We start from the raw sequence: 121,896 nt of genomic DNA on the forward strand, positions 1-121,896 counted from the left end.
TGGAATTGCCCCAACCCATTTGCAGGACCTTGCAGCTGGCATTCTTAAACTTCATGAGGTTTGCCTGGGCCCACCTCTCAAGCCTGTCAAGGTCCCTGTGGATGACATCCCTTCCCTCTGGCATGTTGACCGCACCACACAGCCTGGTGTCATCAGCAAACTTGCTGAGTTATTGACCGCAACTCCTTCAGTGCAACCATTCAGCCGATTCCTTATCCACTGAGCAGTCCATCCATCAGATCCATGTCTCTCCAACTTACAGACACAGATGTCGTGCGGAACAGTGTCAAATGCTTTGCACAAGTCCAGGTATATCCTTTCCTGGGATATTTACTTACAACTATCTCCTTCTGCTTGCAAATTTGAAGACACAATAGAGAAAAAGTAAACTGACTGTTTACAGGGCAGAGATGCTAAAACACATTCCTTTAAAATAGTTAATTGGTGCTTACAGTGTCCCATTTAATTGAAAGTTTTGTGAAATGAAACAAAAGAAAGCTTAGGCCTAAACATGTTTATTTGGTTAGAATCTAAAGAGACTCATTTTTCATCTATTCTGCTAATTTGTATAGAATTTATTTCACTCCTCAAACATGCAAACAATTCATTATTTGGGAAAAAAAAAAAAAAGAAAAAGAAAATGTATCAACCCTTCCAAGTCGCTATTTGTCTCCACAGAGTTTCCTAAACTCTAAATCCAAGGTATTTTCCATTGAGCACAATACTCTCAGAAAGCAAAAAGAAACACAGATGTCAAAACAAATCCAGCAGAGTGGTTCACAATGTAATCCAAGTGCCTAACTGGGGCAAACATCAATGCTATGTAAAAGATGTTCATTAGGATCTTGCTGTTCTCTGTATTGCAACAAACTGTTCTATTAATGCTGTTCATTCTGTAATCCACTCCTCCAAGATTTCTGAGAGGCTTTCCTGAGTTGTCAACTCATGTCCTTGGGATAGTCCCTCACGCAGCAGTTTTGCAATAGTTTAGTCCCTCCTCACCTAGTTTTACATAACCCTGTCCATAGCACCGATACGAAAAATTTAAAATTGTAATACATAACAAATGATCACACCCCTCCTATCATCACACAGTCCTGACTTGTCTTACCTCAGCACTGTCTGATACAATGCTAACACCCAATCTCCTCAGTTTGAAAACTAACTTCAGCAGCATGAGCAAACTGAGATCCACCAGCCAGTCACTACACTGTTCCTGCAGCTAAAGAAATTTATAATCCCTGCTTGCCTGACCACAGCACTACTACCTGTAGCAAACAGGTAAGAAAAAAGAAGAAGAAGGAGAAGGAGGGAGGAAGAAAGAGAGGACGGAGAGGAAAACATAGAAGAAACCAAAAGAGAATACCAGAGGCTTGGCAATAGGTATCTGATGATAAACAGTTGCTCTGTTAATTCAGTAGAAGTCAACCCACAACTCCTGCTAAGTTTTAGGATCAGCTGGGGACAAGTTCTTCCCAGCTCCAATAATTAGCACAGCATAGACAGTTCATCCAAAGGAACAACTAATTCTCCCCATAGGCAGGGAGTCTTGATCTGAAGAGCTCCCATTAAACTCCAGGTGCAGTGTAAACAGCTCTCCTAAATTATAAAACATGTGAAAGGATTGCAGTAGATTCTTGACCTTTTGTCCTCCCCTGGGGTGGACTCGCAGTAGAGTAGCTGTCCATGTACCCAGTTAACAGCCTCTATGTTTCAACAGCATACAATATTAAAGCTATTCAGTATCAGCCCGTGTAAAGCTCACCTAATTTAACACCCGGTACAAGGTGCACCAAACTATTACGACAAATGGCAAATACACTAGAATGCATTTCAAGGAAAACACAATACAGACCCATGATTAATAGACTAGCCATGCCACAACTAGACAGACAATTACTAGTATCTTTCTATTGCATTTGAGTTTTAAACACAAAACAGTTGACACTAGTAACCTCCATTCAGACTGACTAGAGTAACCTCTACTCAGTGCTAATCATTTGAAATGGACTCCCACTGACTTGTAAAAAAAATGTCATTTCTGTAATTTCTCATTTAAGTTTGACAAAAATGAAATTGAACATTCTGTGAACACTCCTTTGCGAGCAGGCATATTCTCAGCTGTATAGAAAAAATTCTGGAAAAGAATACAAGGAGTAAGAAGCAATCACGGACTAACCGTGAATCTAAGACCAAAAGAAAATTGAGTAATGGAAGCAACAGAATACATATATACGGAGTGTATTACTGCGGCAAAGAGAAGGGCAGCCAAAATGCAGAATGAATTAGTGTACAGTCAAATCAGTTAAGAGAAAATTGGATGGGTTATAACAAATCATGAAAGAATAAAACTGGACACAATGAAGGACTTTTAATAAAATGAGGAGGCTGCTGAAATTAATGAAGCATATCAAATGGTTGAGGTATTGCACTGCTTTATAAAAACGTGTCTTCTGTGAGGCAAGGTGAGAACAGAACTGACAAGTCATCAAGTGGTAGAGATATATAATGCACTGTACTGATTGTAGGTAAGAGAGAACTTTTAAACATGACCATATGTACCTAAGGACTTCTGGACTCAGGTGAGAGGTATTTCTTTTTCAAGACATCCATGCCTTGAGAGATACTAAGCTATAGGAGAAAAGAAAGGCAAATATGGTACCATTTTAATAAATACAAAAAATTATTATTGTCAGTAAATTCACCTCCAGTTTATCCGCCAGATAATGGAACTAAACCATTTGCTGTGCAGGAGGTAAATAAGCTGTGATCTAGAAACACCATAGGTTATAAATTGTACCCATTCATAATTTTAAATGTATCTTAAAAAAAAATATGGGGCAAGAGGAAGTGGAATTTTTGAAAATTATTTAACGGAATTTTTTGGGTTTCAATTTACATGTGCATGACAGTATTGTGTTAAGTCACCAGAAAACAAAATTCCAGATGAGGGGAAGAAAAGGGCTAATCGGCACATTCATTAAGGATTTGCCTAAACTGTTTCACGTTTTGAAAGTCAATCGATGGAAAGCAAATAAAGAATATTGATAAAACTTCTGTTTATTAAGCTGAGGAGGTGTATTGGGAAACACAAGCATATCTACGCTTAAATATATGCCTAATTATAGGAAGCATAAACCTGACTTATTCCTGACAAACATGACATATTCTACTTGTCTTGTCATTAATGTGTTGCCAGGGAAGTAAAGCAGCATAACAATTAAAATTACCAGAAGAAAATAAATCAGGACATATTGCAAACACCAGAAAGAACAAAATAGCAAGGCAGAAGACAAATAGCTCAGGGGCAGGAGGAAAAAACCTGAAAAATCATGAAAGGAAATTTAAAGTATTTTTCAGAACTCTGATTTGTCATGGCCAAATCATGGCAAAATTGTTGCTGAGAAAACCAAAAAGGTGAGTAGCAGATATTAAAGGTGTTCCCTCAGCAATCCTTCTGGCATCCTTTGCCCTGACTCTGCTATTGGAAATCCCTCACATCTGCCACAATCCCTATATTTCATACCTAGTCCCCATATTCTGTGCCAGTTGATATGCCTGCCCTGGCCTTGCTCTGCCCATCTACTCTAGCAGGGTGAAATGCGAATCAGAACAAGGCAAAAGGTATAACAATATTTCTCTATTTTTGTCACTGACTGACATTATGATCTTAGTCAAATTACATTCTGCGGATTTCCTCACCTTTGCAACAGGGTTGAGGACTAGTAAAACAAGAAGGGCTTTCAGACAGTGTTTTTAGAATTAACAGCTACATGTAGAAGACTTAAACCTTGTGTTAGCGGTACTATGGAAACTCAGAGAACTGTAACCTTTTGCCCAGTCAGTACATGCAACTCTACTTTCAGCATGGAGATTCTTGTTCGAATTTAGTTGCCTGTTCAACCATCGTCACTAATATGCACTATTCAAGTCTCCTTATTTATTCATCAGTGTTCAGGGAGAAGACTAAAATCAGCACAGTTAGAATATGACCTTTTTGTTTAAGTTCATATAAATAATGTAATGAGATTGTATTTCTGCTCTCCCTGAAGTGAATAGTTTCATGAACTCAACAGAAATAGAAACTTTCAGAACTTTTGCAGTCACAAACACAGCATCTCCCCTAAATGGCTAAATACGAAAAAGGGCAATGCAGCCTCTGAATAGCAAGAATGCCAGAAAAGGCGAATCTGACGTATTTACTCAATGAATATTAGCAGTACTTGTAATCCTCATTGATACTGACAGGAAATGTAACATTACGTTTTTACTTCCTCCACATCTTCAAGAACAGGAGAAAAAAAAATCATTTTACTCTAGTACTGAAGTGAACCACTCCTGTCTAGAGCTTTTATTTTACCCAGAGGGATCAAAATACTTTGCAGGTATTTATGCAAGAATTACCTCTGCTTCACAGATGGAGTATGTGAACAGATTCTGGTGGCTCATTCAGTGGCTTTATATCAAAAGAATGTCAGAACTCCAATCCTGGCTGTGGAATTTTCTGCCACATGATCTTGACAAAGTTGGATCTAACTTTGAAGCTGGTCCTGCTTTGATTGGGAGGTTGGACAAAATGACCTCCAGACATCTCTTCCAATCTAGTAGTATTCCATGATTCTAATTTGCTTTGTATCTTTCAGCTTTCCACCCTGAACATACAAGTCACTATGCAGACTTCAAACGCCAGGTACAACGTATTGCTAGGTTCTGCACAAAGTCAGTGCTTCATCAGGAACCTAGCAGGAGATAGAATTTTAAATAGCAAAATCTGGTCCTGAGCATTTGACCATCATAGTATCTATGGAATGACAATTTAATATAGTTACAAGTTTTAAAATAAGTGCTAGCACATAGCACATCATTGTCCTCCACAGCACAGAACACCCAGCTGTTCTCAATTAGAAGAAAGCATCCCTTGACTTCATCAGTGTAAATAAGGGTATCTTACTTGTAAAGAACACGATATGTTCAGCAATGAAGATCACAAATCTAGTTTAAAAATACCCATTTCATAATAGAATTCTAAATTTCTCCACTAGGACTGAAAGGGGAAGATCTCTCCCACGCTGCAGTTTTCTTTGGATGTCTATCAGCATTGTCATAAAGTGGTTTGTTTTCTCTCCTCTAGTAAAACAACTTGATAGCATAGAAAATATTAGTTGAGAAGCAGGATAGAATGGATATATTTTAAAGCTGAGGCAGATGACCTTGTAGTAGGTAGCTTGGCTGAAAGAGCTGAAAAAAAAGAGCTGAATACCTTGTTAGGCCACCAGTAGCATTATAAAAATTCAAAAATAAAATTACTTTTAATTCAACTAAAACTTTGCAAATCAGTATACAGAGTGGCTAATACCAGTGTCTTTTTATATCACACTGATCTGAGTGAGTTTTACTCCAGCTCTGTAAAATTATGACTTTAAAAAAAAAACAAAAACAAACCAACTCTTACCAATTACCTTGCAAGTCATCTGATTTTTGTTGATGCAGCTGTGTTTTCATAATTATCTCATTTGCCTTTTAGCAAGGACAACACATCTTCTGATATGTCTGATGCCAGGGGTTTTGCTGACCATGCTCTAGCACCAACATTCTTGTTTTGTTGCTGCTTTCTCTGCAACGTTTGCAAGAGATTCTTAAATCCTTGCAACTACAACATTTTTAGTTATTTAAATTTTAACCTTCTTCCAAATGCATTTTTAGAAAAGTTAATGTAAATTGTTATTTTTGTATGCTAATTACAGTACCATTACCTGAGAACCAGATAGTAATTTCTTTAATTCTTTTGGTTCTTTGCTTTTTTTAATCTTCTATTTCAGTACTGTTTATTTCTTCCAGATTTATTTTATCTTAAAGGTTCAACAAACTATTTAACCACAAACTAAACTACAAAAACCACTTGTGATGAGATGAAAAAGAAGTTTGGGATCTGTAGAGTACTTTCTCATTTACAGCTAAAAATCAATTACAGGTCATCATGTCTTTAATTTATGATATTTTGAACTTGGATGCACTTGATTACAGTTACCATCACCTACAGTCTTCCCTTCTATGAAAAGCTATTCCCCCGTAACAATCAAGACAAGCAAATCTGTAAAACTACTCAAACGTCATAGTTCAGGGTCTGCTGTAGTTGATTAATTCACCAGCAAACACAATAGCACAGCTGGTGCCTTTGGTAGGTGTACTGCGTTTGCATGGCAAGGCTTTGGCGGGGGGGGGTCACAGGGGTGGCTTCTGTGAGAAAGATGCTGGAAGCTTCCGCTGTGTCCAATAGAGCCAGTGCCAGCCGGCCCCAAGACAGACCCACTGCTGGCCAAGGCCAAGCCAAGCAGCGACAGTGGTAGTGCCTCTGTGACAACACATTAAAGAAGGAAAAAAAAAAACCCTACGTAAGGATCTTTTGCAGCCAGAGAGAGGAGTGAGAACTCTGCAGACACCAAGGTCAGTGAGGAAGGAGAGGGAGAAGGTGTTACAGACGCCAGAGCAGAGATTCCCCTGCAGCTTGTGGAGAAGACCATGGTGAGGAAGGCTGTCCCCCTGCAGCCCACAGAGGTCCACAGTGGAGCAGATACCCACCTGCAGCCCACGAAAGGGACCCCACACTGGAGCAGGTGGATGCCTGAAGGAGGCTGTGACACCGTGGTGAGCTTGCCATGGAGAGCAGGCTCCTGGCAGGACCTGTGGACACGTGGAGAGAGAAGCCCATGCTGGAGAAGGTTTGCTGGCAGGACTTGTGACCCCATGGGGGATCCATACTGGAGCAGTCTGTTCCTGAAGGACTGCACCCCGTGGGAAGGACTCACTTTGGAGAAGTTTGTGGAGAACTGCCTCCTGTGGGAGGGACCCCATGCTGGGGCAGGGGAAGAGTGTGAGAAGGAAGGAGCAGCAGACACAACGTATGATGAACTGACCAGTTGAGGAAGGGGAGTGATAGAGCGGCTTTTGTGGCCACCTGGCATTCAGCCAGGCCAAACCATGACAGTAGGAAACACAGGGAGCTGCAAAGCCGACAGGAAAAGTAACCTTCTTCAGAGACTAAGACAGATGGGGAAGTAGCAGCTTAAAGGGGATTATTTAGAAGATGGGATTGGGGGGGGGGGTGGGGTGGGTGGGTGTGTTGTCCTGTTGTTCCCCATCCCCTCCCCGCCAAAAAAAAAGTCACATTTAATTAGAAACAGCAGGAGCAAATCATAATAAAGCAAAACTGTTTTCAATTGAATGAGAGATTTATACTCATATTTTTAATTTACAGCCTTATTTCATTCCAGGTATTTCAAATTCTGGGGGCTAGGATGTACTCTGCCCCCATTTCTACCTTATTCTTTTCTGCTTTTCAGGACTGTCCTTTAGTGTGCCCCAAGCATTTTGTTCTGTTTTCCTGTCTGGGTTCCAACTAAGCATTCTGATATGATGTCTACGTTCCAAAATAGCCTTTCCCCATAGCTGGGTGGTTTTTTTTTTGACTATCAGAGACGTACAGAACACAAAACACCTATTTATTTTCAGTACATAACAGCACACACCCTGAGATAGAGCTAGTTAGATCAAATGTGTGAGCTACAGACTTCTACAGTTATGCATAATCTCTTCTCACAGCTTTTCCTAGATCTCAGTTAAGACATGTCCAATAATTTTTTGTGATGCAGCCTAATCCACAACAGAACCTAAGACAAACATGATAGCAACAGATCACACAGCACTCGTCAGTGAAAGAGATACAAAGATACAACAGTCAAGCAGTCTAGAAGGAATCTTTAAGACAATAGGGGTCTTTTATTTGTTTGTTCTGTTTTTCTGGGGGGAGTGTTTGGGGGGTTTTTTCCTAATAGACAAAGAATTGTACTCCAGAAAATGAGGTTTAATCTACCCTTTTTGTTACTATTAAATGCCATAGGTAGCAAATACATTCCTTAACTTAAAAAAAGCAACAAACACGAAAGAAACAACTACGTAATAGGATACAAACACATGATTAGCTAAAGAACCAACATGCATTTGGAAATTATGCTCTTTTCACATTTTTTCCTTGCTTTTTACAGCAAAATTTTCTTCCTGCAAATATTAACTTACACCAAAAATTCTCTACATTCTCGAATTATCCACAAGATGGCAGTGCTTCCATCATACAGAGTAATCTGACCAAACCTATTATCCCTACAACCTGTCTGTCCCTGAGTCACATACAGCTGTTAGGGGATGGTATTTTACTCATATCCACACAAAACCCTCACCCTTCAGCAACTGGCTGAGCAGTGTTTGACATTGTACAGGCTAACAACTGAGAGCCAGACTGGAAAAGGTTGTCTGGGGTTGACTCTTCTGTGAATGTACTGGCCTCCAAATATTCTGAAAAAATAACAACACTTGTAGGCTTCATCTCAGGTGCACAGAATAATGTGAGGGCTGCTGAATTGGTCAGTTTTTTCCCTCCAGCCAGCTGGCTACCCATCCAAAAGCCATTCAACAGCTTAGTTCAGACTGGTGAGGAATCGTAAGAATCAAATACCATCCCGTGTATTCCTATACAGCAAAATAAAGGCATGATTCTGCATGTGTTACAGTGTGTGTACTGGTTTGATACACCCACTGCAGTGAACACAAAACAGCATATGCTGTCAACTGTAGTATAAACTCCTCACACTCCCTTAGTTTTCATTCACCTGACCGTTGTTGCTCATGCCAACAATACTAAACTTGTACAGAACACCCACGTGGCCTACAGTCATATTTTCATTTAGCTGCATAGCTTTTCACTGTCCAGATTAAACCATGTTTTATCTGAAATGCAGAACTATCATTGTTTTAGACAAAGGAACAAAACATGGAGAATATTTCTGCTATTGTGAAACTATCACCACTCAGCTTCTCTTTCCTTGCCTGTCTACATATCTTCAATCTAAGGCAAAGTTGGGGTCACCACCTTTTCCCCAATTTAAAAATCTTCCCGGGGCCAGGGGCAATAAAAAATATCAAGTATCAATCAAGTAAGAACAGTATTATGACCTTTTATCTGCAAAATTTCTCACTTAAATACTTTACAAACTATGTATTAATCCCCTTGTTTAATCCACAGCATATTCTTGCAATAGATGTTCCAAGGCCAAACAATACTGACCAACAATTTTAGAGGTTACTAAGTATCTGACAATTTCCTGCTCTGCAGTAAATGAACAGCAGAGTAGCAAAAGTTCCAGTGTGTCCACAGGACATTTGTTTTCCTGCTATTCAAAACAAAATAAAAATGTTAGTGAGCAACACAAGTGTCCAATTTAAAAAAAAAAATTAAAAATTCAAAATAAAAGTGTTCTAATCATAGGACAACAGCAGACTTTCATGACTAATTCGCCAGTAATAGATCAGACAACAGAAAACCAGATGGAGTATCTGTGGAAATATCTAGGTTTCCACACCAATCAAGTATATATACATCCCAGCTGGTGTAAACCCAGCGCACATTGGACCATAAGCCTGTATATTAATGGCTGAAACACTGAAATAGGACAGTTACTGCACTTGGACTTTGAACGAACTAGTATGCTTATAGTCTTTTTTACCTCAGCATGTGTCGCTAAATTTGAATTCCTCTTATGTAAGAATAGAATTACAAACTAGCATAATTTAAGCTACTTTGGCAGATGTCCTTGTTAAACAGATTAATAGCCTAATTCCTTGTTATCTGCTCTGACTAACTACTAGTTTCCAGGTGCTACAGTTTTCTGTTCTATAAAGTACATGCTGAAACTAATTATACATATATAAAAAAACCCTTTGGTTCATAAGAGCTATCTTATCTCCTATGAGTTCTCTACTGGAAGAGAGTAGAAGTTCCTAGAAAGGTTTATTTCCATAGATTTTGTTCACCTTTAAAATTCACTACTAACTTGTACAAAACAGCCTAGGCATGACTTTTAGACCACTGAGGGAAACAAGAAACATAGAACAACCGCTTGTATGTAACAGAAAAAACTGAACAGCAATGAATGTTTTTTATTTTCCTTATGTTTTTTGTTTTCCCTATACTCCAATCATTTTCTGTGTATGGCAGGAGCAGAACATGGGAGTCACTAAAGGACTTTCTATTTTTGGAAAAAAGAAGAAAAAAAAAAAAAAAAAAAAAGAAATCAAACATCTAATGGTAAGGAGAAAACCCTCTCCAGGACACTTTATTGCAACTCTTCTGTTTGTCAGTTGTATTTTGGTTCCTGTTCTGCAAACACATGGGACAGTTTTTTGAAGTCAATAAATTACCATTTGCATGCACACCCTTTCAAGATAAGAACTTTGGACTGTTGCCTCTATGAGTTTAGGACTAAGTCCTTTCAATGTACACGGGGCACTTAGCCCATTGTCATTATGGAAAGAACAAATAAAGAAGGGATAAAACTGGGTACTTCAGGCACAGTTTCCTCCTCCTTACTTCTACAGAACCAAAATGTTTTAGTGCATTTAAAATCTCCCATCTCTAAAATTTGAGGCAGTTCATTATGAAAATAGGATTCAGACTCCTTGAGTTCTCCGAGAAGTCTTGATTTAGATTTATCCCCTAGCATTTAACTTTTCTACAAGAAAAAATGAACCAGAACTATTGCTTCCATTCCAAGCTCAGGCCTCAGCAAATACATTGAAAACTCTGGAACAGCCCAAGGTTACTTTGTGCCTATAGCCATACCTGTTCTTTTGTCAGCAGCCAGCTTCTCATGATCTCCTGCGCCCTTCAGCTGGAAGTATGACTGAGAGTTATTCCTAACTGATTCACAACTGACCTTGAAATTATTTAGCTTAAGGTTTTGCCTTCTCAAAAACAACAGCTGGCTGCACTTCATGATCTCTGTGCAAATACTTTAATTCTGTACTATTTCCAGCTCTTTGCAAAGCAGCACAGACCACTACCCCTTCTGGAACAAACATGACTGATTTTGCAGCAAATTCTTCACTTTCTAGCCCATCAACACTACCAGGATCTGAGAAACTCACCAGATTTCCTCCACTTACCTCTCACAATTTCTTTATTTACTGATAAATCAGACTCTTTTTTTCCTTCCAGACCTGTCAGCATGAGAGATCCTAAAAGAAACAGTGAAATAAGAAGTCATGAGGAAGAAAAGTCTCTTCTGCAGAGAAGAACTGTGATATTCTTGTTACTGCCAATACTTACGCCCCAAAGCAGAACTTTATTGTTTTATTAAGGCCAAAAGTTCAATTTGACTAAGTTCCAGCACAAGCTTCAACCATGCTGGCTGTACTAGTTGAGAGACATGATTCTGCTGCTAATGCAAATGGTTTTGCTGGCAGCAAGCAGTCAAGCATACAGATTTCTTGTCAAAGACACAAAGAGTACCGAAACATGCAAGCTAAAGTATCACTGATACAGAAAAAGCATGTGAAGATTAAAGGAAAATTTCACCAAACTGTATCTGATTTCCTTTTAAAAATTAAAGCTAGATTCTTATCAAAGCCAAATGACTGCTTTCTCTTCTCTGTACAGAAGCTGACCTCATTGACTGAACTTCATTTTGTATTGTGCCTATGAACAGACAAAATAATTTTGCTGAAGTTAACTAAAACCATTACTAGTAGTTATCTCCAGTAAATTTGACAACACACACAAAAATATTCACACCATAATTACTAGAGTGGTCACACAAACCAAGAAGGCCAGGATTGGGTTTGGCCCCTCAGGTCCAAAACAATCATTCTCTTTAGATGCAAGAATTCTCCAACAAAAGTTACTAGAGCGCCAACCTGAAACCAGTTGCCGGTGATGTGTACAGAGTATATATTAGCACAAAAAGGGTGAAATCAAACTAAGGGACTACGATTCGGTCTCCCTCAGTAGCTGGCTAGGTGACAGATCTTTAAACAATGCTATAAAATTATCATCAGCAATTTCTGCAACCCCTCTTGATCGTGTCCATCACTGTACTGGTACAGTATAAAACAAGAGAAGGCTCTGACACATTATAAAGTCTCTTACTGGGAATAGCACCATGACCCAGGACTTCCACAACCAAGTAGCAACAAGGCTAAGGCCCATACACAGGCTTCCAAAGCAAGATATGCACCCCCAAACATTACCATGCTCACCCTAGACATAGCAACGCACACCAGCAGTAACAGCTTGCTTCCTCTCCGCAAAGAATTAAAATTTAATTCTTCTTCATCAGGATGTAGCCTACATTCAGCCTTTACTCATACAGAGAAGGGCTCCCTGCACCATCTTTTCATTAAGTACTGCACCTGATACTCTTCAGGCGAAAGGCTATATTTGCCTTTCTTGCAGCTTACAAAAACTTCTGATCAACAGTTCATTCCCCTCTTTCCTTCCTTCTGTTGTTTCCAAGTGGTGAGTCTCCAGCTTGGACTAGAAATTAATCCCTAAATACATGACTTCACACTTCTGCATTTCATCCCGCTTCTCCAGTCTTCAAGGTATTTCTGTAAAGCATCATCATTCTCTGTTGCATTACTTATGCTTTTCAAAATCCTCAAGAGAGTTACAAGATTCCTCCAGAAAGTAAACCTAAGAAGTAAAATTCCTATTTCTACTAGGTACTAAAATTCATGGATTCAGTAGAGGTTGAGAGGGTCTATTACACATAATGTTTTCCTTATAGGCAGTTCCTTGTTATGCCTCTATCTCCCACAGGCAATAATCACCTACTTTACTCTGTATCACAAGGCTAGTAAACTTGCTACCTTGGCTAATATGCCACTCTGAGCTCAAATTTTATTAACATAATTAATTAATTAATTAATTTTGCTTAGAGAAAAATTGTTTGCAAATAGTACTAAATATATTGGTTCTTTTTTGGATGTGAAAGAGGTTTGTATGCTTAAAAGCTTGTCCTTTTTCTACCAATTTTATTAACCACTCAGGCACAATGTGTTACCTCACCTTTTATTGCAGCTTGGTGATATTACCAAAGGATGTCACTTGTACACTCTCCCTTTTTTTTTACAAAAAATCATTCCCTGGATGAAAATGCTCCTGAAGCCAGTGATGTCAATTGCGACACTGGAAGAAAGCAACTGGGAAAATTATTGCTTGCTTCGTTATCTGCAGTTGTTCTATCGCCTGTTTCTTCAGAGGCCTAAGAAGTTGATGCTCTTGGAGTATAGCTACAATGTACAATGGCTTTGTTCTCAAAGCTAGCCACACTTGCTGTCCTACCTTCCTGCCCTATCTATTTTTGGAGGTGAGGGTTAATATTCAAGTAAGATCATTGCCCAGATCAAATTTGCACAGACATTTGTACCAGCACGAACAAGGGCAGCAGCCCCAGCTGGGTGGGAAAAAACATCTAGGAACAAGAGTGTAGATGAGAGAATTCTGTGTAGTTGGGTTGTTTCATTAAACACAGTATTATAAAATTATATTTTTTTAAAATCCTTTGAGCAGTTCATTTGTTTCAAAATACATATTGCTTCATTGTTGTTTTCATCTCTGCTTTCCATATTTCACCAGGAATGGGTCATTTGTAAACTGTAGACCTCTGCTGAAGCAGCTGTCTCAGAAAGCACAATTAATTTTTCATTTCTAAGAATATTGGTAATTCACTATAACAAATAACTGTTGGCAGTGATCTTTGAAAGATTTATTTGAATGTTATTAACTATTTAACCTCTGAAATCACATAATTTTTCAGGGTTTTTTAAAAAATTCAATATTTTTCTTATTTTTAAGACAATGTGACTACTCGTATTTTTAAGTAAGACAACAGATTAAATTATCCATTTAATCGTGGATCATGGATTGCTCAACCAGGCTTATAACAACTATCCAGACTGCCATTTCTACTGAAAATACAGAACTTTGATGTCTTGTATTGAAACAGCAATAGATGGAATTAAAATTATTAATGATTATATAAAAATGCTGATAGGGCTAACAGCAAAAAGGTAATAGATATGTTTTTAAAAAAAATTACTTATTTCTAAAAGGGCTAGAAAAAAAAAAGATTAATAGAAGAGGCTTTTCTTTGTCTGTACATCATGCCTTTTCCTCTTCAAGTTATCCTTTTTTTTTTTACAGATAAAATTATGCTGAGGTCCTAATCTTAGAATATATAAAGTGTGAATTCATATTAAACATATCAAGCAGTCTTGTTGGCTCCAATATGCAAAATGTCTTTAAATTTTTTTTAATTACAGAAGCTGAATTGTTAGATTGGTAAGTGCAATGCAATAATTTACCAGTAGAAATCAAACTTCTCAGGTGTTCCAGAATATATAGTCTGATAACAGACAAATGCTGTACTTTTCTATGAGAATGGCAATTTATTTCTATTTTTATCCAGTTACAGTAGTATTAGATAGTCAGAAATCTTCTGTTATACCTTCTTGGTTTTCCATAGGCAAAACCTAAATGAGTCATTCAAATTAACTAATCATCTTAAACAGCTGGCAAAAACAAAATCCACAAACATCTTGCAATGTAGATTCATTAAAGAAGAAGTACAATTTATAGGTCTTCTAATGCCTTCTCATTTTTAGGCACTCAGCTGTCTATCCTTTAAGCTTTGATTTGGAAACTTCCTTTTTCAAAGCAATGCTGAATGACACATGGAGAATTTGATGAGAAAGGGAACCTGAAGACCTTTACACAATCCACTAGTAAAGGCACTGGGAGTTAGACATTTATTTATATCACAGACACATATATTCTATTTATTTAATGTGTCAATCTCTGTTCAGATTTCAATGGGTGAGGATCATGACCTCATGTCATTGAGCTACCAATGATAATTAGAACTGATCTTTACTGGACTGTAGAAAGACTGAGATCCCAGTCGGCTTCAGTAGGACCCTATCGGGAGGGGATCCTAGCTCTTCTGATATGTTCACTATATCACAAAAACTAGGTTTATGTGAAGTATTTACTTCTTTTGACAATATTTTACAACTTCATTCATGCTGCTCTGAATGGAGGTAGCATCTCACTCCAGCAAAATGGGACAATCACAGAATCACAGAATAATAGGGGTTGGAAGGGACCTCTGTGGGTCATCTAGTCCAACCTCCCTGCTGAAGCAGGGTCACCTACAGTAGGCTGCACAGGATCTTGTCCAGGCGGGTCTTGAATATCTCCAGAGAAGGAGACTCCACAACCTCCCTGGGCAGCCTGTTCCAGTGCTCCGTCACCCTCAGAGGGAAGAAGTTCTTCTTCATGTTCAGACAGAACTTCCTGTGCCTCAGTTTGTGCCCATTACCCCTTGTCCTGTCACTGGGCACCACTGAAAAGAGCTTGGCCCCATCCTCCTGACACCCACCCTTCAGATATTTGTAGGCATTTATAAGGTCCCCTCGCAGCCTTCTCTTCTTCAGGCTGAACAAGCCCAGTTCCCTCAACCTCTCCTCGTAGGGGAGATGCTCCAGTCCCCTCACCATCCTTGTAGCCCTCCGCTGGACTCTCTCCAGTAGCTCTTCATCTTTCTTGAACTGCGGAGCCCAGAACTGGACACAGTACTCCAGATGAGGCCTCACCAGGGCAGTGTAGAGGGGAAGGAGAACCTCCCTCGTCCTGCTGGCCACACTCTTCTTGATGCACCCCAGGATCCCATTGGCTTTCTTGGCAGCCAGGGCACACTGCTGGCTCATGGTTAACCTGTCGTCCACCAGGACACCCAGGTCCCTCTCCGCAGAGCTGCTCTCCAGCAGGTCCACCCCAAGCCTGTACTGGTGCATGAGGTTGTTCCTCCCCAGGTGCAGGACCCTGCATTTGCCCTTGTTGAACCTCATCAGGTTCCTCTCTGCCCAGCTTTCCAGCCTATCCAGGTCATGCTGAATGGCAGCACAGCCTTCTGGTGTATCTACCACACCTCCCAGTTTGGTGTCATCAGCAAACTTGCTGAGGGTACATTCTAACTCTTTATCCAAGTCATTGATGAATAAGCTGAATAAGACTGGGCCCAGTACTGACCCCTGGGGGACACCACTTGTTACCAGCCTCCAACTAGACTCAGCGCCGCTGATGACAACCCTCTGAGTTCTGCCATTCACCCAGTTCTCTATCCACTTCACCGACCACTCATCCAGCCCACACTTCCTCAGCTTCCCTAGGAGGACATCATGGGAGACTGTGTCAAAAGCCTTGCTGAAGTCTAGGTAGACAACATCCACGGCTCTCCCTTCATCTACCCAGCCAGTCATGTCATCGTAGAAAGCTATCAGATTGGTCAGGCATGATTTCCCCTTGGTGAATCCATGCTGACTACTCCTGATAACCTTCTTTTCTTCCACTTGCTTCATGATGGCCTCCAGGATACACTGCTCCATCACCTTACCCGGGATGGAGGTGAGGCTGACCGGCCTGTAGTTTCCTGGGTCCTCCTTCTTGCCCTTTTTGAAGATTGGAGTGACACTGGCCTTTCTCCAGTCCTCGGGCACCTCTCCTGTCCTCCAGGACCTCTCAAAGATGATGGAGAGTGGCTCAGCAATGACATCCGCCAGCTCCCTCAGCACTCGTGGGTGCATTCCATCGGGGCCCATGGATTTGTGGACATCCAGATCACTTAAGCGATCCCTCACACAGTCCTCCTCGACCAAGGGAAAGTCGTTCTCTTTGTAGGCTTCTTCTCTTACCTCCGGGGCCTGGGATTCCTGAGGGCCAGTCTTAGCACTGAAGACTGAAGCAAAGAAGGCATTCATTAGCTCTGCCTTCTCCGCATCCTCCGTCACCAGGACACCCGTCTCATTCAGCAGCGGCCCCACATTGTCCCTAGTCTTCCTTTTGCTGCTGATGTAGTTGAAGAAGCCCTTCTTGTTGTTTTTGACATCCCTTGCCAGCTTCAATTCCAGGTGAGCCTTGGCCTTCCTCGTCGCATCCCTGCATGCTCTCACCACGTTTCTGTACTCTTCCCAAGTGGCCTGTCCCTCTTTCCACATTCCATGGACCTTTCTCTTCTGCCTGATCTCCGCTAGAAGCTCCTTGTTTAACCATGCAGGTCTCCTGCCTCCTTTGCTAAATTTCTTTCTCAAGGGGATGCATTGCTCTTGTGCATGGAAGAAGTGTTGTTTAAAGAGCGACCAGCACTCATGGACCCCCCTGCCTTCGAGAGCCCTGGCCCACGGGATTCCTCCCAGTAGCTCCTTGAAGAGGGCAAAGTCAGCCCTCCTGAGGTCCAGGGTTTTGATCCTGCTTATCGCCCTGCTTCCTCCACGCAGGATCCTGAACTCGACCATTTCATGGTCACTGCAGCCGAGTCTACCTCCAACCTTCACATCCTCCACCAGTCCCTCCTTGTTTGTTAACACGAGGTCCAGCAGCACGCCTTTCCTTGTTGGTTCCTCCACCACTTGCATCAGAAAGTTATCATCGATGCTCTGTAGGAACCTCCTGGATTGCACCTGCCTAGCTGTATGGTCTTCCCAGCTGATGTCAGGGTGGTTGAAGTCCCCCATGAGAACCAGGGCCTGTGACTGTGAGGCTGCTTGCAGCTGCCTGTAGAAGGCCTTATCAACCTCCTCCTCCTGGTCAGGTGGCCTGTAGTATACACCCACCATAATGTCACCCGTGTGAGCCTGTCCCTTAATTCTAACCCACAAGCTCTCAAATCGTTCCTCATTTGCCCCCAGGCCAAGCTCAATGCATTCCAGTTGCACCTTCACATACAGAGCAACTCCCCCACCTCTCCTTGTTGGCCTGTCTTTCCTAAAGAGTCTGTAGCCATCTATGACAGTATGCCAGTCATGCGAGTTGTCCCACCACATTTCTGTGATGGCGACCAAGTCGTAGCCATCCTGCTGTATAATGGCTTCCAGCTCCTCCTGTTTATTGCCCATGCTACGTGCATTGGTGTAAACACACTTGAGCTGGGCTGTCAATCTCACCCCTGGCCTTGGCACTCCAAGCCTAGGCTCATCCCTAGTGAGCTGGGCAATATCCCCTTCCCCCTTCGAACCTAGTTTAAAGCCCTCTCAATGAGCCCCGCCAGCTCGTGGCCAAGAATTCTTTTTCCCATTTGTGATAGCTGAGTTCCACTTGTTGCCAGCAGGCCCGGTGCTGTGTACACCTCCCCATGATCAAAGAAGCCAAAATTTGACTGATGGCACCAGTCCCTGAGCCACCTGTTAACCAGGTGAGTTTTCCTGCCCCTTTCAGTGCTGTCCCCTGCCACTGATGGGATGGAGGAAAACACCACCTGCGCCCCTGATCCCTCAACCAGTCGCCCCAGTGCCCTGAAGTCCCTTTTGATGGCCTTGGGACTTCTTTCTGCTACCTCGTCCCCACCAACCTGCATTACCAAGAGGGGGTAGTAATCATCAATCACAAAATCAGTCACAATCACAAAAGTGATTCTGTTGAATAACAGCAAAGTGCTAGAGAAGTTCTGCACGAAGATGCTAATCTGGAAGAAAAAAATAACCAGATATCGAGAAAAACATTCCTTTGAGCAAACTACTGGCTGATATGAAATCTCACCCATGAAGAGGCTTTAAAACCAGGACCTTGCTGGGAATAGTTTTGGTATATTTGAGTTTTCCTTGGTACAGCACATTGAAATGGAACATACTGTGAGGATCTTTCCATTTCTACATTTTTGCGTTTCAGGTTCAGCGTTGGTTTTATAAAGGCTTTTATTCATACGTTTTTTACTACTTTCAGAACTCTTAAATGGATACTCTTACAGATAAATTTAAGGACAGCGGAATCCTTTGGGAAGTGTACAAAGTCATTTAACAAGTAACTGAGCCGCTGTATGCCATTTTCATGTAGTCTATTGAAATAGGTGAATAATTCTGAGGTCTTTGAAACATACATTTACAATGGCTTATCGCAGATATTGGATTCAGACATTTCTCTAACTACGATAAATTAAGATGTACTAAGATAAATCAATATTCAGTGAGCCTCAAACATTCTCACAAATCGACAAGTGTTAATGTGACAGGAACATGCAGCATAAGGAGACTGTGCATGACTGAGGGTTAATGTACCTTTCTTATGCCACCTATGCCAATGTATTTCTTTCTATGTTTTGTTTCTCTATAGTTGTCTATATTCACATCTGCCCTTTTAAAAGTAATACTGTATTCTATATCGGATTCATGGAGAAACTGCTAAGTGAATGAAAAGAATACGGTTGAAGATAAGGCTATTGGTTCCAGTCTGAGTTCTCTGCTACTTGGGCAAGCTGCTTAAACTTTTGGTTTCCTGTTTTATGTACCTATGAAGTAGGGCACAGCATCTCAGAGGGATGCCAAGAGGTTTTATTGTATGAATATTTTTAAAGTATTTTAACATTCTTAGTTGAAAACAAATCACTACAAATAACCATTTCATTGTTTAAATACTCAAAATTTTATATCTTTGGTGCTACAAGTAAACATTTTATTACTGAATTATTCAAAGAATGTTTTTCACATAAAAAATCTTGAGCTAATAGATCCCAAGTTTATGGTGGTTTTTTCTTCTTCTTTAGCAACATTAAATATTATCATTTTCGAGGTGAAATCAATGAACTAAATGCAAAGGTCAGATACATAAATGTTCTTCTAAAACTATCCACTGTAAACTCTGATCCTGAACTGAATTTTGCCTGTTAACCCATTATATGTACTAAATAACTTGAATTCCACTGATTCCAGTTCAGGAAGGTAAAGAGTTCAGGTAACAGAAGAAGAGATGTAAGTTTTCACAGTTTCCTTTTGGAATTTTCTTAGAGGGGTTGCTTGTTGGAAAAAAAAAAAAAAAAAAAAGGCACAATGGACCAAAACAAAACAAATCACATAGTAGGTCTTCTAGATGCAGGAAGAGATTTAAACCAAGAATTCATTATGCCTACCACAAGAAAACGGAAGAAAAAAAATTGAAGACAGGAGGTAGAACTGTTTAATTGGACATGAAAACTGGAAGCTCTTTTCTTTTCAAATAGGAAATGTATATAGAATAAGAATATCCCAAGAATGAATGATAATCACATTTTTATGGTGTTAGAAGATTTAGGTTAATAAGCAAAGTATCATTTACACATGTAACATCACCTGCTGTTAAGTGAACTGCTAATTTATCAACCGTGTTTGTAAAGATAAAGTGGGAAGAAGATAATGGGACTGCATAGGTCATTTACACACAGAACTGCATAATAAGCACACCAATTTTCTCATATGTAACAGCAAATGTAGTTCAGCTGCATATGGGTTTATTTTGGGGTTCTTTTTCTCATCTTTTAAAGTCTTTTAAAACATCTCTGTTTGACTACAGATAACTAGTCGAAACTAGGTGGGAAGGAAAAGGCAAGCATATATACACATAGAAGTACTGTAAACCATTCCCAGTGGGGGCTTACAGAGCTTATTATAAAACACAAATAACACCTGAAGAGAACCAAAAAGGAAGAGCACAAGTTGTAGGAACATGTTTGAGGTGTCACCAGGAAATTCCTTGGCAGTGACTGTTATGAGTTTGCGTGGCAAGCTGCAGCCCATGGGAAGGACTCACATTGGAGAAGTTTGTGCAGAACTGTCTCCCGTGAGAGGGACCTCACGCTGGAGCAGGGGAAGAGTGTGAGAAGTCTTCCCCCTGAGGAGGAAGGAGCAGGAGAGACAATGTGTGATGAACTGACCACAACCCCCATTCCCCGTCCTCCTGTGCTGCTCAGGGAGGGGGGGAGGAGATAGAGAAATGGGACTGAAGTAGAGCCCGGGAAGAAGGGAGGCGTGGGGGGAAGGTGTTTTTAGATCTGGATTTATTTCTCACTATCCTACTCTGATTTGATTGGTGATGAACTAAACCCCCTTTTCTCCCCAAGTTCAGTCTGCTTTGTCCATGACAGTAACTGGTGAGTGATCTCTCCCTGTCCTTGTCTCGACCCTCGAGCCTTTCATCATATCTCCTCTCCCCACCCAGCTGAGGAGCGGGAGTGATAGAGTGGTTTTGGTGGGCACCTGGCATTTATCCAGGCCAAACCAAAACAGTGACACACATGGGTTTAAGTGCAATCTCTCTATAAATAGCCTGCTAATATAGAAGTAGTTTAGTTTTACAGGCCAGAAGTCAATTTCATGTCTGCATGCTCTATAAAACACTGTGGTCATACAGACTTCAGAAACCCTCTGTAGTGGGGATTCCCTTTGAGGAGAAGAGAGAATTTTCCTGGTCAAAGGTGTGGTAATTCCCTTCTAGTTTTACTTTACTGTAGGGGTTGTATAAAATTCCTTTTCCCTCATCCCATCTCTAGCTAGAGAGTTCAGAAGTGAGAGCAAGTTCTGCACATCACATATCCTACTGAAGGAAGAGGTTAAAAGGAATTTTGGTGGACCGTTGAGCGCTATCAGTCTAGCTCTTTGACATGCACAGAGGGGCTGGGCTGACTGGCGCTTAATGTTTTGCTGTCTGTTGTGTAGATTAACCGAAAGTACAGAGCTTTGCATTGCAAGGGATGGTTACTGATGGGGGTTAGGAGGCGCCTTAAAGAACCGGTTAAGGCCGACCCCATAGTTTGGATGGAAGCCAGGAAACACCTGAGTCAGCGCAAGAACAAAAGGTCAACTAGAGGTGACCAAGAGGAGTCACCTATCTTCATCCCCACGACCACCACCAGGAGGCACTGCGCAAGCGCAGTCGGGAGGAGTCTATGGAAATAACCCCTTGGAACTAATTTTAATACGAAGTGGGGATAGGTTATGCATATATATAGGCATATTGGGAAATCTAATGCATATGTAATACTTGGTTGTATAAGTTGAAGAGACGAGTTGTTGCTCTGCACGCAGGACTTTGGTGGGGCTGCCCCCCCCCCCCCCCCGTGCCGCCCAGCGCCAAATAAACATCCCTGCTGTACAGTCTGACAGATTTCCGCACGTCACTGCCACCCAGCAAAACAACTTGAAACCAATAAAATGTCTACTCTGACACCACATTCTCCAACCTAAATTCAGTCATAGACACAATAAAATTTATATATATGTATTTTTACATGCTAGTCTGGTTAAGCCCTCTACACATAGCTGAGCACTGTACTGTGGATAGTAGGCAATAGTTAACAGCTGGCAGGAGGCGCGCACAAGGGAGACCTCAAACTTCCCTGAGCTTTTGTGGTCTGCTTCTGAGCAGAGTGAAAAAGGTTAAGTCCAAATAACCTTCAGCTGAGGTTTAAACTAAGTAATTTGACTTGTTCTGTAAAGACTAGACATGCCTATGCAATGTGGTAACATTTGGAAAAAATACAGGCTGACACCAATCTGCTTTGGAGCAAAGTTACACAGGTGAGTTTAAACTTCACCTGTGTAACTTTGCCTGTAAATAGGAGCAGAAACTACACATCAAAACCAGTCTAGAAAGTTGTTCCCTACTGTGTTGTGGTTTCTAGGTCCTGGTTCCTAGGCAAGACCTGCATGTCTAATCTTAGCGGGTGTATTCATGCCCCAACTTTAACAACACTTCTTCCTCGTTCATCTCTTTCTGTTGATTTTACCACCAGACAATATAATCCAGCTCCACTGTTCATCACTTCTTTTCGCTTGTGGAGGGTTCCAGGCATCATGAAGTTTGAGCTTCAACAAAGTGAAATTCACTGACATTTTCCATGTATTGTCTTTAGGAATATTGTAGCTAGATTTTAATCTACTTTGTAATACACCCATCAATAACGTGACATAGTGCTTGACTTTACTGGTATTTCAAATTACAAAAATTAAAGAATAATAAATCCATAGAAAGTGTGGTGATGCCGTGAAAAGCCGGAGTTGAAGACTCAATAGTCGGCAGACTATTAAGCAGGTATTCTTTATCGCGGCGCCGGGCACACGGGGGATCTCTCCTCCAAACGTGTGCACCGAAGAGACACAGTTACTAGGTATTTATGCTATGTTAACATACATATTCATTACATTTGCAAGAAATGCTTATCATAGCAATGGTTTTTCCGAGAACTCATTAATATATTGTAATGTCCGTCACACATGTTTGTTTGGCGTCTCTCGGCAGGGGTCTTCAGATTATCTTGCAGCCTCCTTACCTCTGTAGCTTGCATACCTGTTCTCCCAAGGCCCAGGCGCCTAAAGGGATTATTCAGGAGTCCCTTGTCTTGCAACCATCCCAATTATTCACAAAGAACCAAGACTTGTTTCTGACCACCTGAAGTGATAACATCCCCTACATGTTACATTTGTTACATTTACAGTTATCAGTGGCAAACAGTATTTTCAAAAACTGCTGAAACACAAAACCAAACATAAACAAATCTTCTTAGCCAAATCTGTTCTCTTTCCCAATATGTACAAATAGATAGAAATCATATCTCCTAAGCTTTGTAAAATGTCTTTACTGAACAGAGTTCTGACCTAAGTGTGAAAAGAACTTTTCATAAACCTACATATATGTCTCTCAGTTACTAATTTAATTTAAAAAAACCTCCACCTGCAGCAGTTACACTTGCAATGAAGCGGATCAAGGTGAGAGCCGCCTTACCCATTCAGTAAGCAGTGTGGAGAAGGACGGGCGAAGGTTCTTATCAGCTGTCCCGGTTCAGCCTGGCTGAATGCCAGATGCCCACAAAAGTCACTCTATCACTCCCCCTCCTCAGCTAGACAAGTGAGCAAAAATATGACGAAAGTCTTGTGGGTCGAGATAAGGAGAGAGATCACTCACTAATTACCGTCAACAGGCAAAACAAACTCCATTTGGGGAAATCAATTTACCATCAACCAAATCAGAGCAAGATAATGAGAAATAAAACCAAATCTTCAAACACCTTCCCCCCACCCCTCCCTTCTTCCCAGAATTAACCTTACTCCCTTATTCTCTACCTCCTCACCCTGAGCAGCAGAGGAGGAGGGGGAACGGTGGTCATGGTCAGTTCGTTAAACGTTGTCCCTGCCACTCCTTCCTCCTCCGGGGGAGGACTCCTCACGACCCGCTACCGCTATCCCCGCAAGAGGGACAGAGCTGCCCCTGCGAGAAAGCCGTTTCCCCAAAATCGTTCCCCTCTGCTAGAAGAGCCCCTTCCCCTCCTCGCTTTATCACCTGAGCCCACCGAGGAGCCACCCGTACCACCGACGCAGCTGCCGTCCCGCTCAGCGCCTGTCCCCGCCGCCGCGGGGTGGGGTCCTGAGGCGCCGCCGCACCCGCCTCGAGCCCAGATGGCACCGCCCACGCGCCTCCTCGTGCCCGCCCCCACAGAGGCCGCGCCGCCCGCCGGACTCTAGGGCCCAGCAGCCCCGCCCGCCTCCCGTTTCGGCGCCGGCACCGCGGGTGGCCGGGCCGCAGCCTGCTCCTCCCGCCGGATCCGCTGCCGTTGTTTTCTTTCTGAGGGGGGCGCGCTAACAGCGCCCTTGCCCGCCGAGGACCCGGGAAGCCGCGCCGCTCCCTGCGCTGGTGCCCCCGCGCCGGGACCGGAGCCGGAGGCGGCTGGGAGCTGGCGGAATAGGCGCTCCGTCCCCGCCCCCTCTCTCCGACGCAGTCAGCAGAGAAGAGGCTGAGGAGGGGACCTGCGCGCACGGCGTCCTCCGCATTGTGCGAGCTTGCATGGGCACGGCGCGGGGCGTCCCCGAGCTTCCTGCGCGCTCGCTCCCTCCCCGGCATTGCCTGCAGCCGCCGAGATAAGGCATGAAGGATGCTTTTGTGCGCGACTGCGGGCGGAGCAGCGGGTAACCGCGGAGCTAGCGGCAGCTGGGGTTGCGATTGCGGGGCGGGTCGAGCGCTGCGGTCACCCGCGGCTCTCGTGGCGAGGGAGGCCGGGCGCGATGCTGAATTAGGCGACCGGAGCCTTTGCAAGCGCGGGGGCGGGCTTAGCAGTGCGTAGCCGACCTGGGTCCCAGCGGAGCTGGGAGGGCGGGCGAGCAGCTCCCCATGGCGAGCAACCGGAGCATCGAGCTGGAGCACTTCGAGGAGCGGGACAAGAGGCAACAGCGTGCCGGGCCGCGCCGCGGCGGCACCGGCGGCGGCGCGGGGCCGCGGGGCAACGGGCTGGTCCCCAGCCCGGCGCACAGCGCCCACTGCAGCCTCTACCGGACGCGGACCCTGCAGGCGCTCAGCTCGGAGAAGAAAGCCCGGAAAGCCCGCTTCTACCGCAACGGGGACAGGTACTTCAAGGGCTTGGTGTACGCCATCTCCACCGACCGCTTCCGCTCCTTCGACGCTCTCCTCGTCGAGCTCACCCGGTCCCTGTCGGACAACGTGAACCTGCCCCAGGGTGTCCGCACCATCTACACCATCGATGGCAGCAAGAAGCTCACCAGCCTGGATGAGCTGGTGGAAGGTGAGGGGGCCAGGGGCAAGCAGGGCACAAGCCCCTGGCGTTTCTGCCCAGGCACGTTCGGGGCTAGTAAGAGGTGACGTGGGGTCTGGTGGTGGGCTGCAGGCTCTCCCCGAGGTGAGCTTTGGTCTCGCTACCCTGAGCAAAGCTGAGAGAACTCGCCTTGCTGGAGATTGGCACCCACGGAGCCCCGGAGGGCAAGTGGGCTGGGGTCGCCTGCCGCTGTGAGGTGAGGTAGGCCTCATTTTCCGGGTGTGGACCACCCACTTCTCCCATCACCCAGAGGAGTGCTGTCTGCGTGCGTCAGGGTTGACTCTAATGGTAATTAAGCAGCAACTCCTCTTTTCATCTACAAGAACTTTACTGAAGTTCTTGGCTGCCTTTCAGTCATCACCATTTGTAAGAGAGGGAAATGCTGTAATTTAGTTCGTTAACAGTTATAATGCTGTCATTGATGCCTCACAGTGGCTTAAACTTTCCGTGAGAAAGCCTCTGCCCTGTGAAAAGGGGTGTTTATACCCTACGACTTATTAAAACAAGCTGGTGTGAAGTTCCATTTTCACATGTGATCAGAGTTCATATACGTAGAGGAATTACCTACCTTGTCTGACTTACAAAGCATTTTATAGAATCAAATGCTTTTCAAAATTGTCCCTAAGTAGCTTTTGCTAATGGGACTTAGCTACTACAGTTATGTAGACCTTGCAAATCTGAGCAGAGCAGCACTTGACTACTTCTCAAAGTGGGGCCTGAAATACTTTTTCTGAATTAAATATTTGCCTCTTGTTTGTAGGGAATGATAGTTACCAGAACAAAGAGCAGACTTCCCCCATGTTCTCTCATGATCTCTTAAAATAGAATTTAAACTCAGCATTACAGGAATCTGCCTTTCAAATGTATTCATTATGTTGGGCACACTGTGAGGTTTGTAATCAATTTGAACTTGATGCTTCTCAGGTATCTAATCAACCACTGTGGTCTTCCACCCAGTGTCTTGGTATGCCAGGTGTAGCTGATTTGCATTAATGAAGAAGTACTGTTTGTAGGTCTTCTAATGCCTCCTCCTTTTTAGGCATTCAGCTGGGTATCCTTTAAGCTTTGATCTGGAAACTTCTCTTTTCAAAGCAATGCTGAATGACACCTGAAGAATTTGAGGAGAAAGGAAACCTGAAGACCTTTATGTAATCCACCAGTAAAAGCACTGGGAGTTAGGGACCAGCCACTCAAGAAAGTAGAAGAGGAAGGGAGAGGCTACAGCATTTGCTGCATCAAAGGGGGTCTCACTGAAAAAAGACACTCATGAAAATTCACTTTATAATAGTAACTTAGGGCCTGAGGACTTTCCCTATCATGTGATCTACCATAAGGCTGTTCCACAGTCAAAACAGAGGAAATGTGAAATGATTGCAGAGTCAAATGCTGACTATGTGGTAATAAAATAAATGTGAAATCAACCAAAAACTTTTCCATGACTCGGTGATTAATTTAGAGATAGCTAAAAAAAAAAAAAAGAGATGCCGGAGTGGGGATGGTAGGGAAAGAAGATGAAGCAAAAATCGGATAAACTAATGGTAACTTGGGGTGGCTTTTGAAATGTTGCAGAGAGAATGATCTTAAGCTTTTGTGGCTTGCTGGACAGCAGTATAAATGCAGTGTATGCTCTTACAACTCTTAAGTTAATAACGGAAAGCAAAAACTTACTTCCTGCCTGTTCAAATATTCATTGAAAGAGCAACTTTTGTCATTGTTCTTCACTGGAAGAATAAAGCAAAACAAATGTCACGATTGAAATGCCATTTCCATGTGTTCTCAGTAAAATGAAAGGGGGGATAAAAGAATTCAAATTACTTAGTCATCTATCCATGACCAGTACAACTCTGAGGAATCTTAAGAAAATCCTGTAGCATCATAATTGGATTAGTATGTTCTCCAACTAGCATGTCGAAGACTTTAGCAGTGCAAGTCTAATCATCATACAGAGAAAGGAAAGCATATACAGGGTCAGGAAGAAAGCAAACAAGTAGTGAATCTATCATTCCTTCAAATTATCTGAGCTCTTTGCAGCTGTTTTGTTCTTGAGATGCTGGAGGAGGGTCTGGTTTTATTTATTTGTTTATTTATTGTAATTCCAGCACAGCAAGCTTGAATTTCTGCTCTAGAATAAATACTTGAACATTGGTAATACCCTAAAGCTTGTACTGCAGTAGCACCAGAAGTAGTTTTGAATGGTGTTTTGTTTTATTGCTTTTTAATTTTCAGAAAGGAAAATAAAATTAAAGTGCTGTTGTGCATACCACCTACAGGCTGAACATCAGACTGAACATGGCTACTTGATGCAATACCTAATTGACTAGTCCGATTGTGTATCGTCAGTGGTGTTGAACTGGTGCGTGGAATCGCAGCAGTTCAGGTTCAGTAGTGGCAGCCCTATGAAGTGAGCAGAAGGTGAGTGCCACCCTTGCCAAGCCACCAAGACCTCCATTAAATCTCCCTCAACTTGAACCTGTATGTGTAGCCCTTGGGCATTGACATACCCCAGTGCAGGCAAGTTCTTGAAGGCCTATTTGCCATTTATCAGGTTAGTGTCTGTCTGGGATATAAAAGCTGGCAGTATCAAATTCTGTATCATAATAGTCCAAACTAGATGCACTGATTAATGCTTTTTGGGTTTCGGCTGTATTTGGCAATCTGTTTTACCGTTTGTCACTTGAAGAGGAAAATAGCTAATGCATAGACATATTGTAGATTTCAAATATTACTCTTACAGGTTGAGCGAGTTAAAATATTGACCAGATCATGTTTATTAGTGAAAAATTGGCAAGCTCCATTTTAAGCATATTACTTTTCTTAACTGGATATGACAGTTAAAAAAGCATGGTCTGCTGGACCAGCCTTAGGCAAATACCATTTGTATTCTCAGCCACTGTAGATTACGGAACATTATGGCTCATGAGTTTGACAGTTTTCGTTGCTTTCTTAGAATGGGAGGAGTGAAGAATTTCATTGTCTGCTCCTGATCTTGTTTGAGCAGGAAGATGCAGAGAGGGGATGGGGGTTGGGAATATTATGACTTTCTTACATGTTTCTTTCTTTCAAATTTACTATCAGATATTACACTACTTTTTACATTTGAATAGGAGATTCCATGTGTAATTTTTTATTTTCCCTTCAATAGTAATAGTAGTTTCATTTTTATTCCCTACCAAAGTTAACTAATTGTTTGTCTAAGTCTTTCAGTCTTCTTTAAAAATGTAAGCTTCCTAGGGCATGACACAATGATAATAGTAAGAACTGTGCAATTCTTTAGTACTGAGGTTTGTGTTTTACACTGATATCAGTCATGCTGTCTCTCTATCTTGTGCTGTCATTCTCTTCGTAGTGAAAGACATAAAGAATCACAGTTGTTAAGGTCTGATGAAAAGTTGGGAGACATTGTTGGATTTGGGGAGAGGAACTCTCTCAAAAGTGCGGACTCTATTCCTGGCAAGAAAAGTTACGTTGATTTGGCATGCGATGGGGAATTTTGCTAGTTCCCCTACAGTGCTTAATTAACACAGTCCTTTAGAAAATGTCAGTAGTTTTGTCTGTACTGTTGTGCAGACAATGAACAGGCACCTGTAGGGAAGTCTTTGGGTAGGAGGTGGGAAGGTTCTGAGCAGGGTAGTCCTTATGCACAGCTAGGACATGTAGCGCAGGACAATATCTTACTTTAAAGAAATGGGCTCTGTCACACTAGTACAGAGTAAAAGAATGGTTTTGAAATGAGGAATTGAACAATCAAAATATTTTCTGTCTTAGATCATTGTTATCGTTACTATGTATTACATTTAAATCCTGCTTAAGTACCTATGATTCTAGTTGGTGTACATGGTTATATTAGGTCAAGAATATATTTTCTCTTGTCAGGGCAAGCAGATGGTTACAGCAAGTTGGCAGTTTGTATTTTTGCTTATTCCAAAATCTGTAGTGCTTTAAAAAGAGGCGAATGTAGCAGGTTTAACAAAGAAGAGTAAAAAAAGGATTAAAAAACATAAAAGCATATGCTTCCAAATATACAGTCAAATCACTGTACTTACGCAGTCCTGGAGCAATGGGGTATGGATGTGAAATACAAATGTAATTGTTAGTGAACTTCCCATCCAAGCAAAAGAAAGTATTTCCACCACTGTGCATCTCCTAGTTTTAGGGATGGGAGAAGTGTCACTTACCTGAAAAAGAGTGAGTTACTGTGGAGGTGGCATATGATATTAGGTGGGTTTGATACCGTGTGGCCTTAGCTGTCTTCTGAAAGCTTTTACCCTGCCTGAGCAGGGGGTTGGACCAGATGAGCTCCAGAGGTCTTTTCCAACCTCAGCTGTTCCGTGATTCTCTGAAAGCTTGTAAGAAGCTGTCATCTGAACCTTCCGACTAAATAAAGTCAAAAGAGAACTAGGAGCAATTAGTCATCTGCTAAAATCCTGGTTGTCATCCCAGGTTTTAAAAAGTGTATGGGGAACTTAAATACTGTAGATAAGGAAACATCGTTACTTAGGGTTCTTAGAGGTGACATGAAAGTGAAGGAATCATAAGAAACCGATGAGGAAGGAAGTTCTGTGAAAGAAAGGAAGGAAAGATCTAAATAACCTAATCTTTCGTAAAAGGGATTGTTTTATTTTTAGATCAGTCCTTTAATACATGCTGTAAATACACTGTTCTGGAAATCTGGTCGGCTTTGTGTTACAGAACAGAAAAAGGGTACTCTCCTATGATTCCTACACTTGGAAGGTTATTAGCCCTAATAACTACTGTGCTATAGTGAATAAGCAGCTTTTGGCACCCTTGAAGTTAATGAGTTCCACCAAAAGAAGCTGAGGAATGCGAGATGGGTAGATGAAATATACCTAGAAACCTGCCCTGTCCTATGTGCTGCACAGGGAAACACACATTTAAAAAATACAGAGACTACCAGTTTTCTTTCTGTAGGGATGTTTTTACTTGTGTCAGCTATATCATTCTCTTGTTATGCAGTATGTCATTTAAAAACATGACACTTTATGTGACTCTCAGGAAACTACAGTAGTTAGTGCTTGTTAACACCTTGCAAAAAGTAAGCCATAAAATTTTGTTCAGAGACTTTTGTTTCAGATATCCTGACTTAGGACTTTTGAGTGTTGTACACTTAATTTCTTCCAGAAAATCAGAAGTAAACTTACTCCATTGGTTGATTGTATTGTGACCCAAAATATCAGCAGATGTTACTCCTTTTAAGTGAACATATGTCCCATTTGAGGAATTTCTGGTGGTAGCAGGATTTCTTTGTGGAAGTATTAACACTTAGATTGCTCTGGGTACTGTTGTGAAGCGTTGAATGGATGGCACATATGCTGTGTTGAAATTATAATGCCAGCTTATGAGGAGGTTTCATACTTCTGCCAAAACTGCTCTACAGCCCAGTTAAGCTTTCTGCTGTAGAATAGTTTGGCTGGGTTGAGAGTCCCAGCTGTAACCTATGTCTGTAATTCCATCATCTTTTTTCTGCATTAAAAAAAAAGAAAAAGTGATCTTTCTACTTCATTAGTCTGTAGTTCTTTACCTGCAAATCTTAATGTACTGTTAATGGCTAACTTCACGATCTGGTCTAAAAAATAGGGAGGTGGTTCATATTAACACTAATGTTGTAAGCTAAAGACATGGTATTTACTTCCAGTAATGTAACTGCTGTGACTGTGTGCCAGCTAAGGCTAGTATGCATTAGCTTTAAAATCTTTCAAGACTATAAATGGAAAGTGGGCCTTCAAAACATGAAATGGACCATATCGAAGTCAGCAATGTAAATATTTGAAGTATTGTTTATGCCTGTTTGTGGAGTTGTGTCAATTCTCTGGGGCTGGTAGATGTACAAATGACCAAAAAAAGCTACAGCCTGGTCAAAATGCCACTGAAGTCTCAGAAAATATTTTCTTAGTAATTAAGATGATATGTATTTAGGTTAGACACATGAAAAATCTCGTTCAAGGCAGTTAGTTAAACAGCAAAACTTACTTATGTATTTGATTTTAACTGTAAAGCTATCTGTTACTTTGTTAACAGTGTTTGAAATCATTTTGACTGGTTGAAACCCCCAAAAATGAAGTGCTGTATGTTACATTTTACAAATATTGGTTTTCTGGGAAAGTGTGGAGATTCAGTAGTGTGTATTTATACATAAATTAATCCTAAGCAGATTTAAAATCAGGTCATACATTAAAGCTGTGAGCAAGTATTATATATAATATAACACTTTCAAGGTTTTACCTATAAAATATAACGTAAATGAGAGAATACTCTTACAAATTACTTGATGTTTCTTCCAAACAGACATATATAAATGCATTTTCTACCTTGTAGGATGGCTAAAACAACAATTTAAACAGTAGCACAGTGTTCAGAAATTAATGCCTGCTCATCAAGGAGTGGTGTTTGCTTAGGCATGCTTTTTGAATACACCGTTTTGTAGGAAAGTTTCCTGTAGTGAACTTTATAGATGTGATTTAACTTATCCGTGCCATTTTTTTTCTCCTTTAAGTATTTTCTTCAATGTTTAACTCATTCCTAGAAAATCATTCTTTATGCAGAAAGGAGCAATTTGTTTCCTAATTATATTCTGTTTCTAGCGGGTTTTGCTATTTTGCAAGGTTCTCAACAGATCTTATAGACTGTGGGTGAAGTCCTGGCTGTGGTGAAATTACTGGGAGTTTAAGTAGTAATTTCAATAGAGTAAAAACTTCATCCTTTATCTTTTAAGTCATGAAACAAGCGAGTCACTCAGTACATGTGTTTTCTTACCTACAGGCCTTGCTCTGATCCTGCCATATGTGCCTGTCTTGCAGGTGTACTAGTAAAATCTGTTTTCCATGTAAAGTCTGTGTTACTAAGTTTAGTTTATGTGACCGGTATAAGAAACCAGGCATGGAATTTAAAACACTTACTAAATGATCTTTAATATACTACAGTTCTCAAGTAATTAGCCATTACTGTATCTGCCAAGAATAGGAAATTTTGCAATCACTTTTGCTAGATACTTTTCTTTTTTTTTGAAAGAGTAAAATAGTTTTCGCTTGAACTTAAGGCTTGTCTAAATGCAGTTGAAACAAGTTGTTTGAAATCTGTTCTTTTAAGGTATTGTGTTGTTTTAAGTTGAAAACGCTTCCTATTTTTTCTATAAGAAAAACTAAGGCCTCTGCTTAAAGGAAAAGAGGTAAAAAAAATCTGTAGTAAATGGCTATTGCAACCTATTCAGATAATTAAGAAATTATTTTATTCATGCATCAAGCAAGGGAACTAATAGAAGGCAATGAGTTTTACACTGCCATTTTGAAGAAATAAAGATCCTTTGGGATTAATACCGACTGAAAATTTTGTAACAGGACAATTTCTGCTGTTCTAAAGGGTGTTGTAGTACAGCTCTGACAGTAGATCACATTCCATGGTAGTATAAAGAAGATATTTGTTATGATACATATCCATAAAAGACAAAGCTGGCATACGATATTGAGACTCTTGGTAAATCCTCTAGCAAAGGGATGTTTTGTTCTCTACCTGTACTTCTTCAGATAAAGCAATTAATATATTTCAAGTTGGAGAGCCTATTTCTGAATAGCCTTAATTTTGAGGCAGTTTTGTGGTTGGTGGTTTTGTTGTTGTTTGGGGTTTTTTTTTTTAACTTTGTTAATTTAAGCTTTAGCCCTGAGGTTTAACCTTGAATTGTCTTGTGTGCATTTGTTGGGTTTTTTTAATGGTCTAGGAAGTGCATTCTTTTGGAGTTTGAAAGGATAATTCCAAACATGTTCAAAGATGGTGAGTTTTGAAGTACCTTGTAGTGCTGATTGCCAGAATTTACTTAACTCTTTTGCACACAGCTGGATGAGCTGTATTGAAGAGGTTACTCTGAAGTGATAGGTGACTTCATGTACTGAAGCTTATGTAAAATCTTTGAGATGCTAGGGGCACTCTATGTTTACACAGGTATTCTCATGTATAGGATGCTGTCAGATTTATTTATATCTAAACGTTTGTCAGAGGATGATTAAATATTACCAAAGTCTTATGCAGATCAATAAACTTCAAAGCAAGTGGTCAGGGACTTTCCAAATTTTCAATGCCTAATATTATGCACCCAGAAGAATCACAAAATTACCTTCTGTTCATTTTTTGTATGAGGAAATAATAATTAGCATTCTTAACCAACATGCACACACAAAAAACAAAGTCACTTGCTAGGAGTATCCGTAAAAAGTTTAGCATGTAATCATGGAAAAAAATGTCCTAAGGATTTGTGCTGGTTTTGGCTGGGATAGAGTTAATTTTCTTCACAGTAACTAGTATGGGGCTGTGTTTTGGATTTGTGCTGAAACAGTGTTGATGATACAGGGATGTTTTAGTTACTGCTAAGCAGTGCTTATACAGAGTCAAGGCCTTTTCTGCTCCTCACACCACCCCACCAGCGAGTAGGCTGGAGGTGCGCAATACGTTGGGAGGAGACACAGCTGGGGCAGCTGACTTCAGCTGACCAAAGGGATGTTCCATACCATATGACATGCTCAGTATATACAGCTGGGAGAAGAAGAAGGAAAGGGATGGCTTTTGGAGTGATGGCATTTGTCTTCCCCAGTAACTGTTAACGTGTGGTGGAGCCCTGCTTTCCCAGAGGCGGGCTGAACACTTGCCTGCCGATGGGTAGTAGTGCATTAATTTCTTATTTTGCTTTCTTTGTGTGCACAGCTTTTGCTTTACCTATTAAAATGTTTCTGTCTCAATCCATGAGTTTTCTCACTTCTACCTTTCTGATTTTCTTTCCCCCATCCCACCGGCGGCGGGTGAGTGAGCAAGTGGCTGCGTGGTGCTTTGTTGCTCTCTAGGGTTAAACCACACCAGGGTTCTATGTCACACAATAAACTAGTTGTAGAGGAGAGAATAACAAAATGATCAGCAGTTACAATGTTAGTAAGTCTATTGGTATGCATTAGAACTACCAGCTTCTTTGAGATGCTTCCTATTTGGCAGCACTGTGTTTACAGATAGCTTCATGGCTTCTTAGAAATTGTTCAGAAAATAGATATAGTCCTTTTATTATTAGAGGATGTAGAGGGGGAAGCCTTTGCTTTCTGTTGCAGCTAAGCTGCTGTAACAAAACTTGACTACCTCATACTATTTCACAATAACAGGATAGGTGAGTGAAAGGTCTTTGAAAACAGCTGTTAATAGAGAACTGCCCACCTATTTAAAATCATAGGATAATTTAGTTTGGAAGGGACCTTCTGAGGTCATCTCATCCAATGTCTGGCTCAAAGCAGATCTGATTAAATACGGTTGCTCGAAACTTGTTGCAACTTAGCATGTAGTTCTGGGGCAGTGTAAGCTTCTAGAGCAGCACAGTCCTTCCTAAGCTGTGTGGTTTGCTTTTTTTCCCCCCCTACCTGTAGATTAATGTGCATGCAGCTGTATGAAAATCCTCTAGCAAGGAATTTATGGGCTGAAAACAGCTCATTTTTCTTTGCTCATTTTTTGGGGAAAGAGGCATCTTTTTTTTGTCTGTGTTGGTTTCTGTTTTGTGCACCACTTGGTCTGTGAGTATGAGGAGGAATGATGGGCATAAGTGAAGAAGAAGAATGCAGGTAAGGCAGTGGCATCCATAAAACCTCACACCAAATTTTTTCTTTGTATCTCAGTGGAGTACAGTCCCAGTGATGTTTGCAGGGGCAGAACTGGTTGCTAAACTTTCCCAAACAAAATCATTGTTACCTTGACTTAATTATAATCTGTTTTCTTTGAAATACAGCAAGTAAACTTTCAAGAAGGTCTAAATACAAGATAAATTAGAAAGCAATGTAATTGATCTGAAAAAACTTTTTTGTGTTTCTTTTCCCCATATCACAGGAATTCTTCAGGGGTTTGAAAGTAGGTGACGATCTGGCTTTTAGAATAAGCTGTACAACTTCTAAGCTAAAACTTCTAGCTCTCCAAACCAGAGTTCAGAAAGTAAAAGTATTGCTTAAAAGTTTTCTGGTGTGTATGTAAACATAGGTATACATTTTGTAACTTTTGCACTACTATCCAATAGATGTATGTGTACTCTGTATTCCTTTTGCTGTGTATATAGGAGATGCATTTGGTTTGTTCCACCAGCGACCTTGAACATGTAGCTGTAACCTTGGAACAGGCTAAGCTTTTTAAAATACAGGTGGCTCTTCTCCCTGGAGGAGTGATGTGTTCCGTCAGTTTGGATTGGTTCTGCTTCATCTTTCTGGCAATACTCTGCCTCTTCAACAAAATCTTTGGCTGTCATTTTGTGAGACCCCAAGGACGGGGGTTACAGAAATAACCCAGAGATAAAGATGTACTTTGTCATGATCTGCATGTTGAATATTGCCGTCAGACGTTAAAAGAGTTGTAGTAAACAACAAAGAGCAGTTTGAAGAGAAAACTGTCCTCTTCTGGGGAAAAAAAAAAAAAAAAAAAAAAAAAGCCAGTTAGTGTCCAGCCTTGCATTATGTCAAGGAATAGCGAAAAGTAACAGATTCCTTAGATCTGCATCATGGCTGGTACCACTTTAAATAATTTGTTGTAAAGGTGTATATTACTAGCTTGTGATAACTTTTTTTTTTTTTTTTTGTCCTCTGAGCTCCCTTTTGACTTTACGAGATATCAGCAGTTCAGGCTTTGAATTAGGAAAGAAATTAAAATGGGGAAGTGTAGATGTTCTTTCATATTCCTGTAGTCTCAAAGTCTAATTTGTGGCCTCAGCAGGTCTTTGTTGGTCTAAAAAATGTTGAACTGAATACATTTCAACAGTGTATTCTTGTTAGAAAGGCAGTAACTCCTGGTAAATTAATGTGTCCTTCCAGGCAAGGATCTTGAGATGCTTGAATTTAGTTCTGTTGAAACTTACTCCTTTTAAAATAATTCATTATTAAACATAGGTATGTGTGTACACATCTTGAAGTATATACTTGAGGAATATATAGGGAAGGACCTGGATATTTGCTATAGGAGAATGCTCTTAATGTCAGGTATTGTGAGCTCAAGTAATTTAAGCCCTTGCAGAATGATTTTGCAGTCAGAACTTACGATCCAAAAGAAATGGGAAATACCTTCAAACCCCTCATTACCCTTTACTGTTTTTTTAATTATTATTTGTTTCTTAACCAGAGGTCTTTTGAAACCTGTTGAAACCAGTCTATGAGAGTATTGTTTGGGTGGAAAGCTCTGATAATTTACAGTCCTCCATTTAAAATGCGCTGAGGTTGAAATACAGGAAAATCACTCCTTCTGAAAAATTTTTCCTTTTTTTTTTTTTCTAAATTGTCAAAAAATAGCTTCAAAATTCCTTACATTATGAAAATGTCATCTTCTTTTCAGGTGAAAGTTATGTGTGTGCATCCAATGAACCGTATCGCAAAGTTGATTACACCAAGAATGTCAATCCAAACTGGTGTGTGAACATGAGGACTGGGTCCACTCGATCCTTGACATCTTTGACATCCACAAAGAGTGAAGTGAAAGAGAGTAAAGATTTCATTAAACCCAAATTAGTGACTGTTATTAGAAGTGGAGTAAAACCACGGAAAGCTGTGAGAATTCTGCTGAATAAGAAGACTGCTCATTCCTTCGAACAGGTCTTGACTGACATCACAGAAGCCATTAAGTTAGATTCAGGTGTAGTGAAGAGACTTTGTACATTGGATGGAAAGCAGGTAGGAGAATAAATTGCTGTGACCATCTAATAATTATAAGTTAATCTAAGCTTCATTGTTTTCATAACTTGAATTCTTGTTACAATATATGATTTAACCTGCTTCTGAATAAGGACAGTTTAATAAATGGAAACTTTTAAAATTTGTACAAAAATATTAATATCTACAAAAAATTATAATTGTATATAAGCAAAAGAGGTTGACCACTACATTCTAAGCAAAAAAAAAAAAGAAGCTTTTTCATATACTAGCTCTGTTGTATTTCTAAGAAAAGTGCCTGTTGATTAAGTAATACCGTTTATTTGAAACATTTGAAATCAAACTTATTAAAATACATATGTATTTTCAGAAGCAGAGTCATGTTTTCAGACTACATATTGCTGAGTGGTATAAGAAAAATATTACCACCTCCTTCCATTTTCACTTCCACAGATTGCTATTTAAGCAGCAGGAGGACTGAAATGTCTTTCTGGAGGTAGTAAGTGACACGATCTAAGGTCAAGAATTTTACCTGAAATGAATTATTTGGGGGTGGGGGGTGGTTATATCTTTGCAACATGCTTTTTGCTTTTAGGTTTACCACTGCAAAAACATGCTGCCAGGATTAATGATGCACTAGGTCTTTTATTCTCACTCAGAAATGCAAAGGAGTGGCCTACAGAATGTTCTGCTGCACCAGGTAGAAGTGTCAGGAATACATTTGCTGTTGATCAGTCAGATTAATGGTTCAGCCCTTCATGGAACTTACTTGATGCTTGACACTTTTATTTGACACCAATGTGGGACTTTGACAGGATTGTGACTTCAGTAATACAGAGCAACACAAGCTGCAAAGTAGATCACATTCGGTATCAGGAACCTGGACTATTGTATTGTTGACTAAATGTTATTATCCTTGCTTATTCAACAGGCATTTTTGCACACCTGCATACCTATATATTTGCATGAACTACTTGTAAAAGTTTCAGTTGTGTTGAAACAGGTGTGGGAATCTTTATTGTCAAGCTTTTTATAATGGTTGTAAAGTAGTCCTATAGCCTACTTGAAGCGCATCTTGTTGTGTTCAAAGTTGCTAGCAAATGTATTGCAGAACAAGTGCACTTACTCAGACTGAGTCGATATCAGGTCTGTCTCTGGTTATGTTCTGTGTGCTGTGGATACACTTTTTATAAGTACTTGAAAACAACTTCTGTTCTTTGGTATTAGATATAGCAAGGCAAATGCATCACCGAGACGCTTGATTTTCAGTATTTGGTGGCACTATAATGTGCTCTTTAGTTCTTCTAATAGGTTTGATATTTAATGAGATTTGTTAACAAGATTACTTAAGAGAGAATCCCTTCTAGAAACATCCAAAATGTGATTTAGTCATGTTTCATTTAATTCATAATAAAATAGCTTTGAGGATATTTATTATGCAGTAGTTAGACTCTTCTGCCCATGAAGTCTTCTGTTACTGTCTCAGATAAGATGATTTTAATCTTCTCAAGCAAGTAGATAGAAAGAGTCAGGAAAGGAAACTGCAAAAACTAGGATTCTCAGTTCAGACACAGGTCTTCTGTTGGATTGTTGATGCAGTAGAAACTCACTGGTCTGCATTGATGTGGAAGATGCAGTAGTGCATCAGGGATCAATAAAATTAATTAACATTTAATCTCACGTATGTTACTTGAACATTACTGTCACCCCATGGTGAATGATGGCTGTCTTCAGCCCATAGTGAGGATGATCGATCAGTGGTAACACTCCAGTATAAGATTTCTAATTGCTGCAGTACTTCCTCCTGCCCTTCTGTGGTAAAGGCAATGAACTTGGACTGCAGATGTGGGTGTGAATGTTCTCAAGCGGGGCTGGGAAATCCCTAGTTCTCACTGCTAACGGCCTGCGAATAGCTGTTCTTACAACAGCCTCTCTGTAAACTGCTTCTGCAGTAGTAGTGCATAAATTCCATTTGGCAGAACTGCCTTTCGCTTTTCCACAGAGTTTGGGAAGGAGCCCTTACTTGCACAACCGTGGGGTATTCGTAGTTTAAATGGTGATGGGATATAGTGCCCCAAATAGAAGACCTATGGCTTTAAACACCCTGATAATAAACGCCACCTTCTGCTTATCTAGGAGGATACAGACTTCTGGGGTTTTTTTTTGTTTTTTTTTCTTTTCTCCAAAGTGAAGGGCTCACTCCAGTTTTAGGCAATGGGGATTTTTTTTTTCTTTGTCCATTGCTGGTATATGTAGAGATTGGTGCCTAAGGGCTTTGTGGGGTTTGGCAAATGAAGAGTTGATTTGCTGCCAATTACCAATTGGTGGAAATTTCCAAGCCTGTTTTCTCTAACGTGGTAATTGCTTATTCTTCTAAATCTGCTAGGGAGGCAGATCTTTTATGTTGGTTGTAGTGTTGGCACAGCTTGAAAGGCAACCATTAAAAAAAGAGGCATTTTGTAAATGGCTATGTTCCTATAAATGTAGCTCTTCTGTTTCTCAAGGTCGGATTTTTTTTTGTCTTTTCCCTGCTCCTTCATAGCCTTATCTCTGAGGAAATACATATTTTTTGTGGGTTTTTTTGTGAGTGAATAGGTTTGGGTTGTATTTTCTGTTTAATACAGAATTGATGCTGAAATTCAGGTGTTTTAAACACACATATATAAAATTTGTATCCTTTTATTAGGGAATGTGTTGTTCTGTTAACTTAAGGGCTGATTTTGTTTTCCACCAGAATTATTTAACATATGTAGTGAGGAATTATTATGAAACCAGTGATCCATAAAGAAATCTTTTTAATTTTGAGCAGTACTACAGAAAGGATGTCCTCAAAATAGCTTTTATTTTCTCTTGTGACTTCATTAATCTTGACTGTAGCAACATCTTGATGATAATAGTAACACAGAGAACAACATCCATGTTGGATATTTTCCTTGATTATTGTGTGTGAAGACAATTACCTAGCTTTTAATTGTAAGATTTTATAACACTTAAAGTTTCCTTTTATATTCAGTTTAAGTATAGATGCTGTAACTTAGGATATTAGTGCTTTGTAGCCTCAAGTATAGAGGTGGTTTTTTTTATTGTATTGATGCAAGAGCAACCAACGGTTTTTACCTCCAAGACTTCTGTGATGGTTTCTATGTGAGGAAAAAATATTCCCGTAAAAGTAACTAGGCTTTAACTCTGTTGTGCACGCTTCTGCTCTTCCAGTCTTTGTGCTTCTGACACTGAGGTTTGCCCAATATATTTGCTTGACCAAAGTGTTTTCCTTACTTGGCTGCATTTTTCCTTTCTTTTCTTTGCTGGAATCTGTCACTATCCTACTGTGAAGCAAGGACAGTCAGACCGAAATGGGAAGTTAACCCTTTATTATCTTGGAAGAGAATGTAGGGTTCTGTCTTGTTAAACAAGCTTCAGTCATTGTGAAGTGTAGGGTAGCAACTTAATAGTAAATTACCTGCACTAATTGTTTAAAGGAATATAATGTATGGGTCAGGGGTAGGGTGGGGAATTTCTGAGAGAAACTCAGAAAATGCCATGTAGAACTCTGAAGCATGTATTATTTGACACACAAAAGAAAACTAAATATTCATTCCAGGAAGATAATACCTTTTTCAGCTTGCTATTAGTAGTGAGACAAGTTTTGAAATATATTAATTTTATTTTTCTCAGTTTTCCAGTTTTGTATTCAAAGTCATACTTGGATGAGAGGTTTTTTAAAAATAATTTGATTGCAGATAACTGAGTAGCTTCAGCAAATATTTACCTATAGTTCAGTTCTCTCATAGCTAATGACAGTGGAAAGGCTACTCGGTTTTCAGCTGTATCTTATTCATCAGAGGTACACTTTTTTTAAGGAACCAGGCACTAGGAGTTAGGTGTGCTCATTTTTTTTAAATAAGTGTTATTTAATTGTATTGTTACATCACTGTCTGATATCTTATTGCAGGCTGAGAAACAACTGTAATAGAAACTTGCTTCCATATTAGCAGGCATTATATATAGTTAAAAGCTACTGAAACCAAAAGAAGTCTTTATCTTAGGTCTCAGGCTCTAACCTAGTATAGGCACTTTCACAAATGTATTGGAAATAGCACAGATTTTAATTTCTGCTGCAGGCAATTTTTCAAGAATGTAGAAAGCTCCAACTTTTCGAGCAGTTCTAGCTCTGCTGAAATTTAAAAAAGCACTGTAAGCTGAAATATTGCATTAACCTGCAAGTATGAGCAGGGAAAAAACCTTAAGCCCTTGCAATCCTCACAACACTTAAAAAAGGCTTATATATTGTTATGGAGGAATGTCAGTGGTAGCTGCAGAGGGAGTGATTCTCTGCATTGCAGATCCCACAGAAGTTTAGCATTTGCTGGTAAGGAGTCCTTCCTTGCCTAGCTTCAAGACTTTGAAGGGTAATGGTAGACCCTGCATACAGCTTAAAGGCTGAGGGTTAGAAGAGGTAGAGTCAACTTTTAGAAAGCAATTTAAAATTTGCCAAACAAACTTCAGCAGACTACTTGGTGATTTGACACTATGGATATGATTGACAATATAACTACTAAAAGAGTAGGTAAGTTGGATAGAAAGGTATTTCAGAATTCGTGGTTGATATCCACAAGAAAAGGCACATTATTCTGCTTATTATCTGGCAAATTACACAAATGAGAGTTATGTCTGCTCTATGTGTGGGGGGGTGGGGGAATTCACTGCAATCTTTATATTGGTGTGTAAGTCTTGAATATCAGCAGAACGTGTGCAATATCTTACGAGAGAATGGGAACAGGGCTATTACCTCTGAGACCTCTTAATGCAGCAGCGGATAGCACTTAACGTAAGAGTGGAATATCAACTTGAAAAAGACATATATATTGTTGGTTTTGTGGTTGGATTTATTTTAGCTGACAGTAGTCCACCACCTAATATTGCGTGAGAAACAGTAAAACATATTGATGGAGATGCAACCAGAAGTAGTATTTAGGTTGTCTTTAAAAGAGAGAGACTAGAACTTTGAGAGAGACCTTCCAAGAGAACAGGAACTAAATGGCCTGGCAAATTAAATCAGAAAAGATACACACTTACAGTAGAATCAGAATAGTTTGGGTTGGAAAGGACCTTCAAAATCATCTAGTTACAAACAGATAGGAAATAGCAAGTAGTTCTGGTTGAAGTGGTAAAGGATCACAGTTGAAGATGAATTAATGGTGTCAATGGTTGTGCATAGGAGAGGAAAGCCAACATCCATACAGAAGTTATGGTCAGTCACCTTGTTTCTGATGTACGTGTCACGTGGCCATTCTGCTCTATCTCACTCAATAGAATGATAGCAGCAAGAGACACTTTTACTGTGGAAAATCACAAGAAGGGTAAAAAAAAAATCAAGAAAACTTGTTTTATGAAGAAAGATTGAAGGAAATGGGATTGCTTAGACTAGAGAAAGATCTTCAACAAGCTTTCAGGGGGATGAACAAAAAAAACTATCAGGAAAGAAAAAAGGAAATTACTTCTTTGTCTTCCCTGTGTATAGGAAAAGAAATAACAGGCTTACAGTTAATCAGAGCCAGTGGAACTCAGTGGTAAATAGTCACTGTAAAATTAAGATTAATGAAGTGGTGATTTTTTTTTTTAGCAGATAAATGGGGTTTAACAGTCTCTAAGGTTTCTAAAAACTTTTTGTTTGTTTGTTTTTGAGTTTTTTCCATAACTAAAGGCTGTCTACAACTTTGGAAAAGCTGTTGAGCTAGATATAAAAAAAACGCCAAAAATCTGAATGCCAGTTAACATTAAAATGTAAGTGTATACACGCCTGCATCCCACAGAGAATTCGTACAGCAGGGTTTACAGTTAGTTTTATCCCAATGCTAGCAAACCTAATATTTGATATGAAATGTGATTTAGGGGAAGCTGGTCTTGTACTAAAGCCTAGAATTGTTTCAGAGAATAACTGTGGTGAGATGTCTGTCCCATGAGTGTGGGAAACAAATCTTGCAAGTTTAAGGAAAACAAAAGAATTGAAGTGGCCCTGATGTTGAGGAAGTCTGTATGACAGGAAATAAATTCATCCGTGGACACAGCTACATGGTATTTTTGTTCAGACTTTCAGTTGGTATGCTCAGAACTTGAAGCCGTGGTTATTTATTGCTAGAAGAAAGGAGGAAATAGTGCACTGAAGCAGAGGAGGTAATTTTGGCCTCTGTCCATGAACATAGAAATATTCCCATCTGTAGTTATTTGTGGAAGGAAGTGTTACCTGAAACTAACCTGAAATTAATTGTGCCATCATAGATGCAGGGATCTGAAAAATATCCTAATTATGAAAATACGGAGATCATTTTCCAGCTACAAATCTTGTCATGGAAATCTTTCTAAACCGTTTTCCTTATGTCGAGTGGTACAAAGGCCACAGACGGGTAATGTGTGGTTTAGGATTTACCCTAGGAAGTATTTACAGTTTTTATCACAGTTGTCAGAGGATCATATTACCAGCCAATTACCATTTTGAGGAAAAAAGAAAATATTAAATGGTAAGGATTTTGTTAAAAAGTAACAAAGTTATGATGCTTAAGATGCTATAGAAAAAGTATTAAAAAAAGAACAGAATCTTGAACATCTAGTGAGTCATCTCAGAAGAGTGTCTTAAACTGGCAGTGAACAATTAATGCAGAGGAAACTCTTCAGCTTTGTTGCCTATGCGAAAAATAAAGGTCATGCCATATGAAAAGGCCACAGTCTAGCACTGGAAAACTTCTCTCTCTGGAACAAAGGTCTTTAGAATTTGTTGGGGGAGGGGGGACAGGGGACCCCTTGTGTATTATTTCCTACTTTCTGGAGATCAATAACCAAAAATATAGTACAGATAAAATAGAGAACACACATTTCTTTCCTCCCCACAGGGATACATAGTTCTGGCTTTGGGGATGTGGTGTAATGTTGCTGAGAACGTAGTGGCCGTGGTCCATGGGGTGTGAATTTAATCTTTTTCAGTGAGGTAAGGTTTAGGTATGTAATTAGTAATACCCACTGCCATCAAACTAACAGGTTGGTGATGTGGGATGTTAAATTAATAGGGTATTTATCAAAATGAATGCAAAATCAGACCCTAATTTGAAGTCAGCTCTTTAAATTAAAGCGTGGCAGCTGAAAAAAACTGCTGATATTTTAACTAAAAGCGAGCATGTGCGTCCTGTTAAAAGTGACATCCAACTTGCTGAAGTCTTTGTGGATCCGCAGAGAGGATAAATCCTACTGGGTTTTCAGTTTTTGTCTGTGCTCACCAAGAGCTGACAGCACTTAATAAAAATGACATGTTGTACAGTGTGGGAAACAATCACTGCAAAAATAGTGGTGTCACCAGTGGTAACGTTGTATCTTTGTTGATGTATGATTACAATAATTTTTGTGCTGGGTTACAGAAATGGGGTGTGTAGCTATTGGAATAAAAGAGTGGTATGGAGTCATTGTCTGCCATCTGCCATGCGAAAGATTGAGTCACATGACTTGGAAACTAAACCTGGGGAATTTGTTGTGTCCTGCTGAGCATGGCCATTAACAGATAATTAGACTGGTAAAAATCTTTTTAATTCATTCTGCAGCTGTCATATGCCAGATCAGGATTTGTGTTATAGGTTCCTCATTAGTTTGAGATCTTGGTCTTTTTTTTTTTTCCTGTAATTAAATTACTCTGTTGCTTCAATAAACAGTTCTTTCATTATCACATTTAAACATGCAAACTTTTCTTTAAGAAGCCTGTTACACCTTACAGTGTAAAACTGTTTACCAACCATATATGAAAGGGTTTCAGGATTGAATTTTCTCCATTTCTGTTCATAACACAGCCTATAAGCAGACTTTCTAGTTTTAAGATTTGACTTCCAGTTTGTCAGGTTGATGGATCTGTTACAGTAGCTGCTTCTTGGTTGGCTGTAATCAGTTGTCACTGTCTCAAGTCCATTGAAGCAAAAAGACTGAAATCTTAGAGTATTAACTTTTCTTCTAGTTTTGTACCCGTTACTAAGAAAAATGACCATAATAAATTAATGGCAGGAAACATGGAACAGTTTGTCAGAGAGAGGAAAGGGATTATTCTTCTTTAATGTTTAAAATATTGCTGGCCGATTGATTTGCAATGAACCTTTTAACACTGTAGTCTGAAGACTGAAGAGAAAGCAATGTTGAAGTAATAGCAACACTAGCCAACTTCTAAAAGCAAAGAGCTTCCCTGCACTTCAGTGGAACAGTGACTGTGTTTGTGTTTGTGGCTTGAAGTTAGTAAGCTGTGCACAGGAAGGAGCAATACTGAGTGTTTTCAGTGAAATTCAGTGTTGTTGTAGCACTTTTCTTGTTTATAAAGTCAATAAGAATTTTATTCTGTTGTGCAAACATGCAATCTATGCCATGTTCTTAAATATTTCTTTTGTTCGTGTTTATTTGGTGTTTTATTTATTGATACATGGAACAGGCTATCTCTCCAATCATGGAAAGCTTTTTGAAGAAAGTAAAATATTTCAGAAAAAAGCAAAAAAAATAGAGCATAACTTGTAAACTAAATGGCAAGTTAGAATTTTAGGTTGGTAGGTTTGGTGTTTCTTGGCTTTGCTTTTGTTATCCCTAACCTCCAACTCAACAAGTATTTGGTTAGGGAGTTCCAGTCTGGATAAAATTATTGGAAAATAGGTCAGTTAGTTAAGAAAATAAAGATGGTTGAGTACCAGACAGAATCCTCTTTAAGCGCCTTCTGAAGGTGCCATTTTCTTGCACATGGAAAACCTGCAGTTTCTCTTTTACAGAAATCAAGGTTCCATTTCATTTAAATCTGAATAAAATTGAACAAGAGAGATTCAAGCATAGATAAATGTGGAGTTGGATCCTACTTAAAGAGTATTTGCCTTATTCTCTCTGTATTTTGCCGATGAAGGGCATTTCATTGAGCAGTTGGGGTACTACTCATATTGACACTGAGACATCATGGCTGTATGACTTTTCTGGATTAGCTGTACTAATATATTTCTAATATTCTATTTCTGTATTTTTCTAATCTGTATATTATGTTTCTAGCACATACTGTGCTATATACAAAAATACTCTGAATATTTGGTTCCTAGATTTTCCTAGAACCTGGGACATTTTTCAGATGCATTTAGATCCAAATTATTCTTTCCTGCAATCACATTACAACTGGGAATAGTAATGCAGCCAAGGTGCATTTAAAGGTAACTATTAACTAGAATCCTACATACGATCACTTTAGAAATAGCAGAAGTAAACAGCCTGTTGAGATACAGAACTGGAAGGAACAGCATAGCTGAGACTATCCAATTGCCTATATTGGCACTGGCAATCTCATATGCTTTATGTCCAGAACAGTTCACAAGAATGTCCACCGTGTCCTTCTCCTATACACTGCTAGTCACAAATCCATCCCCAGGACCTGTAACAAACTGAAGGCTGCTAATCCATGAAACTTCAGCACTGTGATGTCAGTGTATTACAGAGAAAGAGTGGGAGAGATGAAAATTGTTCTTTATATCCTCAGCCCCTACACTGCCAAGTAATTTTAGATGGGCTATTCCAAAATAATTCTAGAAACGGGACATTGTTGTGGCTTTCTGAGCAAAGAGAACACACTGCCTGACATCTGACTCAGAAAACCATCTCTGCAAACAAAATCCATATACCGCAGTTGGCTTTATATAAGCATAAGTGGAAACACGGTACAGGGAAGGTTCTTGGTAGACTTAAATATTCTGGTCAGTTCTCATTGTGGCTGATTTTTTTGCCTTAAAGGGAAAAATATTCTCTTCATTTCCCTGGAGCTAAGGGGTTAAGCAAGGAAATCTGTCTTCTGCAGGTACCCATGCAAGCTCTGATACAGAAGATTAGTGTGTGAAAACCTATGTATTAGAACATATTTGTAAATGTTGTTAATACATACCTGCACATTTTATAATATATAATATCTTATGTATTTTTACTTAGAGCATAAATACAGTAAAATCAGTATTGTAAGCTTATGAAGTCTGAGGAAGAAGATGAGTGCATGATGAAATCTGGTTCACAAAGCTCTGTATTTTGTCGTTCTTTGTTTTCATACACAAACATTAGATTTCCTGCAGTTTTAGTATCAGAGTGGCTGTTGGTATAGACAATTTTTTACTAGCTGCAGTCCTTGACGTCTGATGCCTGCTCAAGAACACACTTCTGGTTCAAGAGCTAATCTTTCTTTACTGCAAGGAATTTGTTCTTGCTTTTGGACTGATGTGCCTAATTGGATGTGTGGGAACCTCATAATTGTCTTCTGTCACACATTGTCAAGAAGCCCATAAGAGAAAGTGCAGTCCAAGACGCAAAGGTGTTTGTTGAGGAGTTTTTAGGATCTGAGAGGGCTTCAAATACTCTTTGAACTAGTAATTATTACACAGTTTTGCTTGATTTTGACATATGAATACATTTTGATTACTTTCAGCACACGTCATCTTTTGCACAGATTTTTTTATCTTCTACTTTTCAAATATTTGACTCCAAAAAATGTATTTATGATACTCATATTTAAACAACCTCCATCCTCCCACGTATATGTCACTAAATATGCAAGATTTAGAATGGTATTATAGTAATAGAGTAAATTAAGGTGTTTGATACTACTACTTAGGAGTTGCAGATGCTTGGCTGGAATTTCCAAAGTAACTATCGTGGCTTACTCACATATTTTGGTAATAATCAATGTGATGTGAAAGTTTCTATTCATTGAATTTCTATTTTGGAACTTTATTTACCATCACAGTAACTCAATCTCTGGCATATATGTATCTTAATATATGGGAGATTTATATAATATAAAATAACTGCTAATATTAGAAGTATTCACTGGTCATAATACTGTGTAAAATTTTCTTGACAAAAACTGCATGTAGAGAAGTGCAGATTAGATGGACAAACATTTTTTTTTTAAAGAAAGTTTTTCAACTTCGCTTAAGACCTATGTAACAAAGTATGACTGACACTACACATATATTAATGGAAATAAAAAAAAAAACTTGCAAAATATTATTGTTTGTTCCAATACAAATCAAAAGACATCAACGGAAAATTATCAGAAGCACTGAGACATTATGTACCTCTAAAAATGATGAGGAGTTTAGCACCTTTCTTAGTCTTATCTGAGGCTTTCAAGAAGTCTCTGTCCAAGTCCTTAGTAAGAAATAAGATTCATGGGGAGTTCTTGGAGGTAGATGCTAGTATAAGTTATTGAGTATGGGAGTAGGGTCTGTCTGAAAATTCAGCCTGATTGCTGCTTAAGAAAAGCACTTCTAGTGTTAAAGCTATTAAAATTTGATTAGCCAAATAGAGTCTATAAGGCCAGATCACAACACTTAAAATTTTCAGTCTCTGGTGACCTAATTTAATGAATGTAGTTTTCTAGTGAAAACAAGTAGAACAGTAATCTACTTTATAAACTCAATGTTCAGTTGTATCTCCATGTGAGGGGGGGGGGGAAATGTTTTGAAATTGTGTTGGACATCTGACCTATCACAGTCAGGGGTTTTTCCTCCTTTACTCCTATACTCATTACAGAAATAAATGATAGCCTCATAGCTATTTGGACTTTTACTGAACTACCCCTGATGGGAGAGAGAACAGCCAGAGTAGACTGCCATCCATCTACATTTTGTTTGCTCTAGTTCTCCTTAATCCTCCTTAGTCTAATGCATTGCTTGTATAAGTATTGCAAAGTCAAGGTACGCAAAACTACTCCATTGCTTGCATATTAGTGGTAAAAAAACTCTGTAGGGATTTTTATCAACTCAACCCAGCAGGCTTCCAGAATGAAATGGGACTCCGAACCTATTAATAGCCAGGCCTCCAAGATTTCTACTTCATGCTTCTGTAGCAGGGAAGATCCTTGTGTAACATCCTGGACCTTCTTTCTTTATCTGTTGAGAGGTAGATGCAAGCCTGGTAGTGCATAGATGCTTATCTGAAATTGAAAACTTCAGTTTATGCATCTTGCTTAAATAAGGATTCTTAAATAAGCAATAAAAGCAGCTTTCATTGCATTGGCCCTGTCACCAGGATCTTCACTTGATGATTGGGAGTGGAGGGCATCATTTGTTTATCAAAAGCCTCCCTGAAGAGAGAAAATGAGATAGTCCATGGTCCTATCCTATGGAGAATGTTGCTGTCATGTACGAACCATTTTCTACTTACTCTTCTAGCTACAAAAGATAAATTATAATTTTAAAAAGTCAACTGGTAAGCTAAGGAAAACGAGATGCCTACCTACTTTGGCTGTTCTCAAGTGTTTGGACACAAATGCTTAATACAAATTGAGGTATACTTTCTGGACAATGGAAAACCTGTAAGAATAGGGCTTTGGATATTTCTGTCAAATATGACTCCCCAGTGTTGTCATTGCTCTCAAGTTTGCAGCAGATATCTGAAATGACTTCCAAATCTTTTAGTGTTGTTTGTGTTTCATTTTTTTCCCTTCATCTGTAGCAGAGTTTGTTGGTGAAATTCTTTTGAAATCACATGTGCACTAGAGGAAAAATATGCCTGTCTTCTGGATTGCTTGCCTGATAGTTAGAAGTAGATCTATCTTTTAAATAGAATCTTTTCCTTTTCCCAAAATTTTTCTAAAATTGTAAATTCTGCGTTTTTTCCTTCCCTGCAAAGCCAGTGGGAGTTGATACAGATCCTGGCAGCAGGACATATTACTGAAATTCTCATTGCTTTGAAGAAAAATGATTTGTTTCTGTAATTATTGGGGAAGGACAGAGGAGGAAAGCTGGGATCCAATATTTTCATATGCAGACCCAAGTATGAATCCTTGTTAGTACACTGGTGCACTAAGGAAGAATTACACTTCCTCTTTTGTATGGTGGAAAAAAAGGGGTTATATGAAGTTCAAATTGGCTTGAGACTGTACTAAAGAAGCCTTGTCATGTTTGACATGGGAAATAAATATTTAATACCTCTTGTATAAATTGACTTTGTTAGGGATGAGACTGAAGTTAGAGGCTCTTTGTGACCTTATTTTTTTCTCACTTTTATATATCCATATATAATTAATCTCAAAATGTTTTAGATGATTCATCATCCCTCATACTGTGAGTCATTTTTAGTCTGACTAGCATACGCAAAAAAATTTATTTTTAGCTAACGGATAGATATTGTGTGTATGACACTTGAATGTTTGTGAGAGGACCTTATTGTAGACTGTCCTCAGTTGGCAGGAAACATTATAATTTTGTCTTACTCTAGAAAAGTTGTCTTTTAATTGTCATTTGCTGTAATAGAAAGTGCAGGTTTTCTGTGAAATAGAATATTATCAACAAAACTCTTATTCTAATAGTGTATTACCAGGTGAGAAAAGTTACTTTTATTAGTAGCATTCTTTACCATATATATGATTGAGTTTGTCTATTTTGTAAAATACATAAATAAAACTGTTTTCCAAATTTGTATTCTCAAACAGCAAATCTAATCCTTTTTTAACAGAAAATATAGTTTAAACAGATTTTTCACTTTTAATATTCACTAGACTAGATTCTTTGATGCTTAAATCTGACAGTTGTTAGAATTTGCTGTATTAGGTTAGGGTTAAAATCTCCAAACTCATGAACACACTTCCAACTATTTTAAAAATTAAATTCTTAGGGCAAAATCTGAGTTCTGAGAAATTAATTTTCAAAAATACCTGCATGTTTTAACTAGTGCATATGTATATTTGAGGTATGTAGCACTTGACAAGTTATTCAGTTGTAAAACTGTTACTATAAAATTGCTGGTTGCAAATTACTTGTTCTGTGTCAGTAGTTTGACAGAAGCTTGATGTCTGCCTTCTAATTCATTGTTACCCTTCTCCATCACCTCGGTGGGATTTGGTTTAGTTTTGCTTCTACTGTTGTGTTGTATTAAGTTAGCCTTGGAAATCCCTCAGGTGATTGCAGTCTAAATATAGCATGCTTTTTTTACCTTCCCCTCTGCCCCCCCATCAGTAATTTTAGCATGTGCTGGGGAAGGTGTGTAAATGAAGGCGTCTTTGCATGAGGTGTTAGTTGTACGAAGTTGAACATACAAGTTGAAGGATAAACTTACCTGCTTACACACTCATTCTCTTTGCCATCCGTCTAACTTAAAAGGATTTAGAGTATCCATAGCTTTTAATATTTTTTTGTATATTTGGTGTGAATGCTTTACTTAAGGAATGTTCTTAGTATGGTTCCTGGTGGTAATACACAGTTTCTACTGAAAGACAGGTGTAACATTTCAGTAATGCTAAAATTGCATCAATGCAACCATAAATGCTGACTCACTATATTATAATAGAGTGTCATGACCTTATTCAGAATGATAGTATGGACTTTTTATAAATACAGCAGAAATTACTTGACTGTGAATTTTCACTTGCTTGTTCTCCTCCCTCTCTTACAATCTTTCCTCCACTGTGGAATGGATTTTAATAGAAAATGAACATTGTAACCTAGTGATAAATAGATTTTTTTGTGGGTTTTTCTTGTTGTTATTATAGCAAAGTATTGAGTAGTTATAAAATCTTTTAATGGCAAATATATCAGAAAACCACTATGAATTCTTGGATGTGGATGTAATAAAAGTTATTTAAAACACTGTATTGAAAGAATAAGTAATCTTGCAACTTGATGAAAAATTTCTGTGTTTTAATTGATGAAATACTGAAGCTTCAAAACACTCAGGTAAATGTAGTCTTACTATGCACGAGGGGAATTCTGTCAAATGAAGACTTTTTTTTTAGGAATTCTGCCAAATGAAGACTGTGTTTTTAATTAAACTCAATTCGGTGGGTTAAAGTTTTACTTTGCTTTGGCTGAATTTGTCACAAACCTAATGTTAGTAAGGAATAAGTAATTATGTTTTCCAGGAATTGTGAAGTGGAGATTGGATGTCTGAAATTTGCAAATTTTGACAGAAAAAGTCAATATTTACTGTGAAATTTCTGACTTGGCAAATAACTGGAATAACTTTTAAAGTGCATGGCCAAGAGGGTGGCACAGTTAGAGACTGAGGGCAGATACATTTGCATATAGCCTATGAGGCATTAAAATGAATAAAATTTACTTTTCTATCTTCTGTACTTGTTAAAAAGCCATAAAATACCTCATCTCTTTATAAAAATGTTTTAAACTTTTGCTCTTCCCATCTCTAATACAAGCTTGGAGGGAGATGAAACGTGTACATCTTTTAAATACTGTTATTTTCATAGCTGTTACATTTGTAAATTGTGCTGCTTTTCTGTTCTTGCTGAGTCTCGCTGCTGTTTACTTCCCTGCATATACTTCTCGCGGTAGTGACTTGCTGATGCGCAGGGCAATACTTGAACATTTCTGGCTTCTGTGTGTAAACTTGAATTTGGGTTGACAGTACTTAATTAAACATGAAGCATATTAAGAGAAACCCTGTATAGGAGGAGATTGCACTTCTGCTGTAAATTTTTTAAGTGTTTTTTTTTAAGCCTGCTGTTTTAAGACTTGCCCTAAGTATTACAAATAAGTCAATGAAATCAGAGAAAAGAATCTCCCCAGGAGGACTAAGAACTTTCACTGAACTTGGTTTTTGTACTGTAGGCACTTCATACTGTATCTTTCAGAGCATTCTCCAGATAGATTTTTCGGGGAATTATTTGTACTGATAGATACTTTGTTGAGAAAAATCAGCACAAGTCCAGAGAATCTGACCATTGTTCACTTGCAGGGTCTGAGCTGTCATGGTTTTGCTTGATTTGAGTCTTAAACATAACAAAGAAATCATAAAAATGAGTTTTAGACTTTAATACAACTCCGCAGAAAGCTGCATTTAATCCTTGCATGTAAACAGATTTCAAGATGACTGAGTTCCTCTGCATTTATTAATACTTCTCACTCCTTTAAAGGCACCATTATGTAACTGCCATGTATTGAATGTAAATATTTGTAGAACAGTTTCAAAGGATTTTTTATAGACTACTAAGCAAAGACTTCTATAACAAAAAATGTCGCTACAGTCCCCTTTCCACAAAAGAAAAGCCTGTCATGAAAACATCGATGGAATACTTAGCAGATGCAGTGTGAACCATGGATTCCTGAAGCTGCAGTTAACATTTCCACATGGTGTTATAAGCAGCAGTTTCAACATGGTGTTCATAGAAAACAGATGGTTTCTAAAAGCTAATTAGGAATAGTAATGTAAGAGCTGATAATTTTAAATTCCCTTCTTGGGGATGTGCATCTCCGCTAGAAATATTTCTGTGGAGGCTCAGAAAAAGGAAAAAAAAATCCCCTGATCCAGTATATGATTTCTAGAAAACTTTTTCGCATTGTGCCCTTTGGGAATAAATGAGCCATGTGCCTATTATCCCTCAGACTTTTCACTTGCAAGTGAATTAAAAAGGCCCGTTGTTAATGTTGAATAGACAGTTTGTATCAATACAAATCATATCTCTAGGCATTTTCTTTAAGGCAGCTTCTAAGAGAGCTTCTTGTTTGGGGAAGGCTTTGCAAGTCATTGAGGTATCTGCCAGCACATTTCAGTGCGCTATAGCGCGCACACTGTACTGCCAGTCCATTTTAATGTACCAGTAGAGAAAATGTCAGGGTAAGTAAAATCAAGTATCTACGATTGGATATGCTGAATGCAGATAACAATTAAGACTCTTGCAGTGAATCTGCCAAAACTAGCTGGGCTTGGCTTCTAATTTCGAACACTGACAGGGCCATACGGAGGTCAGCTCGGCACACACAGTGAAACTCTACCCAGAGCTAGTAAAAACAACGTATGTTCCCAGAAGCTGCTTAGGAAGCCCTTTATGTACAGGGGAATATCTGCAAAAGTCTTAGACCTTGAGAGTAGAAATAACGACACCAGTAACCTCATGATGAAGGAGTAATTGCCGGAACTATACCCCTGCTTTAGCAATAGTGACTAAATGATTAAAGCTAATACTGCTGTATAGAAGTGGAGGAGTGGTTGAAATTCTAACCAGGACTCCGGTATGGACAGAAACTCTCTCAATGGGAGGAATTGCAAGAGCGGGAGGTGTAAAGTGAATCTGTTAGTATAACTGATATGTGAGATTCAATGATGATATCCTGACACATTTTTGTTAAAGTGCCTGTTTTGCCCTTTTATGGTCTATATTATCTCAAGAGTGTGGTGATATTTCAGTGTTTGAAGAGAATGTCAGAAATCATTCCCGAGGAAGCATTTTCTGCTCTTGGAGAGTATAAGATTCTTGTCGTCTAAGGAGGAAGAGAATGACAAAAATTCAGGTGTTTCTGGTATTGACACAAGGTGCCTACAAAATATTAGTCAAATGATAAATATATATGTATTTTTTTTAAACCTGCTTGTTCAGGATCAGACAACTGTATATCAAGCGATACATGTAGTGGAAGATAGCAGGAAGAAAAAAGACGAATGGTACTACGTGCTGCTGAAATTAGGATGCTTCTCCAGACATTGCATACTTTTTGAAGATTGAACAAATAAAATCTTGACCTGACTGCAGAAAACTGGAGGAATGGGGTTGGTGCCATGTTTTTGTATCTGTAATCAGAAGTGTGTGACAATTACAGCCTGCTGCAGTGTTTGCTTCAAAGCCTGTGCAATTCTGAGCAGATCCAGTATCTGCTCCTGATATGCTTACTAAATAGCGTACCCTTGTGCTGCTGCTAGTTGAAAGGTACGTTTGTAGTATTAAGAGACTGACCACACTGCTTTTACTCTATTGTATTACATTCAGACTCTAGTGTACAATGTGTATTTCCATGCAGTTGCGTACTCAGATGCAGGCTGTGGAGCTGTCTGTACTACACAGCTCCCTTCTGCATGGAGCAGGGGTGAGCTTATAATACATATCAGTTCCAGAAGGATCACTTGACAGTAAGTGCAATTGCACCGTGGCTTTAAGTTGCCTCTGATAAAAAGCCGTGAACTGGCTGCAGCCCAGGCCTCAGCTGTTGGTATTGGTACCCAGGATGCCAGACTGCCTTTTGCAAAGTTTTATGCTGCAGTGCTGCTACTGTTAGTATTGAATATGGCTACATTAAAGCTACCCTGGATTTGGCTGCATGAGATGGAGTCTGTGTTAGCAGAGTCAAGTTTAGAACTTCTGTGCAGATGCAGATACTACCACCTTCAACCTCAACGTTATTTTTATCTTATTACAGAATAAATTAAAAGCCTATTGTAAATACACTTTTCAGATCTTCATGCCATGATCTTCTGCCTGCTTAGTCTTGGTGAGGACATTGTTTTGTTTTTCATGGAGAGGACGAGCAGGGAATTTGGAAGTTTTTTCTGTTTTGCAAACAAATCCTGATAGTGGTAATGAAAAAAACCTGTAATCCAAGGATTCCTGAATTATTTGTGTATTTACATCACCTGCAACAACAGGTACATTTTGAGCCAGGTGGAACATGCTGATACCATTCTCCTTAGACTGGAATATGGAGCGTAGAACAAAGGCATCAGCGTTGCACTTAGATTCAGCCAGACTGAGCTAGTGATTAATTTCACTTGTTGAGACCTGTGATGGGAACATCATGAGAGATGCCAGAGAGGTGTTGCAGCTCCAGTGGCTTCCAGTTCTTTGGAGAATAATATGACAATTCACTTGTTGGGGCTATATTTGCTATTCTTAGCTGCCACAGACTAGCTTAGGATCAGGAACACATTGAGCATCATCTGTATCATTGGAGGGGATCTCCATGTCACTGGCTGTGTATGTATTACAGCTGGGAACTCTCATCTGTTCCCAGTTTTGTTGTAAACTGTGACATAGTTTACATTTTTATCTATAGTTGCAGTTTAGGTAATGTTTTAAAAAAAAATCCTCTTTCATCAAAGTTGAAAACAGGTATGATATATACAAATGCTAAAAAAAAAACTCATTAAATGGAAATAAAACCCCACAGAATGGTGGAGCAGTATTATTTATGTTACACAATGGCACTAACAGGGACAAAACTATGTCATAACTGCTTCTGCTGATATGTGATTAATAGGAAAAATACCTATGATCTCTCCATATATAGCTCTTGCTTCCAGTTCCGTAGCCTGGTCTTAGTTTTAACTTGAAGCAGACTGGGTTTTGCTTGTTCGTTGTGTGTTTAACCAGAAATGGGTGATTGGTGATTTCTAGACTGGCTAGCTTTGTATGCAATATGACTAGGAATGCGAAGGGGTTCTACTGCTGCACTTACTGGTTTTCTGTATGTGAAAAAAATGTGATCAGTGCAGTGAAAATAATGAGGTCTTAAGCAGCATGAAGACAAAGTATGATGAAATGCTTGATGAACTGATGATTTAAAAAACCAAAGCACCAGTAACGAGAAACATGAATTGAGATGTATCTGTAAATTTCTCATTGTATTTAAATGGCTTTCAGTAATGTATTAATGTATGAATGCTTCTAAGTAGTTTTTATATAGAGGAAAAGGGTTATTTAAAAAACAGCCCTCAGATAAAATAACGTATTTAGTGAAATGTGACTTTATTATGGGAAAAACAAACTTGTCAATTTAGCAGCAGTTATCTTGAGTAAAATTTTGGAAAAATAAACTAAGACAAACCACTGAAAAGATCTGGTCAGCCAAAATCTCAAGATTATACAAATCTAAATTTTGCATTGGGCCTTCCATTATGTAAATTAGGTTTATGTAATTCTAAAGGCACATTCATGTAATTCGAAAGTCAGAAGCCATTTGTATTGCAGCAATAAATATTGTTTTAATTTGCTCTTCAATGAGTGGTAGGAGTTTGGAAGAAAGTATCAATTCAAGTATTGCCAAATAGAAGTGGAAGAAAGTTAAAAATTCTTTTAAAGTGCCAGCGTTGTTTTCTGAGAGTAGAAAAGTCAGTGACTGGCCTTCAATGTTGAGTTTCACTGTGGTTGATGTTACGATTTGAAGCTTGTGTTTGTTCCAGTTTACACTCCATATTTCAGCATCTTACAGGAGGAGGCCTGGAATGTATTTTTAAAGTTTCTACCAAAAAAAATAAATTCAGTGGTTTGGAAATGGATCTTCAGTAACAATCTATGCTGTATCGTTCTTCCTCTCTGAAAATTTTTTTCCAGATACTAGTAATGAATTCTGTATGAATTAATTCAAAACAGGGTGGTCATTCTCACGCTTTTTATAAAAGCACCTATCATGTAATTGCTACAGAGGTCCACAAACAAGATAATGTTACCGTATGCTTCCAATGTTCAGCAGCATCTCTGATGTTCTGGCTCAGCAGAAACAGTCATCCAGACTGCTATAGGGTTTTTAAATATTTATTAGTGTATTGCTGAATTATGACCCTACATGCATCTTTTTCACCTTCCAGTTTACTCAAACTTTATGTAAAAAAAAAAAACAAAAACAAAAACAAAAAAAAACCAAAACAAAACCAAGCAAACAAAAAAAAACAATAGATGAATTCAGCCTTTAATTCAAAAGAAGTACTGGGTCACGTAAATCCTCTGCCTGATTCACTGAAGTTGAGTTCCAAGCTGCTAATAGCAGTATGGCAATAAAAATGTAATACGGTGTGATTTTAAAATAGGAGATCTATAACACTTCACCCAAGCCTTACAGCAGATGCCACAAAAGTCCAAGTGACTGAGAAATGGGGCTTAGCACTTCTTTTCTGCACTGTTAGGTGGTCTGGAGAGTTTTGGGGGAAAGGGTTTGTTTTGTTCTGTGCTTCTGGGGGTTGTCCATTTTGCTTTTTTTCTGAAACTTATGGAAGTTTGTTCAAAGGAAGAACTGCCATTTTCAGACATGAAGGAAGAAACATGTCTGAGATTTTGTTGAGTTTTGTTTTAAAGAGAAGCTGATGGAATCACCTTTTTTTTCTGACAGGACTCCTGGTATAACAGTATTGATACCTCTGTTCTTTTGTCAGTCGTTACGAATGCTGCTTCTCCGCTGTCTTCATAATCCATTTGTTGTCTAAACATGAAATCAAAGATCATACAATCATCGAATGGTTTGGGTTGGAAGGGACCTTATAGATAATCTAGTTTCAATGCCCTTGCCATGGGCAAGGACACCTTCCACTAAACCAGGTTGCTCAAAGCCCCATCCAACCTGGCCTTGAACAGTTCGAGGGAGGGGACATCCACAACTGCTCTGGGCACCCTGTTCCAGTGCCTCAGCACTCTAATAGTAAAGCATTTCTTTCTTATATCTAATCTAAATCTTCCCTCTTAGTTTAAAGCCATTACCCCTTGTCCTATCACTGCAGGCCCTTGCGAAAAGTCCCTCTCCAGCTTTCTTGGAGGCCCCCTTCGGGAACTGGAAGACTGCTGTAAGGTCTCCCCAGACCCTTCTGTTCTGCAGGCTGAACAGCCCCAGCTCCCTCTGCCTTTCCTCACAGGAGAGGTGTTTCAGCCCTCTGATCGTTTTTTTGGCTCTCGTCTGGACCCACTCCAACAGGTCCATGTTTTTCCTGTGCTGAGGGCTCCAGGACTAGAAGATGTTGCGAGGTTGAAGAATGTGCTAAGGACGCCAGAGCCTGACGATGTTTCTACATCTTGAAATGTGTTTTACATCTGTTTATCTTCTTAGTAAAGCATACAGAAGCAGCAGCCACAGGCTTAGAAATAATGTTGGTAAAAGTTAGGAGCTAGTGGAATTGAACTGGATCTCTGAAAGCCAGTTACAAAGTACAGTTTCTGTTTTCTGTATGACTGTAACTTTACTCACATTTCTGAGCATCTGATCTTTCGATTAATCAGTTTTATCCTCATTGTTTTTACTTGATACCCCTAGGCTAGCGTAACTGTTCCAGATGTTGTATACAAGCTCAACAGACCTCAATATTTCATGACAGGCAAAACAGAGTAAGCATGGAAGCTAATTTGGTGAGACCCAAATACCTTCCCAGTATGTATGGTTGTATTTTTACACTGAATTTTTGTTATTTCATCTGTGGAATTTTATTGTTTGAAATGGTGAACAGAGCATCCATAAGCTAATTTTGTTTCTGGATTTCCGCTTTGCAGTTAATTGAGGATACTTAAAGAAACAAATGCTTTTGAAAGGTTTGCACGCTCTTTGAATGTATGACAAGCAATTAGCATTGCAAAACCTATAAGCTAATATTATAAGCATAGAACTTCAAGGTTAGTTGGAAGTGGAGTAGTTGTACTGAAACAGATAGAATGCTGATTAAATGAAGCAGTTTAAGGGTTAAAAATGTGAAATGAACAAAACTTAAAATTCATGTAAAAAGCATCCTTCTAGTCTGCAAGGAGCTCAATGGATTTTAGTAAGACTTCTTGTTATGGGAATTGGTGTATATGAAGTAGACCAAACTGAGAGAGACACCTGAATTTATAGGGTACCTAAACTTTTTCCCCTCCTATTGCAGTTCTGTGAGAAACAGCTTTGAATGAGTTCAAGATTGAAACCACGAACCAGGAATTCAGAAAACAATACATTTTTATATCTCCACCTAACAAAATTAAATTGCAGTGAGTCATGCATTTCAACTAAAATTTGAATCTTAGAGTTACTTGATTTGTTGTTGTTTTTTTTAACAGAATTTGAACAGAAACCTGGCTTTAGCAGCTACTACATGAACAATTCAAGCCACAGGAAGAACATAGAATCATAGATGGTTTGGGTTGGAAGGGACCTTTAAAGGTCATCTAGTGCAACTCCCCTGCAATGAGCAGGGACATCTTCAACTAGATCAAGTTTCTCAGAGCCCCATCCAGCCTCACTTCAAATTGTTTCTAGGAGTAAGGCATCTACAACCTCTCTGAGCAATTTGTTCCAGTGTAAAACTAAAACTTTCATTTAAAGCTTAAAGATTCATGAAAAATTATTGTACCCTTCATCAAAGGACTTTTCCAGATTTCTAGCTTTTCTTTAATTCTTTCTGTGCTGACCACAAACACTCAGTTTGAATTTCTTATTTATCTGTGGAAAAATAGTTCTCATTTAAAGAACTGCTGCTTCTGTAACCACTCCAGGAAATACTGTCTGCCCATGAACAGTTGAAACCTTGGATTGCAGTAGATTGTCGCTGCGTGCCACAGCAACTCTTCTGATCTAAAGAATCAGGGAAATGAAAGTACATTGAATATTGGGCCATAGGATTTCATTGTTTTTAAATTCTCCATAATATGTGAATGCTGTGTTTTTTCAAGCAGGGTGATTAGCTAAGGGCACTGATTTGTATAATAGTACAAAAGGGGTAAATTTATGGAAAAAATTGGTGTAACATTTTAACTGCATTTGTGTTGTGGCACTTATTTAATAAATAAGATTGTACTGAATTGGATGAACCAGCTATCTGTCCTTATATGTACACTTTTTCTTCTAATGTTCTTTCATAATACAAATAGCCTTTATTTTTAGACTAGCTACTCGGTGGTAAGATGGAATGTTAGCTGTGTGAAGTCAGGTGCTATTTTTGGTTCTGTATTAGGCTTCCCAGTTATGCCACTTAAGGAAAGAATCTGTTACGCTGACTTTTGAGCTGCTGTGATTAATACAGCTATGGGCAAAGATCTAATCCTTGTCTTGTAACTGAAAACACTGTTGTTTTTTTCTCTTCAGACAAACTGGATTATGGTCATATCATGAGCTGCATTTGTTAATTATGTTTCCAGTTTCCACTTACGCCATGTTTAGTAAGGCTTCGATAACTAAATAGCTGCACATAATCAGTGCAATTGAAATATGATTTTGCAGAAAGACATCAGTTTTGCCCGTTGGAAAAACTGGTGAATGGACCTTGCCAGAAAGTCCTACAGTACTGGAAGTCTTTAAGAAATGGATATGTGTAGGAACTCACTTTAACTTGTGCATATTTCTGCAGCTTATTTTTCTTACTGTCATTTCCATTGCAGTTAGGATGACCTGTTTGAATCGCACTCAAATGCGATCTTCCATTTCTGCATGTGTTCATTTTCTGAATTAAAATTCAAGATGTTAAAAAAAATATGCAAAAATCTGTTCAAAATTGAAATAAAACTAAAATGTGGTATGTGCTCTATTCTGTCATCTGCTCCCAATAGCTGTATGGCTGTATGTATGTGTTGCAGTGACCTGACCAGTCTGTTTATGCAGTCTTTCTGCATTGTCATACTGTGTTAGGCGTTTCCTGGGCTTACTGACAGACTTTTTCTGTTTACAAGGCAGCAGACAAAGATTTAACATTTCTGTTTTCTTTCTTACTCTTTATATTCCCTGTGGGACAGAAGAGTTTGTGTCCTCCTTTTTCACTGCTGTTCCTCATCACAGAGTATCAGTGAAAGGAAGTTCATTTTCTAATGATGACTGTAATAATGTGACACAGCCATTGGTTAAATAGTCATTTAGGAAGCTGGCCTTTGTTTCAGTATTCTTTTTTTTTTTTTCCCCTAAATAGGTTAACAAGCTGCCTTTATCCAAGCCAAGCAAATTCAACACTTACAAATTTTTAAAACCAGAAAACTTAGTTTTTCTCTCACTGTTTACTGAATTTAATAAACTTGAAGGACAAGACAAAAGAGTGTCAGATGCCAAACCTCAAATTGTAAATCAGACAATGTCTTATGGAAGTTCTGGCCTAGAAATCAAACTTGTTTTATACTTTTATTGCAGTGTCCAGCAGAGCTGGGGAGGTCCTCAGACCTTTCACAAGCTGTGATTGTGTATAGCTTTATGAATGTGAATAATTCCGTTGACTGCAGCGGAACTGCTCTCAAGCTGACCAACTGCATGGGTTAAAAAGGGACTCTATAGAGTAAGACTGAAGTACAGGTGAACTAGTTGAATTAGTTATAGAGGAAAAAAAGATCATAAACTTTTTTTCACAGATTAACTGTGACTGTTAGAAAGGTCTTAGAGCCTCTGAGTAAATTGCAAACAAACAAATTCCACTTTTAAAGTTTCTTTATTTTGTCAAGAAATATAGGACATTAATATAAAGGAAAATCACAGTCTTTAAAATCAGAAGTGAATTTGCTGGCCAGATGCACAGTCATATAACAGGAGATCAGGTAATGAATTTTTAAATTTTGTAACACAGTACTTTTGCGTTCTTTCTGCATGATCTGATCTCTGTTACTGTATTTCACGTTTTAGTTGCAGACAAAATAATTGTGCATTTAAACTTCAGAAACTAAGAGGTATTTGACCTAATTCCAATAATTTTTAGAGAACAAAGGAGATTTATTTTTTTGTCCTGTCTGCTAATGACATTATGGAAGTTGTGGGTTGGGGAAGTTACTATGATGCATTGTATAGTCCTTATAGCTACAGCCAGTAGGAAAGGTGTCTATCAATCCCACAGTTATATGTCCTCAAGCTTTAAGACTCCCCAGACTACCGTATGGCTGTTTTGGGCGGATGTGTACCTAGTCTTAGTAACATTTGAGCTCTTAAAAACATTGCATTAGAAATTAGTAGCTTGCTTACCCTCATTTCAGTGGTGTGTAATTTTGTTTCATTTGGGAATACGCAGAAAGACTCCGTAATAGAGCTGTCACAGAGAACATGCGCTGGTAAGGAACAGAAGTTTTTGCAAGTGTCAAGTGCTGCTTCTCTATACCAGCAATCTTATCACTTGACATGATTTACTGTGTATCTGACATAGTAGTGTTTCTTGTTGCTGTTCTGGTATACAATTGTCGTGGTTTTGGCTGGGATGGGATAGAGTTAATTTTCTTTTTGGTAGCTGGTGTAGTGCTGTGTTTTGGATTTGGGATGAAAATAATGTTGATAACATACTGATGTTTTCAGTTGTTGCTAGGCAGTCAAGGATTTTTCAGCTTCTCACACTGGTTTGGCCTGCCAGGTGAATGGGAAGCTGGGAGGGGACACAGCTGGGGCCGCTGACCCAAACTGGCCGAAGGCATATTCTGTTCCATATGATGTCATGTTCAGTATATAAGCTGGGGGAGTTGGCCGGGGGGCAGTGATCACTGCTTGGGGACAGGCTGGGTATCGTTCGTGTGGTGGTGAGTGGTTGCATTTGTGCGTCACTTGTGTGTGTGTATATGTATATCTTTATATTATTATTATTATTATCTTTATCATTATCTCTTCCTTTACTTTTCTGTTGAATTGTCTTTATCTCAACCCATGAGTTTTCACTTTTCCCCATTATTTTCCCTATCCTGTGGCAGGGTGAGGGGGGCAGAGAGCAAGCAGCTGTCTGGTGCTTAGCTGCTGGCTGAGGTTAAGCCACAACAAAAATGTGGGCTTCCGTACTTAGCTGGCTCTTGAACAATTGCTGTTTTGCCTGCGTCCAAATCACTTAGCATGGTTGTCTTCGACACTTTGGCATTTCTACCAAATGAATAGGTTGCTCATTAAAAAGAGAATACTAGCAATTCCAGTATTTTTTTTAAAGGGCATGTCAGGGACTCATTGATTTGACTTTTCTCAGTATTTCTACTTCCTGGATATATTCTAGCTACCCATCTGGCTATTCTCTGACTGTTTACTGAAGACATGTTGGGATATGTGACACATTATAACCAGGCAAACAGCTGCCTTAAGCTAGTACTGAATCTCTTTTGTGCCAGTCTTTTTTTCAGTCATGAAGGGTATTGATGGCATAGTAAGTAGTTAAGATTATTGATTAAACACATACACCCACTTTCCCTTGGTCAGGATTTTCTGTGAAAGTGCAGAGACCAAGGGGAAGTTCCGAGGTAAGAAAATCTGTGTTAAAATCACAATACTCAGTAGGAAAGAGTGGGAGTGCCCTTTTCATCTTCCTTTTTGAGTTCCTGAGGCTGCATAGAGGAAACTCTTCCTTTTGAATGTAAAGTCTGCATCTGTTGGTGATGGAACTGAAATAGGAAACAGGCAACTGACCTGTTTCTGCAGGACTGCTTTCCTTGGGTTTTGCACTTTAGGACACACATGAACCCTCAAACTGTAAGCCTGACAGCTTGGAAAACACTACAGCAATTTTAATGAGAACGTTTGTGTGGCAGTGAAGAAGAAGTGGCAGCGCTAACTTCATTTGAAAAGGTGAAGCAAGAATGATGATTACAAATATGACCTGACCAGCAAAATACACACATACTCAACTTTTGCTTGCTCAGGAATAAAGGCTGATGCAAAGGGGCAAAGGGCAAAACTGTCAGGATGGCATAGCTGTAATCTGTCCCAGTCAAAGAGGAGTAGCATTTCCCAGCAGAAATGTGGAGACCCCTCACACCGAAGGCAGTAGCAGGGAGGTTGTATCTAGATTTGTCATGCTGATATTTAATAAATTATTCACTTTTTTTTTTCAGCAATTCATGGAAAAAAATCACTGCATTTGTTTAAGAATTTCAGCCTCAAATGCCTGTCACTACTGCTGAGCTGAAAACGCATACACAAATCCAGCTGTTACTGTGCATGCCAGTTTTCCTTTTGCCTCCTATGTTATGTGCTTCCTTTTTTAAAATATTTACACCATATCCTGTTTTGAAGTCAGTAGATATAAATATTTCTTCCATTGTTAAAACAAATACAAATAAACTTCCATATCTTTTTCCCATTTTGATTTATTAGTTCCATTTTCAGCTGATGTAGAGGATTTGTCATCCAGAGCAGCTTTCCCCAGACACTGGGTGTGGCTCTTCAGACTTAAACTGTACAGTCCTGTTGCTGCTTACTTAAATTGAATCAGCCATACTAAATTAAGCCAAACTTTGTCTTTACAGCTCTTTCTTTTACATTTAGAATGAAGCATATTTGTACAGCTGGAGTAAATACAGTTTACTCAGTGAGCTTCTGCCTGGAGGGTGTTGATATGTGGTTACCAAACTCTCATTAGTGTTAAAAATTTGAGAGGAATTGAATTCTTTAGTAATTTTTCAGGTGTTCATAAAACCTGCATTGTATCAGTCTCTCAACTTTTTTTAAATATTTTTTTTCCTCCAGAGATTGGAGAATAAACATTTTGTGGATAAAGGTTTGTTTATATCATTCAAGTTTTTTAATTGTAACTTCATCATAAAGGACAATTATAAATACCTGTTGAATTCTGTCTATAAAAGATTGATCATTGTTCCTGTTTCTTCTGGTGGGAATCTATCTTCTGCTTGTTAGATTCAGAGTTGGGAGTAGGGGTTGGTGTAAATTGCATTTCTAGGCCTATGTGTTGGTAATAGGAAAGGGATATATGTATAGACCACAATTTGTATATTCTAGTCCAGTAGCTTGATCTGACTGAAGAAGTATTTCTCTGGAAAGAGCAAACTTCTTTGGTTATAAATATTTCTCAGAAATATAAGCATATTTTAAAATATGTGTATGTGACACTTGTAGCCTTGGTAGTGTTGGCTATAATGATAAACCCTAAAAATTTTCCTTGTGCGGCTCTGTATATAGCTTCCATTAAAAAAGAAAGCAGATTTAAAATAGAATTCTTTTTGTTTTGTGGACAAACAAATTGCATTCATCTTGTTCTTTTAAGAGACCATTAGCTGTGGTAATTAAAGCCACAGACAGGAGAGAGACAATCTAATTGAGCTTTACTGCAAGGCCACCAATGGAAACCATGCATTTTAAGTACTTGCATAGAGCTTTTGTGGATGTAAACTAGGAAGTGGCCAGATCTGAATCTCAGAAATTAGCTAATGACTGTAATGTCAAAAAATCTCTCAACACTATTGAAAATCAGATCTCATTTTGGTGCATAACCTCTTCAAGGTGTCCAAAGCTTTTCACATTTTCATCTTCATGAGTAGAAGCTCACAGCATCAGGACTAGCAAAAGAGTTGTTACTTGGATTAATGACTACATATTTGACTGTTTTTGCTATGGTACACTTATATGCAGCTTGGCTAATACCATCTTTGTTTGAAAGGCGTTTTAGGAAATATTTTGAAGGACTGAACAGTTCTTTTAGCACCAAGTGCAGCAAAACAAAGAATGGGTAAGAGACTATAAACGCTTGGTGGAAAGAGAAGCAGCATTTGTCATACGCTAGTTTGACAAGCCAAATCTTGATCTCCAACTTAGTGGAATGACTGACATGCTATTCATATACACAAGTTCTACTAATAATGAAACTAAAAAAAAAAAAAAATCAATGTGTTCAAAATTTTTTTATTTTTAAATTTCTAAACTGATTGAATCCAGCTCAAAGCTATAAAAATTGCTATATCATCTAAGTATAGATATTTTTTGGAGTGGAACTGTGTGATTTGCAAGTTAGACCACAGTGGACCTGCAGCATTTAAAATCCCATGCAAACGATTTATTCATTTCAGCTTTCCCTTAATAATTTTTTGTACACTAAGTGAGCAAAAAACCTGTTGTTATTAATTGCAACATATACATTAATTTTAATTCTGTAGGAAATGAAGACTGTTATTTTAGAATCTGTGTGCACCTTGGGAGCTGCTCCTTTGACTTTATTACGATAAAGGCCTCGAAAAATAACCATTAGATTGTACTTCTAGGAAAACAGAAGATTTCCATGAACTTGATTTTAAAAGTAGTTCCTTCACCTCATAATGTGTGGTTATTTAGGATTGGTGAGTGCTAGCAGATCTTTATTCCTTGTTGAATACACTTTTTCAATACTTTTTTTCTTCTTATGTATTTTATGTGTAGCCAGTCCAGACTATTTGTAGGGAGAGGAAGGACATCCAGCATTCACTGCTGGAAGATAGCGAGCATCTTTGTCAATCTTTCTCATACTTGCATTTGTCTGGCTTCCAGTTAGAAGTGTAGTTTAGTATCTTTTACAATAAACTAAAGTCTATCTTGATCTGTGACAGACAGGTGAAGGTCACAGAGTTCAGGTACACAGTGTGTGAGCAGACTGAGAGGCTGGCATTAGCCTGAGCTCCACCTCCGGCAGTTTACCTAATCACTGGTCTTTAGGATTACTCTTAGGAAAGGAATCACTGGTCCTTAGGATTACTCTGTGTATTCTTGCTTGGGTAAACTATATACATGAACATGTGGGAAAGCATGCATGGAAATTCATACCTTTCTTAAAGTTCTTTATTCCCCTCCCCAACAGCCATTTACAAAATATTTTAAGGTTCATTTCTAAGAATACTCCCATCATCTTCTGTGCACAGATCTGACCCTTCTTTGTAGACTTGCTCCGCAGACAGCAAAAGGATGATGCTGCATGCAGTTCTGTCTCTGTGTATTTCCCAGTCTGACATAAGACCTGTCATTCTCTCCCCTCTTATTCTCAGCTCAGATGTTAAACTAGATGGATTAAGGGGTGAGGGGGAGCCTTTGAATCAGAACAGAAAGATTAATTTTGTGCTCTGCTAAACCACAGCATTTAACTCTTAACCTGCTTGAAGAGCATTACAGGGGTATTGTGGGCACGAGTAGAGCAGTGGTGGGTAGGCAGATCTTGTGGAAATGGCACCAGGTTTGTGGGCCTTTGGCTGTGAACTTCTGGCTCACAGAACATCTCTGCCCATGTCCTGCAGTGCTACTGAAGTAAGTGTTCTGAAAGCTTTCTCACAGCTTTTGCTGTAGTGGTTGGTTTGGGTTGGTTGCTGGATTCCTGAAATGTGTGGAAACGATAAGCAGTCCTCTTATTAGTAGAGAGAGTTATTAAGTTGAGAGGAATAAATCCCACGTTAGCAAAACTTCTCTTAAATTTGTAAGGCCTTTTGAATCCAGTTATTACTGCTTCTTCAGTTAACTGGAAGCAGTGGTTTTGAGTACAGCTGAAAATGTCTCTCATCAATGAGAGCGGATTGTCATTGCAATGGTAAGATAACAATAAAAGGACTTTGGTGGTGGCTGGAGTCCTTTGGCCACATGATACAGTGATGCAAATGCTGGGTACTGCATGTAGTGAGGATCTTGCTGGGAAGGCATCGGCTGTTATTCCTGGTTTAGCTGCCATGAGAACTGTGCTGCTGGTGAATGCCCTGTGTGAGTGTTCTTGCAGAGAGCTGAGGGTCATTGATATTCTGAGTATTTCTCAGAATACTGCAGGCAGTAGAGACTCCTTCCTGTAGTTCTGCCAATGTTTACTGTTATCACAGCGGGTAAAAGATGCAAATGGTGTTGACAGGTATCTGGGAAGGAAAAAAAGCTAGTTTCCTTAGAAGCAATTTTTTGTTTTACCTCTTTAATTACATGGTTTTACCAAATGGTGCTAACCTTCTTAGATTTTACGTAGTGTTTATTCACAGATCTCATTTGGGTGTGCAGTGGTAAAAAGAATAGGAAAAAATTATACAGTAAAATTTTAATCTAGTTACACTTGAAGAATAGCAAGCACTTTTTTTTCTTACAAGGGAGTTAGAATGAGTTCAGTGGGATTTCTTGTTGTGGCATTTTGGTTTTATTGTTTTTAAAGCAGACACTTGCTCCTTCACAAGCTGACTTTTGCTGACTTTTGAAGAGTGAGGTTTTTTTCAAGGTCTTTGATCTTGTGTTTTTAAAGAATGTCTGAGACTTTTTTTTTCTGATACCCCCATCCTTCTTGAAATACATTGTAATATTATTACCGGGACAATTAAGAACAGTGTGAGCTGCAAAGAGCGTCAGGACTTTATATTTCTTTTTTTCTTGAATGTGGGGTACCTTTTAATAAAAGGGGGAATTAATTTTGTTTAACAGGACATTAGAACATGGGAATTAAATGCCTTGGAGCATAAAAAAGTAAGTTTGTATATGCAATCATTTTAACTTGGCAGATTTTCCCATAAGCAATTAATGTAAGAATACAAGAAACTTGATGCTTGAGTAGTGTTTACAGCTGGTCTTGTCAAAGTCATCAGCATGTATATGTAGTTATAGGAAAAAATACAGGAGTTAAATGTAAGAGAAGGCATTCTTGGAGGTGAGAGACAGTCATATTTTACATTCTCAACCCTGAGGTTTCCGGCACTACTGGGAGAGTTGAAGTACATGAGAACTGGAGCTTTTCAGTCATTATAAAAAACGTTATGATATCACTTTGAAAAGGAAAATACAAACTTATTCATTGTTGATGACAAACTGAAGGTATAGTATTTGAAAGTACTGCATTTGTTTATTTTGCTTTGCATGTTTTGCTGTCAAGGTGACATGCTTGCAGGACTTCTTTGGAGATGATGACGTCTTCATTGCATGTGGGCCTGAGAAATACCGGTATGCTCAGGACGACTTTGTGTTGGATCACAGCGGTAAGACTGTACATCCTAAACCCACTGAAATAGTCAACTTCATTCAGAACTCTTCCTCCCCCACCCAGCCCCCTCTTCAGTCCTCAAGAGTTGTGTGATTTAGGAAAATACACATGGGAATATATTTTCCTATGGATGAAAATTTTTTTTCCAAATCATCATCTGGATTCTGTAAATCTGTTAAAATGCACAAAGAAAACTGACTCATTTTCTTGGAAAACAGACCTGTCCCTAAATTTACATGGAGAATAGCATTGAATTTTAAAAGGTTCAGTCATGGATCTAATGGATCTAAAAATCTGTTTAAAATGTTCACTTCTGACATCTGTGAATGTAAGATGATTTCCATATTGCTGTCTTCATGAGATTTTTGAAAAATCGCGTATGCAACCACGCTAATTTCAGGTCTTGAATTGTCCTACTAGAAAATTCACATGTTCCAGTCTTGTCTGCTATAGATGAAGTGTTGAGCCTGTTTATATTGTGAGGTTATAGGGGGTGTTGGGTGGGGAAGGAGGTGAGACAAACCGTGACTTTGTGCCCATGCTGCCTGCAATTGACAGATCATAAATTTAACTTGTTTACGAAAGTTTTTTTTTCTATAAAAAGATAATTTATGATGTAAGTTCAAGGAAAAAGCTTTCTCCTTTACCAGGGAGTTTTAGAATTGGCTTGGAATATCAAATCATATATGTGTTGGGGGTTTTTTTCACCATGTTCATAGAATCATAGAATGGTTTGGGTTGGAAGGCACGAATAAAGGTCATCTAGTCCAACCCCCCTGCAGTGAGCGGGGTATCTTCTAACTAGATCAGGTTGTTCAGTGCCCCGTCCAACCTGACTTTCAGTGTTTCCAGGGATGGGGCATCTAGCCCTTCTCTGGGCAACCTGTGCCAGTGTTTCACCACCCTCATCACAAAAAATTTCTTCCTTAGATCTAGTCTGAATCTACCCATTTTTAGTTTAAAACCATTGCCCTTTGTCCTATCACTACAGACCCTACTAGACATGATTTTTCTGTCTATATTGGTTCAGCTGTAGAATCATCCTGATTTTCTTTTATGAAAAAATTAATCTGTGGTAAAGAAAACTTGCCCTGGCAAGAATCATCAGATTATTTGAAGAGAGGCTGTTTGCCTTGCTCTCAGGTAACTGAAAGCAAAAGCACCTGCTGTTTTCTAATTTCTACAGACGACGTAATTTCATTACAGAATCTTCAGTTACATCAAGAAGTATAGGTTTATATCTAACCACTGGTCCATACATTTGGATGCATGGAGGATTTGGCTAGCTTCCATTTTATTGTTATTGCAGGCATGCTGCTTTTTCAGAACTGCCTGATTATGTTGATTCAGCTAGTGTGGAGGTGACAAGAAGGGTATTTTTTTAACATAGTTTTAGACTAGCTAAGATATGATTTTTATTCTTATGCAGGAATGGAAAAGCAAAATCGTAATTTCCCTTGCATATTTTAAAGCCACAAGTTTGCTTTTCGCTTTACACCGTACAGACTAATTGGGCTCATTTCCTTTCTGAGAACCCAATGATGGAGGGTTTTTTCCTCCCTTTGTCTCTTCAGCTTTAGTGGTCCCTGCATCCTCTAATAACTCTGGAGGACTTAATGGAGAAAAGCAAGTTGGGCACAGAGTGGAACATGACTTGACTGGCAGGGCATGCAGCTTTACTTACTATTTTTGATGGTGACATGGCATCATAGTGATGGCATTGACACCATAGTGATGAATAACAGGGACAAAATTAGGAGGGAAATTTATATGATTCCATTGGGAGTGATTTGCAGTGGATGCTAACAGTAGGAATTAAAATCTTTACAAGTTGTCAATGTATGTATGCCTATTGATTCCTCTCCCATTTAAATTGTCTTTTGTTTAACGACATATAGCTGATGGATAAATGGCAATAATCTATTGTCCCAGCCTTTTGGAAACTATAGACATTTTTCACCTCTTTAAAAATTGGTCACAACATCAGTTTCTTGCAAAAGAAAGTAAATGGGGCTTGCTGTGCGGTTGATCTATATGAAGCTGCCATTACAGCATGCAGGATTTACTGCATTATTAAAAGAACTTTGGCATCGACTGACTTCTTTCCTCTTTCAGCTGTGCATAGGTACAAACTTGAATTATAGTAATAATCCAGCTTCAAGACATGAAGAAATACTACATGTAGAAGTTGACATACAGTGTTTGAGTATCTCAAATATGTTTGTATGGTATGTAGGTTAAAGTTCTGAGTTGCTCTTAAAAATTTGTTTCATTCGGTTGGGCAAGCATGTTTAGAAAATACTGATGTTCATTTTCTGAATAACAAACAGCAACAGCACTGTTTGGAGGAAGCCTGTACATTGAACTGTTGTCAAAACTCGTATCTGCTTGCTCTATCTATTCTATTGTAGAATGCCGTGTTATGAAGTCCTCTTACTCCCGATCATCTGGCATGAAGCATGCTGGGTCCAAAAGTCCAGGACCTTCACGTCGAAGCAAATCACCTGCCTCAGGTACTACTTCTAGGAAAGAGCTGAACATGTAAAATACTTTAAAGTTAGAATTTGTTTAATGGGGTGACAAAACTGTTGTCGCAGTCTGAAATACAAGTGCCATGCTTTGTTTCCTGAGGGAAAAACGTTTTTTTTTTTCAGTTTGTCACATAGATTTAATACTAATTTATAATAAAATTTGCATTTATTTTTGAATACTGAGAAGAAATGTGGTTTCTATTTTTTAATTAACAGGCACAAAAAGTTTCACTTTATGAACATTGGAATAATTTGTGCTAATTGAACACTTGGGATGTACTTTCAGCATGATACTTGATTTTTTTCAAGACTTACCTACAGGATACTTATGTGGTTAAATTCATGTTCGTTGAACTAGAATATACCATTAAGTATTTTGACTTTGAAAGATTTCTCCTATATAAGCCAAGTATTGTCAGAAATACAGGATTTTGCTGTTACAAGTAATATTAGGAGATGTTCTGGAATGTTATTGCCCATTAACAGAGAAATTTTTTTCTTCTTCCTGTGCTTCCTGTAATTTCAGAGAAAGGTTCAGATGGTGTTTTTGCCAGCAGTTTGGCTGAACACCATTTGTTCCAACTATTGGGTCTTTTATGCAAATAAATAGAAGGGAGAAACTTGGAGTTTTTTCCTTTTGTTACCTCTGCATTTAATTTCTTGATTATTTTTTTCCCCTCACACATGGAGAAATAGCCCTGAAATCAAACCATTGAACATGTAAATATACGATGCTCTGTTTTGAATGTAACTATACATGTGAGCTCCTGTGGGTGTATTTAAAACTGCAGCATGTTCTAGATTCTTATTTCCATATTGATATTTGTTTTGCTTAACTGATGCTGGTTAAAGTAATTTTGTGTCTTTGGGTTCTTTCAAAGTGGAATGTTTATAAAGGTTGAATATTTAACTAAAAAGCTTCAGAGAAGGATTGCGGTAACAGCAAAGAAAAATGTAGCATGAAAGGCAAGTTTCACAACTGATCTACATTTCATGCAATCCTGTTAACGCCAGTGAGATCGCATGGCGTATCTACCAACAATGAATTTTATGCAAATTATTTGGAAATCAATGCTGTCATTTGCTTACTTATTTCTACTTCAACACCACTTTGGTTAGGTTAATTTGAAAATTTTATCCAAAGTGTCTGGTATTTAGCCTTCTATTTACTTGCCATTTTTTCTCATGTAGTGTTTACATATCTTTATTTACCGTTCTTCCTTTCATGCTTGTCCAGAGCTGTTTAATAACTTCTTTCCTTAATGTCTTTTTTTCCTTTGTGTCAAATATATGAGTACAGTGAAGAGGGGTGGCCACTACTCCAGTGCTTATTTTTCAGCAAAATCCCCAGGTGAGCCATTACTATTATGGCTGTGTATCATTAGTGTGTCTCCTCCCTCTCCATTTACCTGTATTCTTTTTGCCATATTTGTCAGTGTTTTCAAGCTTAAAACACTCGTTTTGCATTCAGTGAACCCGAGACACAATGCGTGCAGGTGTTTTTTTGAAGTACATCATTTGAGTGAATAATATAAATGATGCTTTATAGTTGTTGGACATCTGCTAATGGTGTCAGAGTTAAAATTTGTAAAGATATAGTTTGACTATATGTAGCATTCTGAGGAGCAATACATTCATATGTGTATTATAAAGTGTATTATAATAGAAAATCTCAGCCAGCATAAAAAGATAGGGGTAAGAGTTGCTGAAAAAAAGCAGTGCAAAAGCATATCATAGTTTTTCATTTTATTTGCAGTTTCTTACCTTCATTTGCTTTTTTATGTTATTTCAGCCTAAGTACTAAAACACCAAGAAACCTCTTTGAACCTTCAGTTCAAAGTGAAAGTTTTTATAAAACAAGTAACATACATTTTCATTAGCAAATAAGTTGATACTTTGGACCATACTAGAAGTTAACAATTTAAAACGTATCGATAGATTTTTTTCAGTTTTCAACATACAATATGCTAAAGAATTTTAGCCTTATATGTACTACTTAGAATGACAGAGAAGAATTTTTTTTCTGGATATTCAGGCTGCTTTACATGTCAAAAGAAACCTCAAATAACTTATACAATAGATAAGAAAGGTAAGTTTTGCATATACATTAAATAATCAGAAAATCAATAGCAGCAGACAAAATTGTGCCAAAAATGAATTGCTCGTGTGGGTTTGTTGTTTGTTTGGGTTTTTTTTTTTTTTTGGGGGGGGGGTGGGGGCGGTACTGCTGTCTGATATAGCAGTGTCATAGTTTAACCCCAGCCATCAACTAAGCACCACACATCCACTCACTCACTTCTTCCCCCAGAGGGATGGGGGAAGAGAACTGGAAGGGTAAAAGTGAGAAAACTCACAGGTTGAGATAAGAACAGTTTAATAATAGAAATAAAATAATAATAATAATAAACTGTAATTAATGGGAAAATAACAAAGAGAGAGAAATAAAACCCAAGAAAGACAACTAATACAAATGAAAACAATTGCTCACCCCCAACCAACCAATGCCCAGCCAGTCCCCTTACCCCTAGTATTACTGCTGAGAATGATATCATCTGGTACGGAGTATCCCTTTGGTCAGTTGGAGTCAGCTGTCCCGGCTGTGTCTCCTCCTACCTTTTAGTGCACCCCAGCCTACTCGCTGATGGGGTGGTGTGGGGAGCAGAAAAGGCCTTGACGCTGTATAAGCACTGCTCAGCAATAAGGAAAACGTCCCTGTATTATCAACAATGTTTCCAGCACAAATCTAAAACATAGCCCCATACTAGCTACTATGAAGAAAATTTTAACTCTGCCCCATCCAAAACCAGCACAAGCAGTTGGCTGACTCCCTATAGATGCAAGATTTTTACATCTGCACAGGGCCAATTGCAGCTTTCACTGTTGTTACAGTACACAACTCACATGCAGTGGATCTCAGAAGACATCTCCCCTCTACACTGCCCTAGTGAGGCCCCATCTGGAGTACTGTGTCCAGTTCTGGGCTCCCCAGTTCAAGAAAGATGAGGAGCTACTGGAGAGAGTCCAGCGGAGGGCTACGAGGATGATGAGGGGACTGGAGCATCTGTCCTATGAGGAAAGGCTGAGGGAGTTGGGCTTGTTCAGCCTGAAGAAGAGAAGGCTGCGAGGGGACCTAATAAATGCTTATAAATATCTTAAGGGTTGGTGTCAGGAGGATGGGGCCAAACTCTTTTCAGTAGTGCCCAGCGTCAGGACAAGGGGTAATGGGCACAAACTGAAGCATAGGGAGTTCTATCTGAACATGAGGAAGAACTTCTTCCCTCTGAGGCTGACAGAGCACTGGAACAGGCTGCCCAGGGAGGTTGTGGAGTCTCCTTCTCCAGAGATATTCAAGACCCGCCTGGACAAGGTCCTGTGCAGCCTACTGTAGGTGACCCTGCTTCGGCAGGAGGGTTGGACTAGATGACCCACAGAGGTCCCTTCCAACCCCTAAGATTCTGTGATTCTGTGATTGTCAAAGATCTATCTACAGACAGCTCTTTTAAATAGGATCCTCAGTAGAACTATGTGTTGTAGAATCATAGAAAGGCAAGAGTTGGAGGGGACCTCTGGAAGTCGTCTAGTCTCACCCCTGGCTCAGAACACCACCATTGTCCACCAGGTGTATGTAAGATATTAGCAAAGAGCTAATGTATGTCAGTGTAGGCTGGGATATTCTTTCTTAGACATTTGTGAGAGGGAAGAAGATTATGTTCACCAGCCAGTTTCATGGGTGCAGTTCAGTGGTTCTGTCGATCCCTAAGAAGATGGTAGTGACTTAGAGACAGATAAGGTTGTCTTATAGTGTAGGCCTTAATGGTCGTGTTCAGGAAATAGTGACCTTTCTGTGAGATGTGTAAAAATAATTTGTGAATAAACAAAAAATTTTTCTTCCTATAGTAATAGTTGGTCATTTGGAAGCAAAGTGTCCTGCTGAAATATCTCATTTTTTGTCATGAACTTTACAGCTCAGTATTTTTTCTAATGGCTAGAGCAAATTGTGTATGCAAGAAGAAGAAACCAGTAAGACAGCATTCACTAGCCCTTTTCATCATGATACTTGCAAATTCTTTGTGAAACAAGGATGCATTGATATGCCAGGTTTCAAGAAGGTGATCTAAAACAAAATGATGAAAAGAAGTCTGCAGGAAAGACGTATACTCATAAATACTTTTAGCTTCTTAAAAAAACGCTTAATTAATTTGCCTATTGTTCTTACAGGCAACCCTTGTTAAGACAAAAACATTCTAAACGTAGTGAATACTTTTAGTAGAAAAGACTAAGCTTTTAGTCCTATAACAGATCTGAGAATGCAAATCCAAGCTATCAGATTTCAAGACAGACTTATTCTGTAGCTGAATGCTAATTAGTTATATCTTAACATCACACATCAGAGAAAGAAATTTTTCTGAAGAACAGGGATTTGTGGAAGTTGCAGTGCAATTAGCCTGGCCTACTGGCAGATGGACTGGCCAGGTTGTAAAAAATAGTGCTTGGAAGGCATCTTCAGCACTCGGAGAATGTTAGGGTACTAGGTTAACAGACACTTGTAAAATAGATCCAATAGCACTGGTTAAGAAGTGATGCATAACCCATGACAGATCACTGAATGTGTAAAGGATATGTGCGGGTGTAACTTATTTACTTTGAAGTGAACCTTCTATTTGCCAGAGTTGCTTTTGTCTTTCTGAAAAAATAATTCTTCACCAAGAATCAGCTATGAAACATTTTTAGCTCTTAAATTTCTGTGTAGTATTTTCCTCTCTCAGGAAAAAAGAGATTCAGCTAGAGAGAAAATAATGTCGTATCAGATAATGTTGCATCATACTTGTGTATGAGGAACAGTGTGCTATTCTGTCTAGTTAATGAAGTTCATCAGTGTCCTGGTTTCAGCTGGGATACAGTTAATTTTCCTCCCATTAGCTGCTGTGTTTTGGATTTAGGAGGAGAAGAATATTGATAACACTGTTGCTGTTTTATGGTTTGGCTGCCACCGGCAACAAAAGCGCCACATGGCCACCCCTCCCCCCACCGGGGTGCGGAGGAGAATGGAAAGAAACAGGCAGAAACTGGTGGGTTGGGATAAGGGCAGTTTAACAGAACAGCAAACAGAGGGAACAGGAACAACATCAATACAGATAAGGGGAAAACACAAAACGAACCAGCGGAACAGAGCCCACAGAACAGAGCTGCTCTCTCCCGGACGGCTGCTGCGCGCTCCCGAGCTGTGAGTGATTTCCCCCCACCCCGCTCCCCCCCCGCCTCCCACCGGAACCCAGCATGGCGGCACATGGTATGGAATACCCGGCTCTGTTTGGCCAGGTTGGGGTTGGGTCAGCCCACCCGGCTGTGCCCCTTCCTGGATTCCGGTGAAAATTAACCCTGTTCTGGCCAAACCCAGGACATGCTGCTATGAAATCAAGGACTTTTTCCAGTTTCTCACACTCAGCTAATAAGCAGGCATGCAAGAGCTGGGAGGGAGCACAGCCAGGCAGATGATCAAGCTGGCCAATGGAAATATTCCATACCATGAATGTCATGCTCAGTTTATGAATGGGGTTGGCGGTGGGGCAGAAGGCTATCGGCTTTTCAGTTTTCCAGAAGTTTGAATCCTCTCTTGTCTGAGAGTTCACCCGTTTTTGGGAGTTTGGCCTTTTTGGGGGATTTTGTGAAATTTGCGAAAATCCAGGGAGTCCATCATCTCTGCTCAGGGACTGGCTGCGAATCAGTCATTGAGTTGTGGGAAAAGTTGTGTTGTATATAGTTTGTTCTGCATATTCATCATTATTAGTAACATTATCAGTTGTATTAGTATTTCCTTTGTTGTCTTACTGAACTGTCTTTACCTCAACCCACAAGTTTCCCTGTTTGTCCGTTTCTCCTCCCCATCCCACTGGGGGTAAAAAGGGAGGGGTGAGTGAGTGGCTGTCTAGTGCTTAGTTGATGGCTGCCAGCTTAAACTACAACTATCAGTTTGTCTTTTTCAGAAAAATGCAAGGACTCACCTAAGTTACATTGAAGTCACCAGAGATATAACAGATATTGTATCAGGCCTTTTTGGAAAACTGGACTGAAAATTAATGGGCTCTTGAAGCCAGGAGGGAGGATATTGTCTGTTTTCACAGACACTTGAACTTCTTGGAAGTTCAGAAATAACCTACTAGCTTTTACTTTGTTGGGGTTTTTTCCCCCTAAATCGATATTTTTCTGAAGTACTGCTTAAGTTCTTTATTATCCAAACAGCTCATACCTCTTGTTTATTTGCTTTTCTTGGGAAAAAACAAATAAAACAACTTGTGTTCTGTGAAACATGCTACCTAGGAAGTAAGGCTTTGGTCCAAAAAGGAGAGATGGAGGGTCAAACATCTTTATGAACACTTTCTGTCTCCATATTTTATTGTGCGATATCACAATAAATTACACAATTTTAAAAGGCTGTGGCTAGTATTTGCCCAAAGCTCTTGCACTGGCATAGGATGGAATAGGCCTTCTTAATCTCTAGAATGACAGTGCAATGTTTGTGTGTCTGCTTTATCCCATATCCAGCCACCGAAGTGCTGGGGGCACAGCTGTGTGGCATGCAAGCATATCAGTTATTCCTAAATGCTGAGGAGTCCGGTTTGGTCTTTGTATGCAGACTTGAGCAATAACTTGTCAAAATGCTATGTTATGTTTAAAAGCGAGTTAAGAGTTTTTGACTTCTATTCATCTTTTCTTACATTTGTTTGCTTTTATTGCTTCGGCCAGTTAATGGAACCCCAAGCAGTCAATTATCCACCCCAAAATCGACAAAGTCCTCCAGTTCTTCACCAACAAGCCCAGGCAGCTTTCGTGGGCTCAAGGTAAGTGCAAGGAACAATCAAACCCCCAAAATTCCATTATTTGTTGAATGATGTATTACAGTGATGCTGAAGAAGAAAAAAATTTTTAAAAAGTTATAATTCTACAGGGTGGCCTTGCTAATATGATTTTTGAGTTGAAGTGGAGAAGAGATCTGAAGTAGGATTTTTGTGTTTTGTCTTTGGTTGGTAGGATGGAACTCTCAGCTTAGGAAAGGCAGAGAGTAATGTGGCTTGAATACACCACTTTGCCCTCCAAGTCTTCCATTGTTTCGTGGACTGCAGAAACTCCCCAAGTAATATGTATTCCCTCAGCCTACATAAATGTAGTGTCCTCTTTTGGATAACTTATAGTCTTGTAGTATTGCCCAGAATTTCATCAGAAGCACCTTTCTTCATCCGTGGCACACAGTTGCACCCCTTAATGCAGTCTCCTGCCTGAAAGTGCAGGAGGGTTTTCTTTGGGAGCAGCCTGATGTCTGGCAGAATTTTCTCTGTGTTGCACCGAGAATTCTCTTCCTCTCCCACTTAAAAATTCATAGCATTTACAGTTCTTAGAGGCTGCTCTATGCCTTTCACTTGGTAAAATAAAAGAAACAGTCTGGAGCACAGTTTAGCATCTTACTGCTGCATTTGTGCAGCTGTCCTTTCAAGGAGAATTTTCTTATGAAACCATCAATTGCAGCCTTTATGGGTGCACATTGGATGGTTCGCGCTGATTATTCTGATCAAGTAATAGCTCCTATTTGTGAATACAAGAGTTGTGAAGAGGCTGCATAATTTTGTGGAAAACTGTTTTCTCAATTAAGAGACTGGCTAAAGGAATAGTATTTGAATATTTGAATAGTATTTAGATTTGGGTTTTGACATGCTAATTATTACCAAGTCTTTGTCTGTTCTGCAAGGAGTATGGCACTGGTTTCTGCCAGATTTCTGGGAAAATTCTGACAAAAGGTTTTGATTTATTTGGTTAATTCTAATGTATTTTTAGTTGTTTAGTTCATTGAGGCAATTTAGTGCTGATCTCTGCCTTTATGTTGTTGACCTGTATCATCCCATAGCTTCTCTTTTCAAAAGCAACATAGATTCTCCTTTCCCCTATAAGGCAGCTTCAAGAGCAGTAGTAGTTCTGACATTGAAAATTAGAACTGTGTGTCTTAAAATTTGTCTGGACAGCTCTGCTATAGAACTTACTGTAGAGAACACCAAAATCATTGGACTTGATGCTGTCAGCTGGTCTGCACTATAATTAACAAATGCTCTTTTGTCTTTCTTTAATGAAATTACAAGTTTAGAAACCAGATAATTTGGTTCGGTTTTTGCCATGCTGTCCTGTCTGCTTTTAGCTGATTAAAGCTCCATTAAGATAGAGATAATTCTGATAGTAACAAGCAATTTTCAGTAAAGTGGACATGTCCTCTTTCCCTTTCACTGTCATTTTCACTGAAGTAGGCTGTTACACTTTTTCATTTTGGAATTTAATTGATGCTGGATACTAATGGGGTTTTGTGTCAAATAATTCATCCCTATATGACCAAAGAAAACAGCAAAAACCTATCATCTCAGACCTGGCATGTTACTGAAGTAGTGAGTACCTCTTGTTTTATCGCATTAGGATGCATCTGTTCAATAGGAGGATCCCAGCTGTGCTCCTGCGACTAAAGATAGGGAAAGTTATCTGGTGAATCTCAGGATAAATTCCAAAAGGATCAAGTGCACTGTGCAGTGACTCTTGTTTCTTGATTATGTTCTAGCAGTAATGACTGTTTTGGTGAAGTATCAACGTAAAACCAGTAACAGGGAGGCATGGTTTTATGAAAAAACAGATTCTTTTAGGGAAGCTGTTATTTTTGTAGGATTGATCTTGTCCAGTCTGATGAGGAAAATGGACAGAAAGCAGGGACTAATTTTATTATTTTGAGATTACTGCTGTTACCTATTGTTAAACACTTCCTTGTTGCTAAGACTGCATCACTGCTCAGACAAGTAGTCTGGCTTCCTGCACTTGTATAAAGAAGGTGCCATGACTACAGGTGAATGAAAATGTAGATATAAATCTATGGCAGACAGTGTAAGAATAAATAATATTTCTGAGTTTTCTGGCTTTGGAAGTGCAGTGTTTGGGCTGATTTGTTGTGTAGAAATCATATGTATTTGTTTTTGTAGAGCATGAAACAGCAACATTAGTAATGGTTTTGTATGAGCTTGGGGCAGCAGGAAAAGGGAATAAATCAAAGTTGATGTTTCTGTTTCCTGTAAAGAGCAGACCATTGGAGCAGCTGCACATGAACTGTACTCTGAAAACTGTGTTTTTTGGAAAGCCAGAGCAAAATAAAGTATTTGACTGTACATTACAACCTGGTTAAGCTTTTTGATGTTTGACATTCAACGTAGTGCGTAAGTGATGATGCTAATCATCAAGGCAGTAAACTTGCAAAAGATACAGATAGCAACAGCAGTTTTTTCTCAGTCTCAGACATTGAGTCTTAAATCATATTCTCCAAAAGCCACTTTTCCTTTAAAGTGAAGTCTCTTCAGTCCCAAAGGATTCCTTCTGCTTCACAACACTTTATAAGCAGAAGTGGTATACTCAGGCACAGAAAACTCCTTGCAGGAAATGCTCTTTGTGAACAGTTTATCTTTAGAGAAGGGCTTTTCCCTCTGTCCGTTTTATCTCTTCCAACCAGAGTGCCCTTGTGCACTTGAATGAACTCTTAAATGGTTTGGTACATACAGTAGGCTAGTTTGCTGTCCAACATCCCAATCTTGCAAAAATGTTTTAAAAAAATTGTACTGGAGTCTGAGATTTTATTGAAGTAAGGAATTTATACTATGGCTTAAGAATAGGAAACACTACAGAATTTTCCCACAACCCCAAATAAATGCCTTTAGTTAGTAAGTGCCAAATATGGATACCATGCACCCAGTTGCCTGCTACTATGTATTCTTATTAAAGCTGTTTATTTTTAATGTCACAATTTTAGCCTGTAAGTAAGCATTTCACTTTGCAGAGGGTTTGTTTTAGACAGATTTAGATATAAAAGTTAACAAGTGCAGGCATGAAGTAAATGACTACTCTGTATGATATTCTTTTTTGAGCAAACATGCCAAGTTTCTTATTTTTCTATTAACTTTTCTGTAGAGATTAGAACTGGTGCGTGGATTAAGAAATAATGGTAATAATGCATTAAGTGGCAGCGGACAACTGACAGAGGAGTCCTTTTTCTGTTATGTAGGCAGGTGACAATTGAATGGTCTAACCTTTGGTTCTAAGTGTGCATTTATAGATACTCAGATATGCAATGCTGTTAGGGCTACTTTGACTCTTAGCTCTTTCAGTACGTCTCTTAATATGCACACTTCGTACCTTAAAAATCATCCAGAGACTAGATTAAATATGAGTTTTTGGTAATTTCCTTATGCTTACTTGGATGTGTTTAATTGTCCCCTCTTGAAATGAAGTACCAGAAAGTCTTATCATCTTTTAAAAAAAAATAAAATTGTACAAATAAAGAAGCTTTACAGTTGAGGCCTTTTTTAGGACCCCAGTTATGCTAAATAGCATTGTGTTTGAATTTGTGTCAGTATTACCATTCCGATTGATTGACCAAATGACCAAAGTGAAAGGGCATTAAAACGTGATGCAACAAATAACTTAAGTACTTGCTTAACTTTAAGCTATTGAGTAGTCCCTTTTACTTCAGTGAGGATGTACTTAAACGTGTGCTTAAGTGATTTGAAGGGTTAGTCCCTATCTTCATCAAGGTTTTAATCTCTTCAGTCTTGTATACATGTGCTTCTGTTAGCAGTTACATGTTAAGAATATTTACATGCAATTAGCCAACCTAGCAACACGGGTGCAAAAGCAGTTCTTAGAGGAATTCTCCAACTGCTGCCTTTGTTGAATTTGCAATTCAGCATCTTTCTTGCTCATACAGTGGATAAAGAGAGTTGGCTAATTTGTGCTGGTAGGGAAACTGAGGTGTTGAAGTTAGTGTCAAGTCTATTCACCATTGTCATCAGTTTGCTAAATGCTTTACATAATGTGATGCAACTCAAAATTTCTTTAGAAAAAGGATAAATCTTTATGTGGTTCTTCAGTGTTTCCAGAGCAGTGCAACAAAATGCATGGTATTATATAAATGCCATACCACGTATTCTCAAATTAATGGTAGCAAAATCACTACGTTCTAATTGGCTGACGTATTGTTAGAAGTAGCTTCTCAGTATAGTTGAGTTACTAGCAGTAGTTTAAGTATCACTTAAAAAATATGAAGCTTCTGTCATACAGATTACGTTACAATTAAGCACTGTAATAATAAATACAACATCTCACTGGAAATACTGATTATATAAATAACATTTAATTTATGTTTGGAATATCTTTTAACCCTTTCTTACTGCAGCCTTTCAGGATTACAGTGACACTATAAAAGTGTCCCCAAAATTCAGAGAATACTTCCGCAAACAGTTAATTCACAATTTCACTAAAATAGTCGTAGTCAACAGTTAGATTCATGACCAGTTTGAATATTTTCATAAAGACAGAGAAAGCTACTTTGAAAACATCAGGGAATTTTTTTTGAAAGTATGAGAGTTCACATTCTCTTCTTAGCCTTCAGGTGAAAGATCACCACAGCAATGCCATATCAGAACTCAAGGAAAAGTTAACAATATTAGACATACTTTTTGTAAGTTTGGCTAGATGCACTTTGAGGATATTACAGGATCAAAACAGTAACAATAATGTTTGTGTAGGAATCCCATATTTCTGTCTGGAATTTTCCAGACACAAGGGTGTAGGGGTGTGTACATAAGTGTACGTGTGTACCATATAGTTCAGAGTCTCACACATTATGAATGTGTTGGAGAACAAGAGCAGTACATTTAGTGCATCTTAGATACAAGCAACCATAGGAGGTCTGGATGAAGTCAAAGAAGCACTGGCACATATGTGTGCACATATATACAGGACAAGGTACACAGGACCTTTGTATGCCTAGCAACCTGATGGCAAAAGTCTTTCATTTCTATCCAGACAGGCAAGAAGGACAGACACAGGAAACCTTTAGATGGGTGCTCTAGAAGGCACCATCCCATGTAGCTGCCAAGAAGTTAGGTATTTCCTTCAATATGGAAAAAAAGCCCAAAATCTTTCCACAAACATTCATGGCAGTTAATCTAATCCTGAATGCAAAGGTTTGTCAACTAAGGTACCATTCCACTTGAAGAGAATATGGGTTTATATCTGTAGATCTTTCCTCGCACTTCCATGAGACAAAAAATAAAATGCTACTAGATGTGTAGTTATGTGGGATTACTTTCTTATGTCCCTGCACATTTCTGTTTTAAATACAAGCACTGTTTATATTTTTTTCAGGTATATGGTAGCATTTTGATTCAAAAGATTTTTAAAAATCTTTGCTATTGGATCACTAGTTGTAGCTTGATTAAAATGACTGTCAAGCTGCTGCTTTTTCATTACCAAATCATTGATTGACTTATGCTCTGATACAGATTTTAAGGGAATCTTGGGCCAGTCCCTCCCTGCTACTTATATTTGCATACCCATTTCAGTTCATGCTCTTGGACTCTGTGGTGGTTTAAAGGCTGTTATGGTTTTTGATTAAATTTTTGTGTGTGTGCTTTTAATTTCTTATCATGAACTTAAAAAGTAGAAAACCTGATACACACAGTATCTGGTAGGATGCAGCTGTCTGGCACGTTATGCATTGCATACTTCAGGCAGTAGGGAAAAAAAATCCTACAGTGCAAAGTATAAAATAGGGTTTTTAATGCGTTGGATATTAGTAGGGGTGAAAGGAAGGATGTTAAATACCTGTTCATTAGTTGTTATGTCGTGGTGCAATAAGCACATTGGATACTAGAGTACTTACGGATATGACAGATCGAGTGTGAGTGTTTCTTACAAAATCATGTGTCATGGTGATAAACCTGATGACTTAAGTCAGTCAGTCTGTATAAAATAATATAAAATACAGAGAAATGTGTTGAGATATTTTTGTGAACCTGGAAAAGTGGTTATTCTGCGGAAAATAATTCAGCATGTGAAGAAAAGAAAACAGTTGGGCCGGTTTTCTTCAGCTCAGTACCTTCTGTAACTTCTTACAGCTTCTTTAATTAATCTGTAAAATGATATGCAACTAGTTTTGAGAACTGCATGTTCACCAAGATATTCTCAGTATCTCTAACAACTATGTTGTATTGTGCATTTGGCTCTGGATGGGTTATTGAAACATGAATTACCTGTGGGGAGACAACCTGAGGGAAGTAAAAGCAATAATTGTTCTGTTCTGTATTGCATAATGTTTAAATGCAACAGGAGTGATGGCCAGCATAAGATGTTCTTGACCAGCAGCATCCACATTCTGAGGTGATTGTTTTCATAGAATCACAGAATGGTAGGGGTTGAAGGGGACCTCTGGAGATCATCTAGTCTAACCCTCCTGCCAAAGCAGGTTCACGTACAGCAGGCTGCACAGAACTACGTCCAGGAGGGCTTTGAAGATCTCCAGAGAAGGACACTCCACAACCCCTCTGGGCAGCCTGTTCCAGTGCTCCATCACCCTCAGAGTGAAGAAGTTCTTCCTCATGTTCAGCTGGAACTTCTTATGCTTCACTTTGTGCCCGTTGCCCCTTGTCCTGTCGCTGGGCACCACTGAAAAGAGTCTGGCCTCATCCTCCTGACACCCACCCTGCAGATACTTATAAGCATTTATAAGATCCCCTCTCGGCCTTCTTTTCTTCAGGCTAAACAAGCCCAACTCCCTCAGCCTTTCCTCTTAGGACAGATGCTCCAGTCCCCTCACCATCCTTGTAGCCTTCCGCTGGACTCTCTCCAGTAGCTCCTCATCTTTCTTGAACTGGGGAGCCCAGAACTGGACACAGTACTCCAGACGTGGCCTCACTAGGACAGAGTAGAGGGGAAGGAGAACCTCCCTTGACCTGCTGGCCACACTTCTCTTAATGCACCCCAGGATCCCATTGGCCTTCTTGGCAACTAGGGCACACTGCTGGGTCGTGGTCAACTTGTCCACCAGCACTCCCAGGTCTCTCTCCACAGAGCTGCTTTTCAGCAGGTCCACCCCAATCCTGTACTGGTGCATGGGGTTGTTCCTGCCCAGCTGCAGGACCCTGCACTTGCCCTTGCTGAACTTCATCAAGTTCCTCTCTGGCCAGCTCTGTAGCCTGTCCAGGTCTCGCTGAATGGCAGCACAGCCTTCTGGTGTTTCTGCCACTCCTCCCAGTTTTGTGTCATCAGCAAACTTGGTGAGGGTACACTCTGTCCCTTCATCCAGGTCATTGATGAAGAAGTTGAACAAGACTGGGCAGAGTACTGATCCTTGGGAACCCCACTAGTTACAGGCCTCCAACTAGACAGTGTGCCACTGATGACAACCCTCTGAGTTCTGCCATTCAGCCAGTTCTCAATCCACCTCACTGACCACTCATCCAGCCCACACTTCCTGAGCTTCCCTAGGAGGATGTTATGGGTGACCGTGTCAAAAGCCTTGCTGAAGTCAAGGTAGACAGTCTCCACTGCTCTCCCCTCATCTACCCAGCCAGTCATGCCATCATAGAAGGCTGTCAGACTGGCTGAGTATGATTCCCCTTGGTGAATCCATGTTGACTACTCTTGATAACATCCTTTTCCTCCACTTAGAGATGACATCCAGAATGATATGTTCCATCAGTTTTCCTGGGATGGAGGTAAGGCTGGCCAGCCTGTAGTTCCCTGGGTCCTCCATGCTGCCCTTTTTGAAGACTGGAGTGACTTTAGCTTTCCTCCAGTCCTCAGACACTTCTCCTGTTCTCCATGGCCTTTCAAAGATGGTAGAGGGCTTTAATCAGAGGGCTGGATAGCCATTTCTGCACTAAATTACTCTGTGAGCTTTTGAAAACAAAGTATCAAATTCTGCCTCAGGTCTGAGTTTTCTAGGACTTGCATGTGTGTGTGAGAGGTTGGATTTAAGACCTATGCACTCTGAACTGATCATGTGTAAGGGGAACAGTGTTGGATGAGTAGTGCTGTGTGGAGTACAATACAGGAAGAGTAATTGTTGCAAAACCTAATCTACGGTGTGATTGTAGATGCCATCCATATTCACTAGTGTAGTATCAAAGCAACGTATATGCTTTTTTTGTTACTCCTTCAGGAATGGCTAGTGAACCAGTCAAGTCTACTTGCACATCCACAATCTTTACTTCACCTTCAAAATAACAGCAGTACAAGATATTCTATATATTACACGTCACTGGGTAGTTAAATGATTAGAAAATTACTTTAATAATGAAAATCACTTTATTCTGTGTCACTGTGAATTCCTACCTCCTCCCCACCTTTTCTGGCTAGTCAAGGACCTTGCAGACATCTTGAGAGTTTATTTCTACTCTGCTGTGACACAGTAGGGAAAGACTAGCCTGATTTTGCTGCAGAGGAACTGAGACACAGACCTACAGCACCCAAATTACAGGCAGTCTCTGTGTTGTCTAGAGCCATGATGCAAATCAGTGGCAGAGCTAAGGTTAAACCTGCCATGTCAGATTCTGATCTAGCACCTCAGCCACAACAGCAGCATTAGATTTTATTCTTTTTCATATTCCTTTTAGCTTTTTTTTTTCCTGCTGCTGTTTGCTTCCTTCTTATAAATATTGTGGTAAGAAGTCTGAGCTGATTACAAGGACAAAGGAAGTTGGAAATGTGGGCTAGATATTCCTGTGTATTGTCATTGACTGAAAACCTGAAATAGATTACTAATATTATTGGCTGATGACTCATATTTTGCAGTGATCTGTTCTGTTATTTCAGCTTTATGCTTTAAGAAAATGTGACTGACTGGTTAAGAGACTGACTCATGATTTTGCACAAATGTCCTTTAACCCAAATGTCCTTGTTCTTGATCCTTGTTAAATAAATAGGTAAGTCAGAAACACAGCACCATTAGCATAGTCTGGTTTTAAGTTATTAGCAAGGGGCAGAGTAGTAGCTGACTGGTTGCTGTTTGATGCTACTTCTATGCCAAATGCTAGTAAACATCATTTTAGAGGCTCTGCAAAATTAAGTTGTACAGCTTCTAGTTACTGTACCTTTAGCTGATTTGTCAGCTCAGCTGCCACTAGAAACTTAAGCATTCATTAGCATTTCATGAGCCTTTAGACAATATCCCTATCTGTCAGTTCAGTTCTTTCATTGACAATAGCATTAATGATTTAAAATATTCAGGAGTGTAACCAGACAATGTCAGCTAAAATGGAAAATGCTGCATTTGTATTCCTGGTGTCATGCAAAGCCATTTCAACAGACACTGAGCTTAAGGCAGAGAAGCATTTTAATCCTGTATGTGGTGAGTGGTAAGAACTACTATAATAGCCCATGAAGAAAACAATATAGGGAACTTCACAGAACAGCAGGAAAGAAATGTTACTTAGAGGAGGGGGAATGATCTAAAAGATATTTTAATTTCATAGAGCATCCCTATACTTCACTGTAATGGGAGAAATTATAAAATGGTGCATAGAATACATCCAGTACATTTTACTGTTTATGGCATTCATTCCTATGCCATCACCCCTTTTTAAAATAAAAATTGATTGTTGCGTACGTCCCTGGGCAGTATGACAGGATGACTTTAAGCAGAATTGCGAAGATTCAGATCGAGTACCAATTAAGTTGTTAGTGCGGCAAAAGAAGTTTTCTTCAGCCTGCATCATTCAAAATCATTTAAGTACTTGTTTTTTATACAGTGTCACAGTTACTAAAACTGGATCTACGTCTGGGTACATATCAGACATATAACCTGAACTGCTTTTAGATGTCTCAAATCTTCACGTCCATAATAACTTAAAATATAGACTGCTAATTTATCAGGCAAATCTGACTATCATAGATGTACCCGGCCACCTATGCCAAAATTCTCTTCTTTAAATGAAAACTAGTAGGGCCGTGCAAGCATTTCTACGTTACCTTCCTAGCAAGCTTCAGTGCTAATCTAAAGAGAATATATTTGACAGAGTTCAGTTAGGGAAACCTCAGACAATGCCAGCTATGAAGAAGTGTCTTAAGACAATAGCACGAGAACACGTGCTTGCTGTGCCGGCCACTGAATAGTTGTCTGGAGATGGCTGTCTCTGGTTTACATGAAAATGTATGCAGAGTATATTGTAATGATCTTATGTAGAATGAGGAGGGATCGTTGCCTCCACACACACTGTCTCCATAGTGTTTAGATGGAACTTGGTGCAGCTGGGCAGAATTTTCTTTGCTCTTTAGTGAAATCTGTTCAACTACTTCTCTAAATAGGAATATCAGGCCTGAATCTTAAATCGGTGCAAGTAACAATGATGTATGATAATGTGATGAACTGTGAGAAAGCAAGAATAAAAAGAAGATGGGAGTAGAAAAGTAAGCTGACTCTGTATAGGTGTTTTTAGGGTGGGTTTTTTTTTTAACTTTGCTGTCTTTTTTGTCTGGCTCCTTCTTGTAATTACCATCAGAAATAATGAGTTCTTATGTACTTGCATAGATCCCTCCACATGGTGGATCTTCTTCCAATGTGAATGGTGTACCTGAATCACTCCATTGCCAGACTCCTGAAGGTAGGACACAGATAATTGCTAACAATACTTTCAAAAACTGGTTTAGCAATTTTAGATGTTTTCTGATGACTCCAAATCATTTTTTCTTCTGAGATGTTTGATACCTTGTCAACAACCTTATCTTGGAAAAATTACCACATTTTCTACATCAAGGCAGTAAAGCTAGGAAATAAATTTTGTTCTTTGTTTGTGAAGTGGTAGCATATTAGTGGACTGTGCTCTTCAGTAGTCACTATTAGGAATTTGAGTTATTTTGAACATTACCTGCAGAGTATCACCAGCAATGTGTTTGTGGCCGGATTAAAAGTGGAGCCCTCCTCAAAACACCACATTGTGCTTCAGGTGGAAACATTACCCCATCAACTGATCTTAGCTAATCTTCACCTTTCATTCGTTATTTCTTTAAAGTAATGTTAATATTTTTGTTGTTTTAAAATTTCATTTTAGAGTCAATTTTTTGATTTAAGAATACTGAAATAAGCAGTAATCAAACTTAACTTGCATTTTAGATATTTCAGCAGCAGCTAAGGGAACTTGAAGGAATACAGCAGATAAAACTTTTGGTTCCTTTACATGCATTGTAGTTGAATCTTACTTGCATTTTTGCTTTGAGTATGGAAAAAGATACTTCAAAAAAAGTATTCTGAGTTCAGAAAATATGTAGACTAAGGACTTCTAACTGCATTCATTACTTTTAGAATATGTCCACATAAAAACATAGTAATTGATTTGTGTGTTAAAAGGTCAAACAACTGATTAGTCTTATCTTGTTCTTTTTTACATTTGAGATAAAACCAAGGGAATAAGCTGCGAAGAAAACAGCTTACTTTTAAGTTTTGTTTTGCATGTGTGACTGTTCTGGATCTGTGGAACCCATTGGGGATATATTACATTGTGCTAACACTTCTCCTCAGCTGACATTACTGACTTTGCGTTTTTGCAGGTGTGAATGGAAACAAGTGCTCAGGGTCATCTGCCATTCTGGAGAAGTATAAAGTAGGGAAGGTGATTGGTGACGGCAATTTTGCTGTTGTAAAGGAGTGCGTAGAACGGTGAGCAAGGAAACTGTTCGGTACTGCTGTTTATTTTACTGGATAAAGCCCTGTGTATTAGCATAATTTCGTAGAAAATGTGATGAGATGAAAGCAAAGAGCAAGTGCAAAAGTATGCCTATTATTCAGGAGAACTATGCATAGCAAAACACACAGAGCTTCCTGTGTAGTACTCCAGTAAAGAGATATGAGAGCAGCAGAGGAACATGGCTTTTTATCCCAAAAACTAAAGGAGGTATTACCTTCTAATGGAGGCTCTTAGGGAAACCCCACAGAATCCAAGAATTTGCCTCACCCAACAGACTGTTGTGAATGGCAGGAAAATGTATGTGGCACCTGAATAGTCTTTGAGACATCCCCTTTCTGCCTCAGCAAATCTGCTGCTATCGTATCTCTACTGCCTGCTGCTTAAATGATTTTTTACAGCTTTCTGTGAGCAAAGTATTCTTAAGGGCATGCAGTTGGTGGCTGCTAGACTGTGCTACTGACTCCATTGTGCTTGCTGCTTCTGTGAGGTAGTGCGGTGAGTAGCCAGAGCCTTTTCAAATCAGCCCTTCAGTATTCCAGACTGAAATACTCTGTGCCTGATTTCCCATGGGGTAGACAGGATGCCTTTACAGACCTGTGCTGCGTTACTGCTCTTCATCTGCAAGCTTTGTGTCACATTTTGCTGCTAGTGCAAACATAACAGGTGATTTGACTGTCACTCTCTCAGTGTATTTTTCAGAACCACCTCTGCTATCTTCATCAATCTGAGATTTATGTCAGCTTCGTAAATATGAGGAATCTCCAATTTGTACGCGAATACTGGGCAAATTCAGCAAATGTCTGTAAAAACCATAAAAGTTACAGAAACAGTTTATATTATTTGATCCTCATCTGTTGGTTTTATTTAAATGAAAGGAAAGATAAGTATGAATGGAAACATCTCATTCCAGTCTTAGCAGATCATAGATGCATAGATAGATACTTTCGCTGACTCATCCAAATGCGCCAAAAGGGTTGGGTACTGAGGCTGAACCTGGGGCCTGCTCTGCTGAAACACAGGTGAATGGATCTTACAATCCATAACTTTCTGCAGCCATTATCACTTCTTCTCAAGAGAGTTGTTTCTTCATACCATATCTGGATTATTTATCTCTGTTACTGAGAATAATATTGGCAGGTAGTATGTAACACTATGTCTAATATGCCCTTCTGGTTTATTGCAGCAAATGACAATTGGTATTTCTAATACTTTTTTGAGAAAGTTATGTACAAGCATGCAAGGTTTATAGAGTAAGGAATAAAAACTGAGGTGGCAGATCAGACACTGCAGGTCTGTTACAAAAACTGTAAGAAGGTAATATAGCCAGCTGAGTTGCAACTGGATTTCTATACATTTAATTTTGCAAGAAGCTACACATAAGAGGCTTGAATGAAACTGAACAGAATAGAATGTTTCACTTGGAGGGGACCCACAATAATCATCTAGTCAAACTGCCTGACCACTTCAGAGCTGACCAAAAGTTAAAACATGTTATTAAGAGCATTGCCCAAACGCCTCTTAAACACTGACAAGCTTGGGGCATTGACCATCTCTCTAGGAAGCCTGTTCCAGTGTTTGACCACCCTCTTGGCAAAGAAATGCTTCCTAATGTCCAGTCTAAACCTCTCCTGGTGCAGCTTTGAACTGTTCCTGTGCATCCTGTCACTACATCCCAGGGAGATCAGCACCTCCCTCTTCATTTCCCCTCCTCAGGAAGCTGTAGAGAGCAAGGAGGTCACCCCTCAGCCTGCTTTTCTCCAAACTACACAAACCTGCAGTCCTTAGCCACTCTTCACAGGACATGCCTTTCAGCAGCTTTGTTGCTGTCCTCTGGATGGATTCAAGTACCTTAACACCCTTCTTAAATTTTGGGGGCAAGAACTGCGCAACAGCTGGCTACGCTGTGTTTGATGCATGCCAGGATGTGGTTTGCCCTCTTGGCTGCCAGGGTGCACTGCTGACTTGTATTGAGCCTGCTGCCAGCCACCACCCCCAGATCCCTTTCTGCAGGTCTGCTCTCCAACCACTCCTCTTCCAGTGTTTACTTGTGCCCGGTATTACTCAATACGAGGTGCAGAATATGGCACTTGGACTTGTTAAATCATTGCCCAATGCTCCAATCTAGATCCCTCTGCAAGGCTTTTTGTCCCTCAAAAGAGTCAACAGCACCTCTCAGTTTGGGATCATCAGCAAACTTGCAGATGGTGCATTTAACTCCTGCATCCAGATTGTTGATAAATACATTGAGAAGGACTGGCCCTAGAGTTGAACCCTGAGGAACACCACAGGTGACTTGTCACCAGCTATATTTAGCCCCTTTCACTGCAATCCTTTGAGCTCTGACCTTCAGCCAGTTCTTCACCCAGCACACCGTAAACCCACTCATCCCACAGTTGGACAACTTATCCAGAAGGATGCAGTGAGGGACAGTATCAAGACTTACTAAAATCCAGAAAAGCTGCAGACACTGCCTTCCCTTCATCCACTAGGTGGGTGACCTTATAGTAGAAAGATATCAAAATAGTTAAGACTTTCCCTTTGTGAACCCATGTTGACTGATGATTGCATTATTCTTTAAATGCCTTTCAGTAATACTCGGTATAATCTTCTCCATAATTTTTCCAGGAACTGAGGTTAAACTATCGAGTTTGTAGTTCCCTGGGTCTTCCCTCACGCCCTTTTTGCAAACTGGAGTAACACTGGCTAGCTTCCAGTCAGCAGGAATCTCCCCATACTCCCAAGACCTTTCGTAGATGATCGTGAGGGGTCCTGCTGTAACATCCACTAGCTCCTTCAGTACTCTGAGATGAATCCTGTCAGGCCCCATGGACTTGGGAACATTCAGCCAATATAGCTGGTCCCTTACAGTTTTAGTGTCCACAATGAAAAGTGACTGTTCCCACACTCATAGTCCTACAGCCTGGGGGACCAGGCAGCCCAAGGTCTATAAGTATTATTAAAGACTGAGGCAAAAAAAAGCATGGAATGCCTCTGCGTTTTCTTCATCCCTATTAGTCAGATGACCATCTTCAAGTATTGGTCCAATGGTGTCTTTAGATCTCCTTTTGCTATTAACATACTTTAAAAAAATGCACCCTTGTTTTCTGAAACAGCACTGGCCAGTTTCAACTCTAATTGAGCTTTGTCCTTCTGTGTCTTCTCCCTGGATATATGAACTGTGGCTCTGTAATTGTTCTGAAAGCCTGGAATTGCTTCCAGAGGTGATCCAATTTCTTTTTGCTCTTGAGCTTCACAAGGAGTTCCCTGTTCAACCAAGCTTGTCTTCTGCCCCGCTTGCTTGACGTGTGATGCGGAGGGATTGCCTGTTCCTGTGCTTCTGGAAGGTGGTTCTTAAAATCTGATCAGCAATAGTGGACTCCTAAGCCCTCAAAAGCAGATTCCCAGGGTATTCTGCTAAGCAGCTCACTGAATAGCCTAAAGTTTGCTTTCTTGAAATCCAGTGTAGCAACTTTGCTGTCCTTTTATCTCATTACACCAAAAATTTTAAACTCAACCATTTCATGATGACTGTGGGCAAGACAGACACCTACCATCACAACCCAAACAAGTCCTTCTCTGTTCACAAATAACAAGTCTAGGAGGGCGTCTTTCGTAGATGTCTCACTGAGTACCTGTTTCTCCTACAAACTTCAAGAATTTCCAAGACCTGCTCATCACAGCAGTATGGTATTCCCAGTTGATGTCTGAAGCTGACACCTCCCATAAGGACAAGGGCTACAGATACAGAAATTTCTCCTAATTGCCCATTGAATAACTCATCAGTGCATACTTTCTGGCTGGGTGATCAGTAGTAGACACCCACTGCAACATCTCCTTTGTTTTCCATCCACCTAATCCTCATCCAGAGGCTCTGAACCACATCACCAGTAACTGTAAGGGCTGTACAATCAAACCTCTCTCTTATGTATAATGTGACAGCTCAACCTCACCTGCCCTGCCTATCTCTCCTGAAGAGCCTGTAGCCCTCCAGCCCAGCACTCCAGTCGTGGGACTCATTCTAGCAAGTCTCACTAACACCGATGGTATCGTAGCTCTGAGAGGTGACTAACACTTCCAGTTCATCCTGTTTGTTTCTTGTACTGCATGCGTTGGTGTACAAGGATTTCAGATATGCTCCTGAGCCCTCCGTGCTCCCAGGAGTAGTGCAAATGTTCCCAGTAGCATTGCCACCCTCAGGCGATGCCATGCCAACGCTTGGCTTACCTACTGCAATCCTGTTGGTATCCCTGTTCCCCCATCAATTCTAATATGAAGCTCTCTCGAGCAGCCCTGCCAGCTTACACCCAAACAGGCATTTTCCCCATCGGGACAGGCTGATCCTGTCAGGCCCCAGCATACCTTATCTTTCGAAGGCTCTTCCATGGTTTAAAAACGCAGAGTTTTGGCACAGGCACCAAATGAATGATGCTTTATGGTGCCTTCCCATGCACCTGAAAGTGGCCACACATTCTTTGTTATCTATAGAGTAAACAACATTCATAAATGATAGTGGCTTAAAAGCATAAGGTAACATTTTATTATTTTCAGGAATATTGACTGTGCATTTTGGAAATCACTTAAGGTCCACTGAAAATGGGACAAGGGTTGCTAAGCCACTTGGGTTTCAAAACATCACCTGTTCTTTTTGGAATGAGGGAACTGGACTAGAAAACAACCTTCCAATTATTTTTTTAGAAAAAGAGAAAAATTAAACTTCAAAATCTAGTTTTGGATGTGATCCAATCTTTCTATTTAGTGAAGCATTATTAAATTAAGCTTATGTAAAATAAATATACAATAGTTACTAATAATAACAATTAGAGAGGAAATGCCAACTATAAATGCTTGCCTTATAATTCCTATTAATTATTATCCTTAATTTCTAATAGTGTTGTGTTTAGAAGCCTTAGTTGTGGAGCCAGAATCCTATTATACTAGCTGTTCTACAAAAAGAGTAAGATGGTCTCTTTTGTGAAGAGTGCTTGTATGTCTTTATATAAAGACATGAGTCAACAGATGGATACTGACAGCTAGACAGAAGAATACCAGAAACCTGTCAGACAATACTGGTGTATGATAGGCAGTTGTATTAGAACACAAATTATATGGATGATATCCAGGGTTTTTTCTTAGGTGCTTCAGTAAAGGACATTTGCAAGAGGGATTTGAAGTTGGTTGATGAATTGGTTTTGTGAATGTTAACTCTTCTTTCTACACAGCATAAGTGCCAAAGGTTGACTAAGTGGGTTTTGCTAATCACTTGTTTGCAGGCTTTCAGATAATGCACTTAATTTAGTATAACACATAAATTGTGGTTCTGACTTACAGACTGTATTCATAGATTTTACATCAGATCTGTAACAGAAGAGGAGGGCATTTCACAGACAGCATTTAGATAACACTTCTATCTAAAGACCAGATCAGGTTGTAACTATGACAACCTCGCAGATACAGCTGCACTTTCAGAGCAGAAATTCTCTACTGCATATTTAGAATAATGGATAAATTGAATGTCAGACATTGATTCAGTTCCTGTTTTTGTAAGGTACTAATTTTGACTAGTTGTATCTAATGCCAGAAGTATAGTGAAAATTAACCTGGAATTTTAAAAACATGCCCGACTTTTGCTTTTGTTGCCGCTTCCAGTGTTTTTTACCATACATGCTAGTGTTCTGATGCACACTGGAGTCTGTAGGTACTGACACAACAAAAATTAGTAACAGCAGGGTCTTACGGCATCTTCTTGTGATTTTTGATTAATCGTTAATATAAGTAATAATGTCGTCTTTGTTTTAAAAAAAAAAGTTCATTTGTGTTTCTTTTTTCTCACATTTTCTCCCCTTCTGGAGAAATGGAGAAGATTTTTATTGCTTAAAGGGATGGAAGGCAAACCAGAGCTCCTTTCTGTGAGAGTGCTTACTGAAAACAGTAATCCTTTTTACTTTGTGTATAACCATCCTCTTAAATGTCATGGGACTTTACTTGACTGCTCTACAATCCCATAGAATACTTAAAAAAATAAAGAAAGAATGAGATACACAAGGTCAAAATTAGTGCCTAATAAATTCTACAGGATTTTAGACTAGTCTGTAATGAACTATGGGTTTTTAGCTCTGCTGAATCCTACTGAATTTTTCCACTAGAGTATCAATCTTTCTTCTGCTCACTTACACATAAATGTGTATGATTTTATCTTTAAAGCCTACCAGTTGAACAAAGCTAAGTGGAAGGCTCGAGACAAATTTTACATGTTGAATTAAAGAAGTGACAGAGAGTTGTGCCAGGTCACAGAAGAATGAATTGCAGCTGGAGCCTGGGATTAATACACAAAGTGAGTGAGGTTGTGGTAGTCAGGGAAACAACGGGCACAAATGCTGAGATAACAAAAAACAAAATCTAGTCCGTTCTGTGAATTTTCTGTCAGCAACCTCCATGGGTCATGGCATTCTGTTATGATGATGTATATTCTTACAGATAAGGCCACAGTTTGTTGACCAGTTTCTAATTAATGGTTCTCATCTTTTTCTTACTAGATCCACAGGAAAGGAGTTTGCACTGAAGATCATAGACAAGGCTAAATGCTGTGGAAAGGTAGTGTACAACAATTTGCATGTGTAAGAAAAACAGCAGAAACAGCACTAGCAGCTGCTCATTAGTAATAAATGGTGGGTGTGTTTGGGTTTTCTGACTATTTTCAGAATATCTGTTTAACAGGATGATAATGTATCCAAAAAGCAAATAATAAAAGTAGCGAGTGTTAGTTTTGCTAGATAATAGAGTAAAAACAAACAAATTGTAATCTATTTTATTGGAATAACAGCAAAAATGCTAGCATGTGTCCAAAATATATTAGAAAGATTTTGATCTGTAAAATATGAGAGAGGAGATTTGCAGCTGTGTGTGTATTTATATAATTCCCATCCCTCTCTACCTCTTATTTTTTTATTTTTATGACTGTGTATGCTCCTTTTATATGTAGAACGTGGATCTGGAAAGAAATTTTCGCAACCATTTCTTTCTGTTTACATAATTTGATCATCCTGTATAACAAAGATCTCTTAATAAAAGAGTTCCTTAAACTGTCTTTTTAATTCAGACTTGAAAAACGAAAGTCCACAATTGTCTCTAGCAGAACAGCATGTTACGTAATCGAAGCAAATATCTGAGAGTGGCAGACCTCTTCTTCACCTTCCTTCCAAGTACAGATATTTTAAAAAAGAAAAAAACCTAGCCTACAGCCAATAACGTAGACTGTGTTGGCCTAGATAACAACAAATAAAATCTGTTTTCACTGCTTTGCAATAGCTAAAAACCAAAATGCTCTTGAGGAACTTACGAATCAAATGGATCATTGTTTACCGTTAGCTAAAAGAACAGTGAGGGCACAGTATTAATTAGCAGTCGAATTCTGGGTTGAAGTCTCTTTCAGAGCAGGAAATACGCCATTCTCTCAAGGATGGCTGAGAAGATGGACTTTTTGATGCAAACACCTTATTTTTTTATGTAAATGATTGCACTGAAATTGGTAAATTTGCAACCAAGTCAGAGTTTTAATTCAAAGGTACTCTTTTTGTCAATAACATAGAGTAACTACTCTGAAGTGTAATTCAGAGCTCCAAATGCTGAAAGTGACCTTTTAGGAAGATGTAGCAAGTCAGTATGACATTCTTTGTATGCTTAAGGAGCTGTATATTACTGTACACTAGTGCTTGACCTGCTGTGATGATCTGCTTTAAGTAGAGGTCCTCAAACAGAAACATTTTATCTATGCTGATTTTAAATTGTGTATGAGGTGCTAGGAGATGAGTCTTCCTGCCTCCTCATCACTTCATCTCATATTCCCTAGGTTTATTTAAGTGAAAATTTAGAAAGGAATCTTAAAAATGTATAACATCAAGAAAAAGCACTAGAATTGCCTTTTTGAGATTAAAATGTTGCCATTAGTTTGGCTGTGGGAAGGGCGACCCAGTGCTTTTCACTGCAGAATAAAACTTTTGGGTGATGTGTACAGTTTGCAACTTTAAATCATTTTTATTACTTGTCTGAGTCAGCTGCTTAGGTATCATAAATTGGAGTGGTCCAGAGATAGACTATCCATTTTACACAGCAAAATCTAGACATGTTTTCTGTTGATCATTCTCATTGCTTTAAAACAAACAAAAAAAGTCAAACCCATGGATGCATACGTGTCTATTTTGAAAGGCTCTATGCCTATATAGCTACATACAGATGTGTATGTATGTACAAGCAGAGGACTGTTAGGAAGATGTTTATAGCTGTTAGGGCAGTGGCAGAACTGTCCAGGAAGAATTCCAATAAAGAAAATATTTTAATTTTGCTGCAGCTTACTCCTTCCTCACTTCATTTCTCATGCCAGCTTAAGCCCTGCCTTAAAAACACCCATCTGGCCCAAATATGCATGACTTGTACGTTGCTCACTGCTCTCTAGCAGTTTATCTTGGATGTCCTAAAACTTGAATTCAGTTAGCTAATGTATTTTCCACAGGTTGCTTAAATGTTAATTATACAATAATTTCTCTGAAAATACATACATATTAATGTAGACTGAAATCTATATTGCACTATCCAGGAGAATGTTATAACAAGTTTGAGATTTATTATTTCTTTACATGAAAAAGTATAGCAGAAACAGTGGGGTCGATGAAAATAACTAACTACATATTAGTCAGCATCTTGAGGACAGGTATTAAAATAGCAGCTCAACAACATTTTGGAGCCTTTTTAAAAAAATTTTACTATTGTTTGTTTTAAATAAACATTACTTATGCCTGAGCTTTATTTAAAGCAATTAATAATTTAGTCAAGTGAAACAAAGAAAGCACAGGTAAAGCTATTGTGCCTTAGACTTAATTAATGGATGTAATAAATTTAATATGTTATCGGTTCTTTAGGTAGAAAAAGCTATAAGATTCTAGTTTTTGCTTGAACTCTTAATGCTAGTTTTGAATTTACAGGCTTCCATCCATAAGGCTTTTCTTCTCCAGAGTACTTTGCTCGGAGCAGACATATGTTTGTTCAGAATGACAATAGATGCTCTTTCAAACTGAATTTCAAAGGTGTGACTGTTAAACCCATATATGCCACACCATACTCTCACGAAATTAGATGCACACATGGCATGTGGTTTCTGAGTTACATAGCCACATAAAGCGTTGGAAAAAACCACAATGCATCCATAAATAACCCTGGAAATAGAACATAAGGTAGCGTAAGATCTTCAATCACTGCCTATGCACAGTGGATCACATCTGCTTCTAGTGCTCTGCTCACAAATGCATGAAGTGCGTGCTACTAATCAGTGCATTGAACATGAGCAAGTTCCAAGTCCAGTGACATGATTTGTTATCTGCCAAAGTGTAAAGAAACTAGTGTTTTATGCAAGCATTGTCACTTATTTTGCAGTGAATCTAAATACAGTATCTGTATTCCAATATTTATAAAGGAAAATGCAAATCATTCTTCACATGAAAGGGACATGTAATTTTCTTCACTCTCCAGTGTTAACCAAGTGCTGAGATGTTCTAGAAAACAAAACACTCTGAAACTAATTCGTTCTTGAAACCCATTACGTCCTTCAGAAGTATAGGGAAGGGGAAATTAAACTCAATCTGTGTGTTGTTAAGCTGTTGGAGCCACAACAACTTAACTGAGCTATTACATATTTTGCAGATTGTAAATCTGAACATACATATAAAATGAATTGAAATCCATAACCAAAGCAGTTATAATATTTTTCCTATATATATAATCCACAACTTTTTAAAAAAATAAAGTCTTTGAAAATAAATCTTAGGTAATCTGCCCTTGAGTAACCGATGCTGAATGAGAGGTGAAGGCTGGAGATGATCAAGAACATGTTAAGTATTGATGAGGGGTGGCAGGTTACAATGATCCCGCTTGGGGATGGGGGGGTTCTGAACTTAATTTCACCTCATGATACTCACCTAAGAATATAACCTGCACTTCTTGAATTGCTGTCGTGTTCTGGGGGTTTTTTCCAGAGATATCCCATTGGTTATGTGTGTAATATGGTATTTTAAATTAAATTGGGTCGATGATGAAGTACAGTTGGGCTAAAATACAAGTGAAAATCCAGCACCTGACAATAACCCTCTACTATATAATTTAAACAGCTAAAAGGGTGCTCACTGATCAAGGGATCAGTGGTCAGCTGATCAAAGGAAAAGTGAATTGGCAAATTCATGTCTATTCAGATAAACTTCTGTCCCCTTTTCTGAACAGGAACACCTTATTGAAAATGAAGTGTCCATTCTGCGTCAAGTGAAGCATCCAAATATCATTATGCTTATAGAGGAAATGGACACCCCAACAGAACTATATCTGGTGATGGAGCTGGTCAAGGTAAGACTAAAGAGACTTTTTTTTTTAATTCTCTATGTTGTTGTGAAATCTGAGAAGCATCTAGGAATATTAACATCTTGGAGACATAATCAGATAAGATTTCAGTGGCAACCTGCATTTTTAATCATGCAGATACTCTTGTCAATCACTTATATTAATGGAATTGATGTCTCTTCAGTTGTAATTAGACTGTTTACACAGATTTGAGGTAATTTTGCAACATGCGTAGTCTAGAGAGAAGTGGATAGTGATTTTTATATCATGTTTACAATATGCAGGGGTAATAGTAATATGTGTTTAACTGCCAGAACGCCTGCATTTATTTCACTAATATCTTTATTGAATAATTTTCTTTAACTCTCTTGAATGAATTTATCTTAGCAGACAATAGATACAACAAATAGTTTAAACTCAAGTAATCGTGATCTAGCAAAATTAAAACTCAAAAAAAACTCACCTGTTTTGCTTATATCAAAAATTCACTCACCTAATCTCCAGTTAACCAGACAATAGATGCTCCTTTCATACATGTCCAGAGAAAACAAATATCTTCATTTTGCTGTCACCTGTAAACCAAATACACAAGTTGTGGCAAGTTTTAGTCATGCACTCGTCTCTGTGTTCTGTGCATACACAGCAACACTGCCAGAAGCTTGATCACCATGTCAGATACAAATAATACGTATCATCATCACTTTTTATTTTTGCCTGAAACATTGTTAAATTCAGTAGTCCCCTCTAGAATTGTTGCCAGCCTGGGAAACCTCTAAAGAAAGTCTGTAGCTGTTGAAATCATAATTTCTGTAGCCTACTCATTTCTCTTCCTTTCTAGAAGTTACTTTTGTATAGTACAGGCTTTTTTTGGTTTTAAGGCAGTATTTTTTTACAGTTTAATACACCAGCATCTCGGCCTGTATTTCCTGAATTGCTGCTTCTCTTCAATGTGTATTGAAGTGCTTGCAATGCCACCCATAATTCAGAGAGATCTCTCCTACAGATGTATCCAGGGTAACCATCACAGAGACATCCACGCAAAATCTGTTGCAATGACTGGAAATGCTGCATCAGTGACTTGCTTACATGTTGTTATGTATTCCCAGAGGAATAGGGCATCCATAATCAGAGACTGCACAACTGGCACATTCAGAAATCACCTGTAGGTTCTGCACTTCTGTGCATCATAGAATCATTTAGGTTGGAAAAGATCATGCTTATGTTGTTTGTCCTCTTCAGCTATATTTTTTGATATTTTTGCAATGTCTACAGAAATTCCAATTTGCAGTTCATTACAATTGTTGAATATTTGTTATGCAAGCCTTTTTGTTATTAGGCTAGTTTATATTACTTCAGGCTTTACTCAAAATCAGGGCTGTTCTTTGCTGTGTAAAGGTTTTCTGTTGATAAAATGAAGAAAAGGGAAACTATATGCTTGTACCTGTAGGTAATGTAAACGAGTGATCAAAGGTAGGAAGACCAATAGAATGAAATCAAGACAGAGAAGAGATGCGATTTACCCAAACTGAGGCACCAGAAGCCTGAAGTACAGTTGAAAATTCAATGTAGGTGACCTAAGTTCCAGTCTTGTATCTTGGTGACAAGATCATCTTTATGCAAAATATTTTTTTTACTGCTTAACAGGCATTTTACTGTTTAACAGGCGTCATGTTAATTGTTTTTCATGTAGTGATCTATTATCTTTCCATTACTTTAGGGAGGAGATCTATTTGATGCCATCACTTCTTCTACAAAATATACAGAGCGAGATGGGAGTGCAATGGTCTACAATCTAGCCAGTGCACTGAAATACCTGCATGGTCTCAACATTGTGCACAGAGACATCAAGCCAGAAAATCTCCTGGTATGTCCCATTTATTTTCTAATTTTTTCTCTTACTTTGTTCTCATTAATGCAAATGCTTGTATATAAATGTCAAGGAGTTGAGCAGAGAACAGCAGGAATATTAATTTAGAATAAGTATGTATGAAATAAATCTTCTGACATGAGATAGCAATCACCATAACTCAAGTGAGCTGTGCTCAAACCTGTCCTTAGACCTATCTTTATTTACATTTTGATTGGCTGCCATTTGGATAAGAAAGAGTATTGTCTCACGAAACAATGAATTTTAAAGCTATATCAATGAATTATTTATTATAGTTTGCAAGTGGGAGAAAAGGTGGGCTGAGTGCCATTTCTTTGAATGATCACATGGTTACCTCAAGCAATTTTTTTTTCTTTTTCTTTCACTGTCATAGTAAGAACATCTTTCTGATGATTTACCGGTATTCTAGCCATGAATTAACTCTGTACATACATTTATTTTGTGCTAGAGGAGTGACTACTTTTGTTTTCAGCAGAGACATAAAATAACTGTGTTGACAAGAATGACCATGAAGGCTGCTTTGGGAACTGCTTAGGCTACAGTTCACAGAGTGGGAGCAGCATGCTATCTTGCTTACACACAGAGATTATACTTACGTATTTCATATGGGGTATCAGATATTGCATTTCGTGCACTGAACGAGCAGGGCCATAATCTGCTCTGCTTGAGCCACTGTCATCAGGAATGCTAGTCGCTTTCAGCACCACTTGGTGTGCATTTCTTCAAGCCTTCTGTAGTGTTTGTCAGTCCTGTTTAATGAGGTTGCATCTAGAGTAGGAGTCAAGGCTGGGTTTTAAACTATTGCAAGGATAGGGCTATAAGCTGAAAATATTTTCCGATTAATAGTCAATTCTTTCCTAACTAATTCTACTGATAGTGTTTAGCAATTTAAATAAGACCTCAAATAAATTAGATTGTTTAGCAAAAGACGGGGGGGGAGCTTCTCAAGAGAAAGAAAACAAAGGTGGAATTCTTACTTATTATCAGTGCATCTTCAAACACCGCCTGTCCAAAGAAATTTTAAGCTTTCATTAGTGTTTGAATCGGTTATAAATAGGCACAAATGTCCTTTCTGCCTAGAGAGCCTAAAGACGTTACTCAACAGATGCAAATCTATTCACTGTGATTGACAGTGGCAGAATGCTAAGATAACATACTGGTATTGAATGTAAATGCAAATAATTCCCATCAATTGCTGCATATAATTACAAGTAGTTAGTTCTTTTGCAGAGGGTCATCCAGCTGTCTGAATCACATTGTCTTTACTGGTCATGGATTTAAAAATACAAGCTCTAAGTGTAATAGCATTTAAGAAGGTGTTATGTCAAGGAGAACAAGTGTTTCATTGATGGTATGAATTACACAGGGGAATGAAGGAAGGTATTGCTGCTTTAGCAGTATTCAGCTGTTCGAGGAAACCAAATAAATTCAGCCATTCTGGAGTCCTAGATTCTAGAAACTAGATCTTGTTGAAATCACATTAACATAAACATTTTACTTAAATTAATCTCGGTTTTGTTCTTAATTAGGGCTGTTTCCTTTGCTGTTGGTCTGGTTTGATTTACTCTTGCTATCACTGTTGTATAACACTTTTCTATTAAAATTTAACTTCTTTCATCAACAAAATGACTCAGAACAAGATGCTCTACATTCTTTATGAGGCTTTTGGTAAGATGCATTTGGGTCTGCACAGAAACCTAAACACTTCTCACCTAGTTTTCTCACTCCTGTACTGAACTTGCCTAGACTAAGCTTAGGGAAGACATTTGCCTATGAAATATCCACTATTGCTAACTGAGTAGGTTTATGCTGAGTTAGTGAGAGATGTTAAACAGATGTGATTGTAGCTGGCAATCCCATTTTAAACTCTAGGTCCCAATCAAATGGAAGTATAGTATTATATTTTTCATAGTATATTTAAATTTTCTCAGCATTCTAGGAATGGGTTTTCTTTTCCCCCTTTAGTTGCTTGAGGCTATATCATGGTCTGACCTACATAGCTGGCAGACAGCTCCATTGAACGCTAACTCCAGCTGCATTGTGACGATCAATGGTCATACTATTTTTCTCTTCTTTCCCTACAGGGCTGTGGAAGTTACCTCTTTTTCCTGTCCTTCTCAGTGTGATGATTATTATTTTCCAAACAAATTAAAGGATTTTAAAAATGCAGATGTTCTCCTCCTCATTCTGTTTTTATTTTGCTGATTCTAGGTATGTGAATATCCAGACGGAACAAAGTCTTTGAAGCTAGGAGACTTTGGACTGGCGACTGTGGTTGAAGGACCTTTATATACTGTCTGTGGTACACCCACATATGTGGCTCCAGAAATCATTGCAGAGACAGGGTGAGGATGACTGACTAAGACACAGGGGTCTTGCAACCAGTTGTTGTTGGCAGGTAGCTCCTAACTGTTGTAAGAACTAGAATGCTTTAATAGGATGGTCCTCCATCTTTCTGTAACTAAACCACTTATGAGAAAACAGACATCATGCAGTTCCTCGAAGAGGCCAGTTTCCTTGCTTACCCTGCTCCCAAAATTCACCTTTGCCTCCTTACCATCTCTCTAGGACCAGTGCTGGTACAGTGGAGTTCACTGGTTTGTGTTCCCTGCCTCACCTCACCGTTCAGAGCCCATTGTACCAGCCGTGGCAGCTGTTTGGGGAAAAACCGACAGGCAAAACGCAGTGCTCATGTTAGAAACGGAATAATTTATGTTGGAAGAAACTCCAGAGGTCACCTAGTTTAAAGCTGTTCTCAGAGCAGGTCTAATTAAATCATGTTGGTTCAAGTGGCGTGTGCTATTTGGCTTAATTAAACAACCCCATTTTTCTGTATTTAACAGGTGGTTGCATAAATACAAAATAATTTTGTAAAATGGTAGAATTTCACAAGTTGTCTTTCCTTTTAGACCTATTAGACCTCCATTCCATGCTAGCTGACTCTTGCCATAGCTGTGACCATTCTGAATTTGGTCTTCCTAATGGACAGAGGTTTGTTGTATTGTTTCAAGCATTGCTCACTGCATTTGTCATATCAAGAAATATTTCACAGCTGCAGTGAGCTCAAATGTCAAAGGGCACTTCATCTGCATGTTTTGGATTTTGACAAACTGAATCTCCTGGATAGAAAAGAATAGAAAAAAAGACCTCTTTTTGACCTCTAGTGTTTTAATTTCAGTGCTTTAAAAGAAAAGTGCAGTTCTTTTATCCTGTGTTACTGAAGAGACTGGAGAATTGGTATCTTTCTTGTTGCTTAGCAGCACATGATAACCTTAGAGATAGTTACTCCAGTAAGGGGACTGAGAAAGCACATCCATGTATTTTATCATTAGTGATTCTGGACTGGGAAACCTTGATACTGAATTGAATCTGAGTATATTCAGAAGACCTCGGAGAGCTTTGAGGCTTATTTATAAAAAAACCAAACAAAGCACTAATGAAAAATTATGTTGTCATGGTTTCCTAAAGACTGTGAATGATGCTAAGTAAAATGATGCTTACTTACAAAATACATTTCCACTTCATCAGCAGTTAACTTAGAACAGATTCTTAATACATGTTCATGTAAATGTAATCGATTTTTTGATTGGAATGACTTCTTTTTTTCAATCCACCACAAGTAACACAGTCTCGTTTTCTCAGATATGGCTTAAAGGTGGATATTTGGGCTGCAGGTGTGATCACATACATACTGCTATGTGGATTTCCGCCTTTTCGCAGGTGAGTGTCCTTATATGTCAAAGGGAAAAACAGTAAAGGACAAGTTCTTTCTAAGCAAGTCTTATGTGTCTCCCTGAAGAAGGTATCCTGGGGAAAAAATGGATTAGATTGACACATTTTCTTTAACTTCTTGTACTTTTTTTTAAAATTGTTGTCACTTGTCCCTCTTCTCAGGATTTGGGGTCACTTTTATTTCCTTCTTTTTCTAAGGGAGCAACTGGTTTACTGCTGTGTGCAGGGCTATGGTGGTGTCAGGGTGCAGTGGCTTTTCCTCTTGTCTGCTATGTGTATCCCGGTTAGTTCCGTGAACGTGTTTACTTTGCCCTCTAGTGTTTCTGTTCGGACACAGCAGCTCACTGGTTTGTAGTGCTGAGGGTGGCGGTTAATGCTAAACTGAGGTGAGAGGAAGAATTTGCTTGTGCTGCAGTTTTAACCTTGTTAATCTTGCTACTCAGTGTCACAACGTGTATGAGTTCCACTAAAAACCAAATGGATACGCTTTGTACCTCAGCAATTTTTTTTTGCCAGGGAATGAGAAGGAATTTGCACATTTTAATAGGGAATTCTCCTCCTAACTTATTTGTGCACAGTCTGTTTGTCCATTTTTACAGCAAAATACTTTACTTTTAACTAAAAATCACCAGACTGAGTAGGAATATTTTGCAAAGAATACAATATAAACAATTGTCAATGGAAAAATTATCATTTAGTTTAGATATTTGGTTTTTGCATGTGGTTAGTTCATCTTTAAAACTGAAAACATGTTTGACATTATAAAAACAAATGGCAATTGCTTTGAATAGAGTTTGGGGGTTGGGCATGGAGAATGTGCATGCCATGCTATTAGAATCAGGTCTTAACCAAGGTTAATAAATATTCATTGCAAAACCAACCCAAGAGGTAAATTGTTTATTACAGAAATAGGCTGGGTGGATGCTCACAGTGGCTAGGGCCAACAGAGGTTAAAAAAAAAAAAATCCACTGCCGTTGATCCCTGAATGTTCAAAATACCATAGTTTTGATACAGAAGTACTTACCCTTTCAATATCAGTAGCCTGACAATACTCAGTAAACTAAATGTATCATGTGCTTTCCATATCTCCTGTTTGGATTTTGAAAATTCTCCTGTTGTGATAGTTTAACAGAAGAGGCTCATTTCACCACACTTCTTCCCCCTATTATATGCTTTCTGTAGCAAATCCTTTAGAAGTAAGCTGGCAAGTGACTTTTACTTATTTTTTTAATCACCTTTCCAGTTCCTGTGTTAGCTATGCAGTTTCTATTCCAGTGAAGTCTTTTTACCTTGATATATATTTTTCACCTCAGTATATTAGTTTTTCTGTTCTCAGCACTCCTGACAGCGGAACTACAGCAAACACCTCAGAAGTGCTGCCACTATGCGAGCCTGCAAATTTTGCATTTGTGGTAGTTGATAAAACTTGATTTCTGTTCCATCCCCAAATCAAGTTAAAAATTCACCTGACAAATTGACTGTTTCTCATGATCTTTTTCATTACTGCCGTTCTACAGTGAAAACAACCTTCAGGAAGACCTTTTTGATCAGATACTTGTTGGGAAGCTGGAATTTCCTTCTCCCTACTGGGATGACATCACTGATTCAGCAAAGGTACTGATATGTTTTCCAACCTGTAATAGTGTTTCTGACAAGCCACGGAAAAGACTGTGCTCTGTTGGAAAGGCAGAATAGAAGATTCAGAACAGACTCTTACCCGTTCTTCCAGCTGCTGTGCCTTTTTAGTTAGTTAGTTTAACCGTGCTTGATGAAAGCTCAGGTATTGCAAGCCATCATGTTATTGTGTGAGTAAGTGTAGTAGAATGCCAGTTGCATTCAGTGAACATCACATGCTATTGAGTTTATTTAATGACGGACTGTTATACCAGGTTCAGTGCTTCAGCTGTAAAATAAGTGTGTGTCTGATTTTTTTTTCCCTCCTATCACTCTTTTAAAAAAGAAAAATCGCTATGTGTACTGAATGCGGTTGACATCATTTGTCCCTATTTTACTTGAGTCAGTTATTAGAACTTTTCAAGAGGTGCAGCCAGCTTGATTTGCCATTGCTAATAGTTCTTGTGTTATCATTGCCATTTGTGTTTAAAATGGTTGTGTCTTTAGCATAAAGGTTCCAACTTTTAAGCTCCACATCTCAAGCTAATTCAGTAACATGCTCTCAATGATATCTGAGGACTCTAATTAGCAAGTGGAGATTATTTGCTATCCAGCCAATGAGGAGCTGCATTTTTTCTGCATTTCCCAATGGCTCTTTTTCTGTTTGCCAACACTTCCCAGCCTCCAGTCATCTCACACTCTTCCAGAGGTGTTCTGAACAAACAAGGCCCTCAATCTTGGTGCTACAGGTGACCTTTCACTTCAGATGTACCCAGACTAAATAACGTGGCTATTTGGGCAACCTCTCAGCTAGGTATGTTATTATCTGCTTGAAGAAGCCATTTCCCAAAAATGATTGATGAATAATCTCCTTGAAATACTCTTGATAAGAATATGAAGTCTAACAATTTGGAGGCGTTATCGTGAAGGCCTTAGTATAGTCAGAATAGCAGGATTTTGTTGCTTATTTAGGAATGTGTTCGAAACCTTTGCCTTCAAGCTGCCAAGAAGATGAATAAAAGGAGCCGTTAAATCAAGAGAACTGTCCTTGAAGGAGATAAGAATACTCTGAGAAGCATGCTTGTGAACTCCTGGTTGGTTTTAGCCGGTTTTGGGAAAGAAGTGATGTCCGAGGTTAACCTATCCTTCATTATAATATATTATAATACTGAAAGTCACACCCCCTGGGGGAGAGACCCCCAGACCCTTCCTCACTGAACACGGGCAGTGTGAAAATGCTGACCAAGTGTCATGTAGATGATGTAACCAGTCAGCAGCATGGGACTGCCCCATGGGCTGAAACTTGCTGATAAGAAACCGAATAAAGGAGTGCCTGCTTCGATACGTGGTGCGCGTGCTAGGAGGAAATATCCCCCATGCATCTGGTGCTGTAACAAAGAATGCTTGCTTTATAAATTTCCAAAACGAGTTTTAGAGAATCTTTGTTTTTGACAGCTTTACGGTATCAGAGGCTATAAAAGGTTTTTCAAGCTGGGGAATCTGGCTCCAAGTACATGAAATTGTTCATTTAGGAGGGGGACATATTTGTCTTAATAGGCTTGTAGAACCAGGAATTACACCAGTAAACTAGTTGTTAGTTGCGTAAGTAGAAACTTGAATGAATAAACAACCAAAGAAAGTTGATTTGGGTTTTGGGGGTTTTTTTAAATTTTATTTTACTGAATGCTTTGTATCGATGGCCTCTTCAGGTTTATCACACTGTAGACACCACTAACGGAAGGCCCATGGAAGAATTTGATAAAGCTAAAGACATCTACTGTAGTGCCTCTAAAATATGGTGAAAGCCACAATACCAAATCTTCTGGGATTAACCATATAATCAGTAGAATTAAGCTTTTTTTCTTTCCATCCATCTGCTTTTTCCTATACCAGGTGATCCTTAGCTGATGGAGTTAACTGTCTATTATTCTTCTGTGGCAACATAAAAGAGAACATAGTTTTCAAACAATTTTAGCAGTTTCTTGAATTTCACATGCAATTTCTTGCCTCTGATTTGTGCTCTTTATGTACTGTTACAATGTGCATGTACACTGCCCATAAAGGATCTTGTCTGTCCCAGGTTTGTTTTCGTTCTGGTCCCCTGCATGAATATGTAGAGAACAAACTGGAACATTGGGGCTGATTTTTCTTAACATTTCCTTTTCATCTGGTTTCGAAAGGCTCTGTGAAACATGAATACAATAAGGAAGTTGCTATGAAACATGCTGTCCAGCATACTCTAAAACCTAAAGGGTAAATGTTTTGTTCTGCTAACGTTGTACTGGTATCACTGGTTCTGGTATCTGTGTAAGCTGTTTTTCTTCCACCCAGGTAGCAAGAAAACTGCACTGAGAAGAACTTGGTGCAGCAGTATTTTCCGATGTAGTAGCCTTGCTCACTCTCCTCTTTTTTTTTTTTTTTTTTTTTTAATAAAGGAGTTAATTAGCCTGATGTTACATGTGAATGCTGAAGCCCGATATACAGCAGTACAGATCCTAAGCCATCCCTGGGTGTCAGTGAGTAAACTAACATTTTACTTGTCTCTAATTTGATATTAAATCTGTAAATCTAACTATTAAAGTGTAGTTTTCAGAAGCAGCAATACACTTCTACTATGCGTATTTCTGTTTATTGAACCACTAGTCCCATTTCCACAGAAGAGAACAGCAAGGTTCTGAAGTTAGCTTCAGCTCTGACAGCACTGTTAGATTCTGTGCTCTGAAAAAACAGAGCGAGGGTATCACTTGCTGACTGCAATTAGAAGGTGCTGGGGGTTGCTATAAGCCTGCTTAAACATAACACAGCGGGCAGATGTGTGATTTGGACATCTGTTTTGTTATTTCACATTCAACCTAGGGAACAGTCATCTCAAAAATGTGTACGTGGAAGCACTGTTGTGCATGTTGGCATCTGACCTGCAACAGAGCTACTTACAGTACGATCTCTTCTTTCTTGAAGTACCTCAAGCTTCGTAAGAAAAAAAACAATTAGCAAATAAAATACCTAATTTGATATAGGCACTAAAAGCTGATGGCTGCCGAGTCCCTCATCTTTTTGGGCAGCAGCAGTGGGGAACAAAGTGCATTGCTTATTGATTTAAAAGCAGTTCATTATTAATAAATACTAGGTTTACATGTACATAGTCAATGTTTATTTCCACACACATTTTAATAAGGGGACTGAATAGGATCCATGGAGTTCCCTCAAACAAGAGAGGACAACTATAACAAGTGTGTCTATACATAACAACTCCTCTTAAATGTATTTATGGTACTGTATACTGTTTCTGCACTTAGGATGTGATGGACCATTTGAAATGCTGATTTAAAAGAAAGCCAAATGACAACTACACTTTTTTAACGTTATTTCAAGCATGTTATTTTTAACATGCCTGATTCAAACTTGCAGCTTCTAATTGTGGGACAAATCAATGGACTGAAAGTATACAGCATCACATGGCATTTTAAGAAATAAAAGTTCATACATAAAACAGTGGTTGCTACATTCCCTTTCCTCTCTAATTTGTCTTAATACATTTGAACTATGTCTCATGTAGCAAAGTGCATTTACTTTTGGGCTGCCTGTCTGAATGCTTACTTTGCATTAAAAGGCAGGAAGCACCTGAGGATAATAGAAAACTTCTGCTATACTCAGTTACATTCAAACACACTTTTGGTTTTTCCCAGCTTGAATATTGTGTTTATTCTTATACAGGATGATGCTTCCCAGGAGAATAATATGCAGGCTGAAGTAACAGGTAAACTGAAGCAGCACTTTAATAACACTCTACCCAAGCAAAATAATACATCTGCTGGGGTTTCTGTCATCATGGTAAGAGAAACAAGCACTTTTATACATTGATGTTGTACTTTGCATATTTTCCTAACAGTGCTTTTCGAGCATGTGTGGTGCAAGAATAGCAAAAGCAAAGCTGGAATAGTCTCTAATTCTAGTCTTTATTTATGTATAGTGTGGATTGTCTTATCATCGCTTGAGACCAGCAAAGGCTATCACAGTGTGCTAGCTAAGCTATAAAAAGAAGCTTTCAAACAGAAACACGTAAACACTGAGTAGTTGTATGTTGAAATGAAGATTATTAACAATTTGAAATCGTTATAAAAACTGTATTTTTTTTATTGTACTGACCACTGAGTTACGTAGGCTATTCTCCTCTGCCTGATCAAGTATTGCTTGATCTTGAGCATACTGTTGTTCAACACTACACTTGCTGGGAAACCAGACTCCATTTCAGAAACTTTCTTCGTAGTATTGAATGTTTACAACATTAATTTTGTCCCAATCTAACCCCTGCTATTTTTTTTCTGTTCCCTAATGTGGAACTTTCTTCAAAGCATACAAAAGAACCATGATGACCTATAGATGAACTTACATAAACAGTAATTCCAGAAGGCAGATGTGTGAATCAGGGTAGAAGAAATGCAGTTTACTGTTACCAGTACTCAGAATTGCACTTGTAATTGACCAGTCACTTTGGCAGAAAATAGCCAGCTGCTAAAGAGATTGAACTGCCATTCTGTTCTTATTGTGGTTCCGTTCTTGTCTAATGCAAGGATGGACACTGTGCACAAAGAGTATCTGCAGTTACTTCAAAGAAAAATAAAACCACCTATATTAGTAACATAAGAATGATTTCCGCCCCCACGCCTCCCCATTAGTGTTAATTACTCGCAAAGTCCAGCCACTTATGTTAACAAAGAATTGTTTTAATCATCTGAAAGTAGGTAAATTTAAATAATGTTTTTGCATACATATATGCTTTTGCAAATACATTTATGTGAATTTAATAGGCCGAAGAGTAAAATGTAGGAAAAGTGGTAACAAAAATAAAACAGAGAGAAGTCTGTGAAATGGATTTCAGGTTCATGCTGTTGTCTACATTTCGTTTGACAGTTTGACTTGACAGTTTGAGAGGGACTTCAGAGCTTCATTCTTTGTACTGTTGAGACTATGGATAAGCCTGAAGCTGAAAACTGGTATAAAATGCACTATATGTAATAAGAGCAATTCTAATTCTAACTCTAAGCCCCTCTCCAACTTGCATGCCACTTAAGCCTGTCTCAGATCTCTGGCACAGCATAGCTTCTGGCTTCTTGTTGGTGTGGGATTTTTCTCATTCTATTAGCTACTGACATTCCTTCAGCCAGGAAAGTATACCTTGTTAAAACTTTTCATTTTCCCTTTTCCTGCCTTATTTCCTTCTAACAGATATGGAAGGATGTAAGTGCATAATTATTTATTTCTGAATGCAGCTCCTAGTTATTGCTGAAGGGAAAAGTAACTTCTTGTTCAAAACACTGTAATCTAATGAAGGTTAGGCCCCCAGTTTGTCATTCTTGCCCTGGTTTATCTAGAGCATTGAAATTTAGTTATCTTCCTGATAAGAAGTTCTTCGCTTATACTAGCACTCGTTGCTTGAAAACATTCTGATTCAGACAAGCACAGTACTGTAATTCTCATGTATTGCAGTGCATTGCTGTATCAGTCTACCTGCATATTTAATGGAACCCCTTTTAGCATCACTTCATTCAAATATTGTCATCTGGCCAATGCAGATAATACCATCATGTGGCAGATAAGTAAAACTGCACATACCTACTTCAGTGTTCTTGCACAGGAGACTTTCTGCCCCTAAAAGCATGTTGCTGTTAATTCATTACTGATTTTTTTTGTCAATTTCAAAATGTTTTGTAAATCTAAATTTGTTGCAATTGTGTTCTGCTTTAAAGTAAGTCTAGTTTCTGTCCCTTGCTTCCTTCCTTTTTCCTCCTTTCCCAATGCCTGCATTGCTTTCCTCTGAGTAGGTCCAAGGCAACGGTACGTACTAACTGCGATGCTTTGTTCTGCTGCACTACACGTTCTCCATTTTTACTAAGAAGAAAGTAGAAATAACTCAGCCAGTCTGAAGTGGAAAGAACTTTGCAGCCACACAAAAACAGTAAAGGAAAATCTTTTAAACACTTACAGAAAAATGTTCTGTATTAAGTGATGCATATTTGAAATGTTCTAAGAAAGCATTGATGTAACTAGCAATTTCTTACTTCCTCAGACATATCTTGGTCTGTTCTTCTGGGAGTAATTGTGTGCATGTGTGTACCTTACAATATCCAAAAGCAATTAGAAAAAGATGGGAATCTATGAAGTCAGAACCAAAAAACCCACAACCACTGAAATAAGCATTGTTTCCATTTAAAATAAAAAGATCTAACTGTAACTTCAGCCTTTAAGGTGTCACAGAGCTAGTCAGAAGGGAATCAGTCCTAAGTTAATAAAAAACACGCTTACTTAGCAACAGTAAAATTAAGCCTTCTCTTCCATCTTCAAAAAAAAAAAATCCTAAATTACATTACAGAGGTATGTATTGCTATGTGCAAGGTATCACAATTATCAGAGGCTGCTGTGAGGACAGCACAGGAGAAAATCACCATCAGTGGGAACTGAAAGCATTTCCTTTCCCTTTTAAATAACTTATCCTGGCACTGAAATAGCAGAAACCTGTTTACTCATAACTCTTTTTCCAGCAAGCAAAAGAGGAAATGCAGTCCTGCCAGCATGGCAGCCACTTTGGTAATGATAGAAGTACTGCGCATCACAGCTAATCTCAAAAGCCTAGATACGGTTCCGCTAGTCATCTCCTTGCATGCTCCATTGCAACGTCGACTGTTAGCAGCAGATAATTAAATTGTATACTATTGAATTTTCTCCTTGCACTTGTATGCATGTAGACTAATGTTGTAAATCAAAAAAAAAACCAAACCTGAAAAACACCCTAAATTCAAAATACTTAACCTTTTCTTTTGTAAACTTTTATACTCAGTACTTCAGTCTGAATAAGCCTGGAGGAGGGGGCTGCTTGCTACCTCCCCCGCCCCAGCACACAGCCACATCATTATACAAATTAGAACAGTTTCAGCAGGAGAATCTGAGTGAGACTGATTCCAGAACAACCGACCATGCCTGCAAATTCTAGAATTTCTGTATTTGAGAAATGAGAGATACTAGTCAATCTCTGTTTGCCAAGTCAAGTAAAAGAAAAATTTGAATTCAGGTACCCCTATAATGAAATAAGTTTTCACTACTGACCTGTATGATCAGTTTGGAAAAAAAGAGGATAAGTACCTGATTTCTGCTGTCCTTGATGGCTTCAATGCAATAAACCACATCTAAAAAAAAAATTGCTAAATTTAACTTGTATCAGAAAATTGTTTCAGTATCTAAAACTACATATTTTAGTGAACAGCATATTAGACAAACTCCACTAACAATACATACAAATTTTCACATTAGTAAAGCAGGTCCTCCTGAGCAATCAATCAAAAAGAGAAATTGCTCAAGAAAGGGCAGAGCACCTGACTTTACTTTGAAATTAGCACATCCCAGCTCAAAATACAAAATTCCACATAATAGTATCGTATCATGCTTACACATACATATGCAGGTGGTGCCACAAAGGTGAAAAATGTTTGTATCTGCTCATCAGTTCAGGTGTCAAACATTTGTGGATTACTGTAGAAAGCCCAAGCTGTACATGACCAAAGTGTACCTTGCACCATGCCACATAACTGAATAAACTACAGAGAACTTAACTTAAATCTGTATTTCCACTGGTACTTGAAGATCTTCCACAAAGTAAGTAGTTAAGCCAAGAAGTATATGGATTTATAATGCTCAGTATCAGCTTTCAAACTGTCAGACAAGACCAGTTATGCTGTCCCTCCAAGTCTTAGAAAGTAATTTTGATGTATATTTTTGACACAGGAACTGCTAGATTTCCCTCTAGGCCACTTCAGACATTGCACTAGCAATTAAACATTACACTGTGGTTCAATATAACTTGCAGCATCCTTCAGAAGGTATGAAAGTTGTCAGCTTCAGAAGACACACGACATACTCCACACCACTATACCTACTGCACTACAGAGTTCTCAGTTTTCATTTTAAGCTGCTACTCTCTTTTCCAGTAAACTCCTTTTTAAGTATAGCATTGAGAAATTATGCATTTTTTCCAGTGTCAGTTTCATGAGACACTGTGGCAAAATGCATAATTTTGCCTCAACAATAAGCAGAAAAGTAGACCCTTTAAGATAGAAAAAATAGTTAGGTTTTCATCTATTGTCTTCACAAACAGATATCCTTCTGTACTATGTGGTTTGTTATAGAAAATGTATTAAGTTTTCACTAAGCACCATGCAAGTCTTGGGTCTGCAAAAACACAGGTACATAAATTTTGCTAATAACTAGGATGAAGATTTCCTGCCATATCGTAACCACTCATGTAATTTTTTTTCCATATCAGACTTGCAAGACAAAAATTCTAAACTCATACCACCAGGGCAGACATATGTCTGGAAGATAAGTTTTCCTGAAGTTTTCAAAAGTCAGCACCCCAAATGCTACAATTAATTATATATAAGATTTCTAATGTTATTTCTTCTTTTTTTCTGGCTATAATGCATGCACTTAATGTCTTGTAGATTGTTTTAAGCCTTAAGTTAAGACAGGGTTTTGATTTAACTGCTCTTTTCATATTTTGGCTTGGGTTTTTTTTTTCTTTTTAGAACACAGCTCTAGATAAAGAGAGTCAGATTTTCTGCGGCAAGCGCTGTCAGGACTCTGGTAGAGCTGGAATGGAGAAAATTTCTGCAATTACTGCTGCAGCTGATGATCCTCGTGTGGCTGGGTCCAAGACCCTCTTCCCTGCTGCTTCTGAGCCACTCGGATCCCCCACGCTCCCTGCCTCTGTATCTCCCGAGTTTGCTGGGGACCAGCCTGCTGCGTAGGACTAATCAAACCACATCCAGCTGAAGCTCCCTGCACTCGCACCACCATTTCTCTTCATTTCAGCTGCCAGTTTGTTTTCAGTTTGTGTGCACCCGCTAGTGGCAGGCCCAAGGCAGGCTCTGGCGTGAGGGACTGATCTTCTAATAGTGGGTGAGTGAACATGCGTTTTTGAGTGCTCTTTGCCCTTGTCTTGAGAACAGCAGTAGGGGAAAGTTTCTGGCAATGTTAGATGATTTTTAAGTTATCTGTGTTAGTTTAATTAACTGCATTTGACACAGCCTTGGGCTCTAGATAGACTAACTTATGGTGTAGCTAACCATATTTTTATATGAGCAGTGAGATGACGAACAGTTACCTGGCCTCGCCTCTACAAGCAGGCCCCATTATGAGAATCCTCATTAGAAGAACAGAAAAGTGGGAGAGGAAGACAAAAGAAGAAAACTTATGTTCACCTTCTATTCCAATGCCTCTATTTTTAGCCAAGTTTCTACTAAACTTGAAGAGGCAAATTTTCATAAAAAATTTTTTAGTGGACTAACTGTAAAATATCATGAGATAAACATTGGAGATGGGGTAAGGATGGTTGTTTTTGCATCAAGTTTGTTATCCGAATTGCAGGCTGCAAGGTAGTGTTTAGATAATGTGAATTTAAATAAAGTGACCTGGAACGCAAACATGAGCACTGGACATTTATTTGTAATGAAGATTGAAGTCAAGGAAGCCTTTTTGTTCTAGCCATTTTCTAGCCTAACCGCAAGTATCCCATCCACACCTTTCTCCAGGGTCAGACTACCTATTAGATAAAATAAAATTACTTTGGACCTGTGAACGGAAAGCCTAGTGCATGTTATCTAAGCTAGGATGAATGGAGCAGTTCCTAGTTCTAAGGGGAGCTGACAGAGGAGCTACTACAAATAGCTGCCATCAATAGCTAGCAGAGGTTTGTCAGTGCCACCCCCTATTCACCTGGTGCAGGCACTGGAAACAAGGACTGGGGAACAGCTATTTGTAGCTATCCTTAATCTGCAGTCATGAGATAGATGAGGTTTTATCTTTGCCATAATGCTTAGTTCAATGTAGTATGTATGCAGCTTATTCTTTTCCTTTGCTCATTCGAATTGGTCATAGTTTCTTAGCTATACTTTCTACTAGAACTGTAAAAGAAAAACCTGCAATAAACTTTCTCATTAAAAAAAAAAAATTTTCATTTCTTTGAGAACTCAGTTATTTTGTCAGTGAAAATGTCATCTTATTCTCTCTGGAGAGATTGAACAGTTGGTTGAACAGTTTGGTACCTACCAAAAAGATTTCAGAAAACTAATCTGAGGAATTCCCATAACCTTTTGGAGTTTATTGGCTTCTATGGAAGACATAGGTAATACATGACTGAACATGAGTGTTTTACGTTTTGAAGAGGCAATTAAAGATCAGAAAGTGCCAACTGATAACTTAAGGTCATGGTACAGCTGAAACATGTACAGCATCTTGGCAAAAACAGGTAGTAAAGATATGGAAACATTATGTGTCTTAAACTGATAAAAAGGTTGGGCTACAACCAGTCAGTGTGAAGTAACTCTGTTATGGGTTCACTGGAGTAAGTTCAAGATATCTGGAGAGTATAGGAATGGCCTTTGTATAAAATTAATGTACATTTATATTTTGGTACAGTGCAAAAATACGAAGTTAACATTCTAACCTTACTGAGAACAGAAACTAGTGAGAGTCTGTTAGCTAGCCATGTGTGCGGTTGGTAAATTCCTTAACAAGTCTTAGACTAAGCTAAAGAAGGGATGCATAATTTCAGCTGGAGTAGGGTAACCAGCCACATACAGCAAGGAAAGGGAGCCCCCCAGCAGAGAAAACAGTGACAGACTACTCAATTGGGAGATTAGTAAAGAGGGAGCAGGAACAAAGTTATGAACGCTGGGTTGAGTTCTGTTTTTTTCTAAGGGAATGGATATTCAGCTGTGCAATGCCCAGGTATTTATTTTACGAAGAAAAAACTGTTATGGATTAGCAGAGATAAATAACAGGTTGTATTCCACAAATCTTATGCATACATAGAAGAAAGGATGATAATTTGTGTGCTCAACAGGTGCCCGTTCTAAACTATTACTTTGTCTCATGGATGAAGAGAGTAAAGACATACCTACCCTGAATTCACGTCCCTAAGTTCATGACTGCTCAACACCTAAACATTCAAGTATTTTGATTCATAGAGCAGAGGCAGTTGATAGACTATGCCAAAACACCTATTTAAAAATAGTGACGACAGCTGGAAAAGATGACCATGTGGCCAACATAATTGGATAAAAATATGAGATAGCTGGGCAAGTTCTTAACACCATGTATGACCTTAGGAAAGTTATATCACTCCTCCATGCCTTAATTTAGCTCCACAGATGTTAAATCTATGGGTGCAGAGGTGGTATGTTTGTGCTGCTCAGTGTATCACACTAACATCAAAATAAAAACATGTTGGTTAACGCTAAAACATGTAATGAAGGCTCGTAAGTATTATGTTTGTTTTCTACTGTGCTTTCATTTAATCCTTCTCTCTTTGTAGAGCCATCAGTTGCTGGAAAAGGCAAAAATAGAACAGAAATTGTAAAACAGAATGATGCTATCTGCTGTAAAGGGAAGGAGATGACTACAGACACTGTAAACTCAAGCTGTATGCTTGTCAGAGGACTGTCACCTTTTTTTGTTTCATAAAAGCAGCTGAAATTCATGTAACATTTTGATAGATATTAATTAAATGCCATTTTTTTTCAAACACTCAACAGTGACAGCACAACTGCTACCATGTCTGCATTTTGAAAAATGAATTATTAAAAATAAAAAGTGTCTTTTTAGCTCCTTTGAACATGAGTAGTTGTTCATCCCAATAGAGCCAATTCCTGCAGTTCTAGATTTGAAATCCCAGAACAGAATCTTCCCCTGCTGTAAATCAGCATAACACTAAGCTCACCGAGATTCCCATCAAAATTTACACTTACAGTTAACCCTGTTCTTGAACTTATAAAATTAATTACAATAATTGTCAAAATACATTCGGATAGATGGTGTTTCATGATGGTCTTACTTTCATCAAGTATTGGCTCATGCTTACAGCTAGTCGTTAAGATTATTCACGTACATCAGGAAATCTGACTTTGGACTAACTTAGTAAGCAAAGATCTCTTGTTTTTAGATGCAGACATAGTTTCCCTTGCCCACCTAAGCCAAATACTTGAGAAGCTAGGAGGAAGTAGTGACTGTAACGGATTGGAGGGTAATTTTTTCTAAAATTAATGAATACTTTAAAATATATGAATTAATTATGTATGTAAGATACCAGAAAGTATTTTCAACCTACTTCTCTCTCCAAGTTTTCCCTTTGCTTCCACCTGCCTTTTTTTTTTTTTTTTTTTTTTTTTTTAATGAAACAACCCAAGACACAGGCTTTTCTACTATAGTAGAGCACACCCAGTGCACTGGACTTGGGAACAAAAAGCATGAAGCTTTTTGCTTGAGCTGGGGAAGTTCAGTCTTCTAATTCAAGGAAGCAGGTCTTCTAAGATCTCATTAACCTCTATCAAAAATAGAGGTTCTACAATGTATGTGGGGAGAACCTAAAGGTTCTAGGTATGTGGCGAGAAGACTATGGCAACAACAGTAACTTCCACAAGTAACACCCAGTGCCATTTTTCTTGCTCTGTGCTTAGAGATCACACTGAATGTATGGATATGAAGGAGGTTGCCAAAATACACTATACAAGTGATCAAGTGTCCTTCGGTGAGTGCCAGTCACTTCATGTTACCTCTTGGAGGGTCCTGGTGATACACGAGACGCTCCAGCACCCTGGCGTACAGCGAGGAGATCAGCAGCAAGACCTTGTATATGATTTCCAACTGGAATCACAACTTTGGCCTTTATGGGAAGACTCTCATTTTCCTGATCTACTTGAAATTACTACTTGAAATTAAAAAAGCGTTAGCTAGGAAGCAGTAACTTCTTACACCACTGCCTGTATGCTCACCAAAAAGGGGTTCAAATTCCTATTCACAGAAATTACTTTGATCATCTCAGGCTAAAGCAACAAATTTATGCAGCAAGGAGGAAATTTTTATTTTAAATGTCTCATTTAAGCTTGGTTTTCATATCTTTCTTCCCCCCGCAGTGGTCACTGGTCTGATTACTACAGATTGATAGAGTAAATTTACTGAAGTATTCAGTCACTTCTATATAAATATACATATCTGTTTTCTTTGGTTTTAACAGTTTTAAAATGGGAAATGATATTTTGCATTTACACATTATTTCTTTCAAGCTACCTTCAAACAGCATTAGGAAAGCAACAGAAATGCACAAAACTAGTAGCCTATCCAAAATGGTGGTCAAGTAAAACTGATTTTTTTTTTTTTTTAAGATTAAAAAAGGGCAAGCAAATCAAACACTCAATACTGCAATCAGTTTCAATGTCTAATGCATACAAATAGGTATCTAGTTGAGCTTTTCTGTGAGGGGAATCCTGTCTAGAGGGATTTCTGTTTGTTTGTTTTTAACTAAATTAGCATTGTAAAAAAAATACTAGGGAAGGGACTGAAGAAGCAAATTGCCATGCAACCATCCACCATGAAGTTTTTCCTCAGCTGTTGCTTCTGTTCTTGATTTTGTTTCAAACAGCATTTGAATTTTAAGTGCTTTTGTCCCATTTGGAAACCGAAAGCCCAGAGTGAGAATCTTGTCAGATGCAAGTTTCAGAGAAGAGCAGCTTCACCAAGAAGTACCAGCAACTATTCCCTTCACTCCAAAAAAATATTTGCCAATTAATAGGACATACTTATGTTTGGAGTGTTTAAACATTGAACACTTAAACACTTTTCTTAAAAAGACACTAGCTTTTTTGTTTACAATTATCTGATTTGGGGTTTGCAGCTACCGGGGCTTGAAAAAGGATTCTGAGCACACAGGATAAACAAGACAAAAAGGAAAATGAGAAATCTATCTGCAAAGTCATCTGTTGTTGGATATGTCTATTGCTGAATACACCAAATTCTAAACATACAACTAGACTCAGTTGTGCAACAGCATTTTGCAGCTCAGAGTTCACAATACACGGTGAACAAGGCAACAGTAGGAAGAAAAAAAATTAGAAAAACTTGAAGAGAATAGTAAATGATCGTATCTAAAACCTTGTCCATTTAGCAAATTGCAATTACTTCATTTTTGAAAACCTCTTTTTGTCTGTTCCCATGAAACACAGCATAATTTCCAAAGCACCCATCTAAATGTCTTTAATTAGTTGACTATATGATGCAGTCCCCAGCACGAAGCTGTATGTAATTTCAGATTTTACTAAATATACAAATCTCTTTGGTTTCAAAACTATGCTTTCTGATATTACCTCAATTCATTTACAAGAAAGTAGTCGTATTTCCCATAA

The 121,896-nt window shown here is 38.8% G+C and overlaps 1 protein-coding gene across 6 annotated transcripts; it reads left to right on the plus strand.

Annotated features, from left to right (window-relative positions):
- The first annotated feature begins 24,108 nt into the window (after positions 1–24,108).
- Positions 24,109–119,254, plus strand: DCLK2 (doublecortin like kinase 2). Of its 6 annotated transcripts, XR_012764028.1 has the most exons (18): positions 24,109–25,202; positions 36,576–36,910; positions 68,885–68,987; positions 71,404–71,505; positions 72,824–72,874; positions 78,268–78,362; positions 88,904–88,976; positions 89,920–90,028; positions 96,590–96,647; positions 100,320–100,439; positions 102,151–102,297; positions 104,533–104,666; positions 105,964–106,041; positions 107,572–107,668; positions 110,104–110,184; positions 111,383–111,499; positions 112,580–112,662; positions 116,245–116,329. XR_012764028.1 is itself a non-coding variant. In XM_075421111.1 (17 exons), the coding sequence occupies exons 1-17, from the start codon at positions 24,794–24,796 to the stop codon at positions 113,512–113,514; spliced, it is 2,133 nt and encodes a 710-aa protein (XP_075277226.1). In that variant the 5' UTR covers positions 24,109–24,793; the 3' UTR covers positions 113,515–116,169. The 6 variants fall into 6 exon arrangements, 4 of the variants coding, with proteins under 4 accessions (XP_075277226.1, XP_075277225.1, XP_009941200.2 ...); XR_012764029.1 differs by lacking the exon at positions 72,824–72,874; XM_075421111.1 differs by lacking the exons at positions 112,580–112,662; positions 116,245–116,329 and adding an exon at positions 113,491–116,169.
- Positions 119,255–121,896: the final 2,642 nt, after the last annotated feature.

This window comes from Opisthocomus hoazin, chromosome 5 (genome assembly GCF_030867145.1).
Source record: "Opisthocomus hoazin isolate bOpiHoa1 chromosome 5, bOpiHoa1.hap1, whole genome shotgun sequence".
Classification (NCBI taxonomy): domain Eukaryota; kingdom Metazoa; phylum Chordata; class Aves; order Opisthocomiformes; family Opisthocomidae; genus Opisthocomus; species Opisthocomus hoazin.

Coding starts and splice junctions, on each gene's coding strand:
- DCLK2 (XM_009942898.2), top strand. CDS start 24,794: ATGGCGAGCAACCGGAGCATCGAGCTGGAGCACTTCGAGGAGCGGGAC. Junction 72,875..78,267: donor TTTTTCAGCAAAATCCCCAG/GTGAGCCATTAC, acceptor TGCTTCGGCCAG/TTAATGGAACCCCAAGCAGT. Junction 106,042..107,571: donor GGATTTCCGCCTTTTCGCAG/GTGAGTGTCCTT, acceptor GCCGTTCTACAG/TGAAAACAACCTTCAGGAAG.